The sequence below is a fragment of the Aulonocara stuartgranti genome (genome assembly GCF_965226115.1).
Source record: "Aulonocara stuartgranti genome assembly, chromosome: 5".
Lineage (NCBI taxonomy): Eukaryota > Metazoa > Chordata > Actinopteri > Cichliformes > Cichlidae > Aulonocara > Aulonocara stuartgranti.
In genome coordinates, this window is record NC_138943.1 from 25,918,442 (window position 1) to 26,062,620 (window position 144,179).

The 144,179-nt window shown below is 40.1% G+C and overlaps 4 protein-coding genes and 1 long non-coding RNA gene across 11 annotated transcripts in view; 3 read left to right on the top strand and 2 right to left on the bottom strand.

The window, feature by feature from the left end:
- Positions 1-22,320: 22,320 nt before the first annotated feature.
- On the top strand, positions 22,321-45,374 carry vstm2lb (V-set and transmembrane domain containing 2 like b). Its single transcript, XM_082534376.1, has 4 exons — positions 22,321-23,000; positions 41,271-41,440; positions 42,474-42,518; positions 42,712-45,374. Exons 1-4 carry the CDS (start codon positions 22,886-22,888, stop codon positions 42,961-42,963), a joined length of 582 nt encoding a protein of 193 aa, XP_082390502.1. The 5' UTR covers positions 22,321-22,885; the 3' UTR covers positions 42,964-45,374.
- Positions 45,193-55,271, bottom strand: tgm2b (transglutaminase 2b). Its single transcript, XM_082534365.1, has 13 exons — positions 55,141-55,271; positions 52,360-52,539; positions 51,230-51,448; positions 50,625-50,743; positions 48,776-48,904; positions 48,505-48,682; positions 48,208-48,340; positions 47,806-47,909; positions 47,487-47,726; positions 46,758-47,033; positions 46,510-46,670; positions 46,211-46,347; positions 45,193-45,634 (listed from the first exon to the last, which is right to left on the bottom strand). Exons 1-13 carry the CDS (start codon positions 55,148-55,150, stop codon positions 45,487-45,489), a joined length of 2,034 nt encoding a protein of 677 aa, XP_082390491.1. The 5' UTR covers positions 55,151-55,271; the 3' UTR covers positions 45,193-45,486.
- Positions 55,272-71,083: 15,812 nt separating this feature from the next.
- On the bottom strand, positions 71,084-98,069 carry quob (quattro b). Of its 2 annotated transcripts, none has more exons than XR_014276932.1 (24): positions 97,782-98,069; positions 88,387-88,584; positions 86,401-87,946; positions 85,329-85,499; positions 84,770-84,893; positions 83,798-83,891; positions 83,460-83,546; positions 83,261-83,377; positions 82,245-82,343; positions 82,007-82,155; positions 80,280-80,418; positions 80,013-80,135; positions 79,676-79,873; positions 78,629-79,566; positions 78,195-78,444; positions 75,936-76,025; positions 74,949-75,173; positions 74,145-74,315; positions 73,371-73,548; positions 73,088-73,204; positions 72,766-73,020; positions 72,024-72,286; positions 71,785-71,842; positions 71,084-71,634 (listed from the first exon to the last, which is right to left on the bottom strand). XR_014276932.1 is itself a non-coding variant. In XM_082534334.1 (24 exons), the coding sequence occupies exons 1-23, from the start codon at positions 97,782-97,784 to the stop codon at positions 71,804-71,806; spliced, it is 5,550 nt and encodes a 1,849-aa protein (XP_082390460.1). In that variant the 5' UTR covers positions 97,785-98,069; the 3' UTR covers positions 71,084-71,634; positions 71,785-71,803. The 2 variants fall into 2 exon arrangements, 1 of the variants encoding a protein (XP_082390460.1); XM_082534334.1 differs by having other exon boundaries at positions 72,048-72,286.
- Positions 76,537-80,096, top strand: LOC309707204. Its single transcript, XR_014276944.1, has 3 exons — positions 76,537-77,075; positions 79,804-79,893; positions 80,006-80,096. It is a non-coding gene; the product is annotated as an uncharacterized lncRNA (long non-coding RNA).
- A 30,827-nt stretch (positions 98,070-128,896) lies between the features above and the next one.
- The window catches only part of dlgap4b (discs, large homolog-associated protein 4b), a 146,565-nt gene continuing 131,282 nt past the window's right edge, over positions 128,897-144,179 (top strand). For all 6 annotated transcript variants that reach the window (XR_014276933.1, XM_082534347.1, XM_082534350.1 and 3 more), the window contains exon 1: positions 128,897-128,986. The gene's annotated coding sequence lies outside the window, so the exon portion shown is untranslated. The remainder of the gene's footprint in view (positions 128,987-144,179) is intronic.

Genomic DNA, 144,179 nt, shown 5'->3' on the forward strand with positions numbered 1-144,179 from the left:
TATGCTGAAATGTCCTGACAAATAATTTGATCGATCTTGTCAGGAGACCAATCTGCTCACCTCACTCCCTACACACTTATTGATGAGGCACGTGTTTTTCATGGGTCAAGTCATTTTAATTAGTCCTCATGCCAATATCACAGGCGAGCATTCGCTGCGTCTGACAGCTTAGAGGAATCCTAATTAAACAACGCTCACCCACTCACTTACTCGCACTCCCTGGGGTCGAACACAAGAGCCTCTGATCAGGCTTGAGCTGAGTGAAAATAATATATGACAAATATTATCGATTAGGCGGTCGTAATATTAACGGCCCAAGTGTTTCGAATTCAGCCAAAAACCCTGCTGAAGGTGAGGTTTGTGTTCTGAATCACTTTTTTCTGTCTCAACTAATTATCCCAGTCAGCCAGGGTAAAGGTAATGTGGCCCTGACTGATTTAGATTAATGCTACACCACAGCCGCACACAGCCAGCCAGCGCTTTACCGCTTCTAAGCCCCTGCCACTTTTACATCCGACAACCAGAGAGCTGGCTCAGGATCCCACAAATGGCTCTGCGATAGGTGTTTCGTTGTCTTATTAATGGGATCCAACTAGAGAATACAAAGCATATGCTGTAGTTTGTCTTATAAACAGCCCTTTAACTGAAAAAGCCATCATTATAATTGCTGATGATGGTCGCCCCTGCTAATAGCTCTGTCCTTGAATACAAATGTAAAGGCACGTGCTGCACTTTCTCAGGCTTTCGGGTTTACGTTGAATTAAAGGAACAATTTAAAATGTATTTAAAGTTGCATGCTTTTAACAAAATGTTCTTTTTTTTAACACTTATAGCTGAATACTGGGAGATATAGCATCTCTCCATTGTCCTACTGTTCACTCAGTTCTCTTAGTCTACAGGAACAACCCTGCTCCCCTCCAGACACACAAATTCTCCTGTTTCTCTCTTTGTTTACAAATTAATCCAATCAAGTCAAACCTGTTAATTAGTGAGGGTTAAAGGTGACGCTAGGTATGCCTGTCAGTGTATAGCAGGCTTGCCCGCTATAAGCAAAGAGTTCAAGCTGGCCTCTCGCCCAGTGTTGGACAAGCGACTGAAACAAATGGATGTACTCCAAGAGGGCGCCACAGATGGCTGGTAGGATCGGTCTGGATTGTGCTGTGATTGTTATTCCTCACTACCTCGAAGCAAATTCCCAGGGTAATTAGCCTGATTCCGATTGTAAGATTAATAAAATTATAAGAATTTTTCACTTCTGTGAATACATTCAGTAAGAACCTCCTAATATGGCACTTAAAGGCACATGTAGAGCATTTCAAATTATTTTCACCCAGTTTGTACACATCTTTCTCATTTTGTCCTCTGTAGAGGAAGTTGTCCAGCGCACAATTAAATTTGCTTTCCCCGCTCCAACAACTGTGAAGAATTCCTGATTTAAATTCCTCCTGACTGTACAATCCTATACGCCATGATCTCTTCTTCCACTTGTAATGGCCATGTCTCCAGGCAGCTCAGCCTCCATTAGTGACACTGATTAACCCCACAGTTTCTGGCCGTTCACCACTTGATGGGGCTGGACAGGCGATGGATCTGAGAAGAGACCGGTCGAGGAGAGAGGGAGCCTGAGAGGACTTGTTAAAATGTATGAGTTTTATCACATCTTGTTGAGGCTACTTCATTTGCTGTCTGAAATGGAGAGAATGCAGCCGAATGAGATCTGGTATTGGATTTTCATTGAGGAGTTGACTGGGCTGCCAATTAGATGTAATTTGATTGATGCTCTTCTAATTTGTTCGCTCTTCAGCTGTAAGCGGCCACGAGTTCATCTGAAAATGCAAAGTAGATAATTTTGAATTCTGGGGAGAGCGAGAGAGATCTTTTGATGCTTTGTAGGGGAAAAAAAAAATCACAGTTGACTCACTTCATCTACCCAAATTTACATCGTGCCAGTGCATCTACGCACTTTTCATGTATTACAAGTCGAGAGATGAGTGGAGAGTTTTTTTTAATCTCATTTTCACTAAAACTGTGGACTGTCCTCATTACTTGTAAACAGAAAAAAAACCAATGGAGTAAATCACTTTATTTCTGTCTACTTTATATAAATCTAAAAAGGGGTTTTTTTAACCACAAGGCTTCACTTTGAGAGCTTGGATCCTTATAATGTCAGAGACGGTGTCTAAACAGCAGATGCCACCTGCACAAAAATCGGTCATCATCAGTCACCTGAAACATGTTTTTTCTCTTGTACAGGCCCAATGCAAGATTTCCAGATATTCATCATATATAATAATTCAAGAGTAATATTACAAGTAGTTTCTTATTACAGTGGCATCTATGGTGTGATGATCCATCCTTGCAAAATGAGGCAGTATGGTTTCTTGAAAACAAAAGAATTTTTCACATTTCTTTTACATGTAACAACCCCGTTAACTTTCCCCCCTATATATATTTTTCTTGTAAGGTTACCATTTTTCTTTTCTTTACTTCCTCCCCCTTTTGTTCCTTCATTGTTTCCATTCAAGGTTAAGTGCACTAGAAATCGAAAGACAACAAGTACTGTGAGCCCGGACACATAAACATTAAACATGCTTGATTAAAGGGATGAAAGGGATACACCTCTCTGGCAGATCTTGTTGGCTCCACTTGCAAATGAAAGAAAGCCCTGTCACTGTCTTGCCAGGTTCAAATAAGATGGTGCAGATAGAGGACACAGACTGTTACATCCTAAACAGACTTTCTAAATTCTGCAGCTGCTGTGAGGTTAGTTGTCGTAACTGTAAATGCCAGCTTTGGGCAGCATGATGTAGAAGTCAGCGTTAGTCTATGTCAAAAACAACTCATCTGTGGAGCCGGGGGGCGCTACTGCACTGGGCCCCGGTCTGATGGGCCTGGGCCCCCCTTCCCTGGCGGGTCGCGGAGGGTGGGAGTGCCTACTGGGGTCAGCGGGGGAGCTGGCCCCAGGGAGGGGTTACCTGCCCCTCCCTTCCTTCCCTCCCCATCTCCAGCTGCCTCCCTCTTCCCGCTCCTCCACAACCACCCACACATGCAGGGCCTTGGAGTGGGGGTATGTCACCAGGGTGCAGAGGAGGCTACCCCCCCCCCTGTCCCCTTCTGGCTGCCTCTGCCTCAATTTTATCCCACAACTTAGACATTCACATTATTCACACTCTCATTACACATACATATAGGATCTTGGGGGTGGGCACAATCACGGAGTCCAAATCACCATCAGGGTGTATACCTCACCCCTGACGTCGTTGCCCACCTCTCAATTTTAAATACACTTAGTCATTGAGGGCTAGCAGGAGGGACCATGCGCTTACCTGCTGCTCCTTGGCAGGTAGCTCCATGCCCTCCTGGGTTTTAATTGCACCTTAGAACACATATGCATCAACACTACAATGAGCGGGTGGAGGGAGGTTTGGAGTCTTCTCCCACCCCCATTCTCTGCGGCCTGCTGGAGCGGGGGGGCTAGTAGGAGGAGTTGGCCGTCCGACTGCGGTCTGGGGTGTGGGGCCTCCCTGCTGCTGCGGAGTCGGGGTGGTCTGCCTCTCCCCACCGCAGGGAAAAGGGTAACACCACCTGGGTCTGGGTGCAATTCCCCCCTCCAGGGGCAAGGGTACCTAGACCCGGTTTGTAGAGTACGCTTGGGGAGTGTGATTGTGTGTACAGCGTCTCTTTATGTCTGTCTCCACGTTGGTTGAGTGTGGAGTGAGTGCATATGAGAGCATGAGGGTGGGAATGGATGTTTGTGTCTGTATGTGCCTGTATGTCTGTGTCTATATGTCAGGTTGGGTATCAGACGCCACCTCTCTGGGGACACCTCAGGCCCTCCAAGGTTTGGAGGCCTATCTCCACCCACCACCACTTCCCCTGCCGGTGGCGGACTCCCTCAGGTGTCGGTGTGTTGGTGGTTCTTTGTGTCTGGGGGTGGGCGTCCGGGTACACACCGGCTCACTCCTTGGCGGCCGCTTGTCGGGGCCTGGGGCCTGGGGCTCGCTCGGGCCCCTTCGGAGGTGGGGTGCCCCCGGCCTCTCGGCCTAGGGCTCGGTCACTCAGGCGCAGCTGGGGGCCGGCGGAGCTCACGGGCGCGTCACTGCAACCCCCCCTGGCTTCTGCTCCGCGGCTGCTGAGTGAGCCCTCATCTGGGACTCTCCTCAGCTCTTACTGGAACAGTGGCGCGGCTGCCCCTCTGTTGGTCTTCCATGGTCTCTTGTGTTCTGGGGGCCTCTGGATGTCTGGAGTTTTGATCTCCTCCATACCCGCTTCACACCCTGGAGGATGGGGCTGTGGCCCCCCCACACTCCCTAGCAGATCATTACATGGAGAAACCTTTGGAATGCAAGCATGCTGATCCACACAGGTATGCACACATGGGTATTCACAGACGCGGACTAAAGCTTTCTTGGCTGCTGCCTCAAAGCACACTGTGCGCTGTCTATCTTGCGTGCTGCACAATATCGTTTATTACTTAGTAAATACTGATATCTATGACTAGCTAGTTTATTGTGATGGTGCTTTGTTTTCTCTATTATTATGTTGCTCTTTGTTGTTTGCTGTCTCCTCTGTTTGTTTGTTTGTTTGTTTGTTTGTTTTTTCTCCATACAGGTGACCCAGGAGTTTTTTTTTTTTTTTTGTCTCTCTTCCCCCCCCTTCTCACCGTCTCTTCTCCCCTTGGGTTTTCTTTCTTTCTCTCCCCCTCTCTCTCTCATTCATTCCCCCTGTCCTATTTATTAAAAAAAAAAAAAAAAAAAAAAAAAAAAAAAATGACAAAGGATGAACTGAAGCTCTGCCATCACGTAATGTCGCATACTGCTGTTTCTGATGTCATTTAAAAAAAAAAAAAAAAAAAAAAAAAAAAAAAAAAAACAACTCATCTACCATTAAAATGTAATTAAGCACTGTAATCAAAGAGGATATACTTTAGGCTGACACCCGTATGTTAGAAGCTAAAGTCCTACAGAAATAATATTTCTATTGTCCAAAATCAATCAATATGCAGATTAAATTTGATTCACACTAAAACCGTTATTGTGTGTAATTTGTGCTTTATTGTGTATACTGTGTTAATGCAATGCATATGATTTGTATGTAAATAGGAATGTCAATCACTATTATGAAAGAGGTTAGTCAGGTTAAGTCAAATATAACAATGACAAAAGTCAGATTTCTCTTTAGTTGTAAATGTTGCATTAAACCTGCATCATATGACTGCTCAGTAGATTATTTATATCAGGTAAAGGCGCGGCTTGTTTATGGTTTCTCTCTCTTCACATTCAAGCTTGATATATTTTTAAAAAAGAGTCAGACAAGTTATGCTGATTTTAGTTTGCTTTCATACATCAGGTTCTTCCCTGCTGAGGTTTTCTGAGGTGCACTAACGGGAATTACATGCTGTGGAATTGAGAGGTAGAAGGTGTTGGCGCTCCCTATATCCCCGAGGAGCTGGCCTGACTTCTTTTATCTCAAATGAGCAGATCGGAGGACTGCTGATGGATTGCTGACTGCCTGTTAGAGATTTTCAGCTCTGCTGAGTTTATGCCTGGTAAGTTATGTTTGGAATCTGCACTTGCATGTAAACAAGTCTTGCTTTTATGTACAGGTTATGTAGCTACATAAATATAGTCTGAGCCTAATATCTCAGAAGCACTAATTGGGTCGGAAAATGTAAAAGTAGCATTAACAGTTTAATAAAATAAACATTTAATTAATCATGTTATTTACAGTTTCAAAAATTAAATAATCAGCCACATTACCCTCTGGATTTATACCTGCAGTGTGCAGAATTAATTATTTGATCCCAGCTGAATTTCCTCACTTAAAAAGAAATGAACAGTTTCTAATTTTTATGGTTGTTTCATTTCAATAGAGAGAGAGAAATTCAGAAAAACACAAGACATAAAAGTTAGAAATTGATTTGAATGTCTCTAAGTGAAATAAGCATTTGATCCCCTACAACAGAGCCAGAATTCTGGCTCCCAACCTGTCGACAGAATCAGTTTCTTCCATTCCAGTTTCTCCACCACCACGTGCAACATCAAAGAGCTGTCAAAGGATGTGAAGGACAAGACTGTAGACCTGCGCAAGGCTGGAATGAGCAACAAGACCATCAGCAAGACACTTAATGAAAAAGTGACAACTGTTGGTGTGATTATTCATAAATGAAAGAAATATAAAATGATTATCAATCACCCTTTGTCTGGAGCTCCATGCGAGACCTTGTGCTGTGGTTAGATAAAACTTAAAACAAGCTCTTTGCCATCAACCCAGCCTACCGTGTTTGGAGGAAGAGAAATCCTGGGCATGATCCAAAGAACACCATCCCCACAGTCAAATGGCGGTGGAAGCATTATTCTTTGGGGGGTTTTCTGCTAAGGGTACAGACTTATATCAGCTTATATCGGTTGGTGTAGGAGGATTTACTTTATTTTTGTGCCACAAAAGCACAAGAACCCAACTGCAATCTGCAACCTGAACAGAAGTAATGGCTTTATACTGGTAACAGAACGTCAGCCCTTTGCAAGCATCTGCACAGATGCATGCTAATACAAAGCTAGCCAAGCATTCAGAATGATGTTAATGTTGAGTGCATGTTAACCTCAGCCCACCAGGCAACAAAGGCTGTCCTTAGGCTGGTTTTCATCTTTGCATTGTTGGCACTGTGGTTATATGTAAATACTTAAAAACGATTGTGCGGTTTGTGGGACTGTAGCCTGCAGGTTTATATTTTTAACTGGTTATAGCCATCTGTAATTATAAGATGGTACATTTTAGGTCATTTTATGGAGAAATGTGAAAGTAATGTAAAGAGTAGCGTAAAAAATTACTTTCTATGGGGAGTAATTATGTTACATACTGCATTATTTTAAAGAAAAGTAACAAGCAATTTGTAATTTTATAATACAATACTTTTTAAAACAATGACCACGACACTGGTTATTATTGATGAAACCCTGCAGCAAAAGTGGATGGACTATGACAAGACAGTAAAGTAAATACTTTGATGAAACTTCTTACACGATATGACAGAGCTCCTTATGACATTTTCTCTCTCGTTGCTGAGACAGTGGGGTACTGATTACGGTTTAGTCCGTGAAATCATTCCCAGCTGGTTTCTCTCGTTAAGAGCCGAACTCTGACATTAGCAGCGATTACAATGTCTGTGGGTCAGTCTGTGACTGAAGTCTTTATGTGAGAGAATTCACTGGAGCACAGGCCACAAAATTAGCTGTTTGGTATGCAGACAGACAGACTGTATTCCAATTGAGGCGTCACACTCTGATCCTCAGCCTCTAATCCGTGTTGTTCATGGCCACAACTGTGCAGGAATGTGCTTCCCATTGCAACCGAGTGATTAGGGTTTTTGAAACATCTCAGAATTGTATTCTGTGTCACGCTCTCCATTTTAATCACACTCTCACACTACTTATACTTGAGAAAGTCTGGTATTTTACCCATACTTTGACACTTATACCACAGATGTGACTGTTTGCCTTTAGGCAATAGGTCACTTAAGCAAATGTTCCACATACTGGGATTGATAAACATACTTTTAGTGGTGCTACCTCTGCTTTATGTGATTCTGGGCTCATTTACTCTGTGCCAACCCACCGTTTTGCACCAAAACTGAAAGTTAAAAAAAAAAGTTGCATTTAATGTGAAAAATCTCTCAAGAACAAAAAATGTAATCACTATAAAATAGCTGGTTCCTGTGGATGTTTGTTGGCAGGCAACAAGCTTTTCAGGATCTCTTTAAGTAGCAACAAGGTTAATCTCCACAATGTGGGAAGAGAAATGTGAAACTGTGCAAATTTTGCAGTTATCCAAAGTAACTGCTTCCCCACCATTCTCTCCACATAAAACACCACTTTGCAAGTCCATTTTTTAAACCCAGTCTCACATAAAAATGGTGCATTAGCAAGCATGGCAAAAATGTCTACTTTAAGTTTCATTTAATTCAAATTGCGAGATGCCAGTAGTTTTGGCCTATTACTCTGCAATCATATCACAAGACTGTCAATTATCTTTCTTTTCTATCTAAAAATAGGTAATGAAATCATTTGGAGATTGGATTGATGGTGTAAATTCAGGTTTCACACAATCTTTGATTAGGTTCACACATTTCGCTGTTGGTTTTATGACAAAGAGGCAACAACTGTGCATTTTCAGAGTACTACAAGACTATGAGTTTCTTGCAAAGTCACTTAGTTCAACTACAAAATATTACAAATGACACTGGGCCAATGACGATTCTAGAAAATAAGTTAAATCATACATTAATTATATGCAGCTGATTTAGTTTCAAAATGAGTCACTCGCTGGATGAGGCAGATGCAGAAAGTTATCCACTCTAAATTTACAGCCTGCTCACAGAGATCTCCACCATCACTGCTTTTTTAAATGTTTTTTTATTTAAAAGCAGTAAAAATGTGCAGGCAGAAATCCTAGTGCACAGGGAGACACTTTCAAACTTTTTAAAAATCACAGTGGGTGAAGCCTAGAAATGCTCATCTCTAGAGAGTTGCTCCTTATAAGCCCCGTTGTTCATATGTCCAGGGCAGAGCTGAGCTTTGCCTTCTACACTCTGTATTGTGTTAAAGTTGCTAGTCCTCACAAAACTTTAGACTAACTATAGACATTTTTTAAAAAACAAACAAACAACATCTACAAGATTCATATGCAATAAGACTATGATTAACATTACAGCAAATTCAAAAGTGTTAAATGTTTTGGTGTTAATAGTCTTCTTGCAAAAGTAGAGTTAATTTTACTCTAAGCAGAGTCACATTCTTTTAATGTAATTCTGAGGTGTAAAATGATAGTAGTTAAAATCGAGTGTTAAAAAGGAGTGTTTCTATGTCAAATCTGGAGGTGTTACAATGGAAACATTAACTCTTGACCTCTTAACTCTGAACTCCTACAGGGGCTATGACACCAACAGAGTAAATTCACAGACTCCGCCCCCAGCACGGCTCCAATCGAAGCTGAAGTGAAGCCGTTTCAGAACATTTTGCTCTACATATTTGAGTTGTTTGCCATGCTTGGTAAGTCATTTTTTTCAATTATTATTATGAGCTTTTACTTCTGTGGCTCTTTGGAGTTGAGACAAAGCTGTGTGAAAGGCATTAGCCATGTTGCTCGCTGATAGCATAATATTCTGTTTTAGCTAGCTGAAAGGTATTGTTTGCGGGCAAATACCACAGCCTTGAAAAAAAACTTGCATGTGAATTTTCAGTCAAACTTTTGGTCAAATACACCTAAAACAATGTGTAGAATGTGAAATGTTGGTATAATGGTGCTACTTGAAGCCTGAAAACGATCGGCTATAAAAACGAAAAAAACAAAACAAAAAAAAAAACACGAGCTAACAGCAGTAGCTGACGTCCTGACTGGATTCTACGTTAGCATAGATCCCTCCAGAGTTTTGTGCACACGGTTTAGGTAAAAATGAAAAAGGTTGAGGTTTTACATTTAGTTCAGTATTACCTGTTGCCTGTGTCTTTGTCTTTTGGGAAAATACTTTACGCAAGTAATGGCTCAAAGAGGATTCCTTTTTTTTTACTGTGCTGCAATTGTTTACTGGATTATTTGTGCCATTAATTAGTGTCAACTAATTTTTATTCAATCTCCGCACAGGATATGCTTGTGAAGATGGAATATGGGGGAGAGCAGAAGTGCGTTGAAGTTCCACAAAGGGATGAATGAAGGACATGCATATTGTATTGAAGAAATAAGTGATGAGATGCTGTTATTTGCATTTACCATGTCAGACCTTTTGATAAACAAAATTCTAATGAAAGTGAGAACATGTATACTGTTACATCTTTCAGAAAATGTTTTGAAATTGTGGTGCACAGTTCAGAATAAATGTTTTTCAAAAACCATTGCATCTTTTTAGTAAATGTTTATTTCCAGAAGAAATTTCTAGAAGTTCAGAACAGTAAAATTCCCGCTTTTTAGAATGAATTAGAAGATAACTCTTACGTAGTTAAACTAAAATACTCTTTGAGAGTTAATATATAAACTCTTAACACCAAGTGTTAAATTATCAACTCCAGACAGATTTGGTGTTTAACACTAAATCAGAGTTAACGTACCAACTCTCCAAAAAGAGTTAAATTAACACTCTGGTGTGGACCCATATAGACACTTTAATAGTGTTGAAATCAAATCCGACAGTGTTAATTTGGACATGCTGGATTTGCTGTGTATTTTTAAAGCCATTGACTGCTATCTAATTCAAGATAAAAAGGTCACAAAGGATTTTTATGTTTTCAAGTTTAGAAATCCCGTTAGATCAGGTAAAAAGAGGAACAAAAGGACATCCAGTGTAAAAATCTGCTGGTGACTTCCTGTTACAAGGGAGCAGTCAAAAGCAGTTAAATAGTTAAATGTTGTTGTTTTTCATTCAAGGAGTTTTATAATTATCTCATGTTAATTTTACATTAAATAGTTATGATATTAGTTATCATATTCCAAAAATCTCACAATATATTACTATATACTGTGCTATATTAACTGAAATGTCTTGATTGAAAGACAAAATCGAGGACGATGAACTGATTTTCCCTCCAAAATATCTTTCCAGGGGGCGGAGCTTCAGAAGAAAACATGACCACTTTCTTTTACTTCATCATAACTAACGTTGAAATGACTGAATTCTAATAGACTGAACATCCTTGAAGAATATGTGAAAAGTGCAAAACTAAATTATGTTTAGATGAGAAATATAAATTAGTCATGTTTGATATATGAAGTCCACATTTGCAAACAACCACCCAGTTGCAATTTTTTTCAACGTGGATCTATCCTGCTTGGTATGCATGTCATGTTACAAAGTTCAAATCATCTTAACCTGGTTTCTTGTGGGGGACATTTGTGTTCTTTGCACTCAAATGTCCCCCACAGTCAGCAGATCTTAATCCAATAGAGCACCTTAGTAAAGATGTAGTAAATTGGAAGATTTGCTCATTGATTATGGAAGTGCGTCTGACAAATCTGCAGTAATTGCGTGACAGTTTCACGTAACTATGGACCAGCACCTTGTTGAATGAAAGATTTAAGACAGTTCTGAAGGCAAAAAAGCCAACGTGTGTACTAGCAAGGTGTAACTAATTAAGTGACAGGTGAGTGTGTCTATGTTTAGTCCAAACATTCCTTCTGGGTTAATGGAGGATGCTGTGCAATGGATTACTGGCACTGGCAGGCCATTACATACCTGGAAGCGAAAGCTAATCAGAGTGCCGGCAGAGCAGCAGAACTTCTGAAATTATCACCTTTGTTTTACCTTTTAACACTCTACATCTGTGCTAATGGTGTTGTCACAGTGCTGACATTTTTATGGTTGCCTAGAGCACATTTCCAATGCAAACACTGCACGGAGGCGTCCATAACTCACAGGTTGTACGATTCACGCATAAAAAGGACATAAATTAAGCACAAGAGGACAGGAAAAGCAAGAGCAAATCTGTCAAGCAGAAAAGATTTTGCTTGAGCAAGAATCCTTCAGAGTTTTAATGCTGAGCTACACAGTCTCATTAAGGAGCACGTAAATGATTTAATGTTTTTAGTACCTTAAAGATATGTGCACAATCCACATGACATGACACGAGAGAGTTTATTATTATGATATTGACAAGTTTTTTTAAATTTTACTTTCAGTTAACTAAACTATTTCATTCTCACTTGTTTTGTATTTTTTACTCAAATCTTTTCATATTTTTAAATGAATCCTATATTTATTATGAGTAATATAGTCAAAGAAAAACAAAGTACTCATAAGTAAATGTAAGTATGCACTTTTTCTGTCTTGAGGGATTTTTCCAGTCCTCTATTACAAATTACATTAATTAAATTAAAAAAATTACATGGTACAAAGTATTACTATGGTTAAAAAAAAGCAGTTTTTGAGCTGATAAACCATGTAACACAAGCGAGAAAGCTCAGTAAAAAGACCTTTATGAATTTCAGTTTATTAATGCATAACTTTGATTATTCATGATACTCATTACTTTTTATACAGCAAATAGCTGAATGTCAGAGAAATGACCAAGATTTTGGTCAGTATCCATTAGTGTGAAGAACGATGATAAAAGCAGGGTCAGAAATATTTTAGTTATATGGCTAATAAGTTCCCCTGGGCACAGTTTAGTTGACATCTAGATAGACAGAGCCTTATGAAAGTTCGCTTAAGAAATGTTAGAGTTTAGATTAAAGACCCATATGCAGGACTAGGGCAAAAAGGGAGAACTTTAATTAAAGTTAGAAAGAACAAAGACTTGTAAGGGAGAAAGCCGAACACAAGATCACTATAAAGTCTGTGCAGGTAAATCCATACCAAAGCCCAACAATGATCCAATATAAGAAGGGAACAAGCTCTGCGGGGAAAGGAAAGAAAAGTAAAACAGGCGAGTAAAATGGCATTTTTCTACTCTGAGTGCTCTTTACTGCGAGCCAGCATTCACACAGTGCTTTGTTCTACGTGGCTTTCTAAGTATCATGCCTACTCATTTCATCAACATGCAGCTTGGAGGAGCCAAGGGAATTTAACCACTAACCTGATTAAGAGACAACATGCTCTACCTCGTGAGCCACAATCACAGGGGTTGAAAAAAACTAAACAAAAAAAAGGCCAAAAAAACAAGAAGAACAAGCCAAGACAGAAAGAAAGTGATTAACATGATTAAAATTCTACTGTGGTAAATAAAATAAAAATAATTCCCCCGACATGAACCTTGGACAGGTTTACCTGCTCCAGACCTGGGGAGGGAGGTCGAGCGAGACCACCTCAAGGGCCTTAGTCCATGGAAGAGACAGCTGAAGTGTAACAGTCAAGGGTGGAGGCCCCAGATGGTCCAATTAAGAGCCTGATCTGCCTAATCTGACCCCGAGCATTGTTGTTATTTAACTTCTGTGCCAATCAAGACTTCAGAGCTCATCACAGCACAGAAACAGCTTTAGTGAAGGTTACACTAAAGCTGTAACCTGACCGTGGCTACAGCTGTAACCTGACCAACCCCCTGACCGTGGCTCAGGGGGTTGGGAATCGCATCTGTAACCGGAAGGTCGCCGGTTCGATCCCTGGGCTCTCTGTCCTAGTCGTTGTGTCCCTGAGCAAGACACTTTACCCTACTTGCCTACTGGTGTTGGCCAGAGGGGCCGATGGCGCGATATGGCAGCCTCGCTTCTGTCAGTCTGCCCCAGGGCAGCTGTGGCTACAACTGTAGCTTGCCTCCACCAGTGTATGAATGTGAGAGTGAATGAATAGTGGTATTGTAAAGCGCTTTGGGTGCCTTGAAAAGCGCTATATAAATCCAATCCATTATTATTATTATTACAAATGATCTTCTTATGGCCTCTGACAGTGGACTCATCTCTGTGCTTGTCCTGCTAGACCTTAGTGCAGTGTTCGATACTGTTGACCATAATATCCTATTAGAGCGATTAGAACATGCTGTAGGTATTACAGGTACTGCACTGCAGTGGTTTGTATCATATCTATCTAATAGACTCCAATTTGTACATGTAAATGGAGAGTCCTCTTCACACACTGAGGTTAATTATGGAGTTCCACAGGGTTCAGTGCTAGGACCAATTCTGTTTACATTATACATGCTTCCCTTAGGCAGTATCATTAGAAGACATAGCATAAATTTTCACTGCTATGCAGATGACACCCAGCTCTATCTGTCCATGAAGCCAGATAACATACACCAATTAGTTAAACTGCAGGAATGTCTTAAAGACATAAAGACCTGGATGGCCGCTAACTTCATGCTTCTTAATTCAGATAAAACTGAGGTTATTGTACTCGGCCCTGAAAAGCCTAGAAATATGGTATCTAACCGGATTCTTACTCTGGATGGCATTACCTTGGCCTCCAGTAACGCTGTGAGGAACCTTGGAGTCATTTTTGACCAGGACATGTCCTTCAATGCACATATTAAACAAATATGTAAGACTGCGTTCTTCCATTTGCACAACATCTCTAAAGTTAGAAATATCCTGTCTCAGAGTGACGCTGAAAAACTAGTTCATGCATTTATTACTTCCAGGCTGGACTACTGTAACTCATTATTATCAGGGTGTCCAAAAAACTCGCTGAAAAGCCTTCAGCTAATCCAAAATGCTGCAGCAAGAGTACTGACAGGGACTAGAAAGAGAGAGCATATTTCTCCTGTTTTGGCTTCCTTTCATTGGCTTCCTGTTAAATCCAGAATTGAATTCAAAATCCTGCTCCTCACATACAAGGTCTTAAATAATCAGGCCCCATCTTATCTCAATGACCTTGTAGTACCATATCACTCTATTAGAGCACTTCGCTCTTGCTCTGCAGGCCTACTTGTTGTTCCTAGAGTATTTAAAAGTAGAATGGGAGGGAGAGCCTTCAGTTTTCAGGCCCCTCTTCTGTGGAACCAGCTTCCAGTTTGGATTCGGGAGACAGACACTATCTCTACTTTTAAGATTAGGCTTAAAACTTTCCTTTTTGCTAAAGCATATAGTTAGGGCTGGACCGGGTGACCCTGAATCCTTCCTTAGTTATGCTGCAATAGATGTAGGCTGCCGGGGGATTCCCATGATGCATTGAGTTTTTCCTTTCCAGTCACCTTTCTCACGCACTATGTATTAACAGACCTCTCTGCATTGAATCATATCTGTTATTAACCTCTGTCTCTCTTCCACAGCATGTCTTTTATCCTGTCTTCCTTCTCTCACCCCAACCGGTCGCAGCAGATGGCCGCCCCTCCCTGAGCCTGGTTATGCCGGAGGTTTCTTCCTGTTAAAAGGGAGTTTTTCCTTCCCACTGTTGCCAAAGTGCTTGCTCATAGGGGGTCATATGATTGTTGGGTTTTTTTCTCTGTATCTATGAAGCGCCTTGAGGCGACTTATGTTGTGATTTGGCGCTATATAAATAAAAATTGAATTGAAATTGAATTGAATTGTCCATAACAACCACAGTGTTCAAGCATAACGGTGCTCATAAGTGTACGTGGGATCACAATACGCTAAATGGCAGGTCGATGATTGATTTTGTTATTGTTTTATCAGATCTGTGGTCACATGTCTTGGATGCTCAGGTAAAGGGAGGTGCTGAGCAGTCACTACATGGTGATGACTTGCATCACCAATCACTAATTCAGGCATCATCATAAATTTCTACATAAAACCAAATCAATGGCCTCTACTTTGGTGGTATCAGGGTCTTGTCTCTGCTTTTTGCAGATGATGTAGTTCTGTTAGCCTCATTCAGTGGCGGCCTGGGTAGTGACAGGAAGAATACTATCGCGGATATGAACAGGTAAAATGAATTTCTTTGAATGGTGACTGGGCTCTCCCTCAGTGATGGGGTGAGGAGTTCAGTAATTTGGGAGGGACTCAGAGTAGAGCTGGTACTCCACACCAAAGTATGAGGGGGCTCTGAAGTAGATCCAGGACATGATGGAGAGAATGAATTTCCCAGCTGGCTTGGGAATGCCTCAGTGCATAAAGAGATGAGTTGGATGAAGTGGCTGGGGACAGGGAGGTCTGGGCATCTCTGCTTAGGCTGCTGCCCCCATAACCTGGCCCTGGATAAGGAGCTGTTGATGGATGGGATGAAAAATAATAAATGAACTATTATACACAATAAGTAACTATGTTTTTTCACTCTAGTTTGAATTTAGAAAATCCAACTTAGATATTAACAAATCCCACTTTGTGTATATATTAAAACAAATTTGTGCTCCCCCTCTGTATAGTTCCAGTGGTTCCACTTAGCACAGTTGTACCATTTATTGTAATTGTACTCAGACACTGCGACTACCTCTTAAAACAAGCATTGCTTCTCTCTTTTCCTTTTTTCTCATTTTTATTTCAACAATCAATGCATGCTTGAAATGAGCTGAGTGTGTAACAAGTCGCACATCTTACAGTAAATAATATTTTCCCCAATGCACAATGTTGAATGTATACAGTTTCTTGCTATATATGAACAAAGCCCAAACCTTTCTGTAAATGCAATCAGTAATCTGCCGCTTTCATCCCAAAGAGCAAAGGCAAATCCAACTGAAAAGAAGCAGTAATGCCAACTGTCAGGCTCCTGTAAGGGGACGGTCACCAGATGTGGCAGAAACATGAAACAGTGAGTAGTAAAGCAGCAGGACTGGATTCACTGCTCTCGCACAAAGAGAAGAACACTAACACAACAAACATCTATATATCTATCTATCTGTTGTGAAGGTGTGATATCACTGTCTCTGAATGTACAATGAATATAAATATTAAAAAAAAACATCCACATCAATAAAACAGGACACACCTTTTTCTGGTGACTATGTGGTAAAATTGGGGGTTATTTGCATTTCAGACACTTCTAACAGAAAGTACAAAACTGTCATCTTTCATTCTTGGACAGAACAACTGCTGCCTCTTCTGCCTTTTATCCTCACAATAAAGTTGGAGCCATACTGATGCCTTTCCAGTGCTGCTGTTAAGCTGATTTTTTACAGCCCTGGCACACTACACCAGAACCCTTGTTGTTCGTAAGACGCATGAATTCGCTAGAGGGGTGCTTTGGAGCACATGCCAGTTTATTGGGTGAGCATGGTCCCTCGGCACATGAAACTGTAATAAAAATCCATCTGTTAGAAGACTGATGGTAAGCCAGTCCACTGGAACAGAAGCTTGTCCTCTGGATGTTTGTGTCAGGCTTTTGCTTGTGATTTTTTAGACACTTGTGGAAAAATCAAAAGTATGCTCTTTGTTTTTATGCTTGATTCTCATAAAAATAAAAGGGAATGTGTTCAAGCCAAAGAAGACAACCTATTAAACACACTGTGATCTACAATGTTCTCACATGCTCTTAAGCTACATAGCTCTTGCATTTCAGAGACTGTGAATGCTTAATGATGAACCTCTCATCTCCTTTTGAAGGCGATGACAATGTATAATAATGTTGTCATGACAACAGGGCAGAGAGTAGGAATTAAGTAGGTATGCGCACACAAGAAAATGCAAAATTGATTGACTCTGCATAATGTACCCTGAATGTGCGCTCTGTCTTTGGGAATGCTGATGAACACGGGGTGAGTCTCGTCAGAAAACAACATTCTGCAACACCTCAGGAATTATTAAGCGCATCTTTCATCTCTTTCTTCATGTGCCGTACACTTGTAAGTTCACTTTTTCACGAGCAGGTAGATGTATTAACATTACTCAAAGATTTACCCATCTCGATAACGTATGACGGCAAACAGAGTTATCACGGTGTCTGGTTTCATGTCTGTGAACGTCCTTACGGTCAGGTCGGCTGGGGATTAATCTAAGCGAGGGAAACAGGATCTCTGTGATCTGAGGGAGCATATGTTCACATGATTTAAACAGAATGATTGAATCTGATGTACAATGGGCTGTAAGGGACTCTATATGTGCCAAATGCTCAGGCTATTCAACATGTCAACGTGATAAAATGTTATCAAAATTCTCCCCCTTGCAGTGCTGTAGTAATGTTTGCCAGCTGAGCAGGACAAGAAGCATGACTCCCTGGGGAAATTTCCAAGTACAAGCTTTGTTTCGGAAATGTATTATTTCATTTTTTTCTTGAAATATGAAGGCGCATAATAAATACAAGCGACAACAGGGCTCCCTGTTGGTTTCAAATAGTGACACGCTCCTTAAAAGATGTACAGCGGCTGCCAAAACAAATCACTGCCTTCTAGATAACTGTCTTTATTATGTTGTCTCTTCAGAAGGGGTACCCTGCAGGAACTTGTTGAAAGTGAAAGTGAAATTGAAACTTAGAGCTAAGCTGATGAGTTAATGAATTCATAAGACGACGCTAGGGGCCTAAAATGTCTCAGATATGTGGTCACATGTCTAGTTCGTGTTGCTTTTGCTTGCCTGTCAAAACACGGGTCACTTAGCTGGCAGGTGGCAGGCTATTGTGAACTCTGGAAAACCAGACCCTGCAGTACTGATGAAAATTGGTAGAAGATTAAAAAGCAGTTGACTACAATCTCTGCCCACTGTGCTGAAATGCCAAGCGCTGCTGAGAGCAGGAGCGCAGACTATTGCATCACCTCCTGTGCAAAAACCTTGCTTTAATGAGGGTGTATTAACACTGCATGGTTTAATAGGGAGAATAGATCTTGCTTGTCCAACTCCCCATAGACTGCCAGTCATTGTGAGTCCACAGAAGTGGCATTTATATCCAGTGATTACAAAGCTGTTGGCTGAAGAGTCATTTGCTTATAAAGGGCATTTATTACGCAGGAAATAATTTTCGATTATTGATTCTTTTTATGTCATGAAACATTAATGTTTTTAGTCTAATTACAACTGATGCTCATCCTCATATACTGTAACGTATATTATGCACAACATTCATCACTACCAAACCTATAGCTTTGCCTATGCCTATTTCTGTCAAGCCACATTAGCCTCAGGAGGAAGGCGGTAAAGACAGAGGTGGTTAATGTTCTGCACCTGCACCTGCCGGGATACTAGCTGAGGCTTCTCTTCGACAGCCAGTTAAAATTGTACCAGAAATGAACAGTAAAGATTTACTGGAGCGCAAAGCCATATCCAGTGAACCAGGAAATGGTGCCGGGGTTCTTGCCATCATATAATTTTTCCTGAACATTCAGTGAGATGACAGGTAGAGACAGAGGAAAAGAGGCTGTGCAACAGTGTGCTTGACTGGTGATGAATTCTGTAGAGTGTGAAAACACTTTCCGTCTATTGAAAACTAGTGTCATGCTGTAATGTTTGTGAAGGGTCTTGTCGAGACAAATGAGAAAGGTTGGTGCTACAAAGGATGGGTTCGACAGTTTCCAGTCTGATAGCTCGGCAGCTGTGAAACGTGATTATTCAACCACAAAACAAATTCAGCGTTCCATTTAATTTTTAAATTCTTGAACAAATATTTTTCACTGAATCCACTGAACCAGGGAAGGGATTAGTAAAGGAATGTTATATTTAAGAGCGATCGAAATGAACCTGTAATGTGTACTTTGAATGTCCAGTAATTACTGAGGGTTGAGAGATTTAACTTTTTTTGCTCACATCAGTTTTCTCCTCCATTCGACCCCCAAGAGGTAGAGTTTTCTCTCTGTGTAAGCCCTGCACGTCTTCACAAGGGTACGGCAACATTTGACTCACAAAATTGTCTCGCTTTTAAAAGCAATACCTTCACCATCCACATGCTGAAAAGCTCAGACACTCAAAAACTGTGAGAGAGAGCAAGAGATGCCTCAGGATTTAAATATACATGCCGCAGCGTTAAATCCCCGGGGATAGTGTAAAGAATCCAAGTGCTCGGATAAACAAAAATGATTGAGCGTGTCTGCAAATGCACCCACATTTTAAATACTCATTGTATTAAAGATGATGTTACGTAGCTCCCAAAGCTTCGTTTAATATTCATGAAGTGCTCAACACCTTGGGAGCTCCGCACAATCTAGAGTAAAAAGAAATATTGTTATGAAGCCTGGTAAACAGAGCATTGAAGAAAGAGTGGAAAACCCCCATTTATCACACACCCACTGTCATTTCCTCATCCTTTTTAAACTAGCAGCATGAGCTGCAATAGAGTTCAAGAAGCCAGGGGATAATGGACTAAGGTGGTTTCCATGGACAAGAAAGTCAAAATGGCAATGACCACCAAGGATGGTCAGACACATGGACTGTCATTCTAATATGTAAAATAAAGGCACGTTTTTCATCCAGTGAAAAACTAAACACAGTCCTTTGATTGTGATGTTATTACATTGACAAAATCAGTCAACCTAGAGATTTAAACACCTGACAAAAGCTTCAAAGCCACATTTACCAGGATTTTTTATTTTTGCCTTGATGACGCACACGCAGACACAACTTGAAAACAATAATGCTATTCTTTTATGGCTGGCAAAGATAAAGACCTAAAGACCTAAACACCACACAGCAGAAGCAAGATAAGAACTAAGAGGGCAAACAGCTGTCTTGAATCCGTTTGATCTGATTGACACGGCTGGGAGGAACCTGTGGAAAAGGCAGCGCTGAGGAGCACGCTAACAAAGCCACTTTGCTTAAATGTATCACTGGCTGATTACCTTTAGAGATTATATATACTGGTAGTGATTCAGGGGTTATCTAAAAGTGATGTAACACCATATTTGAATGTTGGTAAAGTGCTTGGCACTGATGCGTTATATTTCTGTAACAGAAAACGAGTAGGAAAGCTGGGGAACTTACATTTAGGAATTTCCTGTTCCTGTACAACAGCTGATGCACACTGCACAATATTCAGTTTTATTGATTGTTTCAGCTTTACTGGCACAGTATCAATGAGTAGGTGGAACTAGAATATGAGATGGAGTCAGGACAAATCAGTCAAAGTGAGATGGAACTACTGTCTTTTTGTGCTTATTATTTTAAAAATGAAAATGTGAAAGCAATTTACCTGGCAGTTGTGCAAATTGCTGTACTTTTTCCTTCATAAATATCTATCCACATAAGAAAGGCGTAAAGGTAATTTTCTTTTGAAGGTAACTACAAAAAAGCAAGCATTTAAATATAATTAATGGTCTGAACATAATTAAATTTATCCCATTGAGAGCAAGTATTGTGCATTACAATCTCTGTTGATTATGATAGTTTGCTCATAAGGAGAAACAGGCTCCCTTTCTAAAAGCAGCAGGTAAAAAAGAAGGAACTGAATGTGTCAAAGTGAAGTGAATAAATAATGGATGTCATGACGCTTCTGTGGAAGCTGTTGGCTTTGAAATCCACTCCCTGGTTGAGTCACACTCCCAGTTCGCTCCCTTCATTTTACATTTAACGGGCCCATCATCTCAAACGCGCGCACAGGCACAAGCACACACAGGCATTTTCTCCTCATCTCTAGCTGGGGCTGTCTGAGGCAGTTAGTGCTAGAGAGGTGCTGATCTCACAGCTACCAGGCAGGTGTTGTGTCCATCTTAGAGGCTAACGTCTGCATACATCAGCTTCAATTTCACCCTCGGTTCTCGGGGCTTGTGAGCCAAGCTTACAGCCACAGGAGGAGACCAGAAGGCACCATCAGCCAAGAGCAAGAATAAATAGCTATATGAGCCTCTTTCGACCAGCTGGTGCATTGTGAAAATGGCAGGGTTTCTCAAAGACCTCTAAGGTTAACTGGTTTTCTTTTGTAGCGGCAAAATTATATCTAAGCTCCTTAAATGGTGCTGTCTGCTCATGCTCATATTTCGAGGGAAAAGGGCTTTAAGCTGTGGATGTCCCAAATGTCTTAACAGCAAATAAATCATTTTCCAGTATTACTGACACCAGGAGATGACAGAAGGTGCCTTGGTATTAAATACCTCATTAAAGTTGAAGCAGACGAAATTGATTTTACGTCCCCACATGACTCTATTACAACTCATACAATAAGGAGTGATCAAAAATAACAGTTTAAATGTGCTCAAACTTTAATTTAAAGAAAAATATTCCACCCTCTGCAGAAAATTTAAAATGCATGCTGTGAGCTCCACGTGTCAGGCTCTCGCGCAGATGGATCAAAGTAAGAGGGATAAAGGGCTCCCTTGCCTTTGATAATAATTAATTACACACTCGAGCAAAAACAAATGCATATGCATGTGTGAAGCTAAATGTGAAGGGATTATACCTCTCAGAGTAATGCAGTGGCCTCTTAGCACCATATCGTAATTTTCTTACTTTGCATTGTGCGCTTGTTTGTTGCTGAATCAAGTAAAATAAGAGCAGAATTGACTTTTTGGAGCAGATGGAAGATGTCCTCTTAATATGAAAAGCCCTGTGAAATATTAAAAGCGTTCGTGTCTTCAGCATGAAGGGGTGCATTTCTTGCTATTTCTGTTATTGTTAAAAAAAAAATATGGTAGCCTATATCATTGAAAACAGAACAGAATGTTCTTGTCTCTATGTCTCCAATATCAGAGCGTCGTCCTTCAGCTCTAATGTGACTCATCTGGCTGTCAAACTGGGAAGGAAAGAAGACTGGCTAAAGGCCACTTGTCTCTTCACTGAGCCCAGACTGCGTTTGTTCTGTCAGCCCTGGACAGCTCAACACAGGCTCACATGCCACCTCTGTGTCATGTGTAGGTCAATCTAAAAGCACAGTCAGAAACACTGACATGATCACTAATGCAGACCATACGAACACAAAAATATTACAGAAAAATATTACAAAAACGTAGTTTCTTTGCAGTTTTCTGAGACAGTTAATAGCATGCTAGCTGGCATCACCCAGCTAGTAACAAAGCCTGTATACAAGCTTGTATGCAGAGTGTTTTATCAGTGTAAACAATGATCAAACATTACTCTTAGTGCATAAAGGAAACACTTATAGCATTTTTTTAAAGCACCATTAATGTTAACGCCCTCCTAACTTGGACGTTTCTCAAAGTGGAACTACTTTTATTCCTTTAACTTCAAGGGTTAGCAAGGATACCCAGTTTAAAAACACACCAAACACCCTCAGCATACATAAAACACTTAGCATGAAACAATTAAATCCCACCTTTTCAACCGCCACGTTAAATATACATTAATATGTTTACTGAGGGCAATTATCTAACCTGTGTAGATGAAATGAGTGAGGAGGGTGTCCAAAAATGGGGGTGTGGGATAAACTTAAAACGACAGTAAGGGCTCTGTCAGATCCCTCCGCCTAATTGACTGTCCCGGGGTGAGCCGCCTCACCTGTTTACACGCTGCTTCTCCCTCCGCCCGCGCTGGCCGCATCATCTCCTCCCTCTCACAGCCGAGCGGGTCTCCGAGTCTCTGTCCTCCAGCTCCAGCTGTATGTCTGCAAGGGCTGCTCTGCGCCGGTGGGGATATATCGTTACCGATGCTCTCCATCTAACGTGAAAATTTCATACAACTGTTTTAAATACCGGCCGAAGCAATGGGAGCTTTCGGAGTGATAATGGGGCTTTTACAGTACGCGGGACTTTACATTCAACTTAATGCAGCTCTCAACGACGGACACGGAGAGGTGGATAATCACATCTCTGGGAACGGTAAGTTGTGTTAATGAGTGTGTTTGTTGGAGTGGGAGAGTGAAGCTCTCATTGCATTGACTCTTAAGTGTTTGGGTGGGGTTTAGTGAACAACAACGTTTGATGTCAGTGATTAGTTCATATACATTACGGATGGGGTGTGTGGGGCTAAATTAAACAATGAGTTGTGCACTTTCATCATGTTTTATTGTGTTTACACCAACGTGCTCGACCATGTTTGAGCATTTTAATATCCCTGTATATGAAACTTGTTTTTCATTACTCATTAAAAGCGCAAACACACACACACACACACACACACACACACACACACACACACACACACACACACACACACTTAGGTTAACAACAAGCAGGGGCAGGACAAAGGCTTTTGAAGCCAGGCAGGTGTTTCATCATAATGTCTTCTTACTAAAGTGTCTTCAAAATGTTTGTGTGTATAATTATTGTAGCACACACAAACACACACTCACAAAATAGATGCTGCAACTTTGGTAAATGTTTACATATCCTTAAATGTCAGCGGAAAATAAACATTTTTAATGTTTTTTTTTAATATCAGAGAAAATGTGAGACTAGTATAAACTGTAATAAAGTCAGTCATCTTTCATTTCTTCATTTCTTAACCATGCATTGCTCTTTGGTCTGACAAGTACATTTTTTTTGTTAAATTTTACTTTACACATAACTGACTCAGGTCTTTCCCCAAGGCACAACACCCCCAACCAAACGTCTTGTTTTTAGTAATTTCATACAGTATTCCTAATTATTTTAGGTAATGTCTTTTTTCCCAAGTCAATAGGTGATGGTAGAGACAGAGGGACAGAAAATGTGAGGAGAGATTGGATGGGATGGTGTGCAGTGTAGGGCACCCTTCGAAAATCAGTTTTGCAGTGAGATGGTAGCCTGCCCATTACTGGGACCACTACAGTGGTGTATTAATGTTTCATTTTAAGACAGTTTAGAAAATCTGTGTCTCTGAAAACTTTATTTTGAGTTGTATTTCATCAAAAAGTATAAAATAATAATGCTAATTAATATTGCTAAAGAAGAACTGTAGAGTTATGAAAAAGTAGATATGAATTACAAATCCAACAGCACACTGTGTGAGCTGTTCAAATTGACAAGGCTTACCAGAGTAGTTCAACATACGGAAAATTAAACCCAGGGTGGACTGAAGATTTAGTCTGATGTACAACAAAATAAAATCTAACACTATAAAGTAAAACACAAGTGCAAAAGGATGTGCACATTATGTGTTTTAAAGGACAAAATACAGCTTTAGTATTCACCCAGAGGAGAATGAAGTTCTTGTACTGTGCTGTGTGCATTTTATGGATGTGGGTAGAGGCTTGAGATGCCCTGTTACTCAAGTAACTTGCCATATTTCATACTTAGAACTGGCTAAAAAATTGTAAGTTTGCAGTCGTCCGGTTGTCCTTCTAGGTTGGTATTTCACAGAATAACACATGACGTATTGTAGTTTCACTGGGATTGCTGTACTGTACCTGTGCTAACATAAAAATGGTATGTAAAAGCCTACATTAAAATTCCCTTCCCTTTAGATAAGTGTCTACCCTTGCACCATCAACAGCAGGATCTGTTGGGCAACGATAAAACCTACTTCAGACTGAAACATTTAATGTTTACCTGCACGTTTGAATGCATATTTTCAGGTCATAGTCACTGAAACCACTGTTTCATTATTTGTTATATTTTATTTTACCAGCTCTAATAATTTATTTCAATGTGAAAAACAACTGATTTCGTTTTCTGTGGTTCATACATTGTGAAATTTTGAACAGAATTATCATTTATAGCTAATAGCAATCTCACCTTTCTCCTGCACCTCCTAACCTTACTGTTACATAATTAAATTGCGTGGTTTGCCTTCAGCTTGCTGTGTTTAGCATTTTAGCTTTGACTTGACAAACTATAAATTCTGCAGCGGCGTCACAAGGATGGACTGTACTGGACAGGTTAGAAAATCAGCAGCATTTTTCCCAAAGGAAGCAAATTAAAATCGACTGTAGTGTTGCCATTAATACTGTTTCCCAGGCAAAAAAAAGAAGGAACGCCTCCGTGTGTTTAACAAGAATGAAAAACTATGTTGAGAAAACAACCTAGAAGCTTTCTACTGTCATATTTGTACAACATCAGCTTCACCACCAGAAAACAGAGTTGTACTATCCTTTGTGGTTAGATAAGATTTTTTTTTCTTTTCTTTGTAATCAGACTCTTTGATAAATGGCTCAAGCAGAGGGAAGCCGAGCCTTCATGCAGAGCAGAGAGGCTGGATGCACAGTTCTGGAGAGTGCTTGTTAGATTTAGCCCTGACTCATTTGTTTCAGATAAGTGCATCTGGCCCTTGCACCCCAGTTTCCACTTGAGCTGAAGTGTAGATTGAATCACCTGCAACGCAAAATTATATGTTCTGTCTGAAGACAAACACGTTCAATGGATCAGTAGCTTCACCCCATTGTATGCCACATGCATCAGAATAAGACTCTTACCTGCCATAAGTACTTGAAGGTCAAGTGTCAGCAGTAAGGAAAGCGACAGAAGCTGTAATAAGTGATGTTATGCATGGGGGAGGTCTCGGGGGTAACTTATAACAGGAAGTGATGATAATGATGATGGGAGACATGTTGGAAGCCTTTCAATTTTAGCATAAGATGTTGCAGTGTTAGTGTTCTTTGGCAATGCTCATCCTGCTCTGTGAGTGCACTACCTTCACAGTGTGGGGGCGTGTACCAATTCATTAGGCTTCCAAAGTGGCTAGGATCCTCACCCAGTCCTCTGCTTGGTGTCCTCTTAATGAGGACAGCCAGCTCAGTCAGTTTGCATTGGCTTTTAATTTGATGGAGCTCTGACAGTGCAGGAGGTGGGGGGCAACAGATTGCACAGTCATGCTGTCACAGCAGAGGGTGCTGGTGGAGGCTTGGTAGGAAACAGAAGGGCAGTGAAACAAGAGTGTGTGTAACACAACGTGACTTGAAGTGATGACTGGTGATACAGAAATCTCCTCTGATCTGTAAGAAAAAAAATATCAATCAGTTGTCTTGATATTTCTGTGAAACCTACCTGACTTTACGGACATTCAAGTCAAACAAAAATTAAGCTTTGAACAATCGACTTTCAGTACTTGTAGCTACATTAAAATATCATATTTTATTTAATAAATTAAGACTATTAATAAAAATTTAAATATAACAAAGAATTTCTCATGGAAAAAAAAGCAGTTGGGATTGTTTTAATTATAGATTCATCTGCTGCTAATTTTCCTCCAATAACCGACTGTGATTTGCCCAATTAAATGCTAACAACAGTGAAAAGGTTCATTACGATGACAAGAGATTGATCATTTTACCTGATGCCTTTGGCATATGAAAAATTGTCTGTGAAGTAGGTGATGTTCGTAACACTGAACAACACTTGAGGAGGAATTACGAGAGTTCAGAAAAGCTCCGTTTTCAACAACATTAAGCAGTGAACAGTTGTCATTATCTTAACTGGTGTGTATATTAACATGAGCTGCTTCACTATTAGCAATTACTCGACAGCCACAAATCCAGCCACAGGGGGTAACCAGCTAGTGCATTCCCAGAGCTGGTCCCAAGCCTTGATTATTGGGAGTGTTGCATCAGGAAGTGCATCCAGTGCTTTGCCAAATGAAACATGCATCCACAGTGGCGACACCTGTGGAAACATTTTTTGGTACTATTTTAGGTCATCTTAAAATATTTGACGTGTATATTTTAAGAACCAAAATGAACAAAATACTTCTATTTTATATTTAAATACTTCTCTTCATTGGCCTACTATTATGTCTTGAATTGGTTTTATAATGTTATTGTTGACTGGCACCAGTGTATATTTCCGATCTCCTGAAATTGTACACTCCTGGTCTAACCTGAGGTCCTCAGCGAAGGCTAGTTACCCCACAATTTCCCTGAGAAGACCTGAATGGCTCACTTTTGTCTTTTAAATCTCTTAAAGACGCATTTTCATAAGTAGGCTTTCTCTGATCCTCCATTCTGAGTTATTTCTATGTTGTCCTTTGTAATTGCTTTATCACCTTCTGCTAGGGATTTTTAATTTATTTTATATTTGCTTTTAATTTACTTGTTTTTTAATTTTAATTGTCTTCATTCATCGCTTTTAATCTCCCTGTGCTGCCTGTATTGTTATACCTAATGTTTCATCTTTATCTCCTCTTAAATGTTTTATATGCTGTTTATTTCCTGTCTTGTCTCGTGAAGTACTTCCTAATGTTGTTTTTTAAAGGTGCTATATTAATAAAGTTTTATTACTATTATTATTACCAGCAAAAATCTGTGCTGCAGACAGTTATTCTTTGCTTTGCTCATGCATTACAACACAGACATGAATGTAAATTTGTCATGTTATTCTTTTTTATGTTTGTTATATCACTGTATCTAGTCAGATGGCCAAAACAGCTTTTCATAAACACCAAACAAAAAATACATGTATTTCTTCTTCTTTGCAAGCTATATATTAAGACAACTGAATCACATTATTAGCTTGATCATTTTAATGAACACTTATTTACAGTTGTGCATGAGAAAAGTTACCCCAATATGCACCTGCAAAATGTATTTGCATCCAGCCACGTACACGTAATGTTGGCATTGATTTTGAGAACAGCTACTACACATAATATATCATTTGTAAGGATTTGAGTGCTATAAAAATCATTTGTGTGTAGGAGCAGTTTGGGAACAGGAATGCATCGTTATAGTAAGATGATGATGATGATAATTATTTACTATTTTTATTATTAATAATACATTTAAAGCTTGCAATTATCAGTCAACTTAAACTAGTATTATCACTGATGTTATTCTTTCCATCGTTCTAATCCTTACTTTTTTTAAAAAGGGCTCTTAATTTTTTGGGATATTTTTTTTTGTCCCTGTTCTATCAAGTATTTTCCTGGGTTGCTTTAAATATTAGTATTGTGACAATCCCAGTGTACCAAAGTGCACATTCAAGTTTGTTGTTTTTTTTTTTTTGATAAAGAGGGTTCAGAAAATATAGTACAATAGTGAATATTCTACTTTAACAAGCTCTGTGTGTTATGATTCAGATATTAAACAGATTATTATATGTCTACTTTCAATTCAAGAAAAAGTAACGTGAAAATGTAGCAGCTTAATTCAATGTCCTGTTTAGTTCATTGAAACTGTGTAGACAGGACATGCCAAGCAAGGGCTCCTGCACTCTACTCAAGGAAAACACAGACACCGTTACTTAAAGGCTCTCAAGGGCGACATAGAAGAAAGGAACATAATGTTGTCTTTCATTACTGTGGACTCCAGATGGAGTACGGTGAGCAATCTCGAAAATGCCTCAGAGCCCTGGTATGTGTTGTCAACAATACGTGATACTTCATGTAGCCACATACTGGGAGGAAACGCAGAAATAGCCTCCGTGTCTCGCGTCCCAAGGGCTATGAAAAATTCAGTCCGTAAGCCCGGTGTATCAGTGGCAAAAGGTGGACAGCTGCTTGCTTGAATCCCGGCTCCATCCTTATTTCATTATTTTTAACTTCCACCTTGAATTCAGGCTGAAGGTCTCGCAGTAAATGATAATTTCCCAAAGGACATACCTTTCTGTTTGCCCCAGAGCTGATTCTGGACCAAATACAGCTTTATTGACTTTCTGGCAATTTTTTTGTTTATCAGTATAATTATTTCCCACACTTGGTTATTTGCTGTCACTTGTACTGTAACTGTTGTACAGAAATCTCTTGACATAATATCCTAGGTGATCCTAATATTTATTTTATATATGTATACAGGTTTAAGAAAAGTAGCTATTGACTACTTAAAAGATGTTTTGAAAGTGCGATAATCTCTAAAGGTTGTCTTGTATTCATCGATCTAACAGAACTCTCAGTAGGCGTTTTTTGTATGCAGGATTAAAGCTTTCTAAGATCAAGATAAATATCTGTATCTGCAGCAGGTCTCTTTATTGCTGCAGCTTCTTGTTGTTTCACCCACGATTCCCTCGGGGCTTCCCTGATTATTAAACCCATTCATCAAATTAGTGAAATCCCTTCTCTCAGGGGGTTTCTGTTCACGGGCTATTTACATTCACCTTGGTCGAAGTTATGTTGTTTATCTGGGTTTTTGTGTCTTGGTATTTACAGCTTTTTCTTCTTCTTAATGATTCGTTTCTTCTCTACAGTGCCCTATAGATGTGACTCAAATGGCACCATTGAGTTAATGAACCCGATTTTACTAGCTGTCCCTGTAAGGCAGCACCTTTTCAGGTGAAAAATGTTTGCACTTAACTTAGAAAAGGATTTCTACAATTCCTCCAGCTACCAGGCATCATTTCTCATATCTCTCTGTAGGACTGGACTGACACATGAAAGCAGCCCTGGAGATGGGCTCAGACGAGCCACATAACCACTGTGGTCCTTGGCCGAGTTTTCTCAACAGTCAAGTATAGCCTGCTGTCAATCATTATACTTTATCTCTCTAAATTCAGCCACACCATTAAGGCCTCTTTAGATTGCATCAGAATCTTATTTTTGTGCTTACTTCCTGAAATACATATTTTACACTGATATTATTCTAAGATTTGCATTTAGGGTGATACGATTAGGAATTAGTATGTAAAGTCCCAGTTTAGGCACAGAGTGGGAAAGGTGAGATTGACTTGGTTTGGATATGGGAGAAATAAAGAGAGACTAAATTGATTGGGAGAAAGAAGCTGAAGAAGAAACAAGTCAAGATCAAAAGAGAAAGGCCAAAGAGGAGACTTAATCGGTGTGCTGTCAAAATGACATGCAGGTGCTTGCCGGGTTGGGAGAAATGGAAAACAGATGATCTGCTGTGGTGACCCCTAACGGGAGCAGCTGAAAAAGGACAAGACTGACATGATACACAGTGACACTGTTTTTTCAGCAGCCTGAATTGTTGATACATGGCAGGATGGATCTAAGCTTTCATATTGTTTGTGTCACTTTGTGACCCCAACATCTCAATGTTGCAGCAGAAATGCAGATTCATTGCAGCAGGCAGCATTTTTTAGTCCTCTATTGTCCAACTTTTGGCCCATCTGCTTCAAAATTCATGTCCCATGTCCAGAAATGCTCTGGTGAATACCTTGGTTGTACCAAGTGGTTATTTTAGTTATTGGCTTCCAATTACTTCGAAGCAGCTAGCCATTCTTTAATCTCAGTCATCTACAAGGCATTTTCACCCAAGAACTGTAGCTCAATGGATATTTTCTCCTTTTTGTGTGGCGAGTGTATGGGGCAATCCCACCAGATCTGCAGTTTTTAAAATACCATGCCAGAGCCTGGTACAGACAACGACACAGTCACTTAAATCACCTCTAGTTTAAACTTCATCTTGACCAGGTCTACATCCCTAAATACAAGAAAAGGAAAAAACAACTGATTGCTGGTTTTTGTCTCTTCAAGTAACTGGCAGTGAGAGGAATATAGAATAACATACACCCTATCCTTTAATGGTTTCACAAAGTAAAAACAGAAGCTTTCAGGGGTGCTGACAAGCTTACACTGCAAGCCTCCTCGCTCTCTCTCTCTCTCTCTTGCTCACACAAGTACACAAGCATGGACAAGGAAAGATACGGCTGTCACACTTGCTTCTCATCCATGCTAATGAGGCGCCTGTAATTTAGTCATCCTCATACGGCTCAAGCTGCTCCACAACAGGGAGGGAGAGAAAGAGAGGATCGATGCATTGACCTTACACTGCCACTCATACTGGATTGATCCCTCTTGTTTTGCCTTGGACCTGAAGATGAAAAATATTTACCATTACTGGAAAAGTATGGTCTCTGTAGGGCATGAACAAAGTATTTGCCTTTGTTTATATATTTATGTCCTCCACTGGATTGTTTTCTTTCATTATTTCCCCCCTTTTTCATTTTTAATGAGTCTTTGGTGGCTAGAGAGCAGCTGCTCCAGTGTTCTCATGGTCTCACTTCTATCATTGCTCTCTAAGCAATAAAGTAAAAAATGGCAAGGAGGGCCACTTTAAAAATGCATGTACTGTACTTTGCATCTTCAGACAAGCGTCCCCCTGCCTCTGCTTAAAAGATGGTTCTGACAGTACTGCCTTTATGAAAATCCATACTAAGACAAGGCCAGGCCAGACAAGCTCACTCCTTGCCAGCTATATAGCGTTATAAATGAGACAACCCAGTGTGCTTAAGATTTCCCTGGGAGTCAATATCCACTTCAGAAGTACACGCTCTCATTGTACTCTCAGCCAGTTCAGGGCCGTGAAAGTCCACGAACGGAGTCAGCTTTTGTGTTGATTTAGCATTCTACCAAGGTTATTCGATTGATTTCTGGTGATGCTTGTGTGATTAAAGTCAGGAAACAGTTGGACGTCTGCTGAGCAGGCTTGTTACGGCCTGACACTGGCACTGCGCACACCAGCAGACAGTTTGTTTGTCAACAAGTCATGTTTCACAGGCAGGGCTGAGAAGGGCTCCTGCATAGCTAACAGGAATGCAATTTGACAACTGTCAGATGGACAGTCAAACCCTGACAAAGGGCCTGAGTTTATCGAATAGCAAACACTGGATATTGCTTATACTTTTGTCAACAATCATTTAAGTGAGAATGAAGGAAATGTACACGTAATACAGGTGAAATATTCTCATTTATTGTGGTCAATTCCCTCTGTCCGCAAAGTTCATGATCTCTGTGACTCGTGTCTTTCTTGATGTGAAATTTTCCCCTCATACATTTGATCATCAGGCCTGCAGTCACAACAATTAAGGTTCATCATAAATTTTGAACATAAAGCAGAATGCGCACAATTGAGTTGCTGAGTCGGTTGAACTATAGTGTGAAATCTAATTTTCACCCAGATGCTTTTTTTGTCCTTTGATTTAATTTTTTTCTTGAGATTGGTGTGTAAAGTCAAATCTGTAAAAGCTGAATTCTGTGTTTCCAGTCCTTGCATTAAAAAAAATGAAATTTCACTTACAAAAGTATAGAAAAATGTCTTTATTCTCTGTAATTTATGGACTTAAAAAAAAATGGTGATGTGGAAAAAGACTGACTGCACATACTCAGAAAGTGTCAGTATGTCAAAATCAAGTAAAAAAGCTCTTTGTTAGAAAATGAAGAAACACTATCCATTAGTTCGTTGTGAAATTGGGGGAAGCATAATTATAACTCAGTAGTTAATGTAGATTTAATGTAGCAGCATAGAGGATTATATGCAAATAGACTGCACTCTCTCTTGTTTGAAACATTGTTGCTATGATACACCACCACAGCTGTACAGGTGTAATGTGTTTAAGTACACTGACAATGTGTGGACATGCATTGTTGAGTTGTGGCTCCTGTGTAAGCAGGGCACAGAGATAGTTTACATATATCATTAAACTATAGCAGACTACATGGTCAAATATTAGAATGAACAGATCATAAAATCATCAGTATAACATCTGTCATTCTGTCTTCCTCTTTAGAAAAAGGTACGACGGTCAGCCTCACTTATGCGTCTTTGTCTCTCCTTCACGTAATCTCTGGTGCGGTGTAATAAGCAGTTGTCAAGGATTAATGCCACATTCATAGATAATCTTGAATACCATATGTCTTCAATAATCCTCATTAGGAATTGACAGTTTGTCCAGTGAAAATCTAGAGGACTCTTAAATTGAAATGGATAAAGAAATGTTGAGTGTGTATAAAAATGTAATGCAGTAACAGAGTGGATGATGAGATTCATCCATCTAACCATTCTGTTTATCCAGTTTAATGTGACGTGAGGGCTGGAGTCTATCCCAGCTGTCATAGGATGAGAAGCGTGGTATGCCCTGCACAAGAATTTATAGATATTTATATACACCTTTTGTGTGAAACACATTTAGCTATGTTTGAAATTCACCTGGATTAAATGCCAGTTATGCGATTTCCTCACTTAGAGAACACAAAAGCACTATACCTGCATGGACCACATATATAAAAATGGTATACAAGTAAATGTATTTGATTTATATGTACACTGTAATATTTATACATATTGTAGCACCAAACCAAAGTGTATTGTATTTAAAATCAATACTGCATATTGAGTTTATATTGGTGATAACGCCTGAATCTATGACCAATAGTTGTAATTCTTAGGCTGTTTGCTCAACAAACCCTCGAGAAAAGCTACCTTGAAACATCTCATACATTATAGTGTAGGATCACTGATTAGAAGCCAGAATTACTCTCACCTTTCTCACGAGGTTCGAGTGGTAACTGAAGGATACTACTTAATTCAGAAATTATCTTTCTCGAAAGAGTGCCTGGGCTCATCCTTAGAGGTTATGTGAGGACCTTGATCGTTTGAGAGGGGCTTTGCGGACAGCTGCTACTCCTCTGCTCTGAAAAGAGCCAGGTGAGGTAGCTTGAGGATCTCACCCGGATGCCTGCTGGATGTCTCCTAAATGAGGTGTTCCAGGCATAGGAGGAAGTCCTGGGCTAGACAAGATATTACATCTGTTGGTTGGTTGGTTTGGCCAGGGCAGAGTGAGGTCTGGACATATATGCATATATGAGACGGCTACCTTTGCAACCTGAACCTGGATAAGTAGCAGAAAATGGATGGATGAAAGGATGATATTTTTCTGTTATTTTTCCAGGAGATAATGTGAGAAATTACTGATTTTTGTTTGTTTTTTTTATTTCCATTTGTCATTTTCCTCTCGTCTATCTAGTAAAGGATTTCTTACTTTATCCTTTCATCTTTTTTGAATTGTTGTGATTCTCTGGGCAATTTGTGTGTGTGTGTGTGTGTGTGTGTGTGTGTGTGTGTGTGTGTGTGTGTGTGTGTGTGTGTGTAAATAAAGACAACGCTTATGGATGTTAAATGCTGCAGGATGATTTAGAAGCCTTGTTATTCTCTGCCTTTACCTCAGCTGGGATTTTGTTGTATTGGGAACACGTGTGCATTAAAACATGCAGCAGAAACACATGGCTGAACGTGGTCAACTTGTGGCAAAGAAATAATGCGTTGCACCTTTTTAACATGTGTTTCAATTCTACATAGCTACATTCAGACAGAGACACACACACACACACACACACACACACACACACACACAGTATGCTGAATTGAAGCCACACAGCGAGTTACACACAGGGTAATTCTCCCAGGATGCTGAACACCTGCCAAAGCCAGTGGGCAAGGCTCCAGGAGATGTAGTGAGCTACTCTTGAGACTGTTGGAAGAATCTCTTTATGCCAGACACCAGAACGCCAGCAGACACATATTGCCCACTCAGCGAGCGGAAAGTGCAAAGGGGAACCGAATAAAAGGAGGAATGAAAGTGAGAAAGGATACTTAATAGGTAGAAAGTAAAAATGAAAGGGTAATAGGAACAGGGAGATAGGAGAGTAAAGATGCTATTGTTTTCAACAATTGGGGGTAGACTTTTAAGAAAGATGTCGGTGGGCTAGTGAGAGAGACAAGCAGAGAGAAGGCAAAGGATTTAAAAGAAAAGAAAGAGGTTAAAAATTGAAGGAAAAAATCTTACCTTTACAGATTCAGGGTCTTATTGGCTGGCAGGGGAAGTGGAAAAGTGCAGGAATTACCTTGCAGGTATAAGCCTGTGCTGGTACTGTAGCTCTGGACGCGAGGACTACCCATGCAGCTTTCTCCTTGACTTGACTTTGACATCGGATGCTGTGGCTTCAAATGGCTGTGGACACCCAGAACTGGTCATTTTTCAAGAGTTCTCCTTTATTCTCTATTTTGATTTTAATTTTAAAGAACTGTTTCAATAAAAGGTTTTTTCCAATGTAACCAGTTAGACTGTTAAAGCCAACACCAGTTCAGCATGAGTCTGATTGAAAGCTGACCTAAATATGTGTGCTACTGTTTTGATACTCTGACTGGCTAATCATTAACTATTATTTAGATAAAAAGAAAAAAAGTATTATTTTTAGCATTTTTATGTAATCCTTTCACAACCAGTAGATGAGCAAACCAAGATACATCATTAAAAACCACGTGAGAATTTCCAGTCCACTTGTTGGCCACATGTGGCTGAAGCACGAGCAACAAAGGAAAATTCAGGAAGAAGGTGACGTGTTACAGACCTCTGGACACCATGGAGAATCCATGTCCATTTCATAGCTAATTGCTAGCCTGTACTGACCTTTGGACATCTATGGTCAGTGTTGGGGAGTAACTGAATACATGTCCCGCTGTTTCGTATTTAAATTACAAAATATGAGTAACTGTACTCTGTTACAGTTACCGTTTAAAAAGGTGGTATTCAGAAAACAGTTACTTTGTTGAAATAAATGGATTACATGGCGGTCTTTTCCTGTTTCATATCTTAGGCTATGCTCTCTCTATTTTTGGTAATTCAACGCCTGTGGAAACCCAAACAAAACACGCATTAAGAGGCTCAAATGCCTGTGTCTCAATCTCGTGTCTCATAATGACGTGAGGAAATATTTTTAAAAATTACTGTTCAAAAAATGATTTAATATGAAGACAGAGTGTTAGAGGCATAGCCCTAAAGAATGTAGCCTCATGGGCAGTGTAGTCCGTGTTGCAGGGAGAATGGACTGCCATACCCTTTATGTGTCTGTGAGCCTTTCAACGCCTCTCTCTCTCTCGTTAGCTAAGTAAGTAAGTAAGTAAAATTTTATTTATATAGCACATTTCTAGATAAAAGATCACAAAGTGCTTCACAAGGTATAAAACAAAAACAGTCAAAAGTTAACAAAATGCAATTTTAAAAAGATATGTTTGACCCAGACAACAAAGTAAAGCTAGTTTTCTGCTACAAGCCTGACACGGAACCTGACGTATTAGCAAGAGGTCCCTTTACTACGGCTTGGAGCCGCGGACCTGTTTTATATACACACGGAATAGCTTTCTATACGAGATCGCTGCAAAAAGTGCAGCCTTACCTAATGTCAAGTAATCCAAAGTATTCAGAATACGTCACTCTCACTGAGTAACGTATTGGAATACGTTACAAAATACATTTTGGGGCATGTATTCTGTAATCTGTAGTGGAATACATTTTAAAAGTAACCTTCCCAACACTGTCTGTGGGGCCCTGCTGTATCCCAGAATGCTAAGCATACATGGCTACAGGAAGGTGTTTTGGGCAAACTTCCCTGGTAGTTGGGTCAGATTGTGGTTGAATCATGTTCACTCTGTAAATGACCTGCGAGTGTTGTGTTGTGGTTGTGTGTCCACACCAAAGGGGAAAACTAACCAGAGTTCAATTAAAACAGACTAAACACCACAAAATACACAAAATACAATGGTGTATCTAGGATGTTACAAAGTTATTTACTTCAGCTAATATGTTACTCATGCTCATTCAGTAATGTTATCATGCCGTGTCATGTAATAGAAGCGTTCCAAATTTCACAGCTTATGCTCTTCAGCAAAGACTTAAAATCTTGAAGATGTAAAAGTGTTTACGTGTTAATTAGACATAAAACACGGGCGACCGTGGTTCAGGGGGTTGGGAAGCTCATCTTGTAACCGGAAGGTTGCTGGTTCGATCCCCAGCTCTGTCTTTCTTGGTCGTTGTGTCCTTGGGCAAGACAGTTCACCTACAGCTGACTACTGGTGTTGGCCAGAGGGGCCGATGGTGCAATATGGCAGCCTCGCTTCTGTCAGTCTGCCCCAGGGCAGCTGTGGCTACAACTGTAGCTTGCCTCCACCAGAGAGTGAATGAATAGTGGAACTGTAAACTGTTATTATTAATTACTTGGGACACTTACCTTTTTATTACATTTTGGTTCCATTGGCCTTTGCAGTGTTCTCTGTTGGATCATCTCCCCAAGTGCTTTTAACAGAAGGGTTTTGATACTCCTGTATTGGTCAATTAATAATTTATTATGTTGAAACATTTTATTTTTTAAAGATATTTCATACCTTCCTTTTTGTGCTTACTTGCTTTGTGTTTCTTACTTTCTACAGTATGTCGCACACAAACAGCCTTTTTTTCCCCCGCAGTAGTGCAGTCTGTTCCAAGTGACAGATGCTGCAGTGCTGTGCCGCTGGCTGTTGATACTGTGTCTGGAGGACAGAAAAGTGTGAGAACCTGCATTGAGTAAGAAAACCCAGATGATTGAAATGCCACCCTTGGTTGTTTTGCTCTTATATTTTGTGCGTGACGTACTTCTCTGCCTTCCCCGGCTTCAGTTGTAGCACCATATGTTGAAAGCGCAATATAACAAGACATTGTTATTAGTTTTGCCTGACATCTGTGCTCTTCGTCAGAGATCTGAGAGGCAAGATTGCCACTGCTGAATAATGAGACGTATACTCTTACAGAGTGCTTTTCATTGCAGAGCATCATATTGTAGTATTATGAAAAGTAGCTGCGTTGGCATAAAACCATAAAGAAAATGTCTTTTCTCAGAAATGTCAATCTTTGCACCACCTTCTAGAGTGACAGTAAATAGGTTAGCTGCTCCTTTTCTCTTATTATTTGTTTAGTCTTATTAAAGCTGAATGAATAGAATATGTAGATGTAGATGTCTCTAATTTCTGTAACTACTCTAACTTCATGCCTTGGCTGTAATATTTATTTATTTATTTTGCCAGACGTTATCGGCCTTGTCATGTTACAATTTTCTGGAATGTTTCACTTTATAACAGTCGTCACAAGTTCTCCCAGGTGCTATTTCTGAATGTCTTGATCTGTTCAAAATGAACAATTATTGTGGTTTCCTAGCAAGAAAGCCACGCACCATCAGGTTACAGTTAATCTTTGTACCTGCTGTGATTACAGTCTGCACTGGCAGTGTAGGGGTAGTTAGCGCAACGGGAAATTGTCTCAGTAGATGCAGCTTACTGTGCAGAAAAATCTGAAGAAAATGTGCACATTTACAGTTTTTGTTTCCTTTTGCTTATCATAGATCTGCACTTCCTATTGTTTTTCTGTTTAGCTGTCTGTGCACATCTGATCTGCCCCGAAACGTTCTATAAAGGCTGGCAGTTTAAAATAAAAGACATTTATGTCTGTAAAATGTTTCTTTTCTTATGGGGGCATTTTACTTTTGCATTACAATGAAAGTGTCCGATTGAAAATGTCAGGAGATAGAATTTGCTGTTGTCTAGTGAATCTTTTGTTAAGACTGTTATTTCTGCAATCCACAGTGACATTTCAACCTGAGCTAGGAACTTATGGTTTATTCATAGTTTGTCTTTCATCATGTCATCATGTTTTGTATTGTTGTACTGTTTGTATTTTTAAACCTTGAACCTTTTGCATGTTCTCTGTTTTAACACGAAATATTGCCCAACACATACATTAGAAAGTGCGGTTTCTGCCCTTTTATCTGCCGGCATCTTAACTGTTAGATTGTTAGGCTGTGATGAAACGTAGACAGTAGAGAAATATTTGGTTGTTTGGTGACTGAAGTGTTATTTTTTTTTTAGCATAAATAAAGTGTATTGTAGTGTAACTTATTAAGTACTTTAATGTTAAAGTGATTTCTTTCAGGAGATCTCTCAAAAGCTTAAAGGAAATGTGTCTATATGTATGATTTTGGTCTGCCAATGTAAAAGCAGTTTTTATCTGAGCAAATACTGACAGCAGGATGTTAGGACCTTTTGGAAACGTCTCTATTGAATGTGTTGCATTCACGGCAGTGGTTGAAGGGCAGGGCAGTATAGAGAAAATCACTTGGGGCCATGCAACACAATATTATCTGTGGCCGTGTGAGACACAATACAAGCTATTTTACCAATATGTTTGGTGTTGAGATAAGACATCCAAGGCTACGAAGCTACCCATACACTAATGCATTAGTCCTGCAAGAAACCAGTCTTTGTAAGGATTGCAATGCATTTTTTTCAGTCCAGACTTCTTTAAATCAAACTGAAAAGTCTCCAAAACTATTGAATTGCTATGGCATTTAAAGTATTAATTCTGGTAAAGCAAAAGTGAGGTGCTGAATGCCAGTAAAACTGTTGAACATTAGCATAAAGTCTTTGTTATTGTAATTTTTTCGATTGTCATTTTTGAATATGAGCGTTGAAGTCGGAACTGCTCTGTGCCAAAGAACAGCCTCTCGACACAGCTTCATTAGAAGTAAACTCCCTTAGGTGACCAAAACTGTTGTGCGTTGTTGCTACACAGGGCTCTGCTGGCTGTTGTCTGCAAGTTGCCGCTGCGGATTGTCACCAGGGGGCAGTGTTAAAATATTTGGAAAAACTAGTAATGTTTGTGGCTCTTGTTTGTGTTTGTGCTGGTCCTTTAGCTTCGCCCCTGTTGCAGAGAAGACAGAACTCCTAACACATAAAAAGCTTTTTTTGTAGTAAAATGAGCATTAATGAAAATTCTCCGTTTCTCACGTGTGCACTGTAAGTCTTTGCTTTTCTTGCTTCTCTCTGCAGTGAGCTCTTTCCTCTTTAAGTGACCATTTAAACCTCAGGTTTCCACTTACTCATAGCATCATTACTGGCAGAACACATGCTTTTCATTTATTTGTTATTTATGTAGCTATTTTTCTAGAGTGTTTTTAAAGTGTATCAGATATCGAGATATTGTGTCCCTATGAAAAAATGTTACAATTGTATGTAAATTGAATGCATAGTTGGGGAAAATGGATAAAAAAAAGTGTTCAAACAAGATTACACTGTTGCACATTTGCATGCAGACCAGATAACTTAGTCACAAAGTGTCCGGTGTCTATCCTACTTTTCTGCCTTTTTCTCTTTTGGCCCCGGAGAGTCTCAAAACTACAGCAGGTCTCCTCCTGACAAATGAGGCCACTGCCTGGCTGCACCGCAGCAGTGCAAGGGCACAGAGGCTTTAGGAGTCTGTCCAGTGGCACTAAAGCCTCTCTCTGCTTGCCTATTCTCAGCTTTTTTCCCCCATCAAGCCTACTTTTCATCTTTGCAGAAAGCAGAGTGAATATCAGTTTCAAATAATAAAAACTCCTCTCTTACTCACTTTTCTGAAAGATTGTTATTTTCTCGATAAGACTTAAAATATTACCTGATAGTCTATATGGCTTTTGTCCTTATTGCTCTTCAAAGAGCGATGGGTTTTTCAGTACCTTTCCTTTTGTTTTACAGTTTTGCCAGGTGATGGCAGAAACCAAAACAGAGCTACAGGAAGAGTGAATGTTGAACTGTACATTTACATTTGATCAATACACATCACCTGTGATGCTTTATGTGCATTATACTTTTACTCTGGAGCATATTAATTATATTCTAATTTTAATGGCCAATGCGCTGCCAGCACAACATTGAGCTGACTGAAATTAGATTACATTTCATGGTTGTAACCTCAAAATTGCATTGGTATTGATTTAATTTCTAAAGCTGCATAAATCTAATTTTGTGTTACACTGACTGGGTTCAGTATGTTTTTGTCTGCTCAGACCTTATACACATTACTGTGTATAAGGTCTGAGTAATGTAGTAACTTCTAATAAGTCAAAGTTTTCAAATTTAATGAATTTTATTTAATTGAAATTATCAGTCATTGACAATGAGTTCTTAAAATCCATCACTGCTGCAGTCGGGCTTCATTTGTCACATCTCAGACGTGTGTGGGCTTGTGATGCAAAAGGTATTCCCTAATTATTGTCTCCACAGCCTTTAGGTAGGTCAGCTTTACCTATAATATAATCAGTTTTATTAATGCACTCAAAACAACTGAAAAGCACACTGATATCTAAAGAAAAGCTAATTGAATTGTCAGTTTGCTGCATTGATTGCTTTTACTTTAGCCCAAACATAAGAGAGCATGATCCCTCTTCTGTATTTTTTCCTTGTCAGTTTAGAGCAGCTATAACCAGCTGAAAATATTTCACTTCTACACTCTTTTTTTTTTTAGTATTCCTTGGTTAACTAACTGGTTTAATTTATTTGGTATTCAACTTTTTGCTGTGTATGTGTTTTATTTTGTTTCATTTTTAGATTTCTATTTGTGCCTCACGTTTGTTTCTATGAGCATCCCAAGCAAACTGAGACAAATTCAGGAACTGATTGATTACCACCAACCTGATCATGACTGTTATCATCCTGCAGTGCAAACAGACCTACGGTATAAAATCATTGCTTGGTTGGTTGAATACACCACTCTTTCCTGAATCCTTATTTTTATTTTTATTTAAGTTCCAACACTGTGTCCTTGGCTTACAGTTTTTCTCATGTATGAGTGTGATGCAGTAATGCCACATTGTCACAAGGCTCTTTGACAAATAATGTTTCTGTCCTTTTAAGCCCATCTCTCTCTGTCTCTGTCTCTCTGTTGCAGCACTGTTTACAGAGGTCCCACACGACATCACGACACACAGTGGTGAGGATGTAGAGATGGCCTGTTCCTTCCGTGGGGCGGGCTCTCCGTCCTACTCCCTGGAGATCCAGTGGTGGTATATCAAGGACTATAGAGAGTGGCAAGAGAAGCCTCCCTATATCACTAATAATGTAAGCAACTGTAATGGAAGTTCCTTTATTGTATATGTACAGTGATTTCTTGATGGAGTCACCTGTAGCCCAGTGAAGGTGAAAAACTCCTGTAATACCTCAGCAAACTTAAACTCAACCATCCTATATTTAACTTTAAACAAGAAAATATTTGTTAAAAATATATATCTTAATTCCAATTACAGATGAAACAGGGCTGCTTTAGCTTAAAAGTAGTGAATTAACAGCTGAAATAGCTAGAAATTATTTCATGGGTCCAAAAAATACTAGATGGATCAAAATAGTACATATATAACTGATATTGCAACACATCCAGAACAAAGCAAAGATTATATAAATCATTTCTTGCAACCTTAATCATGGTACACTTTTTTTTATTGCTGAACATCCGTTTTAACATTCACTTTTTCAGATTTTACACAGTTTCTTATGGCACGTCCACTTGGACTAAACCCAAAGCTTACTGAATATCAGTCAAAGGGAAATGCAGTGGCACAAACCCTCTTGCATGGAAACCAAGGTATAATTGCTGATTAGCATTTGCCAGCACTGGGGGAACAGGTTGACTCTCTCCCATCATGGGGGGACTCGAGCTCCCCTGTTGTGCCTCTAGACACTATAATTGGCGCTGAGAAAGAAATAGATTTTCAAAATCTCTTTCTGCTCCATGCATAATTCATACCTATGCCCAAAAGAATACCTCTGTGCCTCTGCATACCCAATCACGCAAACTCTCCTGCTCACAGGCTTACATGCTTGGCACTGTGGAGTGTGTTCTTGTGCATGCACATTTGAACACACACACACGTATAAACCTCAGCTAGACGAGAACAAGGAGAACAAGGTAAACACATCAGAAAAGCAATCCAAACAAGTAATCCTTTGCTTTAAAAGAAAAAATACTGATACATCAGTCGTGTTTGTTCCTGTTCCTCCAGTGAGATGCTGCTAAGAATGAGATCTATTTATTTTTTTTGAAAAACCTGCCTCAGTCGCTTTCTGCTGTTAACTTTTCATCCGTATTTCCGTGCAGGTCGTACCTTTGGAGGAGACTGTCAGAGGTGCCACTAAAATTAGTGTAAGTTTGATGTGGTATCAATCAGCTGTCACCTAGAAAAGTCATGTTTGATTAAAGGCATTATCAATCACGATTATGGACATGTAAGAAATCACACTCTTGTAACACTCATTTCCATTTCTTGATAGATGCTCTTTTGACATTTCACCAAACTAAACATAAACAAGAAAACTTGATCTTTTCTGCTCATTAGGTGGTGAAAGTGGCCGGTAGTAACATCTCCCACAAACTCCGTCTCTCCAGCGTCAAACCAACAGACGAGGGCACGTACGAGTGCCGCGTGATCGACTACAGCGGTGCTGTGGCGCAGCACCACCGCGTCCGGGCCTACCTCCAGGTGAAGCCCGAGAGAAGTCAGGGATCAGAGGGTGTCCAGTATAAGTCGCAGGGCAGTCACCCACACTTGCCCCATCAATCTGACTGTGACGAGACCTGTGTGCTTTAAAACGAGCCATGTGCCCGGCACTTTGCATGACTTCACTCTGTAAAGAGGGACACTCATCAGCACACTTAATTTATCACACGGCTGAGACCCTTTGTGTTTCATGGTTTGATTGTTCATGGTTTTACTGACAGTACATCTGATTGACTTCATCTCTGTGCATTAAGTTTACCATAATGTGACAGTAAGGCTGTAATGACAAAGTTTTATGTTATTATTGTAGGCCCAAGATACAGACAGACGATGCAGTGTGCCACTTCTATTGTCTTTTACCAAAACGTGTGCTGAAAGCTGCAGTATTTCAGTACGAATGCTTTGTAAGAAAAAACTGAATAATTTTACACTTTTTTCATTATCTGAAAACTTTTCCGTGCATTGGTTTTAAATCGTGTAGTCCTTGTTTTTTGGCGCCTTAAGGGCAAAGTGTATATTTAGCTTTCTAACCATAACTAGTATGTCTGTAACAATGCAAGTGTACGCCCTCGTCACATCGAGATGAGATATCTGTTCTTGTGTATTCACTTATTTGCACTGTATACTTTTATTGTTTCACAAAGTTAGTCAGTGCCAATCAAATATTACAAACCTCAGCTAGTACGTAAATCACACTAAAATTTTGTCCTAGTTTTCTGAACAAAGATACCCTTTGTTTTGTTTTTTCCCCAAATCACTCCTCGACTGTGTTTGCCCCGTTGCTACTGTTGTGTTAAATGCTTTCATTTTAAATTATAAATTTGATTCTGTGATTCTGGTCTTCCGTCTTGTGTTTGATCAAATAAAGTTTTACGGTAATTTAAATACATTTCAAGGTGTGCAGACTGACTACTCGTGAGATCCAGTGATGCTTTAAATTCTTTATATCAGTTATATGGTATGTTTACTGCACACTAATCACTCTGCATGTTTGTAAGATTATAGGTAAGTCGTGTTCTTGAGTGGTGAATTGTGTTATGTGCTTTTGGAGCATACAGTCACGTTTTACGGTGTGTAAGCTGACACATTTGTAGACGGGATAAACAAAGGATTTTCCCCGTGCATTGTATTATATTCCGAGCTGCCACAAACGGCTGACAGATTGTGTTGTGCTGCCAGCTACTGTGCAACACAAACAGTGCATTCTTCAAAAGCTTTGCAGGCTTTCTTTTTCTTAACAGTTTATCTCCCTGACCAGCAGAGAGCACTGCTTCCTCCAAGCTTTGAAATGCAGTAAGTCACAAACATGCAGAGACACTTCCATGCACTCGTGCCTTTAGAGGGAAGAAAAAAACAGGAATACTGATGCTTTCTTTAAATGCACGGCACAAATTAAAGAGTTCAGCCTGCTCGTGATATGAGCTTGTAGCATATTTGAGATATATCTGTGGTATCTTGCACTGTTAAATGGTGAATAAGCTTTACAGGTCTGTGGCTGTGTTCCAGTTCAGCACTGTGATCTGCAGCTGTCTAATACAATGATAACTGATAATTGTGTCATAAAGCTAGAGCCCTCTCTGCTCATTTAGAAGTATTTGGAGGACAAACACTGGAGCCGTGAGAGGCAGATGAAAGGGAACAGGTGCCAGAGAGCTCAGCTACAGGAGCCTAAGTAGACATGGAAAAAGAGGTGCATGAGAAATGGGGCTGAAAAAGCAGATATGCATTTTTTTTTTAAGTTAATCAACTGTCTTTTTTTGTCTCTCTGACTACAGAGGAATTGAGAAAAGAATATAAAGGAAACTGGCATGTAGTAACTTGCAGAATATTCCACAGCTCAGTCTGAGTATAATCAGTGATGAAGGATTTATAAGTGAGAGGAGATTATGATGATCCTTGTTTTAAGTAAAGCTTTCATTGCAGTAATAACAGAGGGTCATTAAATGATGTAATGTGTTAGGAGACAAAAGATTAGCTTCCAAAGTGTGTTTGAAGTATTCATTTGTAATCTCAGTACATACGGGGAACTAATGCCAGCATGTTTACTAGGGACAGAGATGCTACCATAAAAGGAATATTTGCAGAGTCACAGTGTGCATGTGGAAATGGATCCCATGAGTAAAATAAAATATTCAGGATTGGCTGTGATTAGCCAGGGAAATATTTACTGTATATAAACAACAAGAGAAAAAGCATCATAAACACAGCTCCTCCATATTGCCTTTGCTGTAGTTAGTCCAAATGTGTTGACTGTCATATAATACGCAAACAAAAACCTACACATTGCATTCTCAGTCACGTGGAAACAAAGGCTGTTACTGACTGGCAAACAAGATTTTTAATTTTGTCAAATAACACATAATACCTAAAATCATCAGACTGTGGCTGGCATCGGTGAGTACAAAGCATTCATAAATCACAGTAAAAAAAAAATTGGGCTCAGACTAAAGTATATATCCACATAGTAATCCCTAATAAACAAGAGAGGAGACAGTAAGAAAGCACTGGAGCAGAAAGGCACTAAACTCGATTCATTGTCTAATCTTTAAATGCCTGGTCTGAAAAAAAGAGTAAGAATAATTCCATTTAATGGATTACGGACATTGAAAGGCTTTATTTTCCAATAATCACGTTTCTGTAGCCCTTGACATGACACAGCTTGTTACTGTCGAAGTCAACCACCAGCTTTCTCAGTCCAGAATGGGTGGGTGTGAAGTAGATTTTCACCTTGGCATCTTCACCAGGTCCCACTGGTCCCAGCCTGCAGGAAAAAAGTTTAAATATTACTTTTGAGGCAACACCAGAAGGTTTATATCACAGTCCTGTGATTGCATAGACATTTCAATAATTCCTGCTGTCAAACAAACCATGATACTTGTGACTATTTATGGCAATGGTGCAGTTGGAGTTGAAGTGTTTGAATTGCTCTGAAGAGTTTGGCTAAACATAGTCGTGGTAAAAAAAAATAGCAGGCACATTGCTCATCAGTCATGGAGTCAGAAACACAAAGCTGGATTTATGTAAAGTAAATTATTGGACACTGTTCAAACACTCAATGAGGAGATACTCCTCCTATCTTCTTCTGTTGAGCAATCATAAGGAATCCGTTTGGTAATTTATTTTCTCTCCTGCCTGCTCCAGTGACCTCCTGTCCTGACTAAACAGCAGCACATTCAGCCAGACATTCGGGTGCTGAACGGAGACTTGGCAGCAAAACGTGAAACAATATGACACAAATCTCATAATTCAAATTGGGAAGTAACATTTCCATTACAGACAGTAATAATTTTTAAAAGGTTGTCTTGAAAAAAGACAAATATCTTAATGGCTTAATGACCTCTCAGTAATGATGCCTCCCCCTGTCAGGTTGGCCCCTTCGATGCTGAAGCAGCAGTTCTCCAGTCTCTCTGGCAGAGGGTTTTGAAGGGTGATCTCTGCAGCCAGCTTCCGATTCTCCTTTGGTTCTCCCAGGATCTGTTCAGAAACAGGCCAAAAATTATGATCACTCTCAGATGAAGCTCATAATGCTGCTTATCTCATAACAATCATGCATGACATTGGTTATATTTGTTCAGGTCACTTCTGGGTTTTAAAGACTCCAAAAGTTTGTATTTTGTCACATATCTTGCTACTCACCCTGACTTTGATTTCAGGGTTGTCCAGTACAACATTTCTCACTGCCAGTGTTGTATCTCCAGTGGTATAGTCCAGCAGCAGAGCTGCCAGACGGATTAGGTTGTCCTCAGTGATCTGACCACCGTATTTGGAGTAGTTCAGCCTTAGTGGAACTTTCCTCTCTGGAAGGACGTAGACATTATATTTTAAACTTACAGTGAAAAGAAAAGTCTGTACTAACCTTCTCTATCAGCGGTGAGCTTACTTACCTCCTCCAGGGGAAAGCTCAACATTGAGTAGATCTTTGAAGCCGCAGTTCCCTCCCATAAACCCATTATAGGACAGCGCGCAGGATCCAAACAACAGGCGGCACTTCTTCTCACTTTGTGTGTTGTTAGTAACCACAGCAAACACATCAAAGTCACAGCCCTTCCTCATATCTGATGTCACCTTGATATTGAGGTGCAGGCCTTGATTCTGTTGCTGCTGGAGCAGCTTGTTTTGATGGTCAGCTTTCTTAAAAGCCTCCCGCTCTTCAGCAGATCCTGTGAGTATTGAAGCGACATCATGGCTTAAATAACAGAAGCCTCGGCCCATATGCCTTGCCATGCTGTATAATCAATTTCTACAGTATATTTGAACCAAAGTGATAAAGTGTGTGTAGGAGTAAATGAGCCTAAGGGTGTTCTGAGTTGACTTTATGTACAATAGGGGGAATGCAAACTGATAAGCAATTCAGGAATGTAGCTAGAAAGTGACCCTGGTTTTACCTACAGGTATGAGGGAATGATTTCCACGCACACTTACGGTGTGTGAAAAACTGGGCAAAAGTGCAATGAATGCAAACATGTGAGACCATGTTGGATGAGGCGTGCATGGTAAATCCCTCTTTGCATTGCAAACAAGTGTTTAAATAGTACATCTTGGGTAAATATCTATTTTTTTCAAAAGAGAAAGAACTTATTTGATTCAGCTGGAGTGCTAAAAGTTTGATCTACCTTCAGGGTATTTGTAGAGATGAGTGATGTCCTCTCTGGCATCACTGCCCACACTCTTGGTGCTGATCTTTTGGCCAACGAGTGCATTGGAAGAAACTTTCGATGTGCTGCCATCCTTCTTCTTCATGAATGTGATCACATCAGCATTGACCTCAGCAAAGACAAAGGGGGCATCGTACTTGAACGTGAGCTCACCTTCCTTAATGGCTCTGACAGGGGTGGGGCCACAGCAGTACACCCCTGAGGGAAACGGGGGGAAAGACACAGTGAGCACGTTACTTGATAAAACAACATGCTTTAGATGGACAGTCTTTCTTACCTTCACTCTTCTCCTGAGGCGTGGGGTCATAGGCCTGCCAACCATTAAAGTCAGGTTTAAGGTCAGGTCTAGTCATCCAGTTCTCTACCCAGCAGTGATAGTTCCTGTAGATACAATGCATACCATAAAATGGATAGCATAATAGAAACATACTGCATGGTCATATGTATTACAACCATGCATCACATGCAAAAACATTATGGCCACCCTTGCCACACCTCTTCATTACTCCAGACCCAGCTGCCCTAACCAAAGTAACTCAGGTCTTCACACTTGCCCCATGACACAACAGATTCACGCTGAGTATAGCCTGTGGATTCTCTCATTTCAAGATAGTCAGTGATTTAAATTGAATCTGTGAGCTGTCCCACCATTTGTGAGTCAACTTAAAAGAGTTCTCACCAGATCATTTCTTTGGATTGAATGAGTTCTCCATTTTCATTGACATAGCGTTCAATCACCAGGTTGCTGTTGGTGTCATGTGCAGACAGATAGTTGGTTACAAGTCGGCAGGGGATGCCCAGGGCCCTGGAAACTGACAAGGTTTAACAATAACTTAAGTATTATCATATTTAAAAGATGAACAAAATGCATATCATAAATATGTGCTTATATGTAGGATATAATGTTTTGTCTGCTTGAGTCTAAGCAAGCGGTTTTTAGAGATAGGCTACCAAGCCTGGCTCTGTGCTATCTTACCTGAGCAGGCCACTGCAGCAAACACCCAGCACTGTCCATAGCGAACAGGCTGACAGGCTTGTGTGTCCCAGTTGCGCAGGATTTCCACACTTCCCCTCCATAACATGGGGCTGACGCCTCCTTCATAGTCACCTGTCCATTTTCCCAGCAACACCCCTTTGTCATCATTGCAATTCACCTGCCAGGCAAAAGAAACGTGTCTATGAAAATTAACAAAGAGAAACAATACTCTCTCAAAATGAAAGAATATCGAGAAGTCAAAAGGACAAACCATAGCACTCAGCACTCTGGACACGTAAATGGGATTTCTTCTCCCTGAGCAGTCCTTGCCAGGATTTTTCAGATATTTAGGATTCATATCGAGAATCCTCAGACAGACATCCAGGATTCCACTTTCAAACTGTACCGCAACATAAGACACATAACTGCAGATTAAGTGTGAGCGGAAAAATAACAAAACTAGGCATGTCATGGCAGGCACATGCTTTATAAAAATAAATAAATACAACAAATCTGAAATACAATGCAAGTCAAAACTTTGAGCATACCCAATCATTCATATACAATACTGTTTTCATTCAGAATGACGGGCATTAAGGCTTCCACATTTTATAACAAGGGAGGTTATCCTTTATTTTTGCAGATATTGTGCTTCTGCTGCTAAAAATCACATTTACAGTGATTTAAAGTATACTTTGTAGTGGACAGCAGGGCTTACTGCCTTCAAATTCAACCTATGTCCATACTTCAGGAAGCAGAGGACTAAAGGGACTTCACTCAGAATTTTAAAGGGGAAACAGACTGATTTCTGGCAGGGCATGATGTGGAGGATATTCAGGCATTAAAGCAGGAAGGTAAAAATTCAGAGGAAGAGATACCAGCTTTTGAAGAGTCACGTCATGGAAAAACTGATGGAACGCACCATCCATTAACCTCCTAACACTCAACAATTCATTCTTGCCCTATGTGAGGGATGCAAGTTTGAGACCTATACATCAACCAAAGTATATGTGTTGTATCTCAGGCCTACTGCAGTGTAAAGAGGACATCCTGGGCTTTCTATTGATGCTGCATTTTATTGCCACAAGGGAGGTTAAGTGATCTGATATTATTATTCTTTTGTTAAAAATTGGTTCTTCATTATTACATTCTTGTCTTTATTTTACCAAGAGCTCAGAAATTTACAGTAATTTTAGCACTTTCAAAACAAAACTTTTATTCAGTGTCTTTGTAGTGCACAGCAGGACTTCCAGCTCTCATTTGTAGAAGGGGAGTCAGACGTATAGCTGTCTGGGGATGAGTTGCCAGGTGAAAGAGGCTGATATTATAACAGTAAAGTGAAAGCTCAAAGGAGTTGGCCGAGCAAGTACAAACTCATTACCAGGTAGCAAGAGTTGAGGCTTGGGTGTGAAATTCATGATTTTCAGGGTTTTTATTGGGTTGTTTTTTTTTTTATCAGTTTTATTGTTAACTCAGTTTCCCTGGGTCTTTTCCCCTGTGTTATGAATAAATCTTCTTCTTTTTGGTACCTCCACTGGTTTTATTTTGTTGTAACACAACAATATATATTGTCGGACACAAACCGGTCCGAGGCGCAAAAAAGCTTGTTAGGGCTCTGAAGTTTTTCATTACAATATCTAGTCGGGGAAATAGGAGTATTTTCACTAGAAATCAACTCTATTGAAACTGGGCTGAAATATCTGTGTTCATGGCATGATCCGAATACCCTAGCATCTGAATGTACCAGGTCCCAGTTACAGCCAGTTCAATAGGTTAGGAGAGACTCTTTAAGATTAGACAGTCCATCAAAGTAACAAATGATCCTAATTTCTCTAATAAGGGAAGAAGGGAAACTGTCCTCTGGAAACTGAATTGTAGAAAGGGAGTGCTTAAAAAATCAGAATAGGAAAACATTATCTTCTGGCTCTCAGGATCCTACTAAAGAAAATACTACTTTATCATGCTGTCCACCCTCTTTATGTATCCAGATCTAGATGTATTTTTCTGTTATCAGAATGAGTGCGGTTCACTCCCTCACCGCTCTGGCACTGTGTGAACTTATATAACTGATTATGTGGATAATGTAGGCAGGCTGATTGTGTCAGTGTTGTTGCTGGCACCTGTCCAAAATTCCAGGGAGTAGGTATGGGATGTTTGTAGGCTCCTCGAAAGATGATCCCATCCTGAGCTAAGACATACTCTGCCAAATTCTCCTTGTTGTCCATGTATACTGCATCACCTGTTGCCAAGAGACATTACAAACATTAATACATGCCTTAATACATGTCCTAACTAGGGTGTAAATGATGTACTGCTGGTCTTTAACTATTGGAAACTGCCTATTGAAAACACAAGAGTGTAAAATACTATTATGTACCAAAGGAAAGACTACAGGCTGCTGCTGGAAAGGTTAGTGCTAGCTCAGCTCAAAAGTAAACACAAGTGAAGTAGCTGACATGTTACAGCTGTCTTCTGTCTATAATCCTCTTTTTCAATCTTTCTCTTTCATTCACTTTCAATCCAGTGCTTCAAAACTATTCCAACAAAGGAATATTCAGCTCAAGGCTGAACTATTGCTTAAAAATCACAACATAGTTGTTTGACTATGCAACCGTTCCCTTAAATGGTCTCTTCACTCGTGCAACTGAAAAGTTCCTGCAATAAACAGGATCATCAAAGTGAGTCTTAACAAGAGCCCCTTGTGCGACAGCTTCTGTTTACCCACCTGGACACCAGGGATTAAAGAGCAGGATGAACTCGATCCTCGCAGAGTGCCCCAGGGTCAGGGTGTAGCGGCCTATAGGCGCATCTGGTGCAGAGCAGATTGACAGGGCCACCGTGTCTCCGGGTGGACTGGTGACAGCAGCACTCCAGCAGGAAGCGTCAATGCTGGCAGACAGACCAAAAGAGGCCCTGGTGCCATACTGTTCAGAGGGTTGAGGACCTGCATGAAACCCCAAATATAGTTAGAAGTCTGAGTCTGAAAGAAGAGGCAGAGATCCTAGTGAAACAGTCGTAGCTAGGGAATGTAAACTTACAGTATGTCTTCTGATTTGTGGATATCATAATAGATTAGTAATTCATTCCTAAATTCTGCTGTGTTAAACGAATTTAAAATCATTTGTGTTCACTTTAATCCACAGAGCCAACTCTTTGACATCTCCCACTCAGCCAGCTAAAGCAAGGGCAAGCTTTGGGCTCACACACTGGGGGGGTGAACGGTGCCGCTCTTATCCATTAAAGCACATTCGACTTTCAAAGGCTGATATCATTATCTGTGATTATACACACGCTTTCCTCTTGGCGAGCAACATTTCCTGTTTAAAGAGTTTCATTCGATGGTCTGCAACAAGTTGACTTATCGTGCTCTTCATAAGAGACTTATCCAAATATTAGAAGAGGACAAGAGACAGAGAGCTTTCACTGTTTGTACTGCAAAAAATTTAAGATATAGTTTCTAGGGCTGCAAAGAATAACAACTAAGGTCATAGAGGATAGAAATGGAAACATCTTTCAGCTACTGTAACTGAGCCCAGTGTGAAAAGGGTGTTGCACTATTGCTGATCGCTGAAGACGGGAACATGACTTCCCTTTCCATAAACTTTGTTTCTTTCCCTTCTCATTCTTGAATAGGCAACAATGAAAATAGTGACAGCAGAAACACATGGTAATAAATGGTTTCAAGTTGCTGCTAACTTCCTGAATGAGAGGACACAATGCTTTTCCTATTCCTATTGTGTAGGGAAAGTTTTATTCATTCAATTTTCCAATTGTTTTGATACAGACCATATAAACTTCATAAAAGAACACATGTATATGATATAAATATTATAATACAAGAATCAGGAGCAGTACCTGTTTCTGCAACAAAATCAAGTGAGCTGACTCCTGGCTGGTAGCTTCCAGAGCGAAGGTACAGGCTGATTGAGAAAGGCTGGCCTCTCCTCACAATGAGACGATCAATGCCATTGAGATCGGTGCGATGGTCAGTGTTGTTGAACTCGCACTCCAAGTTCCAGCGATCGATGTCCAGAGCTAAAATGGAGAGAGGGAGGGAAAAAAACGTGAATAAAAAAAGAAAGTATTTAAGTAGTATTTAAAATATGCAGTATAGTCTATAAAGAACCATTTGGTAATGAGAGTTTCTATTATTCTTTATAAAAATGCAGATCAAGAAAAAAAACACAAAGAGTAAAAGAGTATCTGCATATAATATATTTACAATAATCAAACACTGTCTGCAGCACATTTAGCTGAGTACACACACAGCTACTACACAACTACTGACAGAAATTATACAGTGTAAATGCTATTTATATTAAACAATACTGACATATCCATACTTACAATTTTTACTTCTAAAAACATCTCTTACCTAGTAATTTCTCTCAATGCTGACCTAAAAAGTTGGATTTTTAGTCCAGAATAATCATTTAGATTTGTGAAGTTCATTAGTCATGGCCTTGTTTCTTATAATGATAGGAAAAAATATACCTCTATGCATATGGAGCACATGATGCAATGTCGCAAAAAAGTGGAAGCTTTATGAAACCTATTTGCTGTGTAGGACATCGGGAACTCTAATAAAATCAAAAGTGTCCAACAAATACTTTTAAAAAAATGATCAGTTAACTGAAAAAGTGCAGTTAACAAGGTCTGGATTTCCTGTGTCGCAGCTGTGGATGTGGCACATAATCTAAAAAACATAAAACAACTGCTTTGTTTGTTCCTTCTGCTTGTGATGACTTCACTTTGAAATTAAACTGCAGACTGTAGGATGCTCTGTCTTTTCCAACATTCAAGGATGATATTATCTGACAGATCTTCCTGTATTAATTTACCAGAAGCTAAACCCAGACAGTCACTCCCTTCACGCTCCAGTGTCCTTTGTAACTTAAAGAATCCCACCCTTTGATTAAAGGCCCACCTATATGATGACTCAGAGATTCTCTTGCTGCTGTGTAACCACTGGTCATCTGCACTGTGACATGTCATGTTAGCCTCTCCCTATGTATTATTCCTTGCAAACTTAATGCTTGAAACAGACATGAGGTGGTAGTCACAAGGCTAGGAGAGACTTAAGTAAACAAAGGCTCGACTAGAAAAAGTTCCTGCGGTTTTACATGAAATCCATAGGGGCTCATTCCTCAGTATTTGGCATGGCTCTGATGTTTTACTGATCTTGAACTTAGTCCGGTCTTAACTGAAGACACGTTAGTGCAGTGTATTCTGACACAGCTGGAGAGTGTAGTCAGAGCATAATGAGGGCTTTTCTGTTTAGTCTGTTCATGATCCCAAACCAATCAACACATATTTGAAAAAAAAATGTAAGCATTGCACTGAAGCACAATTATTATGTCAAGTTATATAGGAGCCATCTGGAGACAAGGAAGTCCAATAAAACATGCCCTCAGCTTACACAATGTGAAAACAATTACTTAGATTAATAACACATGGATGTCTGTCACCTTAAACCTTTAGAGACAACAGGCTAATGGTGCAGTGGGGAACTGACATCATCCTCTCTGCAGGGCTCTGGAGGCTTGTTGCGGCTACATTGATAGTACAAAAGGCAAGTATTTTGATTTGCTCCCGTAATTGAACATAATGTTTCATTTAAAGCGGAGCAGCTTTGGTATGTCATATGGTATGCATGTGTGGTGTGAAGACAAACTGAATGCATGTCACTGGGTTGCAGTTTATCCTGCAGGGTTGCGTAAATTATAAGGACAGCACTCCATTTTAAACTGAACGGGCCAAAATTCCTAAGCTCCGACCCTCCCTCTTTTTCTAACGTTTACATACTGAACACACCCACTCTCCACTTCCAGTCTACCAACCATGAGCCACACGCCACAGTCGCTTATTTATAAGAAGTTAGTGTAAGCATGACCAACTACAATTTGTTCGGAGGTGCGCTGGCAGACGGTTAGGCTGCTATTAAAGTGTCCAGCTGCCCTCCACAGATATTTTTGGTATGTTGCGGTGTTTGACTTCACACACAGGTGGGCAACTTTTTATGTTTTTGAATTATTGGGGATTCCTATTAAACAGAAATGACGTGCTGTTTGTGGAGTTATGAATTTCTTAGCAGCACCATCCGAATTCTTTCTTGGTCCTCTGTGAGCCTATAAAGATAACACTGGTTAAGTAATGGAAGCACCAGCTGCTCTCAGCTGCTATTATTAAGTGTTAGGGACCTTAGAAGGCAATCATCTTCTCAAATATAAAGGTGAAACATTTTTTTAGATCTTCAGATCCTTGATGAAAATGTGACATCGCTATATACAGCAGTACGGTGCTGAAGTGAATAGTGATGACTTCAGACAGCAGTGGAAATCTTTGGCACCGTGCCTGCAGGTTAAGAGTGAAAGTTTCACCTCCTAAACATGCACTTCTCTACAAAACTCTGTAACTAAACATCACAGTCACATTAACATAGACATAGTGGGATAATAATGAACACCCATGCTGACCCGAATGAATGACTCAAAACAACACATGTAACAATATTGATTTTTTTTTTTATACTGAGTAAGGTCTTAACTATTTCTATCAAATTCTACGTATTAAAGACCTCTTCGTGCAAAAGATAACATCACCATAAAATTAGTAAGGAGGCACCATACAACTTACCTTGAGCCATGACTATTTCTGTGTTTGTTGACCAAACTGTGTATTCAGGCAGTCTTCAGCTGAGAGAGGAATTTTATGTGTGTCTCTGTTGCTCTCTGCCCTATTTGTAGTCCTCGTTGTGTTTGACAGTCTGGTAGTGGGTGTGACGTGACCCTCCCCTGGAGAGGGAGAGAGAGAGAGGGAGAGAGGGAGAGAGAGAGCTTAGCTAAGACCAATAGTGAGCGCCTGCTACAAAAACACACACGCGCACGCACACACATACACACAAACAGAGGAACTACTATACTTCTTCAGTGATTCATTACACACCCTATGTCAAGTAGGCTGAACGAATAGTAAAGTGCTGTAGTGATTTTGCAATGATCAGCATAGTTTACTGGAAAACAACAGCAGGTTACCGAGTGCACTACGAGCTATCGTATTTAAAAAGTTTCAAAAACATTTAAAAAAGAGAGAAAAATTAATACAGCTTCAGGCAGCATATATATAACAAAGAAGTTGAGCAGGTAACAGAGACCATGGCAGCTTCATCTAATCATCTTTTAAACAGGGTTGTAAGCCAATTGGCTGAGAAAAACATGTTCCAGCAGATAAAACGTTTGGGGAAATATGTTGTCATCATCTGATAATGTTTGTGAGATTTCCTCAGAAGATAACCTTTGCCAATCTAAACAAAGATTGTAGGTTGAAAAAAATACATAACAGCAGGTCAGTCAGCACGGTGAGACAAATTTTCATTTTTTCCCCTTCAAGTCTTCTCAGAATTCTCTGGAATTTCCACAGAGAAGAGTTATTAAGTCATGGCAATGCATCATTTATTTTCTCCAGAATGCATTTTAGCACAATACACACTCTGGGGTTGTTTTTTTTGTTTTGTTTTGTTTTTCAAAATTGCCAGCTTTTGTCCAGCTTTTGTTTTTATACATCAAAACCGAATCAGTGCCTATAGACTCCTATGTTAAAATGTCTACATTTATAGCTTTAAAAGGCATATTTTACACACTTCTATGAAAACAGTTTAAGTCTAATTTCTCCCATCATAGGCTGGCTGGCTTTTCTAACCCTCCACATGGATGATATTGTTAGGGACATGGCTGTTTTGATTGGCAGGTGTCTAGACACAGCAGTAAGTGTCACAGCTACAATTTGGGGTGACAGATTTAGACTTTTCTGCCATGTTTGTAGTTTTCATGTCCTCTGGAGCATTTGGGGCATGAATGTTCAGACTAAGAATATTGTGGTGAGGTTAGGAGTTACTAAGGTAAGAACTCACAGAAACACCCGAGCTTCAGGTGTCACGATAACCCCTGCATTTAAGGTGGCATTAAGCAGTTCATGTGTTAATGCTAATTTATACCATAGAACCCTACTCTAAAAAAATCATCATAGAGTTAACACTGAAGCTAGATTTAAGCTGCATTCTTTTTTAGAGTTGCTCCGTGTTGTAAATTAGCCTTAATACATAAAGTGTTTCATGTGCACTTTAACACTGCAGTTCCAAGGTGGTCATTAACCCTGCAAAAGCTTCACCGATGGTGCAACATCTCTTTTCAACAACACTTGCAAACCATAAAAGAGCACTGTAGTGTTGGCAGTAACACAACTATAACAGCTGCATAACTATAACAGGCACAGTAAACACAATTCCCTTAAACTCAACAACAAACTGTGTTCCAAGGCAGGAGATTACAACAAACTGTTCCCACATGCCACAATATGGCTGGTTGTGTGGTTAACTGTTCTAACACAACCTCCAAGAAGTTTATGCTTTAGCTGTGATGAATGAAATTCAGGTATTTTTGATAATCTAGAACTCCACCTTTTTATCCAGTAAATAAAGCATTCATTTATTTATTTGCTTGTTTGTTTACTGTGTTTCCTACATCATCCAGGTGTTTTACATTTTGATTGTAGGGGCTGCCTTAAACTTCATTAGCAGAAGAAAATAAGAGATGTTGGAAACACTTTCTTACACAGGTGGGAGTTCTGTGTTCCAGCCTTTAAAAATTCACATGTGGCCTTGACATGTGTATCAATTTGGGAAAATTAATCACAGAATCACAAGTACAGCAGGGCTGGAGGGAACACAAAAAGTAAGGGGATTACAGTCAGTATACACTCTGACAGATCCAAGATACACATCTCAGAATCAAATATTTCAACTGAAACATATTGAAAAGGAAAAAAAAAGTCAAAAACATGTCATATCAGCTGCCAGTATAGGTGAGGAATGCAAGAGAGCTTTGACATTTTCAAAAACCTTAACTTTTGAACTCAAGAGGTCATTGAGGGTCAATGCGATTTGCAACTGCTGCAGAGAAGCTTTTAAAAAGCTTCTGCAATACCCCATCATGCTAAGTTCTGTCTTTGAGGACGTTTGCTACCACTAGACAAACAACTTATCCCAGACCGGTAACTGTAGCAATAGAAAACTCACATTTGGCCAAATTCACAGTCAATACACGTGCTGCCTGCAGATGTTTTTCCGTTAATCATATGACCATATCAAGTTACGCAGTACAATCAGAGAGAATAGTCACCACATGGTTCATAAGCCACTGGAATGTTGCTGGGATATTACGCGCAAACCAAAAGGCATCACCTTGTAGGAAGTGAGACTGGTTAATGTTATTAGAGCGGCTCGGCTCTAGGAAACAGAGGGACCTGCCAGCATCCTTAAATTTACTCACAAATTTGGCTAAACCAACGTGGTCAATGCAATTGTCCATGAATGGCAACGGAAACACATCTGCTTTTGTAACAGTGTTTAGCTTTCTGAAATCTGTCTAAATGTGGATTTTTTTTTTTAAAACTAGTAAACTGAGAGATATCCAGATGGATTTGGAGTTTTCTGTTCTGTTGTCTAGCATGTGTTGTATCGCTTTCTCCAGCTGTTCTCTCTTATCAGGGAAAACACAGTAAAAGCGTTGCTTGATGTGTTGAGCATCTCTAACATCTATATAGTGCTCAATGAGGTGTGATAAGGTATTAGAAAAAAAACTGTGATCAATGAAACCTGTTGTTGGCGCTTACCCTCATCTGAGCGGCAAAGAAACAACTGTTTGATGGAAGCGCTCTAGAGCACCTTAGGTTTGTGGATGGTAATGTTTTTACCACTGATTTGGTTGCAATGAAATGCAAAGATTAAGTTGCTTGACAGTGATAGCCTGGCACAAGTTACCAGACTTTGAGGGAGACAGCAAGCCAATGTAGTCCATAACTAAATACCCAAATGGCAGATCTATTATGTAATGCGACACATCAGGATTAGATCTTATGGACTGGTTTCACTTACCTGTCAACTGCCCAAGGTCGTATATATATATTTATTTTTTCATAGTTTATTTGATCTTTATTAGTTATTTTTATTCTAAGTTATTGTAATCAGGCCAGACTGGACTCAGGAACGGGAAAGAAAAACAAGAAGAAAAGTTCAGAAGAAAGTTAACAGAAGGAGAGGGGGAAAAAGGAGAAAAGAGATAGAAAGAAAAGACAATGAAAATCTGCTTCATCACCTTTGTCTTTGTGTCCTTTTTTTTTCTCTCTTTTTCTTTTCCTGGATCACCTGTTGAGAAAGAAAAAAGAAAACAAACAGAAGAAGACTAGAGCAATAGAATAAACAACATCATGATGATCTATGTGAATATAACAGTAAATACTAAATATTAAACATTATTGTGCAGCACGTAAGATCGACAGTGCACAGTGTGCTTTGAGGTAGGAGCCAAAAAGGGTGTAGTTTGTGTGTGTGAGCACCCGTGTGTACGCCTGTGAGCATGAACACGCTTGTTTTTAAAAGGCTCCTACATGTAATGATCTGCTAGAGGGTGTGGGGGGCCACAGCCCCGTCCTCCAGGGCATGAAGCAGGTATGGAGGAGATCAAAACTCCAGACATCCAGAGGCCCCCAGAACACGAGAGACCAAGGAAGACCAACAGAGGGGCAGCCGCACCACTGTCCCAGAAAGAGCTGAGGAGAGTCCCAGATGAGGGCAGCCGCGGAGCAGAAGCCGGGGGGGGGGGGTGTTGCAGTGACGCGCCCGTGAGCTCCGCCGGCAGCCAGCTGTGCCAGAGTGACCGAGCCCCAGGCCGAGAGGCCGAGGGCACCCCACCCCCGAAGTGGCCCGAGCGAGCCCCAGGCTCCAGGCCCCGATAAGCAGCCACCAAGGAGTAAACCGGTGTGTACCTGGACGCCCATCCCCAGACACAACGACTCACCAACGCACCGATGTCTGAGGGAGTCCACCACTGGCAGGGGAAGTGGTGGGGGGAGATAGGCCTCCAAACCTTGGAGGGCCTGAGATGTGGCAGAGAGGTGGCGTCTGATACCCAACCTGAGATATGGACGCAGACAAACAGGCACACACATATACCAACATCCATTCCCACCCTTATGCTCTCATATGCAAATACTCAACACTCACCCAAAGTGGAGACAGACATAAAGAGACACTGTACACACAATCACACTCCCCAGGTCTAGGTACCCTTGCCCCTGGAGGGGGAAACTGCACCCAGACCCAGGTGGTGTTACCCTTTTCCTTGCGGTGGGGAGATGCAGACTGCCCCGACTCAGCAGCAGCAGGGAGGCCCCACATTCCAGACCCCAGTCGGACGGCCAACTCCTCAGAGAACAGGGGTGAGAGAAGACTCCAAACCTCCCTCTGCCTGCTCATATATAGTGTTGATGCATGTGTGTTCTAAGGTGCATTTAAAACCCAGGAGGGCATGGAGCTACCTGCCAGAGAGCAGCAGGTAAGCGCATCGCTCCCCTGATAGCCCTCAATGTCTACGTGTATTTAAAATTGAGAGGTGGGCAACGACGCCAGGGGTGAGGTGTACACCCTGATGGTAATTTGGAGTCCGTGTAGCGTGCCCACCCCCAAGATCCTATATGTATGTGTTATGAGAGTGTGAGTAATGTGAATGTCTAAGTTGTGAGATAAAATTGAGGCACAGGCAGCCAGAAGGGGACGGGGGGGACGGGGGGGGGGGGGGGGGATGCCTCCCCTGCACCCTGCTGACACACCTTTACCTTTGGCTCAATGCACTGGCGCCACCCTGTGCCAGGGCTGGGCCCCCATACACCCACCCGTCCACAACCCCGGCAACACACCAACCAGGACCCAAGCCCCCGAGGCCCAGCCAGGGCCCCAGCCTGGAGACGGAGCACCCCCACAGCCCCACGCCCATCCCAGACCCACCCCGGGGCAGCCAGGCTACCAGGTCAGTAACCCACGTCCGTCAGCACAGACCCTCCCCTAGCCCCGCTGCATGCAGCCAAGGTCTTATAGAGACAAATCTCTCAAAATGAGACCAAAAGAAATAATGGTAGATCCATCTGCATGTCTGTCAGACACTTAAATGTAATGCTACACCCTCATAGGATACTTTCAAGAAACTTTCTCTGAATTTAACAGGGACCACAACTTAAATGACCAATATTCTCCTAATATCTAATATCTCCTTGCACAAATCATCTGCGCACCAGGACATTGGACTGCACAAAGTACCCTTGAGCTATACTTTTAAAAAACTTTTGCAGGGGCAGGAGTCCAAAACAAACCTTAAGAGGGGGATCAGACTTCTGCTTCTGAACCAACTCACTACAAAAAAGATAGATAAGAGACAGATAACTACACTGTAATAACTACAGTTTATATGTCCTATTATCACTTTGTTTTTTTCAACACATCGCTCTAGTTACTGTACAAAGAGGAAACCTCTCAATCTCATGTTCAGACAGTACACACCTTCTCCAGCATGGTTGTTTCCCAGAATTATGCCGACTCCCTCCACAGGTAGTGCTGGACACATCCCAAAGTCATCATTTATATTTTAATAGAACAGGAGAACGGATTCAAAGACAAAAGTAAGCAGTTCTCCAGTGCCTCTCAAGACCTTTACCACCACTTTCTTTTTACCAGGAAGGGACACAGCCATTGGAAATGAAAATATAGTCACCTTTGTGTCCAGATTCAACCACAGTAGGACTCAGAGAAACAGGAAAAACTGGAGGACATGTTTTTTTGAACACAATATGACCTTATAATAGGGTAGTAAGTTTTACTTGCAATTTACTAGAAACCTTATTTTTTTCCTTTAAGAGCAGTACATTCATTCCTTTACATTGGCAACTATTGCATGTACTAGAATTTCTTTTGATTTGAGAAAAACAAAACCTAGCACAGGCTTCACTGAAATTATTCTTATGAGTTTCAGCTTTACATTTATTTAAGTAATTTGCATTATATATATATATATATATATATATATATATATATATATATATATATATATATATATATATATATATATATATATATCTCCATCCATCCATTCACTTCCGCTTATCCTTTTCAGGGTCGCGGGGGGCGCTGGAGCCTATCCCAGCTGTCATAGGGCGAGAGGTGGGGTACACCCTGGACAGGTCGCCAGTCTGTCGCAGGGCTAACACACAGGGACAGACAACCATTCACACTCACATTCATTCACACCTAGTGACAATTTGGATTATCCAATTAACCTGTCCCCACAAGCTGCATGTCTTTGGACGGTGGGAGGGGGCCAGAGTACCCGGATGGAACCCACGCAAACACGGGGAGAACATGCAAACTCCACACAGAAAGACCCCGGCCTGATGTTGGAATTGAACTCAGGACCTTCTTGCTGTGCGGCAAAAGTGCTAACCACCGTATATATATATATATATATATATATATATATATATATATATATATATATATATATATATATATATATATATATATATATATACATATATATATACATATATATATATATACATATATACATATACACATATATACACACATATATATATATATATACATATATATATATATACATACATATATATATATACATACATATATATATATACATATACATATATATACATATATATATATATATATACATATTATGGCATGCCCTTTAGGAAAATATTATATATATATTCCAACCAAAGTCTGAATATATAGAATGAAACTTGAATATATAGAATGAAGCTTGAATATATAGAATGAAACTTGAATATATAGGATGAAACTTGAATATATAGAATGATCTTTTGAATATATAGAATGAAGCTTGAATATATAGAATGAAACTTGAATATATAGGATGAAACTTGAATATATAGAATGATCTTTTGAATATATAGAATGAAGCTTGAATATATAGAATGAAACTTGAATATATAGGATGAAACTTGAATATATAGAATGATCTTTTGAATATATAGAATGAAACTTGAATATATAGGATGAAACTTGAATATATAGAATGAAGCTTGAATATATAGAATGAAACTTGAATATATAGGATGAAACTTGAATATATAGAATGATCTTTTGAATATATAGAATGAAGCTTGAATATATAGAATGAAACTTGAATATATAGGATGAAACTTGAATATATAGAATGATCTTTTGAATATATAGAATGAAGCTTGAATATATAGAATGAAACTTGAATATATAGGATGAAACTTGAATATATAGAATGATCTTTTGAATATATAGAATGAAACTTGAATATATAGGATGAAACTTGAATATATAGAATGAAGCTTGAATATATAGAATGAAACTTGAATATATAGGATGAAACTTGAATATATAGGATGAAACTTGAATATATAGAATGATCTTTTGAATATATAGAATGAAGCTTGAATATATAGAATGAAACTTGAATATATAGGATGAAACTTGAATATATAGAATGAAACTTGAATATATAGAATGAAACTTGAATATATAGGATGAAACTTGAATATATAGGATGAAACTTGAATATATAGGATGAAACTTGAATATATAGAATGATCTTTTGAATATATAGAATGAAGCTTGAATATATAGAATGAAACTTGAATATATAGGATGAAACTTGAATATATAGAATGAAACTTGAATATATAGAATGATCTTTTGAATATATAGAATGAAGCTTGAATATATAAAATGATCTTTTGAATATATAGAATGAAACTTGAATATATAGAATGAAACTTGAATTATATAGAATGATCTTTTGAATATATAGAATGAAGCTTGAATATATAGAATGAAACTTGAATATATAGGATGAAACTTGAATATATAGAATGAAACTTGAATATATAGAATGATCTTTTGAATATATAGAATGAAACTTGAATATATAGAATGAAACTTGAATTATATAGAATGATCTTTTGAATATATAGAATGAAGCTTGAATATATAGAATGAAGCTTGAATATATAGAATGAAACTTGAATATATAGGATGAAACTTGAATATATAGAATGAAACTTGAATATATAGGATGAAACTTGAATATATATAGAATGATCTTTTGAATATATAGAATGAAGCTTGAATATATAAAATGATCTTCTGAATATATAGAATGAAACTTGACGTCACGGAGGCGCTTGCGCCATCTAGTGTTTTCCTTGTTTGTACCTGCGAGGAATGGCACTATGAGCCAGTCCGCACGGAATTTTGTGGCTCAAATTCTAAGTAATGAGGAGCTAATTAACACCCTGGCAAATGCATGTTCTGGGCAACCTAATATTTGTACTAGTGTACCGCATCGTACTACTGATGAAGAAATTTATTCACTTTTTCGTCGTGGAAGACCAAATGCAGTGAACCTCTCCGGTCAGATAACCCCTGGTTATCCAGCTAACGTTACTGCGGTCAAGTGAGCCCTCACTTACGAAGTCGCAGTCAAGCTAGCCGCCCCGCCAGCCGCACCTAAAATGTTGTTGCACTACTCTTACGCATATTACGGTATAGGTGCCGACTGGCTTAGAAACGCAGTGTTTTCTGTCCTGACACTATTTTACTTCACAATCCACTCCCAGTTTTGGTTAATCTCCACTTTCACCCCTGTGATCCACAGCCCAAATTACTGTATGATTCAGAGAAAATTAACAATAAAATTTACCCAATTTACTCAACTATACTTTTAATGTCCTCATCTTTGAGCTCAGATTACAGGAAAACTGAAAGAGGTGACGCAGATATCTCACTGGATTATGACTCTGGGTGACCCCCACTCTGCATGCTGTGATCCACAGCCAAAATTACTGTACAGTTTTTGAGAAAATTGATAGTAAAATCTTCCCATTTTGCTTTACTGTACTCTACATATTGACATCTTTGATCTCCGATTACAGGAAAACTGTAAGAGGTGACGCAGATATTTCACTGGATTATGAATCTAGGCTGTCGCCACTCTTCACCCTGTGATCCACAGCCAAAATTACTGTACGGATTTTGAGAAAATTGATAGTAAACTTTGCACAATTTACTCTACTGTACTCTATATATTCTCATCTTTGAGCTTAGATTACAGGAAAACTGTAAGAGGTGACGCAGATATCTCACTGGATTATGACTCTGGGTGACCCCCACTCTGCACCCTGTGATCCACAGCAAAAATTACTGTACAGTTTTTGAGAAAATTGATAGTAAAATCTTCCCATTTTGCTTTACTGTACTCTACATATTGACATCTTTGAGCTCAGATTACAGGAAAACTATAAGAGGTGACGCAGATATTTCACTGGTTTCTGAATCTAGGCTGTCGCCACTCTTCACCCTGTGATCCACAGCCAAAATTACTGTACGGATTTTGAGAAAATTGATAGTAAACTTTGCACAATTTACTCTACTGTACTCTATATATTCTCATCTTTGAGCTTAGATTACAGGAAAACTGTATTACTACTACACAGTTTAGATACACTCAACAAAAATATAAACGCAACACCTTTGTTACTGCTCCCATTCCCCATGGGATGGACGTAGAGACCGAAAATTCATTCCAGATACACAATATAACCATCCCTCCCAAACAGTGGTCACAAATCAGTCCAAATGTGTGGTAGTGGGCACATCTGCCATATTGAGATAATCCATCCCACCTCACAGGTGTGCCACATCAGGATGCTGATCTGACATCATGAGTAGTGCACAGGTGTACCTCAGACTGCCCACAATAAAAGGCCACCCTGGAATGTGCAGTTTTTTGCGCTATTGGGGGTCTGGGGACCCAGAACCGGTCAGTATCTGGTGTGACCACCATTTGCCTCATGCAGTGCAACACATCGTCGCATGGAGTCTATCAGATTGTCAATTGTGGCCTTTGGAATGTTGGTCCACTCCACTTCAATGGCTGTGCGAGGTTGTTGGATATTCGTGGGAACTGGTACACGCTGTCGTATACGCCGGTCAAGCACATCCCGAACATGCTCAATGGGTTACATGTCCGGTGAGTATGCTGGCCATGCAAGAACTGGGACATTCTCAGCTGCCATCTGCCCTGAACAATGTGAACCATGATTCATCCGTGAAGCGCACACCTCTCCAACGTGCCAGACGCCATCGAATGTGAGCATTTTCCCACACAAGTCTGTTACGGCGACGAGCTGGAGTCAGGTCAAGACCCTGATGAGGACGACGGGCATGCAGTTGAGCGTCCCTGAGACGGTTTCTGACAGTTTGTGCAGAAATTGTTTGGTTGTGCAAACCAATTGTTCCAGCAGCTGTCTGGGTGGCTGGTCTCAGACGATCTTGGAGGTGAACCTGCTGGATGTGGAGGTCCTGGGCTGGTGTGGTTACACGAGGTCTGCGGTTGTGAGGCCGGTTGGATATGCTGCCATATTCTCTGAAACGCCTGTGGAGACGGCTTATGGTTGAGAAATGAACATTCAATGCACGGGCGACAGATCTGGTTGACATTCCTGCTGTCAGCATGCCAATTGCACGCTCCCTCATTGCTTGTGGCATCTGTGGCATTTTGCTGTGAGACAAAACTGCACATTCCAGGGTGGCCTTTTATTGTGGGCAGTCTGAGGTACACCTGTGCACTACTCATGATGTCAGATCAGCATCCTGATGTGGCACACCTGTGAGGTGGGATGGATTATCTCAATATGGCAGATGTGCCCACTACCACACATTTGGACTGATTTGTGACCACTGTTTGGGAGGGATGGTTATATTGTGTATCTGGAATGAATTTTCGGTCTCTACGTCCATCCCATGGGGAATGGGAGCAGTAACAAAGGTGTTGCGTTTATATTTTTGTTGAGTGTATCTAAACTGTGTAGTAGTAATACAGTTTTCCTGTAATCTAAGCTCAAAGATGAGAATATATAGAGTACAGTAGAGTAAATTGTGCAAAGTTTACTATCAATTTTCTCAAAATCCGTACAGTAATTTTGGCTGTGGATCACAGGGTGAAGAGTGGCGACAGCCTAGATTCAGAAACCAGTGAAATATCTGCGTCACCTCTTATAGTTTTCCTGTAATCTGAGCTCAAAGATGTCAATATGTAGAGTACAGTAAAGCAAAATGGGAAGATTTTACTATCAATTTTCTCAAAAACTGTACAGTAATTTTTGCTGTGGATCACAGGGTGCAGAGTGGGGGTCACCCAGAGTCATAATCCAGTGAGATATCTGCGTCACCTCTTACAGTTTTCCTGTAATCTAAGCTCAAAGATGAGAATATATAGAGTACAGTAGAGTAAATTGTGCAAAGTTTACTATCAATTTTCTCAAAATCCGTACAGTAATTTTGGCTGTGGATCACAGGGTGAAGAGTGGCGACAGCCTAGATTCATAATCCAGTGAAATATCTGCGTCACCTCTTACAGTTTTCCTGTAATCGGAGATCAAAGATGTCAATATGTAGAGTACAGTAAAGCAAAATGGGAAGATTTTACTATCAATTTTCTCAAAAACTGTACAGTAATTTTGGCTGTGGATCACAGCATGCAGAGTGGGGGTCACCCAGAGTCATAATCCAGTGAGATATCTGCGTCACCTCTTTCAGTTTTCCTGTAATCTGAGCTCAAAGATGAGGACATTAAAAGTATAGTTGAGTAAATTGGGTAAATTTTATTGTTAATTTTCTCTGAATCATACAGTAATTTGGGCTGTGGATCACAGGGGTGAAAGTGGAGATTAACCAAAACTGGGAGTGGATTGTGAAGTAAAATAGTGTCAGGACAGAAAACACTGCGTTTCTAAGCCAGTCGGCACCTATACCGTAATATGCGTAAGAGTAGTGCAACAACATTTTAGGTGCGGCTGGCGGGGCGGCTAGCTTGACTGCGACTTCGTAAGTGAGGGCTCACTTGACCGCAGTAACGTTAGCTGGATAACCAGGGGTTATCTGACCGGAGAGGTTCACTGCATTTGGTCTTCCACGACGAAAAAGTGAATAAATTTCTTCATCAGTAGTACGATGCGGTACACTAGTACAAATATTAGGTTGCCCAGAACATGCATTTGCCAGGGTGTTAATTAGCTCCTCATTACTTAGAATTTGAGCCACAAAATTCCGTGCGGACTGGCTCATAGTGCCATTCCTCGCAGGTACAAACAAGGAAAACACTAGATGGCGCAAGCGCCTCCGTGACGTCAAGTTTCATTCTATATATTCAGAAGATCATTTTATATATTCAAGCTTCATTCTATATATTCAAAAGATCATTCTATATATATTCAAGTTTCATCCTATATATTCAAGTTTCATTCTATATATTCAAGTTTCATCCTATATATTCAAGTTTCATTCTATATATTCAAGTTTCATTCTATATATTCAAAAGATCATTCTATATAATTCAAGTTTCATTCTATATATTCAAGTTTCATTCTATATATTCAAAAGATCATTTTATATATTCAAGCTTCATTCTATATATTCAAGCTTCATTCTATATATTCAAAAGATCATTTTATATATTCAAGCTTCATTCTATATATTCAAAAGATCATTCTATATATTCAAGTTTCATCCTATATATTCAAGTTTCATCCTATATATTCAAGTTTCATTCTATATATTCAAGCTTCATTCTATATATTCAAGTTTCATCCTATATATTCAAGTTTCATTCTATATATTCAAAAGATCATTCTATATATTCAAGTTTCATCCTATATATTCAAGTTTCATTCTATATATTCAAGCTTCATTCTATATATTCAAAAGATCATTCTATATATTCAAGTTTCATCCTATATATTCAAGTTTCATTCTATATATTCAAGCTTCATTCTATATATTCAAGTTTCATCCTATATATTCAAGTTTCATTCTATATATTCAAAAGATCATTCTATATATTCAAGTTTCATCCTATATATTCAAGTTTCATTCTATATATTCAAGTTTCATTCTATATATTCAGACTTTGGTTGGAATATATATATATAATATTGCCATAACATATATATACATATATATATATATATATATATATATATATATACACACACACACACACACAGATTTTATTTGAAAATAGTGCCTTTCAGAACACCCAAGGATAACATGTCATATATATATGAAGCATAAGCCTCCTGAACTTTGTCAGTCAGCACACTGAAGAAAAAGAGTGCACTTATCATTGCACCATCCTCTGGACTCCTAGACCTCCCATTTTCTCATATTGCACTGTTAGTGACTCACTAGTTGCAGCAGTTCGCTCATGTTCCCCAACATTTTCTATGGAAGTGATCTGTTTTACCACCAATTTGCTCAATCCAGAGTTGAGACCAAGAAGCAGAGTTGCAGTCTTACACACCTCTTTGCAGCTTCTCTCCACCTGTTATCCCCCCAAAACCCCCTAAGAGACTGCGTCTGCTCCAAAACAACAAAAAAACTAACTGAAGATCAGCAAAATGACTTAAACATAAAAAAAAATCACAAAGAAAGAATAATACAGTTTCCACAATTGCACCAAAGAGTAAAACAGTTGAATGTGGATAACTAAACATTAGGTCTCTCTCTTCCAAGTCCCTGTTTGTACATGAATTAATAACTGATTGTGTTTACACCTCTCTGAAGCATTACTTATTATTAATCTCAGCGCTCTTCCACAGCATGTCTTTTGTCCTGTCTTTCTTCTCTCACTCCAACTGACCTTGGCAGATGGCCGCCCGTCCCTGACCCTGGTTCTGCTGCAGGTTTCTTCCTGTTAAAAGGGAGTTTTTTCCCTTCCCACTTTTGCCAAAGCGTTTGCTCGTAGGGGATCATATGATTGCTGCCTTTCTGTTTTATTCGTATCATTGTAGGGTTTTTACCAAACAATGTATAGCGCCTTGAAACAACTGTTGTTGTAATTTGACACAGTATAAACAAAACTGAATTAAATTGAAAAAGCAAAACAAGCTCTTTCACAAAAGAAATAACCAACTCAAGCCTAGCATTCAGATAGTTACTTGTATGGCATTCTTACACACTCTAAATCGGTGGCTTAAAAAAGCAACTGGAAACAATGAGTTGTTCACACGTTCCCCACTACACTACACTAACACAGTGGATTCCTACAGGTTACCTATGAAACCCATTATATAAACACCTAGCAAACGAATCTTATTCTAACACCAAACCATTCACAAAGAACCAACTGCTGTGCAAGAAAATAAACCAGATGAGCAAAAACACTGACCAAACTAGTGCGTTCTTCACCAACCCACAAATTGATATGGATCTCCCAGACTTGCTCTAGTGACAACAAATAAGCCTTTCTAATAGTCACCCAAAACAGGCTGGAAACCCAGTTTTTGCCCATTTTAAAATGGACAAGCCCTCAGTGTCACAAACCAGGTCCAAGTTTAGACAAAAAAAACAGGGAGACCACACAGATAATGAAGTGCAACAGTAATAAATAAATAAATCATGGATTTTATCTGAAAAGAAAGATACAGTGGTTAAAGCCTTGAAATAAACCCAAATCAAACCTAAAAAACAAAACAAAAAATGAGCTTATCTGACGGGGAGAAGAGAGCAAATGTTATTCATCAGGCCATCCTTAAACAATTAGCTGAATGACAACAGCTGTGATTTCTCCCAGGACACAAACCAGAGAGTGGGAGAAATCATCACACTAGTTTACAGTGTTTTATCTTTTGATTGTTGGAGTTGCCATAGACTTAAACACCAGCTAAAGTAGACAGATGTTAGAAACACTTTAGGTTTTTCACACAGCTGGGAGCTTTTCATAAGTGGTGTTGACATGAGCATCAGCTTGGGTAAATTTTTCTATGAGTCACAGGTACAGAGAGACCGATTAGTTCAACAGTAAATTTCAAAAGAATTTTTATGTGTCAATACACACGAGCAACAGGGTGGTAGAAACACGGGAGAAAGGTAAATGTAATTTTTATTGAGCACTGAAAAAAAAATCGTTGAATGAACATTAAAAAAAATTATGGAAAATTTTTCCACGCGATTAAATTGCTTTATTTTCATATTATGCAAATCTGTTATTCTAACTTAATATACTTGAGTTGTACTAACTTAATTAATAAAGAGTCAATTTATTTGCTGTAGTTGAGCCCAACTAAATTTGACATAGTGGATCGAACCCATGCAAATTACGTTAGTCTGACAAAATACTCGAGTGTTCAACAAAGTCTAGAATCAGGTTAACATAACATTTTAAAGGATTTATAAGAAATTCTACTCCATCTATCTCTCAACTTTATCAGGGTTGATACAGTGCGGGTTACAAGGCTTGATTACAAGGCTTGATACAGAGTTCTCTTTACATTTTTGTCCTTGACAGGTTAAACCCCAGTGGTTTTCCTGTGGTTTGAAATCTCATGGGATCTTCTGCATTTCGAGAGTCAAGGTAACTAACCACTCTTACTAGAAACATGAAAGTATTTTGTTCAAATTACAAGTTAGACTTTTGTAAATTTAACAACCACTCAATTTCTGTTTTTTGAGGGAGGTACTCAAAACATGGTGGTGATGATGATGATGATGATGCCCTGATGGCTCATTTACTTTGTCCAGCTAGTGTAAGTCTGACCTGGCAGTTAAGCTCCTAATGTCGCCACTTTGGTCACCAAATGTTTTCATATTGAGGTGTGAAAAAGGCCATGCAAAAGCAAACAGGCAACATCACTGTTTATATTGTGTATTTCAGTATGAAAGTCATGTAACAATATCTTCAGACCGGTAATATGTGAAATTATAAAAAAAATTGTTAAAAGAAAAAGCAAAGGATTTGTTTCCAGAGGAAATTAGTTGTGCTTTGAGTACTGCTGAGGCTTCCATCATTCGTACAACATTTGGCAATAGATTTGAAAAAGACGGCATTATGTTGTGTTTTTATTTAACAATGATAAAATCCACATTTCAGAGTACACAGTAATCTCACAATGTATTATGAATAGCAAATACACATAGACACAGAGACTGCAGCTTAAGATATAAAACTAACCTAATATATAGTGCAAAAAAAGCCACGTCAGGTATTTCAAACTGACATTTATCACCATTTATAGTGAGAATACAACACACAGATGATTTCTTGACCTACGGTTTTAGTGGTGACATCAAAAGAAGCTTTATTTACAGAGTTGTATAACATTACAGTAACAGCTGGAATAAAGTGATGTCTCCTTTGGTTGTGGGCACAGACTCGCAGGCTGCTTAGACATCTGCAGAAAAATGAAGAAATGAAGAAGAAATGTAAAAATAACTGCTTCTCACAATAGAACAGTGGATTATTCACGTGCCTCCCTTTCATTAGTGTTTTATGCAACATTAAAAGATATAGGTGATGTAAAACTGCATTACTTTTACTATACCTTATATATATCTTAGCTCTCAAACATCAGTGGACTTTCCAAAAGCGGTGCTTTGTACCTGAGAGATAATAATTAAAAAGGAATATTTAAGACTGGTCACAATAGAAGATTCATTACTGACATTCAAAACCACACATGTAAGCTACAAAGCAGCTTACAAGCAGAAATGAGAGTGACTTCACTCAGTGGTGAATACATCTGTGAGTGATTTATGACCAGGTTGGTTTTAACCAAATGACCTTTTACTCAGATCCGTACTGCACCTTGCTGCAGGGCAGATTCTTGCTGTGATCTTTTGGTTTGTGCTTGGGTTTGGGTGGAACTGGTGGTTGGGTTTTTTTTGTGGTTCCTGCAAGAATGCTGGAAGCCTCAGTTGGCTGAGCAATCACTGACTCCTTAACAGTGATTACGTCCTCCACCTCTCCTCCGATAGCAGAGTGGTAGCTGTGACTGGAACTGCTGAAGCCGCTTACGCTCTCGCCTGACGACTCTGAGCTGTCCACTGAAACAAAGAAAAGTTTCTTTGTTAAAATTGTACGTGCATGATTGGTTGAACTGAGGAATGATCAAAGTCTGCCATCAATTATGTCACGGGACAAACTTCTCCCGCTACTACATAGTGGTGAGAGAAAGTTCCTAAATATAGCCGACAGCTGAGGGCCAAACAGCTTTTTAGGAATTAGCTTTGCTATTGAAATACCTTTGGCTCTCTTGAAAAGAAATCTGCCCTGATCTCTGACCGTTGGCCCCATAGCTTGTAGAGGAAATTCTCTGAGGCTTGAAACACAATACCCTGATACTGTAAACCTGTTCAGGGGTCATCAGAAACACTCTCATAACAATAGGAAGTTTTGGGGTACATCAAAGTATATACTTTCCTTCTGGTTCATTGAGAAATACCCTCTTCATTTGACTGGTCATTTGACTTTGTGTAATAAAAATGTATCACATACTTTTTACTCTGATCAAGGTTTCACTCACACAATAAATGCTGACTTCCACTCTCTTGGTCAAGATCGTCCTCCTCCAGGGCTCCTGGGGGTGATGCATATCGTCCAAGGACCCCTGCAATCACCTTCTGCTTTGGTCCACACAAGTACCCCACGGGGGAGAGGGAGCCCCGTCCAGAGGACGAGGAGGAAGAAGAGCTGCTCCTTGAACCAGCAGACTTTGGCCGCCCTCCTGGAAGCTCGTCCCGTGATGCACATGATCCCACAGAGAACAGGCCTCTGTTTTCTGACAACAAGAAACCGTGTAAGGGTCTGAGAAGTCACAAATTTATTTAAAAACATCAAATACTCACCTCTCCCCATCAGTACATAGTCAATGGCTCGATCATTGATGGCTGCCTCACTGGGCTGAATGTCCATAAAAGGCTTGTTTCCAATACCCAGAAACACTCTCTCCTGCAAACGAACCTCTAAAAAGATAACATGTGAAACCATTTGTGTAATTTTCAAATGGTACATTCATTGACTAATTGTGCAGCTAGATATGCTGCGCTGGGTTTTGTTTTTTGTTTTTCTTTTATGAAATGAATCCTCCAAATGTAGTAATTGGTGTGTGTTTATATGTAGGTGCCGTACCTCTGTTGTGTATAGCCTGTTCCCAGAGTATCCGTTCCAGGTCCCTGGCCCAAGCCTCCTTCACTTCACGGCTGGCTGCTTGCAGAGTGTATGTGTCCTGACTTTTCCTCTTTCTGAACCAGATCTCAAAACACAAACCGGTGTCACCGGTGTTTTGTGTCATTCCTATGTCAGAGGTCTGAATACAGAGAAAGATAATGTGTTTGTGTTAGATTATAGGTTTTTGTAAATACAGCAAGCACTTTGGTACATTTGTAAAACCACAGGCAAATATCCAAGTCCTCTTGAGGAGTATCAGTGTGCCAGACAGGACTTAAAATAAAGAGCTGAGCTGTGTTAAAATAGTGACTCTTAAGTAAGGGTACTTGCAAATTTTCACAAAAGGACTGTTTTTATAAGTTGCAGCTCAAGGTTTATGGGTATATTAACGCATATTATTGAATTATTCAGAAAAACTTCGTCAAAATATTGTGACTGGTAATTGTTTTTGATATACACTACTGAGTATAGTTCTATATTATGTGTCACATTGGATAAAGGTTCCGGTAAAGGCCAAGCTGGTTTGTGTGCGTTGTGAGTCTTCCCCTTCATGTATGCAAAGAGGAAATTGTCCTAAGTTATGACACCAAATGGAAAATCTGTCACTATAACAGTCATTTGCACTTTGCAACAAGTAATTTTATAGTGACTTGTTATAAAGGGGAAGTTTCTTGAATGAACTTTCATTTTCTGTGATGAATCACAAAAAAATTCTGTTTTGCGCAGTACGTGTACCTTGAATGACTGTTTGTAGATGTATGTGTCATTTCCAATGTCAGTCTTCCTTGTCTTGCTAAAGAGGATGAGTTCTTGAAAAAGGAAAATGTGACGGAAACATTTCTTCTTCCTAAAAGTTACCAAAAACTCATCCTGACGAATCAGCTGCCCTTGCTCCTTTAGATTAACCTGTAGTACACAAAAGAGTTATTAAGTGTGGCTCAGTAGGGTCATTTGCAGTGCTGTACCCATCAAAAATGCAAAAAACTACATTTTAAATGTACGATCCTTTGAATAATTATCAACCTTCTAAATTCAGCTAAAGAAAAAATCAAATAAATTTAAGCAGCAAAGCAAGATACTGAACCTTTTAACTACTTTTGACAGGAGAGAGGTCATCAAGTTAACAAAATAACCCACAAAATTCCTGTGAATCTTCACCCCCTCTGTCTGGGCTCGCAGATAATGGAGCTCCAGGCAACCACACACACACCACCTCACTTTGGATTCCTATGAATGAGGCTAATGAATTCTCCTTGTTAATCATATCCTAGCCTCTCCTATGCATGTTCTGTCTTAGCAGTGCTATTGCACAAAACCAAGAAATGATGAATGTTTCTGAGTATTTATATTGACCTGCCTGTACCTGTTTCCCTACTTTGCTGCTTAAACTCCATAGATGTTGCACAACAGCATGACAAACCAGTGTACATTCATACTATATTTTGTAATATGCATATAACACTTAAAAACTTCACATCTTGTAATCATGATAATCAAATTACACAGAACTAAAGCTAACGCTACCAGAGTCCTTCTTACATCACAGTGGTGGATGGCGTCCATGGCCAGCAAGTTGTTGCCATGACGAAGCTGGAAGTGGATGACCTCAAGGGCTGCCTTTAGCTCAGCTATCTCTCTGATTTGTCCCGGATCGCACTCCCTCATCATGTCCTGCAGCAGCAAACTGTACTTACTAATGCGCTGCACAGGCTTCAACAGGTATGACCATAAGTCCATTTTATCCCCCAGCTTCAGCTGCTTTTGCTGGTATGAGAAAAGAGGAAACAAAGCAGTATTGTTATAAAAGGTCTGGTGAATATCTGTACAGGCTAAAAAAGGTGTATGACATGGTTAAAATCATGCGTGTGTGTGATGGGACATTGGATGAGTGAGATTAGAAGAACATTTTTTGAATAAATGCCTTTTATAATGGCAAAATCTGTCAGCTTCAGTCAGTCAGTTTCTCCACCAACATAGCTATTAAAGGAATTCTCATAAAATCCTTATTACAGGATTTGTAATAACTATATCACTCTACAAACTTTTAATGAGGTGCAGTCAACACCTTAACTAATTTAAATATGACTACATGTGTACCTCTGAATTGCATCCAGCGCTCCTGATTACATCACTTCTTGCAAGTCCCATTCAGTCCACTAGCAATACAATACAATACAATATTGCAATGTATTTGGAATTTCAGCATTGCCTTAGAGGACAGATTTGTCATCTCTTCTCCAAAACAAGACTTGAAGGGTCTACGTTTTGACACGTCTTCTGCTCTAATCACACATGCACGACTGCAAGTGGTCAGAATGAGGCATCTACTGGGCAATTTAACAAAAAAACCAAAAAATAAATACAAAAAATAAATAAAATGCAAAAAAAAAAATAGCACTAGAGAGGTTCAGAGGTATACAAAGAGATGTTTTTATTCCTGAAACAACAGCGTTTTTTGATAGCATCCTATATAGCGACTACATATCTGTGGCATCCTGGAGAGAAGGTCCACATTTGTGATCTCACCTTGAAAAAAGCCTGCCCGTGATTGATCAGGAGACTGTCAGACTGGGGCTTGTTCTTGCTGTAAAGGGCATACAAAGCAAAGCTTTCTCTCTAAAATGGAAAATAAATGCAGATGATTAGTCGGGACTCTGTGTGGAAGTATGTCACTACATCCCAAGCAGTGTACCATAATTCCAGTAAATTCTTGGAAGCTAAAGACACTGGCATAAAGTCAGGACACATTTGAAAGCAATTTTATTACACATCAATCGGGAAATTACTTGGTGTTTGAAAACCGTGAGGTAGTACTAAACATTAAACAGCTGCCAAAACTTAAACCGATTGTTTCATGGAAAAACTAATGATTTAATGATTCAAGAAACAGTGTGTATACATACATACATACATACATATATATATATATATATATTAGGGGTGCAACAATAATCCTTCGATACAGTGCTCTCGGTCTGGTACGCATATGTATGAACAATACACATTTTTTAATTTATTTTTATCAACTTTTCTTCTGAAGATGCTGTCTGTGTTGAGCGCTCAGTGAATATGCGTTCAACTACTCTGCCTAGGCTGCACTGTCGAGTGCAGATTAGGGATGGGTACCGGTTCTGACATAAATGGTAGTAACCAGACCGAAAAGCAGCGCACATTTCGGTGCTTTATTTCGGTGCTTTTTTTCCTGAGCTGTGATACACTTCTAGCCAATCATTTTACGTTTCGAGGATAGTAGGCGGGTCAAGGTACGTACGTTCTTTTAGAGCAGAGCTACAGATTAAAAATGCCCAAGGCGAAGCGGTCAAAAGTCTGGCTGTACTTCACAGCAAAATATGCAAACTCAGCAGCCTGCAACAAGTGCTTTAAGCTGATACTGTGATACTGTCAAAGGAGGTAACACCTCGAATCCGATGAAACACCTGGCGACGCATAGCGGGGTTTTTTAAAAGCCAAGAAATGCGCCGTATTTGATAGCTTGCTGCGAGACCTCACACCAAGCGCATCTACTGCGGGTGTGGTGCCTGTTATCGGACCCGGAGTTAGCAACATCCCCCAAAAACACGAAGAGGAGAGTCCTGGCCCCTAGCCCTGCCAGTGTAGCAGAAATGATGACGGATGATGATGGCAGCAGCAGCCGTTCTTCTCTGCGTGAGTAGCTTAATGTTGTTCGTGTGTAATTTACGTTGAGTAGGCTAACCACGTTATTACATTAATGCAGGTAAGGTGAGCTAGCAAACATCATCATAGCTACATGCGGCTGTCTTCTTGTTTGATGGCAGATACTCCCTTCACCCTGGCCAAAAAAGGCTAAAATGACCAAAGAAAAAGAGGGAAACGGCTAAACATGAGAGGTTTTTGGATAAAGTTTGTGTTTTTTCCATTGTTTAAGCACTGCTTCCAGCCAAGAGTGATACCATATATGCCCCATAGCTGCAGAAAAGGCTAATATTGTTTTCTTTTTACAAAAACCAGCTGAACATGAGAGGTTTTTGGATAAAGTTTGTGTTTTTTCCATTGTTTAAGCACTGCTTCCAGCCAAGAGTGATACCATATATGCCCCATAGCTGCAGAAAAGGCTAATATTGTTATCTTTTTACAAAAACCAGCTGAACATGAGAGGTTTTTGGACCAATTTTGTGTTTTCTCCATTCTTTAAGCACCGGTTTGAGCACCGTTTGAGCACCGGCACCGTTTCAAAAGTACCGATTTGGCACCGGTATCGGATAAAACCTAAACGATACGATCCCTAGTGCAGATCCACTGAGCGCAGCGCAAGCTAGCAAGACAGAAGCTAAGCTCGTTGTAACATGGCAAATTGAACCTCCCCACCCTCATTCAGATCTGGCATTTGGAACTATTTTGGTTTTCATGTGACGTATGACCCTGAAGGTAAGCGCGTCATGGACAAAAGTAAAACAGTATGTCGGATGTGCCACGCAATGCTCAATTACATTGGTGGGAACTGGTGCGTTAGCGCAGTTAGCTCGTTAACGTGTTGACGCCGTCCAGCCCCACACACAGGGCGAGTTTTAATAAATGACAAATTAAAAAGGCATGAACATTTTTTGTATCGAAAAAATATCGAACCGTGACACCAAAGTATCGAACCGAACCGTGAATTTTGTGTATCGTTGCACCCCTAATATATATATATATATATATATATATATATATATATATATATATATATATATATATATATATATATATTTTTTTTTTTTTTTTTTTTTTTTTTTTTAAAGCTAGACTTTCACAAATGGCACCTACGTGACGTAGAAAGCAGCGTCCTATTCTGAAGGGTTCATTCACACAGCCCTCCAGCTCATTCAGGAAGTAATGTCGGTGGAAGTCGTGGAGCTTTTCTAAGTTACCAAAGATGCTCCCCCTCTGGCCCCTGAGATCCTGAGGGACATCTTCCCTCTCCAGCTCAGGGAAGTAGTGCTCTCGAACATAACCCAGAGCCTTCACATACTCCCTCTCTGTGGACAGTAGCTCCTCCATGATCCTCCGTACTTTCCTGTTCCACATGCAGGAAATGAAACCCAGGTGAGCTCAGTTTTACATTGTGTGTGCGTGGGTAGCATGTCTTCATACGATAGTATTGCTTACTGGGGAACATTTGGGTAAAACATTTAATATAGTTTGCCATATGTTGGACAGCATCTTGCTCTAGATTACAGGTGAGGGAGAGGGTTACTTACAAAACAGTGCAGCCATTGATTTCTGTTTGTGTGAGTAATGTCTCTGGAGTCCTGACATCTTCAGGTTCCTGTCTGGAGTCTATACATCCTTCACCCTTCCCTTCATTGCTGTCTCTTGGTGATTTGCTGATTGGGTTTCCTGGCAGTAGTCTCTTGTTATGGGGAAAAGGGAGATTTTGGATGGGCTGCTGATTTTGTTCCAGTGACTGTGTCTTACTATGACAGTGCTTGTGACTCACATTTAAAGGCGAAAAGCCAGGAACGCTCGTCAGATAAGAGCAGACATGTGAGCCTTCGCTTAGAGATCGACTTAAAGGTTGGTGTGAAGGAAAATCCTCGCTCCCTTTCATTGAGTTTACATCTCTTAGATCTGTCTCACTGTGATGCTCTCTTGGCCTCAACTTGCTCTCTTGGTGGGAGTCAGTGTTTAGAGAGAAATCAGAAGTATTTTCTCCATTTTTATCAGGCATTTCTGGTAAATGCAGCTCTTTAGACTCTTTGTTTTTGCTCTCTTTGAAGTCGTTGCAGTTGAGGCACACAGCACTGGTGCTAAGCTGTGGGGTTAAGGAATGCTCTGCCTCTGCTATCACACTCCCTTTCTCCTCTTTCTCCATTTCTCCATGTTCCCCTGGAGACTTTGCAGCTGTGGTCTTCTGGATCTGGTTCTTATCTATGTATTTTTTCTTCTTCTGCATCTCCTTAAGATGCTGCCTGACTTCTCGGCACTGGGCCCAAGCTGCATTCCACACTCTCATTGCTGCCGAAGCCCCTGATCCCAAGGCGCAGGCTTTAGCTTTCACAGCCTGGAAGTGAGGGGTGGAGAATTCACCACCTAATCTCTGCTCATACATTTGGAGTGTACTTAAAGTCTGAGCTGGGTAACACCCCTGCTCTACCTGCTCCAAAGAATGACTGCATTCTTTGGCCAGGGCAGATGCCTAGACAGAGAGAGTGAGTGAAAGGAAATGGAAAGTAATCAGTAAAAATGTTTACAAGGGGGAAAGGGACGTTAATAAAAATTGTCAGGAGCAATGACAAAACACAAACCTTTTCACAAAAGGCGTAAACGTGCACAAGCGCGTCCAGTTCTTTGGATCTCTGTTGTGCACGCAGCATGAAGTCTTCTACATTAGATCTGAAAGTGTTGACGAGAGTTTGAAAAACATCTCTTGCAGGGCTGCTGTCGCTGGACTCAAAAATGCCCTCTGCCTCTGCAGCTAGGATCAAGGCATTCTGCTGTTTTTCCTGTGATAAACGATGAAAATGTTAAGTGAAATCAATTTCCTTCCGCTTCTGCAGTTTACTGATATTACTGATATCAACTTTGATCAGCCAAAAGAGGGCAAGTTTTCTTATCTCTAATTTCTTTGCCGTTAGGTGATACCTTAGACTGAGTAAGGAACATGTGGAAGTGCTCCAAATCCTTTTCAGTGCAAGCCTGGGTATCATCAATTGGGTAAGAGTCCTTCAGTCTCTGTTCACCTTCTGTGCTGAACCACATCCCAGCCTACAAGACACAAAGCCCTGGTTATGCGGTTACACTTTGTACATGTGGCTACCAGCTGTGAGTTTATCATCACATAACTTTTAGATGTTTAAACACATATTGTAGATTCTAATATTGTAAACAGACTAAGATTACTAGACATACCGTGCTGATTTTGGCTTCCACCTCTCGAAGCCTGAAAAGGAACTCCAGCTGTTGGAGGGACTCGTTTGATCTCATCACCAGTGTGTGGAGCTTCTCCTCCACTTGGTTATAAAGACTTGTCACCGACTCCAAAGCGTCTCTGCAACACGAGGAGAAAACATTTAAGACTGACTGTGAGGTTGCGTTTGTCATGCAGGGAGGGAAATGGCTTTTTAATCAGCATCACGCCAGGCAGTTTTTGACAGCCATCATGTGACACTGTCCTTGTTTTATTGTTTTAATTGCAAACCCAATTCTGAAACTGTTGTTAACACTGCATAAAATGTAAATAAAAACAGAGTGCAATGATTTGCCAACCTCATATTTGACCCAGACTAGAACACAGAAAAATGTTTACTCCCAGTCTAGGAAAAAAGGCAAGGTCGTTTTGAATTTGATGGCAGCAACATGGTTCAAAAAAATTTAAGAACAGGCCATGTTTAAAACTGGGTAACACCCCTCTCTGTAAACATCTGGGAACATCAAAATGAGGACACCGGCTGCTGGACCTTTGGGAGAGGAATGTTGACCCATTGTTATCTGATATAAAATACTTGGTTGCACAACAGTCCTCGATCTTCTTTATCTCATTTTTCATTTACAGCTGGCAGAAAGGCTGAACTGCAGGCAGGGCTCTTCTACAATGACAGACATGCAGCATACATTTTTTTTATTGTCTTGCTAAAATACAAAAGGCCTTCCCTGAAAAAGACTTACTTATTCTTTGTTGCTCTAATACATGTGCATATCTTTCAGCGTGGATGGTGCCTTTATAGATGTGCTGTCTCAACGTTTGCTTTTTTGTTTGTGTTAGATGGGTCACTGCTATTCAATTCAAAATGTTCAATATCCATCTCAGTTCAAACATTTCATGTTTTCTGTGTTCTCTTGCGAATAAAATATGACTTTATGAGATTTTCAAAATCACCAGATTTTTGGAATTTGTTCGTATAAAAGAAGCACGCTATAAAAAATTTCCAAACTAAAAAGTATTTTAAAACACAATAATCCTGTTTTGCCACAGCTATTTTTTACGAGTTTAGTGGTAGCTGCACATCTCTTTTTGGGCCTTTAAGTTAAGACAAATAAAATCTGTTTGCTCTTTAATTCTAGTTTAAAACCACAAATAAGATTCATGCAGTTTTTACTGGGGTGTGTTTTTTTTATTTTTTTAACAAGGCAAAAAGCAATTAAAATAAATCTGTTTAATAGTCGTTATTCTATGATTTATGGTAACATTTCATGGATAACTTACTATGCTTCCTGCTGGTAAGTAAAACAAATGAAACTAGTTGTTAATATTTAATATAAACAACATTTTGCAGCCACCCACACAGCCATGCAGCCAGCAGTTTTTTGTTTTCACTTAGCTGGAATAATTACAGTAGAGATATTCCCAGGACTGTGTAGGCATCTAAAAATGGTCATTAATTGACTTCTACCTCAAATGCATGTCGTTTTTTTCCCATTAGGGAGGAGAAATCCTACATGTTATCATTCCGATTAGTAAAGTTTGGTGATACCCAGGATGGCTTCACCCATTACCCTTCCAAATGCAATGTGCACATAAATTTGCCAAGTATGGCAAGTGCAAATAAAACAGCCCTTAGCTTTTCTATAGCATGTTATATAGATTAATACAAGTTAAAAAAGAAGAATATCATTCAGTGACAAATCATATCTGACACCTGTAGTCCTCAGACTGTGGAAATCTGAACTCTTCTTTCTTCATCCTGGCCAGAAAAGCCCCTCCTTCCCTTTGCAAAGTCACCAGTCTAGCATCTTCCAGCATTTCTTTCATTGAAATCCTCTGTTCTTCAATGCATTGCTGCACTTCCTGTTTTATGCAAAATACAAAGCCAAAATATAAGCGTGTGGTGCATACACCAATTTAATAACAATACAGTATAAATATATATATGTTACCTGAGCTGTGTCCATTGGGTTTCTGTTATCCACCCTCTTAATGGCCTTTTGCAACAAACTGTCAGCTCCTCGCAGGTCAGTCATAAATGAAACCAGCCTCTGAAATAAAACATGTTCAATTGTATTGAACTGAGGAGCTTTGTGGAAGAGGCAACGCCGTGTGGAAGCAAAAGGAGACAAACTGAGTTAATTTTTAAAAAATCTGCAGACACCATTATCAGTGTGCTGCTGGTTACTTTAGATGCTTTCAACTATCCGTACAATATTACTGTAGGGTACATGACTAGGGCATCAAGTCTAATATCTCGCATTATAATAATTTTTCTACTTATATAAGAAACTTTAAGCTATCGGGAGCTTACTGATCTAAAACAAATATTGAATATGTTTTACTGTATTTACTAGTCCACATTGTGGTTAAATGCTGTATTACTTTAACATTCAATTTGCTTTAAGTATTAGATATATTAAGAAATATAAATGGTTTAAAAATAACTGTATTTAAAAAAATATCTATAGCTGTCTACAGGCAGTTCAATTCTTTATTTTCTTCTTCTTGGGCTGGCATACTCCTCCTTCCCCTCATTTGCACACTAGTACAGTTAAATATTATGTAATTTATGGTATTGTATGTGCTACACAAAGTAACTGATCTGTGTGTTAAAGCAGAATGGCCTTGAGACTCAGTGTTGAGTTTTATCCGTAACCAGGATAAAATATCAGCCCCTACTTAATGTGAGCAATTAACATTATAATAAATAATCAAATTCATCATTCAGATAAGACTTTGCCCTTTCCCATGTGACCACACCCTTCCTGCACTCAAAGTATAGCACATCGGATATCATGCATGCTCCGGGTGGTTGGCTGGGTGGGAGCCTAATTTTAACTGTGTTGAATTATGGTTGAGCAACTTTAGTCACCAGACACCACTCCATGGGTTTTCAGAGTGAAGTAGTTAGGATTCAATACCACCAGTAGAGCAGTTGTGTAGACTTAGCGTGCATTTTTAGTACCTGATGGAACTGCAGCCACTCGGTGTGACTGTAAGTGAAGGTACCTCCAAAATCAGAGGTTAGTTGGGAAGCTTCCACCGTCTTGTTTAGGGCTTTCATAGTGGTCACCAAATCCATCTAAGAGACAAAGGCAAACCCTTTGTGAATAAGAGTTACACTTTTATACTGAATAGGGAAATGAAATGTTTTGATGTCTGACCTGCAGACCAGGCTGTTTTTCAGGACGCTGACAAGTGTCTTTATCCATCAGCATGACGATACTGTGGACAGCATGGAGAGCTTGCTCCTGAAGCGGAAAGAGAACAGGTTAGGGGAAGGCTGCTGAGGGTTATTAAGTGGTACATGTCTAAGTATCCTGCCTTTTTTTTCTCACTTACGGTAAAACCTTAATGACCACAGACCTACAGTGCAATTTGTACTGTACACAAGGCCAGTACACTATACCCCCAGGCCTGTTTTTTCCAGTAAACCAAACACTCCCCATAATCTTTGCATCAACTTTTTTCTGGCATGTGCATGCAGCATTACTGTTTTAACCTGGGCCATCAATAGAGCCTTGTAGAGGTGAAGAGGGGGAGGCTTCTTCCTGGCATTGATGACCAAAGTCATTCCCAGCTCTCGAACATCTTTCCTACGAAAACAAGTCATGTTAGAGCGCATTAGGAACTCAAATGTAATATTTCATCACAGTGTTCATTTAGCAATAAAGAACAGATTTAAGAGCTTTTGGGCTTTAAGTAATCCACATCTCAGATTTACATTAACCTCTTCATCTGACTCCCACTTACCCACATCTGACACTTAGACCTTAAACTTTTTCACAAATTCACAAAAAAAAAACAAAGAAAAAAGAAACTTCTTCTTTGTTTATCCCTATGTGAGCCTACATCAAGCAAGGCTGTTATTTCTGTCAATGCGCTGCATACCAGACTGCTGGCAGCGAGCCTGGCTGCAGACTGTTGTGGTGTGACTCTTTGCTGGGGACAGCACAAGGTCAGCTTTCTGGTAGAACAGCTTTGCATCAAAACCTTTAGTTAGTGTAAACAAATAAGCCCGCTAATTTGCCCTTTACTAGACCAGTAACATGGCTAATGTTTACTGGCCACCGGTCAGTAAACATTAGCCATGTTACTGCCAAATGATCTTAAGGTGCTATATGCAGAGGTCAAATCTGTACAGTTGTAGAACTGTTGCTATACAAACTAATTACCCATAGGAGAACAGTTGGTGTGGATATGAGGTCATGCATAATATTATTCACAGCTTCCTGCTGACCACTGGAAATATTGAAAATGATATGCTGCTGCCCTCTTGTGGTAGAACCTTTTCATAACATAATAATCACAGGCGCTAAATGAAAAGCCAGCAAGTATTTTCCTCTTCTGGCACACTGAAGACATCAGCTTCCCACATGTTGCAAAGCACAAACTCCATTCTCACAGGTTTGTTAACTGCAGAAATGTTATCTTTTTTTCTCTAGAGATACATCTCAGTCTTTCAGCACTGTACCTTGGTATAGAATGTAAGTAGAGCAGTAATTCACAGATGCTTTGTGCTGACACAAGAGGGGACGTCCACCCCATCCTGTCACCATGGACCTCCACAACTGCCCTGCCAGTCTTGTCCCTGCTGCCTGCGGATGGACATGATGGAGAAGATGCTTTTAATAAATCCATGAAGTGGTAAAAGTTTTCTTTATATGAATTTTCAGTCACAGGAAGTCAGGGCTACATTAAATTTAACCTTTTATGTTTAACACTGAAAACTGAGGCGTCACTCGCTTCTGCTGAGCTTTTTGAGGCACATAATAATTATAACATCTGATCCATCACATCTTACAATGACACAGAAGCCGCTGATGTCATCCTCTGATCAAATAAAAACTGTTTTTACCTGTTAAAATGCTAAGTCGTCATGTTGTGTGCAGTATTTGACTTCTTAGGTACAAAAAAGAAATTTGAAGCATACAGTAACATGTACTGTATGCCAGAAATGGTTATTTTGCAGTGAAAAATCACATTGCAAAATAATATATTCTCATGTCATACACTAACAAGTGCAAAATTACCTGGTAAACACACAATCCCCAGTTCAAGCAGGCCACTGATCCTCCTGAAAGCTGACTCTTGCGAGGGATGCTGAGTGTCAGAAGAGGATATACTTTCTGTCTTTAAGTTGTGGAGTTTGGTACCCGGCCCCTCTGCAGTGGACAAAGCTTCACTTCTGCTCGGCTGAGAATCTGACAAAGCAAAAAATATATTTATATATTTTGAATGTTTTATAAATGTGACAACTCAAAACATGATTTTTGGCAGCAAGCATGAAAAATGATCATATATTTTTAATTATCCATTAGACTGTTTTTTATTGAGGGACTTTATTCTAAGATCGTGCAACGCCTTCCTGTAAACTGTCAGCTTCATTTTCTGTCCAGTAACCTTTGCCCTTTTATAACAACAGCAATTAATAATTTTAACAGCCATATCTTTAACATGTTTAAAGTTACACAGCTGCACAGACATTCACAGACCACTTCTAAATACTGGACATGGTCTTTATAACAAAACACAGCGGCGGTCTGACTACTAAATCTTGCTTTTACTAGTTGGCCTCCTCTTGGAGCCAACAAGGCCTCATCTGTCCTCTCTCTCTTTGCCACTTTAACAGCCCGTGACAAGCATGTCTCCAGTCAAGATCTCAACTTGCCCCTCTGAGGGCTTGCGGGCACATGCCACTGGGTGCAGAGGATAGAGAAACTGCCTTCTTGCACGTTATGCTGTCTCTCTACATTAGAAGAATGCTCTGCTTTTTTCTTTCTACCCAGTGGGTTCAGGCCCTTTCTTTCACTGGGGTGCAGCATGCTATTTCCTTTCACTCCCTTGATAATGGGAATGACATAAATGTGGCTGTACTGCCAGAGAACCCAGACAGCATTGGGAGAATCCCTAGAGGAAGATCATACTCAAACCTGATCTTTAACCTTTGAACCCTCTTTTAAAGAGCCTTCGTGAACTGTGACCTTCACTGGAGCACATTCTTTCAAAGCCCCTTTGAACATGGAGCAACCGATCATTTTAATGGCTGTGTGCACAAAATAATAACAATGTTGTTGAGTCGCATGGATGTTATCCCTCACTTACCTTTTTTTAGACACTTCTCTGTTTCCAGTTTCAGAGTTTCCTCATCAAGTTGAACTTCTTGCCTACAGTGCATTAAGTTCGTGACTGTTGCAGGGCAAATATCACTATGGCTCCTGTTGTTGAGCTTATAGAGAAGTGGCCTCCCTGTAGGAGTTTCTGAGACAGCGGACAAAGACCTCACTTTAACTTTGTGCTTGCCTGATGGTTTCACATCCTTCCCCCTCTGGTGCGACTCCAGGTCACCACCAGGGGTCCCCGAGGACACATCTGATACTGGATGCATAAAAGCACAATGTCCTGATGGGTGAGAAATAAGTTTTGTCTGAACTCTCTGACTTTGGCTCAAACCAGGGGTTGATTTCAAAATTATGGGCGACTCCTTCATGAGGTTTTCCGGCTCACATTTACTAGGAAGGTGGGGCTTTAAGTTTGCTGGTGTTGGCTCATGGCAGTGTTTGCAAGGGAAGGGCTCATTACCAAACACAGGTTCCTTACAGTGGTTACAATAGTTTCCTACTTGGTCTTTTTGAGCACCAATTTTAGCCTTAGATTTTAACTCCCCATCTTCAGTCAGGCCGACCTCCTCCAAGGCAGCCAGGTCTACACTCCCTTTCTCAAAAGGCACTGGATTTGTCAGTGCCGCCAGGTATGAATCTCTGTACCTGCACTTCATGTCTTCATCAGTGAGGTCCTGCTCCAGCTTCCCCTGGCTGCATGGTGTAAAACGCTCCTCTGTATACTGAAGCGTGCGTCCGCAGGGAACGCTATTCCCAAGCGGCACAGGTGGGGGTGGTCTAACAGGTTTGAACAAAACTGAATTGGTTGGATTTGGAAGCCTGTCTCTCTGTTTATCCACAAGCTCTTTCCCTTTGTCGATATCCACCAGGTCTACGTAATCACCCTCAATCTCTTGATAGTTATGACTGTCCCAGGTATTAGGAGAAACCCAACCCACCGGCTTGATTAATGGTTTGGAGCAGGATTTCGGGGCCCCTCTTTTATCTTCCATTTTGACAAGTTTGGAAGAACAGGCTGCGGGTCTTAAAGATGCTGACATCCTGTCATTTGCTGGAAGAATCGTGGCTTCAACTGGTAGGGTGGAGGAGTTGAAGTGGATGGGAACTGAAATCTGCTTTGGCTCAGGGTGAGATTTCTGACAGGTGGGCATGATCTTAGGCTTGTCTAAAAACTCTGGAATTGCAATTTTGGCCCACGGCAACTTAATTACACCTTGGTCTGTGCAAAGCAAACACCGTGACAAAGGAGTTCCATCACGTCCTTCGTTGATGTCCCGCAGCCAGTCTTCGGTGAAGATGCAGGGATAAGACGTTTCAGGGATGGGGGTCTCCTCCACTTCTCGACATCCTTCCTCAAGAAGACATTTGAGGACGATGCGTGCCGCTTGTTCCCCAAAAGGCTCCACTTGAAGATAGAAGTCTCCAGGACGCAACAGCAAGGGGTTAACGGGCGCTAACTGGATGACCGTTTTGTCATGGAGACAGAGAGGCCAGCCCTCACAGCGGAAAACCACATCAGAGTATCCAGCCTAGGAAAAAATCAAATAAGGTTTCTTACAATGCAGTTTTGTTTCTAAATTACTGTCTACTTAATTCACTGCATTGCTGTATTGATTGTTTGGTTCTGTGTTTCCTGCTTATAAGTTTGGACATCTACAGTAAATCTTTTGATCATACTGTAAAACTGAATTTACCACTGGTGTAATTTGAGGCATTTAGATTCATGTGGGCATCTGATGCTCTGACTGAGCCTAAGTTTTCTATACAAAACAAAACAATGTCTACAGTATGCTGTAGCTTATAAATCACAATTTTTATTAATCACTTCTATACAGTGAAAAATACGTTTGCAGCAGCACAAGTTTGCAGGGTAGCCTTTATCACTTGGACAGTTGACACTATTTGAACCCCTCAACCTTTTAACATATGGAAGACTTCACAAAGACACAAAGATATGATTTCTACTCACACATGCTGCCTGTTGGACACTTTCCAGCACATGTTTGGAAGGAATCAGGAAGTCAAGTAAACACTGCAGAGCATCACCGTGATAACGTTCCTCAATAGTGCGAAACAGCTGGCAGAGGACGATGGGCGCTGTGGCCTCAAACGGTGGGAAGAGGGCCGACAGCACACTCTGGATGGACGAGTCCAGAGATTCTGGGTTCTGTAGGAGAAAAAGAGATGAAGGGCAGTCAGATGAAGTTTGGACGTCTACAGTAATGCAGATGTCGCTCAGTCTGTCACTGTGGATTTGATTTTTTATCAAATTTTCTGGTATTTTCAGCCTTTTCACAAACGCTGCTATTTTCAGTTCCACATGTGGAAAACGAGTACACCGTGACCATGAATTACAAACTATGTCTGTTTAGACACAACTTTCTTCAAATAAGGTATTTGAAAGAAAAAAGCCTCAAAAGCCAAAACAGGTCGACAACAATTGCTGTGCAAATGCCAAATTACGAGACAGATGATTTTCCAGACCTGCTCACCTTCACTGTGCTGGGTTTGAAATCAGTTTAAAAAGTTTTTGCTGTCATAAAGAAACAGATATATTATTTTTTTTATGAGTTCACTGTTGGGTCAGTGAATTCTTATTCAGTCTACTTGGATGATTAAAGGCAAGATCAGCACAGAAGAAAGCATGAACAAGCCTGTTCAAAAGGATTTCAATTTTATTATGGAGATAATTAAGTCTGTCCTGTATGAGTATGTGCAACTTGTTTCATGTCTAGCCAGGATACACTTCATTTGAGCTGGTATATTAGCAGCAGACCTGGGTCGGCATCTGATGTAATTGAAAATGACAAAGAAGCATATGGTTTCATAAAGATGCCACTGCATATGACACCATCTTATGTCAGAAGGTAAAGTAGCAGCCTGTGGGCAGACGTCTGCTTTTAGTAATCTTGCGAATGCTTGCATGGGCATTCTACTAGGACCAGCTGTGCCACAAGTGAAGTCCATCTAAGCACATGGAAACTATTCAGATGAAAAGATAATGTCTTCAAAGCAGTTTTGGTGCACCAACCAGACTATAAGCCCAGTTCTGAGGTGGTGATGACTAGAGACGTGAAGCCTGTCAACATGGCTTAGTACAGGGGTCGGCAACCTGCGGCTCTTTAGTCCTTGTAGTGCGGCTCCGCGTGGTTTGGGAAAATAAATTAGAAGTAATTAGCTGAAGTGTATTTTATTTTTGTTAGTTCTTTTTTAACTTGTAGTTCTAAATTGGAAGATTATTGTGATATTGAAATATAAAAATACAATTATATTCTTTTATTTTGTCATCGCTCAAAATAAGCGTCACACTCGCAGAAGCCGGTGTACCCGCCAAGACTTTCAACCCGAGGTAGGCCAATTATGGACCTTCGGATTCATGTTATGTCAGCAGCTGTTCTCCACCGTGAACTGTGTTAAAAACAAACACCGCTCACGCTTCACAGACGACAGCTTACAGTCCTGCGTGAAGATGAAAGTGACTTCGTACAGCCCCGATTTGCAGACGCTGTGCGCAGAGGTTCAGGAGCAGAAGTCCCATTGTAAAGATATCACGGCAGACCCGACGATGTTTCCATGAACACGCTTTTCAGCATCTTTTTATTGACCACTTTTCACACACGGTTGCTGTACGTATAGAGTCGGTGTTAAAGCTCACAGCCTGACACATACCAACACAACAGCATAGACGGCACAGACGTAAAGGCGGCGAGGCATGATTGCAGGTGCCACTGCAGAACACGCCCCGCCACACACATTAACCAGGTAAAATACATATTTAGGCAGAATTTTGCAAATATCTATTTTTCTTTTTTTCAGCAGCATAGTGCTTTTTTCCCAATTATTTTTTAAAAGTCAGGTCAAGGCTCCAAAAGTCCAAAGGCAATATAAGGATGGCGGCTCACAACAGTTTTTGTTTGCTACATGGATCATTTTAGTTCAGCGTCTTTCCTTTTGTTATGTTTCTTTAAGAGTTCAAAATGTGTTAATTACATAAATAAAATATAATTTTCTCTGTAGCACTTCATGGATTTCATAAGCAACACACCTTAGTTGTTCACACAAAGCATAAAGGTAAAAAACAATATATACAGTGTTATCTTCATTTTAGATGTCAAAAAGTATTTGCGGCTCCCAGTGTTTCCGTTTGCGTGGAAACCGGGTCCAAATGGCTCTTTGGATGTGAAAGGTTGCTGACCCCTGGCTTAGTACAACAGTGTTTGGTACTGCAGATATTCTACTGTTGGTTTGATGTATAAGTACACCAGCTGCATGAAAATGAATCCAGAGTTTTGTGCACAGATGTAACATTTACATGTAGCACAATATATAAATAAAGTAAAATAAGTTTGTAAAAGAAAAGACTATTATTGTATATTAAATATTAATATATTATGCTATTATTATATTATTATATACAGAGCAGCTGTATCACCTGGTCATTAACCAGAGTGCTGGACAAAAGTGAAGTTCCTCTAGCATGTGATAAAAGGTGCAGCAATGTGAACCTCTAGGAGATGAAAGAAGAAAAGTCACGTGATTGCCAAATTCTTGGGAATCATCGAGGGAACACTTTGGATACACTGACATATGCATCTGACTGAAAAATGAGAACTTCAAAAGTGAAAACCACTTGGGGAGGCTGACCGGCATTGATTTCCACATTGCTAACTTGGCTGGAAACCCCATGAAATACAATGTAATATTTTTATAGTGTCTCAAGATTATTAAATATAGTGCTCTTCACAGTCTTATCTCATGCCAGATAGAGGTGAAATGTACAATTATTCTTCTATCCTATCCTAGAACCAAATCAATGTTTGGTAATGAAAAGGAAAGCCATAATATTCATACCGAGTTGATATTTGAATATAAGGACTTCTTTTGAATCTGCATAGATATCAGTCGCTAATCAAAGCAGGTATGTTATTCACACAATCACTTGTCAGTAGCCTGCTGTGTTAATCTCCAAGCCTACAAAGGACTCTGTTTTTTAGCCCCTTCCTCGTTTAGGTTGATGGCCTGACCAAGACCAGAGCGGCTCAGTGTAAACACAAGTGCAGGAGCTTCAAAGACCTCACACTGGTTTACACTGGGACCATTTGGCAGATGCAGATACTTGCGAGCAACTTGGACATAAAACATGCAAATGTCATAAAATTCCAGCTGTTTATAATCCATTTGGTATTTCAGTAAATCTTTCAACTCTGTTTAGTCTTTGCATTCACAAAACAGGATTGCACATACATAGTGAATACAAAGTGACTGAAATGTCTGTGAAATGAGCTAATGTTGATCTACTGGACTCATGACAAGATTTCTGGATGTAAATCAATACCAATATTTGACCATTCACAGTGCTCTGAGTCTATGGAGCCTTTGCATTCCCTAAGTAGAAAAGAATGCTTTTCTGATTGTGCACATCTGTCACAACAGATCACGAAATGGAGAGCAGAATACCTCTTAGGAAGGCTCTTAAATGGTAATGCATCACAGCTGTTTTAGACTGACTGCAGCCACTACTGTATTTCTGTTAGTTAACAGTAAACCTGTGGTCCTGTCTAATAAAGCACGGCTCCCTGAACTTACTTTGCAGAGTTGAGGACTTCAGGTTCTCAGGGAGGGCTTTATTTGAATTGGTGCAGTTTTGCACATGTGCTCTTTCTTATGTAGATGATAGATTTCAGGTTATATTCCACAAATTTAATAGAGTTCATCCACTGTTGTGTAATGCGACTTTAAATCATTTCCTCACTGCAACTGAATCCTTCCAAGTCCCTTCTGTTGAATTGAGAAATAAACCTCTGTTTTTGTTAACACCAGCTAAAAAAGAAAACTTCCCTGACTGGAAGTCATCTCTATGGGTGGTTTGGCTAGCAATATTTGCATGAGAGAGACAATTTTAAGATTTACTAAGCATAGCTCAGCTGGAACCAGTTCAGACTGGCTAGCGAGTCAACTCACTTCTAGTGCTGTGTTGCTCGTACTGGTATGTGTGCCTACCAGTGCCAGAAAATGTTCTAAACAGGTCTGAACTGTGAAAGACTCATCATTAATATCTGTCAAACAAAGCAAAATGTGTCTGTGTGTGGTATTGGAAAACATTATTATTACAATAATGAAGTCATAATCGTAAGTTGCAGTCACAGCAGCATATGCTAGTATAATCTTTTTCAATATAATGATAGTTAAACAACCATCGATCCATGCATCCAAAGGTGTGGTGGGTCAAAGCTCAATAGAGGGACAGCCATGCATTTTCTATGTTGCACCAACTCACTAAATTGCATTATTGAACATGCTTGTGTATCTGTTGCTTTAGTTTACATAGAAGCCAGTTTTCAGCTACACTGCTTTTAATCAACATCCTCATGTTTCGAGTTTATTTTCTACTGTCTCTTTCCTGTTTAGTACGCTCTTTGTGTCACCTTCCTGGCATCACAATAGACTCATATCTGTTCCTTCAGTCTGTTTTAAATATCCAGGCAGAGTCTCTTTCATGCATCATTATGGCATTTTTCTTTCTCTCCACCATCTATCAGTGTACAGTAACCAGCTCATATGACCATAAAGCGTCTTTGCTTTTCCACCAAGATATATTTTATTTCCAGAATCAGCCAGTGAAGGGTATTCAGTCAAGCTTAAATCATTTTGAGATTGTTGTTTTTGGTCCGTGGCCAGCTGAAAACATTCCAACACTGCCTCTCCTGCATTTTCTAGACAAGGGGATTTCCTATCTTGTGATAATTGTCCATTGCAGCCTGCGATTTAACTCTAGAAAGAGCTTCAGTCTACAACAAAGGTCATTGTTTGACCTGAGCTGACCTAACCACATGGACAAGAGGCATTTGTTATAAAGGTTAGCTCTTTCTTTGTCTTGTCTACTGCCCCTTAGGAGTTTTTTTTTTTTTTTTCAGTGTTTTGTATAGAGAATAGCAAGCATTATGGCAGGTTTCACCATATTGCCTCAGGCTGGGGCTTACAAAAGTCTTGGTCGAGAACTGAGCTACTGCATAAACAACCTGTCAAGGTGAGTACTGCATTGTCATCAGCTATATGGGTCAAAAGATGTAATTGTGATGGAGATTAACCTTTACTAAACTGGCGCAGCTTTTGATGCGACATGTTGAAAGAGTTTGGTTTATGTTTTCGTTTCTGACTGTTCATCACATTTTCTTGAACTCCTCATAAGAGATCGGCCGTCACTGCACCTCCAGGGTAAACCCAAAACATAACCAAAAGTGACAGTTAAGACTGTCCAGTATTTCCTGACAACTGCCTGAATTCTGCACGTTTAGTCTTGTACCTGAGAGATGACACACCACCAACTCAGCCATGAGAAAAGACAAAAACAGCGTGGACACAGTAGGCTGAGCGCCTGTGACATGTCAACTGAAGAAATGTTGTCATGGAAAGAAAAAAACACAGCACATAGTAGAGCTAAAGTGAGTCAGCTTCATATGCAGGTGTCATCTTCCTTTCTCTTTATTTCACAGTTCAAAAACAATTGCGTTTTGCAGCGTACGCTTTACTCTGACTACTTTCACACGGAACCCAAAATAAAAACGATCTTTTGCCATCATCATCAAAATGAGTGTTAGTCATGTCTTAATGAAAACCATGTTCCCAGTGTCTCTGAGCTACTCCCCCTCCTTTTCTACTATTTCCTTCTGTCTGTTTGGTGATGAGACAGAACTGCCTCTGTGTGTGCTCTAAGCCTTTATAACTCAGCAGAGGGCTCCCACGGATAAGCCATCTTAAAGCCTTTTAAGATGAAAAATCCCACATGAGACAAAATTACTACATTGCTTTGTTTCTTCCGCTAAGAGTAATGTAGAGTCCCATAAATACATTTGTTCATTTTGTAGTTCAATAAAGAGTGTATCAGATTTCCAGTCCTTACTCATGGTGCTGTAGTATTGAACACTGGCAAGTTTCCACAGAACGTGGGAGAGCTTTCACAGATAATCCATTAATTGAACCTTAATCTGCAAATAATATAAGACTGAACAAGTCCAACAGCTTATAACTTGAAGTGTCAAAACAGCACTGCTGCAGGCCGTCATGCTGAAAATATTTGCTTATATCGTAGGACAATGAACCAAGTGTGTTTGAATCCTACGTAAATCTATGCCGTCATCTCTGCTGAAATCATAAATCCGTGTTTCAAAATCCTTATCTGATCTAAGGATAAACCTGGATGCTTTAAAGTGCGCCATATGACATAGTTTCTCTTTTTCTTTCATGCCACCACAAGATCAGACAGCACAGACTTCCCATGACCAGTAAAGACATACAGCAGTGACGGCCCTGTGTAAAAACAAGCGAACCAAAAAATACATCTATGATTGAAAGGTTCACACAGGGACTTTTTTTCTGGCACAATGTCACCACAGCTGATTCATTCATGAACCGCTCCCATTTAACATGACTAAGCAAAACCTTCTGGATCTGAGCCTTCTTCCTGAAGCCGATCCTGGCTTCAAAATATCGAACATAAAATTCAATTTATCTAGTATTTAGACAGTGCAACACAACATACTGGCTCCCAGTGTGGAAAAGGTACTTGTACTGTTAGAAGAAGTGTTGTAAAATGTATTAAGCCATGTGACAATTTGGATTTCTATGTCTGTGAGCTTGCGTATTAGGAGTGCAGTGCAGTAACATCTGCTGCTCTTCATTCTTGCAAGGTAGTATGAGGGTCTTCTGCGAGTTCAAAGAAATGTAAGTCAAACAGAGGAAGTGCAATCTGTATTTTTTTTCTGTACCGTTAACAAACTGCATTTAAAATTAATTCATGCAACTGGAAAGCCACAGATTGGGGAGGAAATGGCAATGTTGCAAAAACAAACTTTTCTAGAGACAATGCCTGATGAAAGCTGGCCTGCAAACAGCTGAGGCACTGACATTTTTCCTTGAACACTTGGCTGGGGCTCTGTTTTGGAAATACAAGTGCAAAGCCTCTGTTGCATCTGACCCACTTTTGTGATACAGAGATGATAGACACACTGAAAATTCAGTCCACAGCTTCACGACAACTCTCAGAGCCTTGACGTGAAGCAAAATGAAATCTGTTTGGATCATACAGTTCCAAATGGCAGATGTCTGTGATTATCCATAATTTCTTCATAAATCAAATGAGTTCATTTTCCCAGTCAGCCTCAGCAGAGACTTGGCAAAAATTAAAATCAAGTTGAGCAGTGTGCAGTATTAGCTAATTTAAAGGGGGGAGTGACCCAGGAAATCCAAGTCCAGTTTTCTGCCAATCAATCAAAATCTGGACACTCGCATCGCATTTCCACAGGGTTTGAGATGATGTACATGCTTGTGGCACTCTGATAAATCAGCACTTTTGAGTATCCTGAAAATCTGAAAGTTGTGGATATATTATATAGACTTAAACGCCTGGAGCAGAGCCAGTAACTTGTGGTTGTTTATTTTGCCAAACCAACAGTGAATAAACACCAAATTCTGCAGTTTCCTGTAGGTTTATGGAACATTGCAATGAGCATCATTCATTGCACTGTTACATTTTAATAGTCCACAACGGAACTATTTCCTTCCAGTATAAATGCCCTCGTGAGTATTTGATCGTTTTAACGCCCCCAAAATGAAAAAAACCCATAAGAACTCAGATAAATCAATTGTCTCTACCAGCACAGCACAACAGCAACGGCAGACAACTAAAGCAACTATATTAATAAAATATTTAGTGAAAAGAGGCATAATTTTTTTTCTCTTGTGAAAGCTAAACCTGTCATTGTTTGCTTATTCTTGTTAGCTACTCGTCTGCAACTGTTACTGTTTTGTAGAAAGTCTGCTCGCCTGCTGCCTCTAAATATGTTTTTATAAGACGAGAGCAAGTCCAAAGCCCAAGTGGAACTCTCATCTGCACTTTCATAATTTGCATATATTTTAAATATAATTTTATCACTTCAACTGACAATTGAAAATATTGTCTGTCCCGCAGTAGGTAACTGTGTTTACTGTACACTAAAGGAACACATAACACATGATTCTGTGAGGCCTCAAGAGGAAAGTTCTTGACCTTGATAGTTAATAAGTGACTCTTGGTTGTGCTTTTCATGAGTAACTAAATGCAAATACATTGCACACCAGCATGCCACGAGTTGGGCTTTTGTAATATTGTAGAGAGTTTAAACACAGTAGGTCTTGCACAGTGCAGCAGTTTAATAAGTGAGACTCTGCAGGCTCATGGCATCAGTCAGGCATTAAGTAAAACAAACAGTTACGTCTTTGAAAGCTGGTCAAACTAGCGCTGCAGTGAAGTGGGGGCAAAGTACAGTGATGGCCGCCATTCGCAGTCAAGTTTGTACTTCTTTAAACATCCTTCCTTCCTGCTGTAAAGCTATCACTTAAGCTTGGACAGATGTTATGGGTCAGACTGATTCCCATGTAAGAAATAACAGTATATTCCATAAATATAAAGGATAAATGTGAGACTGACTAAATATATTCCAGTTTACCAAAAATAAAAGCCATGCTCCAAGCAAGCATTTAGGGATTTTTCTTTCCTTTTTTAAAAACAAATTTAATAGCAGCAGCAATATGTAAATAAAAGTTTAAAGAAACCACATCCTCCCACAAATCCACCATCAGTGTTCCCCATCTTGTGGCTTACTCATCGTAATTAATTACATTCTGCTGTGACTGGGATTAGATTAGTCCCCTCCTATCTTTAAAAGCTCTATGGTTTGAACTTTTTAAAGAGCCGACCGCTGAACTGGAGAATTCCATTTTGTGCGCATGCAAAGCAGTAAAATAATTTATACATCGAAACACTCTCCACTCACTCAAGTATGTGTGCCGTCCGCATCAATTAAGTCCGAATCAAAGGACTTAAGGATGCGAGACAAACGACAATGCGCCTCTCTCTGTCACTCTCTCTTTGTTGGTGTGCACACACTTAAAAAGCTTGAGATGCTGCTGGCTGTTGATGTGAAACGGTCCCACCAACTGTGCTCGGGATTACAAAAAGCTTTGGAGAGAGCACTCACATTGGGTTTTGTACTCCCTTTGTGTGTTACAAAGATAAAGTTTCATAAAAGACGAGAGCAAAAAGTGTGCATCATTACCGTGCTCAGAACTCTCCAACTAGAAAACAAAAGTTGAAAGAAGGTAAAATGATGCCCTGCGTGTAAACCAATGTATCAGGCTTCCAGTAGCCCACACACACACACATGTACACATAGCTGGCAAAGTCACAGAAAGAAATTCACTTGTTCACTTGTCCAGACCAGAAATCAGACTCTGAGTTACTGGGTCAGTGGAGCAGTTTAAATCTTAAACCAGAAAGTAACAATGGACAATGAGGATACCCGGGAGGGAAACTTGGTGTTACTTTACCATGTTTGCAGGAGCTTCTCCTCTACAAAGCAGAAGGTTTTGTCATTTTTTGGCCCCGGTAATCCTCTCCAGACAGCCTCCTTTGGCTTTGTGCAGAAGAACTTGCCATGTTTAGTTCATCAGCAGTTTCAAAAGTAAGTAAAGTCAGTTCCATTCTTGGCAGACCTTCCCCAAGTCTGAGTGTGTGGCACAGAGAGAGACGCAAATTGTCGAGCTGCCCGTTGATTCTTTTTCTCTTCTTTTAAGTCTGTTTCGCTTCTACGGCCACTCTGAGTGTTTGGGAGTGAGACAGAGAAAGAGAGAGAGATCGAAGTAGAGGGTGTCTGTGAGGGGGTGGAGAAAAGCATTCCCTTTCAGAGGAAAACCCCCTCGAGGCTATTCAGAGTTTCTTTGCTCTTTCTCAAACGCTTTTTTCTCTTTTTTCACACAACCAAGCACACCCACAGACACAATGTGTCACAAACGGAGACACAAAGCGTTCAGGAAAACATTTACTGAATGTACAGTATCTGCTAATGAATTTTAAAGTTCGAGCCATCCCACTTCCTACTCTGTCATGCACATAAACATACGCACAGATACTAGCACACTTTTATGACCCAGAATCAGAGAGCTGCAGAAATCCAGCCCCCTCGTCTTTGGCCCCTTCCTTTCTATTTTAACCACTGGGAGCTTTTAGGAGACTAAGTCTGTCTTTCACCTTTCTTCTGTCCCTCCCTGACTTACACTGTCTCCTCCAGGCTTTCTCATTTCCTTTCTTCCTCAGTTGTCTTCTGTCAGACTGCCCAGTGTTTAACCCATATCAAAGGAAAATGGAGAGCAGGAGGGATTCTCTGCAGAGGTCCAAACCAAGAAGCAGCAGGCATGTGAAGGGTTCGGCTATACTTCTGCTTTAGGTCTGAGGAATGTAATACTACACCCTCTGCACTACATTATACATCTGGAATCAGAAGATGTATTCTGTCTGAAACTCTGGACCTTCTGTTGGACTGAGAAATGTCTTGAGGAAAAATGAAAGGAAACTGTTTATTTCTGCCGGCTGAATGCCAGGGAGAGCATGTGAGTGTGGCGCTTTGTGCAAGTACCTCACAGCTGGCCTTGACCACTGTCTGTTTATCCATGGAGATTCCAGACATTACATGAATATCTGCTTCATATGAAGAAGGGGTAGAATATATTTCCTTTAATCAAGTGTTCAGGTGAAGTTGTAGCTGCAATTATGAAAGCAAAGGCTCTCTCCAGCTGTCTCTGTGGTGTGGTTTTCCACTCTGTAGAAACTGCAGTCTCCTAAACATTCCTCACATGTTTTTCTTTCATAAAGAGAAAGCCGTGCTAATTTGTCTTTCACTCTAAACCACAAAAAACTATCTTGGCAACATTTACGATTCCATTCTAGCCTCATTGCTACGTTCTCTTCCACTTCCCTGTTTTCTTCCCAGAGATTTTGAGTTGAATGATCAAGAACAATATGCAAATGGTGTAACAGAATCTTTCAGAAGAAACAAGGACATCTATCCGAGTACCTGGAGGATAAGTGTGTCTGGAACTGTAAGAACTAAATGTGAGTATCAGTTCCTAACTTTTCTATAAACAGCATGTCATTAATTTGCTGGTAGGCAATAATGCTTTTTTAAATTTTCTTTCTTAATTGCTCACTCTTCTTGGCAGAATTGGTAGAGCTCAATTAATGGATGGTTGGTTTCCTGAAATGAACCTGGCTTTTAAGCTTAATCCATATATTTCAGAGGGGTTGAGGTTCAGTCTTTGGATAGACCTTCCCAGAAGCTTTTTGTTAGCCTGCTTTATCGTTTCCAAAACCAGGTTTGATGTGTGCTCGGGATCATCATCCTGCTGTAACACTCATTTGTGTCCAAGATTCAACTATCTAGTTCGTTTGAGGTGAAGTTGAGGAGTTTGAAGGTAGTATCCTTCTTCACTATCCACTTTGTGCAGTGTGCCAGTACCAGTGGTAACAAAACAGCCCCAGACCATGATGCTACCACCACCATGCTTGGCAGATGGTGTGTAGAGCAGATCACCTACTAATTGAAAGGTTGGTGGTTTGATCCCTGTCTACTCCAGTCTGCATGCCAAATATCCTTGAGCAAGACACTAAACCAAAGATGCTGTGTGCGTGTGTGAATGGGTGTATGAGGCATGTTGTGTAGAGAACCAGTCCATTTACCATGGTACAGTGCTCTTAGGACTGAAAGTCTCACCTATAATCCTCCAAAGATATCTCTTGTCACTGTGGTCAAATAGCTCAGTGTTTGTCTCATCTGACCATAAAACGTTTTTCCAGAAGGTATTTGGCTTGTCCACGTGAGGAAAGTTCAGTCAAGCCCAAAGGTGTCCATTTCGAAGCAAGGGCTTCTTTCTTGGCCGACACGTCTCAGTACATACCTACGTAGAACTTGTTTCACTATAGAAAGTGACGCTGGTGTCACAACACTTTCTAGTTGATGGCTGGCTTGAGCCTTGGTGGTTCCTGAGTTGTTTCTAAACATCCTAACCAGTTTCCTTTTATCTGAGGATAAGAGTTTGAGTTTTCTTCCCGACCTCAGCGAGGTACTGCCACATCTGAATACCGTGCACTTGCGCACAGTTGTTTGAACTAATGATTTTGGAATCTGAAGTCATTTAGAAATGGCTTCCTAACTTGCGTAAATCTACAATCCTCCTTAAATATTCACTGTGGTCCTTGACTTTCCCAATCCGATAAGTGCTGCCTTTTTATGCCAGCAAAGACAGACTACCAGTTGTAGTCAGTGATGATCACTGACAAATACTTAATAGGGTTTAGTCGTAAAATGTTAAAACCTTTAGTACAACAAGTGGCTGTAGGCATATGTATTTGAGCCTTTATGTATAATTATGACCCTGTGTAGATCAGACAGAATCCAATATAAATAAATAAAAATCTGCACCCAATTCTTGTTTTTTAAAGTCATTAAAGATGTTTGCTAACAGCTCAAAGAAATGTTTAAATGCTCCATATTATCATGGTATTCATGCCCATGATGAGTGTAAGTAAACATCTGACTACAACTTTGTGTTTTAGATAACATAGTTAAATAATCTATAAATAATGCTACTATTTAACTTTATTTAAATAATGTCAAATAATACTACCTATGATCCAAGCTGGTAGCTTAAGATTGCTCAATATTTGTAAGATTTGTGAGATTTGTATCACCATTCAATCTTTCAAAATATAATGTTATGCTTTTCTGGGCTCATAAAGGCCCAAACCTAGCAGGGAGCAAGAAAACAAACTTGCGTGGAATGAATGGTGACCCAAAATTGCCCTCATTAAACTGGTTAGAGTCTGTGTGCTTAAAGTGAAGTCTGTCTGTATGTTTCTTGCTTTTAGGTTGCCACAGTAGAACAACAATAGCTCCAAATTCAGCTAAATGTGCCAACCGTCAGTCCAAACTTGTCTAAACACAACAACTATCCAAATCTGGCAACCATTGCTTGGCTTGAGTCAGCCTAATTTTGGTGAGCCACTGAGCATGCAAACACTGAGTCTCAGTCAGCCAGATTCAGCTGACTACCTGGGAAAAGTTGCAGACTATAAAGCAAGCAACACTGAGCTAAAGCTAAAATGCTCCATGCTGCTAAGAGCAACTGTATTGTCACCAAAGTCAATACTTTGATGCAGTCATTGTTGATTTGTTAGTAGTGAAATGCTGTTTAAAACAAAATCAGAAAAATCAGTCATTTCTTCATCAGGATGAAAGCAGACCGCAGCAGATTGATGCTGATTTCGTACTCCTCTTCCTTCATGAAAACCAGATGGGCTGTCCAAACACCAGTGGTGGAGTGGGGGTGGGTTTGCTCAGTGCTTTTATGAGTCAGCAAATACGACGGCCATCATAGCGTATCCATATCACACACACATATATATACACACACACAGTGGACCAGACAAAACTAGACAGAGAAATAACACAAAGATACACAAAGATAGACTGTCAGACTTCCTGAGATAATGCTGTCGGGAAGTCTGGAGCACACACCCACACAGGTTCATTAAGCAACCGTATAAACATACACATGTGCTGCAATTTCTTAAATATAGACATACACACATTTATATACACAAACACAGCAGGACGAGGCTCTCAGTGCTCCCTCACCACTTCTTCCCAGTGTGTGTAATTCCTTGCTAGTGAGCTGGAGATCCCTGAGGCAAGTGAGCAGAACCCCAGCAGTGATTTACTTCAAACCAGCAGTTGCCCACATAACCTCCCATGAACACTCAGACACTGCAGCACAGTCTTCAGTCTATAAAGCATGACTCACACTGAGTATACCCACTAATATCATCATTAAAGAATAGAAAAGCAGCCACTCTCCCCTCAGCAATCTACCCCAAGCCTCGGTCCTTGAATCAATTACCTGACTTCATTTGCTCTCCAAATTCGTTAACTTTATGTCACATGTTGTTTTGATTTAACACAAGGGAAAAGCTTCTTTTCAGCAGACTGCATCCTGCTTTTTGGAGCACACCCAAATACCCAAAGCATGTCTCAGCGACATTAATATAAGTGTTCTGTCTCAGTAAACAGTGTCTCAATAGTCTCCTCTTGTAATCGCTCCTGTCTTGATGGGACAAGATGAAAAGAGGAAGGAGAAAGACAAAGAAGCAATCTGTCTCTCACTTGTTTCACTTTCCCAGGAGGAGCAACCTTATCAGTGTCTGGAGATCTGCTGCTGTGTCTGTGACATAATTTCCTGCTCGACCCCACCTTGTCGGGATTTGGGGGAGTTGGTTGGTTGGTTGATTTGGACACTTGTGTTCTCTCAGCAAGCAAGAAGGAACTTCTCCCTCACTATCTGTCTGCACCACAGACGTGTTTTTGTGTCAGGTATTTGTGGGTCCCCTAAGAGTGGTTTTATTGCATGTCTTGAGTAGCGTGTGGCGCTAAGGGCAAAATAAGCATCTTGTGAAGCAAAGCTGTGCATTCAAGGACACTCCAGTTGTCGTGGGAATCTGTGCACCTGTATGCTTGTTTTTCACTGTTCGTTCAGGTGCCATTAATGATAGATTTTGACATTATATGTCCCCAAATGTTCATCTCCTGCGATACTGCAAATCCATCAGCCTGTGGAGTTCCACATATCACGCTCCATTTTTATGGCTAATAAAGGACAGGACAGAGGCGCCTCTAACACTTTAAATTGCTCTCCATCTGTCCCACTTTAATAGATTTGTTCCCACCGAGATTTTATAATGAGACATCACATTTTTAATATTATGAGAAGGTCTCAATGGGACACAAATACATCGTTTTTGTAGCAAACATCCATTCTCCTGCTTCCTACAGACAGACAAGGCAATGCCAATGTGACAATAGCCTTAACACACAAAACAAATGTAAATGGTGGGACATTTCTTTTAAAAAGTGATTTATATACACGGTACATTCACTATAACCCAGTGGCAATGCTTAAAGTGCATCAGCTCAGATGCTCTCTTGTTCTCTCCACTTCTAAATGATGCTGTCTGCATGTCAGTTTCACAAAATCCTTTTTATAGCAAATCCGCAATATGAGCTAGAATCCCTTTTGGAAAACAATGTGCTTTGGCAGTGAATGTCCCTCAGCTGCAATCTACAATGTAGCCTGGATATGTCTGTGTGAGAGCTCAGTAGATCAAATGCTGGGAATAATGGGCTGTGCATGTGCTGCAGGAGAAGAATGATACATTAAAGACTTCTCTAAGTGGAAACATTTTCAAAATGAAAGCCCAAATTTGGTCCATACTCTGTCTATATGCCTTAAAAAGATGTTCAAGTGAATATAATTATGTGTTTTAATGATCACATCATGTCACGGGTGCAGTAATTGAGGACAGTATAATGATCTTCTTCAAAGTGATTGTTTTTCCAGATGTGTTTTTTAAAAAAATTAAATCAAAATGTTTCCATCACTGTGGAGTGTGTTCAAGGTTTTGGTTCCCAGACTGTTATCATATGTGAAATTCTCACGGAAGACCCACAGAGCAGTTCCACATGTTTTAGCTGATCTCTCTCTGTCCTGGTGTTTTCCTGAGATCCACAGTGCCGAGTGACTTTAACCTCAGCTGGCCACTGCTGGGTGCTAGTCCAGCGTAGGAAGCAGGTGTTAAATTCACAACAGTACGGGGAGAATATTCAGAGGAAAAAGAAAATAGGGCAAGCCGAGAAAAATGTGGCAAGGTTGAGAGTTTGGCTCGAGTCCCCTCTTCTCCCCCTTTTTCCATTCAGACTAGAACAATATTAACAGCCACCCTATTCAGACATGTCACCCTGCGAGATTAGAATGTGTTTTCTGCAGCAGAAAACAAAATGGCTAGACAGAAAATAACTGTGGACAGCGTCATTATTCTCAAATCTGGAGTCGCTGAAGGTCGGCATTCTAACTGCAGACGAAATGCTCATTCGAAGGGCTTTACAGCTAAAATGTGCTTCTTTTAAAATCTATTTGTATTCGCAGCAAAAAGTGAACAAAATTCCAGAATTCCTCCGACATGAATCAAAACTACCTGGATGTAAAAAACAAAAACAAAAAACTAACTTTCTTTTCTTTTCCTTTTTTTTTTTTTTAAACTGAGCAGCCCATCGTTAAAGTAGACAAAAACTCAGGTTGCACTCACGTATATTTACCTGTATTTTGAGGTAGCATACTATACTATGCAAGCCTGCATTTAACTGCATGTCTGCATACTAATGGGTATTCAGTACCAGGATACTGTTAGGCTATTAATACAGCCATTTATAAACAAACTGCATGTTAGCAGGTTGAAGGTAGTTTGTAATTATTATTTTAATCAGACTGCTAATTTTACTTTGATTCCACATCTTTATACACAAATGTGAATCATGGTAAGTGAAGCTATGTACTTTTTGTATCCTAGCAAAAATATTCTAGGTAACCTGTTTTGCACTCTATTTGATACCAGCCATGTACTTTGTTGGGCCAATAGACAATTATATGGTTGTGTTCAAACAAACAATGTACTGTAATGTAATATATTAATATTATTATTTCATACTATATAATATATTTCAGTGCTTAAATGTTAAAACTTCATGTAAAGAATAAAGACAGCCAGGATGCACAAATCATTAAAACAGAGAGAAGTATTAAATAATTGAAATACCCACCTAATGGTAAATAAACAGGTTCTTATAGGGCTTTTGCACTGCAGCGCTAAATACAACATTCTCATTCATATGAGCACTTTTTCAACATCTAAGCGCTTTCAATTGAACATTTACGTTACGTTGTTTTAAGTTGGCAGAACTTAAATAAAAAGCTCAATGAGGTAAAATTGTTTAAAGCAACGCATAAACTGAAGGAAAAGCTTAAAAAATGTTGAGCATCTATTTTTGTCCTTTTTCTTTTATCCCTGTAATCTACAAGGCCTAAATGTTGACCTTCTGATTGGATGAAGAATTATTTTAACAGCATCCATTTTTATACAGTTAAAGGCTTATTAGGGACTTGGGCTCATTTCACAGGCCTGTGGGGTAAATCAGATAAAAAAAGCTTGGGAACCACCGGGAAGTAACCAGGTGCACATAACAGGAACATTACCGTATGTGTAAAAGCTAAGCCATAACTTACTCTACCTTTATAGTCCCTTTAATAAGTCTTTCACATCAGCAAGTAGTAAAGCTTTCTGAGGAAGCCACCGGACACAAGCAGTCATTAGCACGCTCATAAAGACTACATGACGACAGCATTTAATGGTTAAATTTCAGCTCTTCTTGCGTGTCTAAGCAAAGCTGTTGACACAATGGTGTTTTGGGAGAGCGGCATATGAAAACACTGCCTGCTGCCAGGCCATGGGAAACAGAGAGACCCAAACATGCAGCTGAGTCACACTGCTGCGAACACACACATTGTTGTTTCAGGTGAAGACCATGGCAACAGGTGTGAGTCTGCGTGTGTGTGAGAAAAGAGCTGATATCTTCATGCTTCTCCTCCTTTGCTCTAAACACATTACCAGTTAAGAGTGAACATACGCAAGTAGGGGAGACCGGAGATAGTTGTAACATTTTTGACATTTCTGTCTGTAAATTGGAGCTCGTTTAAGGTAGTGGATTCAAAATGTAATGCAAAGTATTTACATGTCTCGGCTATTAAATAGTGCAGCTATTTTCTCTGCAGCACAATTACCCATTGCATGGTATGGTCTCAAACACAAAGAGTGAAATGTTACAATTAACCCCATAGTCTGGGTTAGTTGTAACATATCCTGGGGTGAAATGTAACACAATGAAATAAGGGTACTGACAAAATATTAACATGTAATCTTTGTTTATTCAACACATGAATGCACTTAGAGCCATTTATGTAGCTGTGTGTGTGTGTGTGTGTGTGACAGAATGCAGAAATCTAGCTTTTGAACATATTCCAACCCCCCAAAAAAGACAAATTATGGAATTTTCTGCAACTGAATATTTCATTAATTTTGGTTGGTCTTCCTTGAGTTTGGCCTCATTGGCTCAGTGGGCATTATAACCTACAACTCTTGCACCAATTTTAAACATAACAATGAAGCTGAAAAAATGTATTTGTTCACCAGCATCGCAATTCCATTACTTTTTATCATGGCTTACCTTGGTGTGGTTTGCAAAGTGCCTCAGAAAGATGAGGAAATCTGTTTCTTGCACCCATCCTGATTTATTTCCACTACCAGTACTTCCTACTGGTCCATCTCTGACACAGTGGTCTGCATAATATATGTGTGGGGAACACAAACAGTGAAGTAATTGTGTTGCCAATGGCATTAACCGCATATACAAAAGCGACCAGTGAACCTCTCTCTGCTGATGTCGTTGCTCCAACTTGTTTAATATAAGTGTGGTAAGTTGTAACATCTGCATTATTGTTACAACTGACCCAGACTCCTATAGCCATGAACTAGCTAACATTACAGCCAACGGCTAAAACACTAGCTCTAAAGACCTACACAGAATATATCCCCATAGACATACAAATAACATAATTTAAATTTGATGAGTTTAACTGTAAAGCAGATAATGCTATTAAACATTGAAATAAAGTAGAAAAACTTACTTTTTGGCATACAAATTACTTTTTTTCATGTTAAATTGTCTGTGTTTGACAAAATGTGCTGATTTTTCACATGTGATAGCAGAACTGAATTGGGCATGCACAGGATGAGTCACATCATTTGAAACTTAGCCCTGATTGGAGAAATTGGAAGTGTTACAACTGACCCACGTTACAACTATCCCCGGTCTCCCCTACATCGAGACTGCGATGTCTGTGAGCCAAAAAGGAGAGGCAAAACAATTGGCATTAAGAGGAGGGCTAAAGTTTTTTTGTTCAGATGAAGTGGGAAGCACAGAGACGTGTTGCAGCTCTGGATTTATGGTGTGATTCACACAGCTTGACATGTGAGCAAACAGCAATGTTGGGAAAGACAGAGCTAATAAGACAATATGTGAGGTTTATTAAAAAAAAAAAACATGTCACCACAAGTCTGTGTAAATCTAATCTGCAGACTATCTCCGCCCCTCTTTTCCCCCGGCTTCCACAGTATCTGTCTCCTCCTTGTCTCCTGGGATCATCTCTCTCTGATCACCTCTAACAGCTTCACCTTCTCTTATTTCTTAGCGTTCTTCTGCCAGCCCTTTGCTTTATTCCACTAAACATCTTGTTTTTTCTTTTCTTAATCTCTCCAGTCACTCTCTTTTCCCTATTAGCGTAACTTGCTTTTTTTTTTTTAGCTTGCTTTTAGCTCTCTCCCCCTCTGCAGATATTTTTTTTATACAGTAAGCAGTCCAGAAGCAGCTAGTGGGAGTGGGCTGCCTCTGAGTGCAGCTAATCTGTCTGATTTATCACTTTGTAATTGGAACTCTGACTGGACAGAGTTACTAATTCACTACTGGGGACTGAGCATGAGCAAACGACCCCACCCATGTTTTTCTCTCGCTTACTTGTCACTTATGCTCTTGAATTTACTTCCAGCCATTTATTACTGCTTCATTTTCCAATCGCATTCTTTCAACATTTCCTTTCTTTTTTACTCCTCCGATTTAATTTCACTCAGGCGTGTCTCCTTACTTAAAAACTGTGTTTACAGTTTTTAAGTCCAATTTAAGTTCGTTTGCGCTTGCTTTTTTGTTGTCTGTGTGTTTGGGTTGTTTGTGGTTGTGGGTGCAGCAGATGTTTTGGCTAACCATAGAGTCAAACCTCAAAGCAGTGGGTTCAGAGCTGAACGGAGCCGTCCAGTGAAAGACGGGAGCAAGATTTACTGTGCTGGTGATTGCAATCAACAAACACGAGCTAAGGGAGTGTATGAAAATTATTATCAGAGGGAGGCAGTCGAAAAAGGGAGCGGTATTGTCTGCTGGCATTTGGGTAGCTCAATTTCCCACTCCTTTTTTCCCCTGTAAGATGCATGTGTACAGACTATTTATCTTAGATGCTAATGTATTAATATTTACTATGTTGTGGTTGTTGTACACCATAGTAAATATTAATATACCAAAGAGGAACCATCAAAGGACATCCCTGGGGAAGGCCCTGCGTGCTTGGATCAAACAACTTGCAGAGCCTGCCTCCCTGACTTGTTTGGGTTTTCTTCTGTATCTAAGCCTGCAGTGTAAGTGTTATACCACTAGGTGTCATATCTCATCAACTGTCGCAGTTGTGTAATGACTGTAATTTGAGATGGACAAAGGAAAAGTCTCTTGTTTCTCAACAAGATCAGAAGGGAAAAAAAGAGTTGTTTTTGCTCTTAGCACTCTCTCTGGCATCTTTCGTCCACATATCATCCGTTGACTTCAAAGCGCCTGACCATACAGTTTAAGCGCTGTGGCAGCCTCTCCTAGAAAAGGACAAGATTCACTAAAATAAGCTTGAACCGAACGGGGACTAATGATAAGTGTTTTCCCCCCTGCAGCCAGGTGAAGGTAGTTATTTCCACTAACAGGATAAACGGATCCAGATGGCACGAGGACTCAACTCCAGCAGCACTGCGACCCTGTCCTCAACTACCTCCACGAAAGGTATTATTACCAGCAGACCAGAAAACATCTGCTTGGAAGAGCAAGCAAAGGTCACTGTTGCACATCTGTCTCCAGAAAGATCTCCCTACTTTGATAAGATGCTGTCTGGCTTTAAATATGGGTTCAGTCAAACTTCTTGGATGGCTAAAGTGCAACTGCGAATGTCATGGTGTTAATCATCTGAGCATGAAGATGGGCTCGTTGTGAAGCGAAGCTGAATGTATTAGCTAGTGAAGCACAACGACACGATGTGCGAACTCCACATTGGTTCAGCACAACAGAAAAAAAGAGAAAACAGATGAAGTTCTGCAGACAAAGCATCTCTCAGACACAAGTTTCGCAAAATTGGGTGTGGCTAAAGCATTGTGCACAAAAAGTGTGTACATCTCTTTGTGCGTGAGTGTGTGTGTGTGTGTGTGTGTGTGTGTGAGAGAGAGAGAGAGAGAGAGAGGGAGAGAGAGAAGTGAATGTGGATCTACAAGTGTGCAGCTGTGTAAGCAACTGACCGGACATTCACATTAGCAAAGAGCCGGGTCATTAAATGCATCCACCTACACACAGCATACACACCACACACACAAAGGCTGTGTGCAGAACAACATACATGTTATGCGTGCAGAGCAGCAAAGTGCATGTAAACGCATGGCAACATAATTTGAAACCAATAATAAGAATAGCATAACATAATCAAAAGCTGTGGTAACCAAATGACAGGATGAGTGGTGACATTAAAACTGGGAAAATTAAAGGACAACTTATTTCTCATTCACTGCTGTTCTCACTTGATTTATTCAAACTTTTATTTATTTATTTATTCATGTTTTTTTTACTGCTGCTGCTTGAGCATCTGTGTGTGCATGTGTGTTTTTCACAGACACACCTGTCAGTCTGTGCCTGTGTTTGTCCAGGATTGAAAGGCTTTCCATCTTAGGAAATCGATAAAGTTTCTGAGCTTTTTTCACTCTTTTTTCTTTTCTTTTCTTCAGGTCAAGCATTGTTGTGCATCTGCTGCTGCAGCAGCAAAAAAGAAGCCTAATAATAGCACTAAATAAATTAATATTCTCAATGCTATGAAAACAAGACAAGCTGGACTACACAACCTCAGCAGCTGGTCATTTTCTTTAACTTTATTTTGTGACTTTCTTTCTTATACTTAAATTGTGACACTTATATCCTGATACTTTTCTCCTTTTTCAACACAATTTATTGTTTGAATAAAGCAGATCAGTTTCAAGTCCTTATCAAGATATTTCCCATAGACTTTTTTTTTCAGAAAATTGTTATTTGAAGGCAGAAAATAGATAAGTTTCATTCCTCAAGGTTGACAACTTGATCCAGTAAGTAACAAAAATAAAGATCCAGGCATCTTTACAAACAACAGGCAGCTGACCCCGGAGAAGGCCACGGGAAGCTACTAGGTTATGACCTTCTGTCTTCAGACCTCGACACATCCCACAATTCCAGAAAGAAAATAACAGATACACATGCACATGTCAGTATCTGCAACAGACAGGTGGGATTTCTTGATGGGAGATGGATTCCTGAACAGAATAGTCAGTGAAACTGTTTTGTTCCTGTATTCCTTGAAAGGCTGTGGCGATCCTATGTGAAATAAGAAGCACCTTAAAGTAGCTTTGTATTTGAAAGACCTACAGGTTGGAAATTTGACTTCCTGTGTCATAAGAATGGATTTTTATAACCTAGAAAATGCATTGACCTACTTTGCTCACCTGACCTTTGTCTAAAACTCAATCAGAATCAGGTCTGTGGTCTATCCCACTATTATTCTTATAAAATGAATACTTGTATCACCTTTCTAACAGGTTTTCGGGGTGGGTGAGGCTCAGGAGGTGAAGCGGGTCATCTAACCCGTCATCAGCTACTCCAGCTTGCATGCAGAACTATCCTTGGGCTAAACCACAAGTTGCCCCCTGTGAATCCCTGTGGGTGCTTGTATGAATGTGTAATAATAACTTGGGTATTTTTTGTTTTTTATAATGTGACCGAAATAAAATATACTAAAACAAATGCTAAGCTACACAGAAAATGTCACTGTGGTACCGAGATTTTATTTATTTCTATCTGTATGTTACCATCCATCATCCTTCCACAAAAACATCACTCTTTTTCCTTCCCTCAAAACCTAAAAGAACGAGAAAGCACGAGTTTCATGTGTGCAGACAGACCCTGAGGCAAAGTGTTTCGTACATTTGCACATTTACATACCTGGAGGCCAAAATCAACCACTAAACTGGTGCCGTGCATCTTAAATCACTACTCATTCATTATTTCCTAATTTAAGCATCAAAAAAGCTTGATTGTTCTATTTGAGCCACACGTTTTGTTTTTTTTAAAAAGCATACAAAAAGAAAGATACAGTTGAAGAAAGAAAATAGAGAGAAAAGGGGGGATTTGAACATACCTTGACTCCTTTATGTGACTTGCCCAACTACCACGGGAAAATCATTTGTGCTCTGTGCTGTGTAACAGCGCTGGAGGCTGGAAGCATTGGTGAGCAAGCCTTAACAACAGCCTTGACCCATGCAACAGGTGTACCCTGCAAGGAAGGGTGGAGAAAAGGAAAGGAGGAGGGCCTAAACAAGAACGCGATGGTAGTTTTTATCAGGTGAATGAAATGCTGCGGTCATGCTACAACACAGGTGTCAAACTCTGGCCCGTACCAAATTACTATTAGAGCTCGCCCACTGGTATTATACAGCTAATATATATATTGTTTAGTATTAAGCTTTGCTTGTTCCATATTCAGTTTTTCAGCAAAACTTGTTTGAGTCCATAAGAAAAGATTCATTCTTATATCTGGAGGAATAAATATATTTCAATAAATATTAACGTTAGCCCACGACTTTGTTCCAGTTTTGAATTTTGGCCCACTGTGTATTTGAGTTTGACACCCCTGTGCTACAACAAGCCCAGATATCATTTAGTTCACTCTCTCTGATTGTCTGTATCTGTATTTGTAAAGAGATCTGGTTCTACAAACACTGCTGTCATGTTTGTCACTTCATTTCCGGCCTTTTAACACTGTTTTTAATGAGTGCAACACTCGAAACAGAGAAATTCTGTCCTTGTTGTAGACACAGAACACAGTGGCCTTCATAAGAGTTCAGCTGGTGGTTGCTGGAGGTAACCTCTTTTGAATAAATATAGCTGTGTACATGGAGAGCCCAACCCTGTTCTCACTGTACTGTACCCAGTGTGCCTGCTTTCCTCCCCCGTCACAGAAAATGGAGCTTAAAATGTGGGTCAAGCAGCCCCAGGAGTCAAGAGGCCATCTTATTCCGATTGCAGCATCGTTGCATGTAAAATAGTGTGTCTGCATCATTTATCATAATCACAAGCTTCCTTTTTTCCTTTATGCAACATCCCTGAAATCGAAACCATTAAAAACTGTTGCGTGTAAATGCAAAAGTGGATTTGTGGCTTAGAACAGTGAGGGAACAGACCAGACTGAGACATCTACATTAAATAAATTTAAATAAAGCACAACCACCAAAATGTTTTGCATTTCTAAGGCAGTGTTTTGGTTTCTTGAAGAACTATGAAGAATTGTGTCAGTTCCAACAATGACATACAATACACAATTGCTTCTTTTACACTGTCAACAAGATGCTGTGCTTTTCTGCTGAGCTGCTTGCTTTCAGGTCCAAAAAATCTGTAAAAGATTATTTTATCTCTTTGTGATACATGACAAGCCGTGTCTCACTAGAAATGAATCCTATCCTCTCATCTAGATATATGAACGAAAAGAATTGATGAAATATGTATAAATATAACTGTATTTCAATGCCTTGGCAATATTTACCATTACCATTTATCTGGTATCTTATTTCACTAATAAAGAACTATGAATCATTAGGTAATATTTTATTATTCTGACACAGTTCAATTCATGCAAATAAAACTTGAATTAGTCCCTGTATACTTTTTTTTTTTCATTTTAAAATATCACTATTTCACATTTTTGCCCTTCTTTAAACATTTTTTGTCTCACTATCTACAATAATTATTTTGCTCCCTGCTCACACTCTACTGAAATGTGTTGACTGTTCTCTACTGTATAAAACCACTGAGCTGCGGCCTTCAACATACTCTACAGAAATGACTTTCCACCAGCCTCAGGAATGTGTCAGATACATTTATTATTGTCATCACCTAGTTGTATTCTGACGGTTAGGGTTTAGCAATTCCACTCTGACATTTCTGACAGAAATGGGCCTTTGTACATATATAATCTTTGTCCAGAGAAAATAGTGTGATGTCAGAGACAGATGGCATGCTTTTAGACAATGAACTGGATTTACTGACTGCTGCCTCGTGTGCTCAACTGCACAGCCACTGCAGTCACGGTGCAGTATACCGAATACAGAGCCTTCCCACTCATAAGACTGCCTCAGTGTGAGCATACCTCCTCCTATAGAAACTATGTTATCTCCAGCTTCTTGCTGTGATGTTCATGCAGAGATGTAGGCCAGTGTAAGTCTGAGCACTAATCCTTCCTTCTTCAGGTCTTTAATTATTGACAATGGTTCAGAGACAGGGCACAGACATGATGTCGTTTTACTCTACATGCTATGCCTTCATGTTGATGATGCACTGAAGCTCAGATACACCAGAACAAAAAATATATATTTCCAAAATGAGAGGTGAGTCATCATAGCAAAAACCAACATTACAAACTGCTTTCAGGGTGAGAATTTAAAATTTGGCACCAAAATAAAAAATCTGTTAGAGGATTACACAGACTAATATTAGGAAATATCTTCAGAAGGAGGAAAATGTTTCATGCTGCAGAATTAAAACATATACAGCACAGCTGTTTAATAAAACAGAGAAAAATGCTGTACATGTCCAGCGCTACGTCTCATGTCCCACAGGGCTTCACCATGCATGGCATCGTTAATCCACAGATCCTGACTTTGGTCAAAGCCCTCAGGAAGTTTAACAGAGGGCTCTTATGGGACACAGAAGCATGCAATAGGTGTCAAGATACACAAAACCAACTGAGTTGTTTGATTACAACAAGGCAAATCTTGTTACTTTTTCTTCCTGTTTTCCGGCACGGCTGTTTTTAATGGCTCTCTTTTGCCACACACATTTGATTGAATACCCAATAGTAAGCTGCCTTTTCTCTATATTTCAAGCTTTGCTTCCAGTTCACTGATGCTAGGTTTCACTGCGTAAAATTTAGTTGCAATCAGCTGGTGGTTCTCTGTTAAGCTTACATTTCAGTGTTCACAGCTCCAGGCAATCCAGATCTATGCAGCAAAACTACTAATGAAAGCACTTGATATGCAATGCCGAAAGTGCGTGTGCTGCTTCAAAAAACAGCTTGTAACACAAACAGAAACACTAATGAGTTGGGTTTTGATCTGTTGTAGGAGTTGCAGGTCTGAGACCAAAGTAAAATATTTGAAATTCAGCATTTGTTTGTGCTGCCTTTCAGATCTTATCAATGATATACGTGGTGATTGCTTACCCAAACATGACTACACTTGCAGGAATACTGCACGTCCTTAGGTTAACTCAGACTTCAAAGATGTGTATTTTTGGCAAATATGACTCATTTCCTCCTGTCAAGACCCGAGCATACATTTAAACAGACATGTTGTTGGAAGCGCAGATATTTGTATGCACTGTATCAGTGAAAGATGAACTGTAGGCCTTAACTTGCTGAGGTTAAAAAAATATATAAGAAAAATTCTGGTTGACGATATTCTCTTGATCATGATCACAGTTGATTATGTTTTTAAAAAAAACTTGAAAGGATGCTATAACTTGCTTACAAATCTTCATCTGGTCTTAAGACAGCATTTCATGATAGATTTTAGTGTTTTCATTGAGGGCGATCTTGCCTCCAACTTGGATGTCATTAAAAAGCCTCACCATAGGCCCAATCAAAAGAGACAGTCCTGCTGTGCAGCTGCTTGCAGAGTAATTTAAACTGCATATGAACAGCTAAGCAATTAGCACTGCTCTCATGATGCCAAACTAGAATAGAAATTATCAGAGCGAAAACAAGCCTAATAGCTCAATAGCATGCTTTCCTTAATATGAACGTCATTTTAAATTAAACGTTGCAACCTGATAACTAATTTTAAACACACGGTAACACCCCCCTCCCCCCACTATGCAAATAAATCATCTGTTAGTGTAACTACAATGCCTTCATTTCAACAACAGAAATTTCAGATGCCTAGTTGAATACTTTGCTTTTCAAAAAATGCTAAATGTTTGCCATCATTCACAGGTGACCCACTAAAACGTTGCCGTCCTACAAAGGCGTGCATGAGCAATAGCAACCTCTAGTGGATCACGACATCTTGGTGTAGGGTGTCCGCTTGGTGGGAACACTGATTGAGAGATTGCCTTGGCTGCGGTGAGTTTGCGTCTGTGTGTCTGTGGGCGTGAGACAAATGAGTAAGTAAAGGGGGTTGACGGGGTGAGCATACATCAACAGTGTAACGTCTGCAGATACTGTAAAAGTGTGGGTGTGCGCCTGCAGAGCTCAGGAAGTTGTTAACACAGAAATGTAGCTGCAAGCTAAGTCTCTGTGTCCGTGTGTCTGTCTGTGTGTGTCTGTGTGTGTGTGTGTTGGCTCAAAGTGCGGTTATTGCTGTCTTGCTGTGTGTGTGAAATTTCTATTTAATTTCCAGTTGCTCTCATTAACGAGAGGATGTTGTTTAATGACGGCAACATGCAGCACTGCGCTGCAGTTGCGCACTGTTAATGAAAAACTAGCCTGTTGATACCCACACAACATCAGAACAGAGCTGCCATTGACATCTGCAGGTGTGAGATTCTAGGAACAGGCAGATTCAACATGTTAAAGTCCTCTGCCATGCAAATGCACTGTCATATATGTGTGCGTGTTTGATCATCGCACCTCTGCAGCACAGACTGATGAGAGCTGAATGCACTCATCTACAGAGACTGCCAGCTGTGATGCCATGTGAAGGCATGAATGATGCCTGGAAATTTCACTTCAATCAGATGCCGCTGCTTCCCCCTTTTCATCTTCTTAGCCAATCTTTCTCAGGGAATCTATAGAAGGAGATAAAAAACAAAAATAGGTGCCAGGCAAGGCAATTTTAAAGTATATGGCGCATATTATTATAAGTAAATCTATTCTTTATATTCAAAGGCACGAAGCAAAAAAGGAACATGCAAAGCAGACAGCATTATAGATGAGATGATACGTCAAAAAAAAGGGTGGGTGAACAAGAAAAACAGCACCCACCCACACCTAAGACAGTGCAGAAGTCCACATCGACCCTGCAGGCACATACAGAAGCAGTAAACAGTATCTAATCTTAAGCCCGATAAAAGAACGGTTTCTTTTTAAATGCAAATGAACACGTCTGAGTTTCTTTCTGATAAAATACTGAACATATTTATGTGTTAGGGCACATGAAGAATTTCAATGAACTCCTTCACCCTAAGGTCTTATGGTGACATTGTGCTATTGATACAAATAACTTTTTGTTAAGGGTTCACACCTGAAAATACAGTTTGGTTTACTAGCTTAGTTTCCAGCACAGTTACAAAATTCTTAAACAACTGGTTACACTCGAATAAAGTAAGAAGATTCTAATCATTTTCTAGCATCGCACACACTGCCAGGCTTAACTTACATGTGATTAAAGGTGATACAGATTCATGATGGAGCGTGTAATTTTACTTCAGTTGGATATAATGACCATATGTCAGTTTAAAATGAAGAACCGAGGATGACCTAATGAGGAGAAAAAACAGATAGCAAAGTATGAATAATTGAATTCCTGCTTCACATGAGGCTAAATAAAGACACTAAAGTCATTAACACCTGGGCTTCATAATTGAACAAAACCAGACATTATAGGTAGGTAATTGTCAGGTATGAGCTTCACAATCAGTGACACCTGGCTCCCTGCAGCTTCCTGTGCAACATGGTATGCTATTTTTCCTATTAGCATCCTTCTTGAGACTCCTCATTGTTATAGAGGTTGCAAACCGGTGGTTTAACAGGGCACCTCTGATCAGAATGGATATAGAGTGAGACATCAAACTTTCAAAGCTATTCCACCATCAAAACCTGAGCCAAGGCAGAGGCACACTGATCACAGGTGGGTACAGCTATTGAGTACTTGCTGAAAAAAAATTTCATCATTAAAATACTCTCCAGTCCATTTCAAGAAGCTTCCAGCATGACGCAATCGCCAAGCATTTGTTTCTAGGATCGTAAGATCACACTTCTGCTTCCAGAACAACAAAACTTCTTGCATATCTGGATCAAGGTTTTTACATCCTGTGGACTGCATAGATGCTGATTTAATAAGACAACTATTCTTTTAACTCAAAGTCAGAGGAGATGAAGTGAGCTGCCTGGCACTGTGAAGCATTCCCAATTTTGGATAAAGAGAAAAGACTAATAAGTGCAAGCTGTACACCTGCGGCCCAACAGGTAATTGCCAGATCCAACAGGACCCACTTAACCCTTAGTGGATCCCAGTGTATTTGATCCCAAGGACAATTTTTTTTTTCGAACTGTTTAAACAATGCAGTATAAGAAAAGCAATCCCCCATAATGATAAGATAAAAGCAAAGCAAGGCCAATCATTGCCCATGAGGCTAAACATGGGCCCATACAGTGGGGCAAAAAAGTATTTAGTCAGCCACCGATTGTGCAAGTTCCCCCACTTAAAATGATGACAGAGGTCAGTAATTTGCACCAGAGGTACACTTCAACTGTGAGAGACAGAATGTGAAAAAAAAAATCCATGAATCCACATGGTAGGATTTGTAAAGAATTTATTCGTAAATTAGGGTGGAAAATAAGTATTTGGTCACCTCAAACAAGGAAAGTCTCTGGCTCTCACAGACCTGTAACGTCTTCTGTAAGAAGCTTTTCTGTCCCCCACTCGTTACCTGTATGAATGGCACCTGTTTGAACTCATCATCTGTATAAAAGACACCTGTCCACAGCCTCAAACAGTCAGACTCCAAACTCCGCCATGGCCAAGACCAAAGAGCTTTCGAAGGACACCAGGAAAAGTATTGTAGACCTGCACCAGACTGGGAAGAGTGAATCTACAATAGGCAAGCAGCTTGGTGTGAAAAAATCAACTGTGGGAGCAATCATCAGAAAATGGAAGACATACAAGACCACTGATAATCTCCCTCGATCTGGGGCTCCACGCAAGATCTCATCCCGTGGGGTCAAAATGATCATGAGAACGGTGAGCAAAGATCCCAGAACCACACGGGGGGACCTGGTGAATGACCTGCAGAGAGCTGGGACCAAAGTAACAAAGGTCACCATCAGTAACACACTACAACGGCAGGGAATCAAATCCCGCAGTGCCAGACGTGTTCCGCTGCTGAAGCCAGTGCATGTCCAGGCCCGTCTGAAGTTTGCCAGAGAGCACATGGATGATACAGCAGAGGATTGGGAGAATGTCATGTGGTCAGATGAAACCAAAGTAGAACTTTTTGGTATAAACTCAACTCGTCGTGTTTGGAGGAAGAAGAATACTGAGTTGCATCCCAAGAACACCATACCTACTGTGAAGCATGGGGGTGGAAACATCATGCTATGGGGCTGTTTTTCTGCCAAGGGGACAGGACGACTGATCCGTGTTAAGGACAGAATGAATGGGGCCATGTATCGTGAGATTTTGAGCCAAAACCTCCTTCCATCAGTGAGAACTTTGAAGATGAAACGAGGCTGGGTCTTCCAACATGACAATGATCCAAAACACACCGCCCGGGCAACAAAGGAGTGGCTCCGTAAGAAGCATTTGAAAGTCCTGGAGTGGCCTAGCCAGTCTCCAGACCTCAACCCCATAGAAAATCTGTGGCGGGAGTTGAAAGTCCGTGTTGCTCGGCGACAGCCCCAAAACATCCCTGCTCTCGAGATCTGCATGGAGGAATGGGCCAAAATACCAGCTACTGTGTGTGCAAACCTGGTAAAGACCTATAGTAAACGTTTGACCTCTGTTATTGCCAACAAAGGTTATGTTACAAAGTATTGAGTTGTATTTTTGTTATTGACCAAATACTTATTTTCCACCCTGATTTACGAATAAATTCTTTACAAATCCTACCATGTGAATTCATGGATTTTTTTTCACATTCTGTCTCTCACAGTTGAAGTGTACCTCTGGTGCAAATTACTGACCTCTGTCATCATTTTAGGTCGGGGAACTTGCACAATCGGTGGCTGACTAAATACTTTTTTGCCCCACTGTAGATATATAGGTCGTCATTGGTACAAAGTCAACAAAAGTGACAGTTTTTCCTTTGTCATTGACAGTTAATCTGTCTCCCCATCCTCACAGAGTCTGCGTGTCTATAGTTCTCTGTCCTTCCTTTCCGTTATTAATAATATTACCCCGTGATTGTATTTTCCATATGTAACATCAAACCTTATTCGCCACATCCTCACTCCCCATACCGCTGCTATCTTTGTTCATAGCCTTCTTACTTCTCTCCTGGATTACTGTGACTCCCTCTTCTTTGGCCTTCCTCACAAATGCCTTCTTAAGCTTCAGCGAGTCCAGAATTCAGCTGCCATATTATCACGAGAACCCGTTCTACTGACCACATCACTCCTGTTCTGCAACAGCTTGACTGTCTTCCAGTTAAATTAAAACCTTTTGTCCATTTATTGTACAATGTCCTTGGGTGTTTTGAAAGGTGCCTATAAATAAATTGTATTATTATCACCATTATTATTAATATTATTATAGGTCAAAGCATACACATAAACAGAGAAGCTTACAAAGCACAGTTATGACACAAGCACCATCCTACGGTAAAAATAATAAAGCCCACTTCCTGCTTGTAGGCAAGACAAGCAATAGAATTAGCTGCAGTGACATGAGGGTAAGGCTATTAGTCACCAACACAGCTCCAAAGTCCCAATCAAACAGTGTATTGTAATTAAGGTAAAAGGCAGTCCACAAGATTGAGAATTTGGAGGGAAGGAAAATCCACAGATGGATCTGGACAGCTAAAGAAGTCAGGAGGGAGCAGGAAACAGGATGGACATGAGTGCACCGTTTGATTAATGCCATTAAGTTTTTATAAATAATGTCCTTGGTGTTCTGGGAAGTAGTGAATACTGTGTCTGTCTGCAGTATGCATGTATGTGAAAACGTGTTATGTGTAAACTTCTTAACACACAGTGTTATGCCTATGAAACAACAGTTAACATGTCATGTCATACTTAACACTGGAGAATGTTTTAGAGATAACTTTTAAGGTGACACAGTTGAAAGAGGCAGCGTTTACAGTCTGAGAACTGTCCCGTTCACCTCCTCGTCTGTGCGTTTGCTGTAAAGTTAACAATCAGCAGTGTCGCTACTCCGTTAGTGTCTAATACAGTATTCCACAAAGGAAAAGAAACACTTTCCATGATTGCACCAAATGTTTAGTAGGCTGACTAATACATCAGTGCAGTGGTGCAGAATAAATACAAAGTATCCTACATATTTATAATGCCTGACAGACAGTTCAGAGAATGAACGAGCAGCTGTTGCTTATTTTTCCCAGAAGAATCATGACTTGTCATTTTACATTCATGAGGATTTTCTGCACTTTGTACTCAAAGAAGTATTATGTATTCCATATGTTCTTTTGTGACTAGTTCCAAATTTGCTGAAAGGCTTACACAAAGTTTTTGCTCTCTAAGCCGAGCTGCTAAGAATCTGAAATACACTGAATATATTATCTTCCAAAACATGTCACTCTGTGGATAAGAATTTTTATGACATCAATGCACGCCTATTGTAAGCGCCAGACGTCTGCTTTATATTTTTATTTACGATTGAGTTCGTGTTTGTTTTATAATTCATAGATTCATTACATAAGTCATCTTTTCAGGATTAATAAATGTGAAAATATATGTGTTTACATAAAGTAATTTTAAGTCACTGTTTTGGGATTGGAACCTAAAAGGGGGTACCTCTCACTTTAAGTGTGTAAGTGCAATAGTAGCATGAAACCCTGTGTGAGAGAGAAGGGGTGGAGCATGGACAGACAGGTTAGGAGTCTCACGGTTTTCTGACCGTGTGCACAGGTAGTTCTGGATAACTGCTATTTTTTGGAACTTTCATGCTTATTTAGGAAGGACTTCATTGTTACATCTTAAGTTTGTAATAAATAAACAGTCTTCAAATCATAATGCAACTGGAAGCATTTCTTTTGGAAACCAGGAACACGCGTCAGCCATAGACTCCCTTTTTGAACTTGGTTTATTGGAAATTACCCTACACCTATGAAGTCCCCACCCTAGTGTGGATACTTAAGCTCTTCACTTATGATCTTCATTTTCAGACATACCATTGGCAGCGTTAGATAATGGCCACCATGCTGGACAGAATCGTTCTCATCTGCTCATAAATCCTTCCAATAATCTTTGCCTAAACCACAGCTAATCTTCCACATGCCCAGCTGCAGTTGACAAACAATGACGACAGGAGCACTCAAGAAGAGGAATTCCATGTTACTATTATTTAAAAGGCACAAACATTTGAGCTTTGATCGCTTTGCACTCAAGCACTCATCCTAATCCTCCAGTCTCTTTCCCGCCTTTGTTGGAAAACAGCTTCTGCTCCCATTTGGCTGATTTCATGCCCCCCCACCCCCCACACACATCTCTAAATGTCCATGCTAGCATTAAGGAACCATCTGTGGCTGTGTTTCATTGGACACTGGCTCAAGGCTCTGATTTTTAAATAGAAGCAAAGGAAGACTTAGCCCTAAATGGAGCATCGTTAGGCTTTGGTAATATTTGTGGATATATAAGCATGAATGTTTGCATGCATTACAGGACAAACATATTTTAAATGAATACACACTAAGCATCAGCAAAGAGAAAAGAGGATGAGCTGTGAATTGGGAGAGCTTCTTTTACAGCAGGTCAGGTCATGTCAGGCTTAAACCAAACACAAGTACAGTATTTTCATATACAGAAAAGGTGGACTGGGACCTTGAGACCTCCTAACATTACTTACTGCCTTTTTAATTGCAGTTTGTCTTTGCACCCTGGGGAAGACATTTCAGAGCCCATAAAACCACAGAGAGAACATGCAAACTGTGTCCAGAAGACTGCAGGGTCGCACTACTTTATTTCTTCTCCCAGCTGCTCTTAAATTTATTCTGTATTACCTGATCGTCGTTTGGTGAAAAGGACTTTAGCACACAGGAGTCATTTAGCAAATGTAAAAACCTCTTTATACGCCATGAACTGAACGGTTTGTGTGCATGTGTGAAAGAGTTCAGAGAAATAAGCCCACTTCTTCTGGTGAGTGAGAGACGGCACATTTTTTCTGACATTTCTTGTGATGACATTTCCAGTCCGACCGCGAGGAAAGGGAATAAAGAGACAAAGAAATGTAAAAACAACACAATGTAGCAATTTGGCTGCTCGTCTCACAATGGGCTTAGGTAGCTGGTCTTGCTTTGCTCCGCTTTCACACGGGAAATAATTGGTGTGACCTGTGGGAATCCAGCATAGATCGATTATGTGTGTTTTTTGTGTCAGAGCGGTCCTGCTGCAGCCTGACAGGGGAAAAGGTCAGAGAGGCAGCTAATTGAGCAGGTACTCATTCGGTGGAAGACGGCGAGGCAGGGCGTCTGGGCACTAGGTGAAATTGACAAAGGAATTACAATTTTTACACCAATATATTTTGAATAGAACAATGTCTCTGTAAACACAACAGATCTTTGGTTTTGTTTCAGAAAGAATGAATGCATGTTCTACAGATGCACAGATACTGCTGGAAGATGAATTGTGTAATAAAATTCTGTAAGAAAATAGAAAAAGAGCTAGAAGTGACATTTGAGAACAAACAAAATGAGTTATATTAAAGAGGGTGTGAAACTTTATTTGTATAATCATTGGGGGGGAAACTGGTCTAGAGCAGAGTGCAATAAAAAATACTGTATATATAAATATATCAAACAATATATCATCTGCTGTTTGTTTCCATTTATTTTTAATCAAAAAGAAAATAGCTTACTCTGACTACTTCGGAGAGACAGAGATAAATACATTTCATTTTCACTCAGTGTGGGATAAAGAATACAGCTCACGGTCCATTATAATGATGTAGGGCATCGTTACCATTATCCTTACCCTAAACAGGTTACTTTTAATGGGATGCGATAATAATTCTCAGAGCACTTTCTTCTGATTGCACAAAGATAAAAGTTCTCCTTCCACTGACAAAGTAAAAAAAAAAAATCCCGAGCTACAATGCAGTCCTGATTGCTAAAAGCCAAGGCAGCAACCTCTGCTGGCATAATCAACCAACAGCTTCTCCCAGTGCCCCATAAATGCGCCTTTGTTCCTGCCTCCGAATTTAAGTCTCATTTTTCAGCATTCACTTCAAGGATCAGAGTTATGGAAGGAAACCTGCCTAAAACCAAAAACAAGCTCTGCACGGTCCCCCTGTGACCTACTGTTAAAACTGTGAGCCCTGAAAGGCTTATCCATTGAGCTTTGGAAAATGTTGAATCTTAATCATCTGTATAATTAATGCTGATTGCATTTATTCTGCTATATTTCAGGTGTTTGCTGTCAAAATTGCTGTTGATGTGACGGGGGAGATGTGAACAACTCCAATTGTTGGCACAGGTTAAAAAAGGGAAATGTACAAAGGAACAGCTCTCATCGTATGAATGGCACAAAAAGATTTCTAGTATTTAAAGGAGGGACTTGTGCTCTTGAGAAGAGCAGCAGTGTGTGTTCCTGACTTGCAATCCCAGTCTGATGGTCCGTGTGTCAGTAGTAAGCCCACGACTGAAGTCCAGATACCTCTCAAATAGGTTGAATTAGGATGAATTGAATATGGATGCTTTATAAGGATGAATTATGGCCACTCTGATGATGATTTTTAATCAGATATGGTATAGATTTCAGTGTAAATGTTACTGTTAGCTATGTGGAATTATCTTGTAGAACCACATGAGAGACATGGAAAGCGGAAATAAGTGGAGAACACGGCTGAAGACAACATACCAGAAATGGGAAAGGTGAAATTAATGCAAGACATGTGAGCTCCATTACTTTTTTCTGTTTCCATTTTGAAACATTTTCCTATTTGTTGCTTTGTTAACTTCTCAGGGCCACCACTAATTTTATTTTGAAGCAAAATCAAAGCTCTGTTTACATGACAGTAAAACTAAAATAAAAATGTCTCTGAAATCAATGAATATTCATTAGAAATAACTGTGAACTCAATATTGAACAAAATAATTGGCCATTTTGGCCATGAGCCCTATGAAGGACAAACAGGTAGCAGCTGCATTTTTATTAAACCAACTGAAAGACCCTTAACAGAAACAAATTTAATATCTCTGCTTACATCCTCTTCAGCAGTGCTGCCACCAACACATTGTGTGTTGGTTAGGTGACCATGCCCTCTCTGCGGTGCAGAAAGCTCTAAATCTGGAATTAAATTACCCAATGAGCAAAAAGATGTGCAACTGACACCAGCTGCCTGTTCAGATGGGAACATTTAGCAGAGGTGGACAGGTGCCTCAGTGTGACTGCATGCATGTGAATGTGAGTGTGTGGGCACGTGTGTGTGTGTGTTTGAGCAATCATGGAGGAGGACGGGTGTTTGGCATGGATAGATTCTCGCAAGTGGTTGGTCACAGCATTTCCAAACTGAGAGTCAGTAGGGAAAATCTTAAACTGCAGGCATTGTTTACATTGTAAATCATCCCCACTGAGAGCATCTTCGTATGCAGGCTTTTGTTTTTAATTAAAGTGATATGATTCCAAAATAACTAAATAAACAAACAAACAAACCAATTTTGTTATTAAACAGCTTTTAAGCTGCACTTCAAACCAAAAGAATTTCTGAATGAATGTTTAATTAATCTATTTACTACCAATAAATATGTGCTTTCATTCATTTTTATGTAGATTTTTTTATGTAGGTTATGTGATCCTGGTGACGCCTTCTGTACAAAGGCAAAGTGCTTTAAGTATTTTGGCAGGTGCTTTGTCTGTCTGTCTGTCTGTCTGTCTGTCTGTCTGTGGGTAGATTTTGTGAGAACAAAAGTGCAAGGGGGTGGAGCTGACATCAAGATGAAGGTCATATTTTAATTATTAACAGGTCCAACAAAAAATCCAAACTGCTTCAATTTTTGTTCCCAATTGTTAATATGCTGTCAAATTCTATTCTTACACCACATGCAGCTAATTGGTGTTGTCAGGGACGTTGATGAGCAGGTGCAGACATCATGCATAAACAGAACTATTTCCTTAATTAATCACACCATTGTTCGTGGAACAGAGTGAACGGTCCTGAAAGGTCCCTTGGTTTCTGTGAAATGACACTACTAATTCCCATATGCAACTTGAACCAGCAACGTACTGACTTTTTGTGACTGTGTCAAACTTTATGTTAAAGAAGAATCGGTGTGTGTGTGTGTGTGTGTGTGTGTGTGTGTGTGTGTGTGTGTGTGTGAGAGAGAGAGAGAGAGAGAGAGAGAGAGACCATCTGTTTATTAGTTGGACTATGACGTGCCATTACTAGTCTTCCAGAGTGACGTTCTTATATCTCATTTTAATCTATTAACAAATTGCAAACAGACATGTTTACCTCAAACATTGACATGGAGCTTAAATGTACTGTAGTGTATGAAATGTATCAAATCATTCAATCATATGGCAGAAGCCACTACATTTAGGCATTTAGACAGTGGTTAGGATGTCTTTCTGCTGAAGCTCAAACTGAGCATCAGAAGGGGGAGAAAGGTAAGTTAAGTGACTGAATGTGGTGTGGTGGACAAAAAAAAACCTGACAGGCTGGTATGAATATTCTGAATATTTCAGAAACGGCTGATCGACTGGGATTTTCCCACACAACCATCTGTAGGATTTAGAGAGAATGGTTTAAAAAGAAAATATCCACTGAGTAGCACTTCTCTGGACAAAGATTTCTTATTGATGTTAGAGGTCAGAGGAGAAGAACCAGACTCCTTCCACCTAACAGGAAGGCAGTGCTAACTTGAATAACAACTTGATACAACTAGAAAAAGCAGACGGGCTACCGACCACGGCAGGTGCCAACTGGTGCGCAACTCAAATTCACCAGCACAGCACAACAGATCTACTGATGAATTTTGATTTCTACTTCGACATTTGGATGGTTAAACAACATGAAACATGGATCCATCCTGTCTTGTTTCAGCAGTTCATCCTGATGGTAGTAATTAAATAATGTGGGGGTTGTTTTCTTGGCACACCTAGGGTCCTTAGTACCAGCTGAGCATCTTTTAAATGATACAGTCTACATGAGTATTTCTGCCGATCACCCTTTATGACCACAGTGTAAACATCTTCCTATGGATGCTTCCAGGAAGTCAATAACACAAAGCTCATTGATGTGAAGCTTGCTTCTATCATGTGTGATGCTATCATGTCAATATGAACCACTTTTAAAAGGCAAAAGAGAGTCCAGAGAGTCTAGAAAGGCACTCATAATAAAATGTCTGGTGAGTGTATGTGTTTATAGGGTCTAATAGAAGTTGCAATTACTCACTATCTTGTAAAGCGAATGCTTTGGGAAAGATTAAATAAATGGTGTTTGATTACTTATGATTACACTCCTGATGTATTGCCCTCACACTAACATACAAAGCCTAAGTTCCCTAATTAAGCAGGTAATCCTCCCTCACATTGCCTTCTCACAGCACAGATGCTGCTGAAGTACACGCTTAGAGAGAAAGGCAGCAGAAGGGAGTTGCTTTAATATTAATGCATGTGAGCCAGGATTATGCAGGCTTCGTGTTGCAGCAGATATGACAAGAACACATGTAGAAATGCCTGCCATGTGTTGCAAGAAAAGGTCTGGATCTTGAGAGTTTTACCATCAGAAAGCCTCCCTTTAGCTTCATTGTATAAGGCAGCAGAAATGCCAAGACACAGAGCCAATCATTTGTGCACCCTGGTGTATAGACTGTGTTCTTGCTCCAGGAGAAAGGTGTCAAGTGAACAGTGGCTGAGGCTTCACCTCATTACCAGTTCAGTTCAAAAATTTTGCTCAGAAGAAAGTGTAGAGATCTCTAATGGAAAAGTGATCAATAAGCAACAACACTGTCCTGTTTTGGAGAAAATTGCTTTCCGTAGTGTGTAGAAATGCTCTGAGAGAGACTGATGAGTTGGAATAGAACCGCGTTCTCTATCACCCCAGTGTTCTTCTATCAGTTTAACGCATTGATTTTTGTACTTCAAATACAAGAAAACTAAAATCATCAACTTTGGCAAAAATGTTTTTAAAAAAGTGCGACTAAAATAGAAGTCAAGTGCTAGTTTGTAATCGTATTGCTAATGAGAAAACTAATGAGCTAATTATAATTGGGGCTAATCTACCTGTGTGAGCGCATGTGTGTGAGCGAGACAGAGAGAGAGAAAGTGATCTTGTGTGTGTAAAAGGTAAAAAGTCAACCTTTTAACAAACACTTGTATTTTTCCACAGCTTTAACCTCCTGGGGGACAAAAGCAATCAAACGTGACAAGTGGAAACAGGCCTACAATAAAGCCATAAACATGTAGTGCTCTCGGTGCATTAGCTTGACTAAATCTTCACTGATGTCTCGCCACACTTGCCGTGCCTCCCTGTCTTTCTTAGTCAGTACACTAAGAGTTTGTGCCTCAGTTTGTGAACATCATAATTTTTTAGTACAATGGCTCTAATCTTAATATAAGTCTGTTCCGAGCTGAATTTAGATTAACTGACATAATTACAAAGGCGACAGCAAGAACAAGAGCAGCGTTTGGCCTAGTTAGGCTGCAGACCGTGAGCTGTCCATGGTACTGAATCATTTCATATCTGTGTCTTTTGCTCACTTTCATTTCAGCCTCTACTCTTTTTGCATAACATACAGACTTCATACAGAGGGCGACAAAATTAATTACTTTCCCTGTGCAAGAGAGGCCTGATAAAAACAGATGGGCAGGTCCAGTGTTATTTTCTGTTCATTATGGTTCCCTATCTCCCTAAATGTGGAACATCTATCTCGCAGAAAGGGACTCAGTAAATATGTTGATTCTCTTTTGTCAGAGGAAAGCTCAACTGAAAAAGCTTTTGCATTATCATATAAGAGACGACAGGTTTCTAACGTGCATTTTTGAATGTTTTTGTTGTTGTTGTTGGGGGCCACTGGTATCTATTTATGGTTTGAAACCACAAACTGCTTAAATCTGTCTGTGAGCGGTTTTGTCACATTTAAATTGGGGGATATTTCAGTTTACAGTAGTTGCTGGATGATTCTGAAAATCTGCATTTTTATTGTTAGCTCATTGTGATATTAATAATTCAAAACACTCACACTATTGATGAACAGTAAATAGCCACAATTTCCTCAAATCCATGATAGAGTTTACATTTTCCTATCATGATTACCTTTTTATCCCAGCTGGAGTTTACAGATAAAGCCGAAAGCTGAATTTTTTTTTTTTTTTTTTTGCAGATGATTTTAACTGTGAAAAATGTCGAATCCAGTGTTTTTAGCTAGACTCGTGATTTGGATATAACGCTCAATAAGTCCATTATGGTAGTTAGTTAAGAGTCATCTTTGCAGATGGTTTTCATGGTGATGGATTACACAACTCCAGATTAAAGCCTTTTACTAACTGAGAAGTCAATAGCTCACTTATGCCTCTCTCCCTCTCCCCCCTCTCTCTCTCTTTAGAGTTTGTTGGTTGGTTGCAGCAGCGTCTCAGTCTCTCTCCTCGCTTGCCTGACAGACAGAGGCAGTCCTCCTCTCCTTCTTCTCACCTGCCTGTGTGTCTCTTTGTTCATGTGCCTGTCTGTCGTCTTTAAGCTTAGAAATATAGAGTGAACACAGAGCTCGGTTATGGAGACCACGGTGGACCGGCGTTCCCGCTTTTACCCCCGCGAGAGGCACACAAACTCACCGGACAAATAAGGCGTCAAAGGACGGCACGCCGGGTTTCAGCGGAAAGCGCCTGTCACTGCTAGTTACCACAGCGGCGCTCGCAAGTGTGATCTCCTTCATCCATCCTCCTCTTCCTCGCCGTCAGCACGTCTTGAAAAACAGATGCCCTGCACGGGAAGTTACGGACTAAACACGGATACATTCTCCAAGTCGTCTTCTCCAATTTCCCAGAAGCGCTCTCACCCGAAGGTAAAAAAAAAATAATAATCATTTTTTTAAAAACCCAAAACGGCTCCACAGAGACTAAAACTGTTGATTTACTTGTTGTTGTTTGTGTCTAGGAGCCCACGTATCGCCCACTGAATTTCTCTGTGTTTTACATGTTAAGTCAAATCTGTTAGACAGGAGTGAACATTTCGTCCAAAGTGGGTGGGAAGGTGACTCATGCTGATTCAAAACGCTGTTTTTTGGTTTTTTCCTTTTTTTGGAGCCAGTATTTACACTGCGCCTTTGCGGGTTTAGAAGACATAACAGGCTAAAGGCTATTTCTTGAAAATTCACAGGCGCCCTCATATGATTTGGGGGCTTGCTGGTTTCTGTGTGGTTAAATAAAACAACATGGGGCTGTGGGATGTTTTGATGTGTGCCTGAAATGATTGATGCAGTTCCTCCTCCACAGCTTTCTCAGTGTGATTTTTTTTGGACAGGCACAGAAGTGCTTATTGGGGGTTTGGACTCTGACATTTGACGAGTGGTTAACTATGTTGTAATAATCTGCAGGATTTGTTCACATTTTGTGTATGGAAATGAATAGAAATATAGCATACAACTGAGATAGTTGTAAAGTCTGAGAATTCATTTTTAACAGTTCCTTCTTACAAGCAGTTAAAAGCTTGATTATGGTTTCTCCTTTAAAAATAATCATATTCATGCTATAATTGGGTCATACTTATAATAAGAGCCTTGCTGGAAATCTAATGTATTCACAAGTTTTTTGTCACACATTGCCTATCAAAATCATGAACCTTTTCTCCACCAGCTTCTACAGAACCTGAAACGCCCGACTGTCCCTTAATCTTGATGTTCATTTATCAAGTTTTGTGTGTGTTGGTGACAGCCACCTGCTCCATGACTACTGGGAGCCATACATTTCATGAAATATTAGTTTTTATGTAAATGCTTGTACTGTTTCAAGTGCTAAAAAATGAAGAACGGCTAATTCAGAGATAATGATTTAGCACAGACTCCCAAGTTCCATATTTACAAGGTCAGTTACTCCACAAACTCAAATGAATCACCCATCCGACTGAGCTGAACAGTCCCTTTTCCCACAGCATTGCTGAGTAGAGCCAGCTCATCATACTGAGGATAGGGACGATGTTTTCAGCAAAAGGAATCCGCAATGTTGACTAAAGACTTTGGCAACCTGCAACCTGAGTGGCATAAACAGTAAGAAGAGTATGGCAGTCTCTATTTGGCACCTTAAAAAAGGAGCAACACTGTCAACTGATTCAGAGCCAGCTGTGCTCAGCCAGTAATCAAGATTTTTAATTCAATCAAATTAACTCCGGTGTGGCTGTCCTGCACGCGTAACACGACGACATGAGACAACTTGTAGCGACACGTTGTGCGGCAGCATGCTTTGATCCTTTACTAGGTTGCGGTGTCTTTTATTCCATCAAATTAACAGTGGATTTAGGTCTAGCTACCCTTTTAGTACAGCTTTTTGAGTGACCTGAAAAGCAGCCTAACTGCTGCGTTAGTGGCCTCAATTTGCTTCAACTGTAATAAAAAAAAAATAGTAGGCCATGCTAACTCATAGCCATTTATGTCTATCTTCCCTCTCTTGTTCTCTCGCTCATTCTCATCCACTTTCTCACACACAAACACACACACACACACACACAACACACACACACACACACACACACACACACACTATCCCCACCACCATCACGACCCCCACTAGTATGCACTCACTCAAACTGTGTCTCATCGCATCTCATCACTCTCAGCAGCACTCTGCCCACCCCCCTCGCTTGTCTCCATCACACATGCACGCACATGCACACATGCACAGAGAGAAGCATACCAGCCCTCAGCCATGTTGTTTCATTATCCACTTACCTCACATGTGCTTTAACATGCGTCAAAGCGCCTTTTTTCATGTCATTTATTGATAACCCTGCACTTATTCTGGAGTCGTTGGGGGGGTTTATCTTTGTGAGAACCTTTTGACCTCAAAAACAAGATAATTAATGTCACATATTGTATGGATGGAAACAGTGGGCACCAGAATAGGATTTCCACACCCTGGTGGTATTTCAAGGGCAGGCCGTTTCTAGCTTTGCTTTAGAAGGATGCAGCGGTGTATGGCTTAGGGCCATTTATTATGTATAGAACAGTCCTGTATTAAATATCTGCTCGGTCAGGGGGGCCAGATTACACCATATTGCATCAATGGAGTGACGATGGCAAAAAAATCTTTTCCTTCTTGGGTTTCTGCAGAGAGCCGTGAGGGACCTGTGACTTGTTGAACGTGTGGGCTCGGGGATGATTAATATTAAAATGGAAGTTTTAATGTTAGCGCAGTAAATATGAATTATTATGTTGACTTCCTAGAGGAAGAGTTCAGGACATAAAGCTGATGTCACTGCTGCTGAAGTTCAAGGATGGCAACGTAAAAGGAAGTCTGGTTCGCAAATCAACAGACTCTCACGCTGTAGGAACAGCTAAAGCAGCGGGAGTCTATATTTAAATGGCCTCACTGGAGAGATAAGATGTCGTCATTCCTCCCAGTTGGAAAAAGGGTCCTCAGAGGAAACCGAATCTCTTATATCTTGGTGTTCCTTTTTCTACTTGTTCCCAATAAACCTTTTTAGAAATAGATCACAGCTCTGCATCTATTTGCAACATTGTTTCGGGCTGTTTTGGATTAAGAGTGCGTTAGTGTTGGGGCGGTAACACACACACGCACACATTATTTCCTTGTTTACTTTCCGTAGCAGTTGGTATGTCGTAGCTGTAGTCAAAACTGATTAATGCACATGCTGAAAATCCCAAACAAACCTTTACGCTTATTGCCGGTCTGTTATTATCACACAAAAGATGCCTGTGAGATGTTAGATGACAAGCAACTTTCTTTTTATAATTTACTTGAGATGTGTTTTTTTTAGCAAGAGTGCTGTCAGAAAACCGGATTATGCTTAACAAAGGCTCAAAGTCTCTATTAGTTAGGCCTGATTTGTTTAGAAAACTGCGGTGATACGCAGAAAAGATCATGGAAGTTTTGTTTGCTATTCAAATTGTCATTGTCTGCTGATTACAGAACACAGCATTCAAGAAACCAAAACTGTGTGTAATTTTAGACAATTATCATGTCGGTGTCAGGGCTACATTTTCTTGTTTTCTGTACTTTTTTTTAAAAACTCTTATCTGCTAGACATTTAGATTTCAGCTGTTACAAACATACTCTCTCTAATTTAAACCAAAGACTTGGTTTTACTGCCTCCCTTTTTCCCCAGTGAAATCACAACACCGCACAAAGTAAGATACTTCTGACATCAATTAAAGCCTCCCCTACTTGTCCAAAATGCCGTGCTATCTACTCTAATTAAACCTTACGTCTCACTTCTCCAGAGGCACCAGGCTGAGGAATGAGTGCCAAAGCCCCTTTTCCACCTGCACTGGAGCTAATATCCATGCTAGCCAGGCTGCGGTGGGATAGTGGGGTTGGCACAAGTTCAGGCTGGCCAGGGGGAGCTACACCGCTCAGGCTGTTGTAATTCTGCACACAACATGATGAGCTACTATTGCTGGTGTGATGCCAGGAAAGGCCCATTAACTGTATGAAAAAAAAATCTGTTTTGTGCGATCAGTAGTCAAAGATTTTAGCATGAATTAGAACACTTTTTACAGCGAAGCATAGCAAACATGATGTTTATTTTTCTTTCTACAGGAATCCACAAACCATGAGAAATGTATAAAGTTGTTTTAGGTCTTTGTATTAATAATTCCTGTGTTCAATAGGAATTATTTCCCTTTTTTCCATGTGATGATCAACATGACTGAGAGACAGTCGGTTTTCTTTAAGGTGATCTGGTGACTGTAGCTGGTCACTGAGTGTGATTCTAAGTCTTTTGATCTGTGTTGTAATAATATTTCTGTTCTAGCTGTATGAAATAATTTGCTGTATCCCTCAGCCAAATGGAGAAGAGAGATATTTCTTAAAGACAGTCATCTATTACAAGTGTCAGTGGTGAACTATTTTTAGATTGTAATGCGTTAGCGTTACACACCTCGAGAAGGAAAAATCACGAGGGAAAAGAAATCATTTGACGTTATTAAAGACAAAATAGTTAAGCATTCAAAATGTAATGGTAAAGTTACCTTTTCATTGAAAATATAATTAGATTTTAAAAGGTAAGATCTTTGAAAAAGTGCTAACTACTGGATTTTAGATAGCAAATGTTGTTATTTTCACAAGCAGCCACCCACCCACCCAGCCGCTGCTCTTTTTCCAGAGAGCCACCTAATAACAAGGCTGTTCCACACTCAGGCCTGCATTAAGATGCAGACCCTTCTCTCTCCTGCTCTTTCTCAATGGCCTTAATCCTTTCCTCCTCTGTGCTATGAATGATAGCCTCAGCAACTAGTCTCCTGTCTCTGGCAGGCAAAGGCCCATTGCTTAACATAATGGTGAGAAAATGGCCAGAGTCAAAAGATGTGTCTTAGTGAGAGGAGGTCAGCCTTTCAGCTGCTTAGCTACAGTGTTTGGGGCAAACAGAGCTGTGAACCTGGGGTAAAGAAAGGTTTCCTGTTGCATTGTAGACACACATCTCCTTGTCTTATTTTTAGATTCGGAAATACAAGATTAGTAAGTACAGTACAAGAGGTCAGGAAATTTGCTTATGCTGTGGTTGATAATTTTGTTTAGAATGCACAAAGCAAGCTCTGTCTTTAAATTCAGATCAGATTTTTGACTCTGAAGAATGTTTTCATGAGCAGCTCAGCAGTCGCGTCACACTAGTTCTGTTAATTGTAGCTTAATTCCATTAATAAATATATATATATATATATATATATATATATATATATATATATATATATATATATATATATATATATATATATATATATATATATATAAACACCCAGCACGCCCCTGCGGGTGGTTTATCCTTCAAGCTCGGGTCAGTATCTTAACTGTTCCCAGGACTGCGCTCTTCTGGACAGAGATCTCCGATGTTGTTCCTGGGATCTGCTGGAGCCACTCGCCTAGCTTGGGAGTCACCGCACCTAGTGCTCCGATTACCACGGGGACCACCATTACCTTCACCCTCCACATCCTCTCGAACTCTTCTCTGAGCCCTTGGTATTTCTCCAGCTTCTCGTGTTCCTTCTTCCTGATATTGCTGCTATTCGGAACCGCTACATCGATCACTACGGCCGTCTTCTTCTGTTTGTCTACCACCACTATGTCCAGTTGGTTAGCCACCACCATTTTGTCCGTCTGTATCTGGAAGTCCCACAGGATCTTAGCTCGGTCATTCTCCACCACCCTTGGGGGCATCTCCCATTTTGACCTCGGGACTTCCAGGTTATACTCGGCACAGATGTTCCTGTACACTATGCCGGCCACTTGGTTATGGCGTTCCATGTTTGCCTTGCCTGCTAGCATCTTGCACCCTGCTGTTATGTGCTGGATTGTCTCTGGGGCATCTTTACACAGCCTGCACCTGGGGTCTTGCCTGGTGTGATAGACCCCAGCCTCTATGGATCTTGTGCTCAGAGCTTGTTCTTGTGCTGCCATGATTAGTGCCTCTGTGCTGTCTTTCAGTCCAGCTTTGTCCAGCCACTGGTAGGATTTCTGGATATCAGCCACCTCCTCTATCTGCCGGTGGTACATACCGTGCAGGGGCCTGTCCTTCCATGATGGTTCCTCGTCTCCCTCCTCTTTCTTGGGTTTCTGCTGCCTGAGGTATTCACTGAGCACTCGGTCAGTTGGGGCCATCTTCCCAATGTATTCTTGGATGTTTGTTGTCTCATCCTGGACTGTGGTGCTGACACTCACCAGTCCCCGGCCCCCTTCCTTCCGCTTAGCGTACAGCCTCAGGGTGCTGGACTTGGGGTGAAACCTCATGCATGGTAAGGAGCTTTCTTGTCTTTATGTCAGTGGCTTCTATCTCCTCATATATATATATAGATATATATATATATATATATAGATATATATATAGATATACTGGTAATATAACCAATATTAGCGATTTGCTAATATATCTATATTTATAGTTGCTTATAAATGAAATTTAAAAAGTATATTAAAGACAAGAAACACCCTTCAACTATGCACTGAGGTTTGTTGTTCTTACAGTTTGTCCACCAGAGGGCTCTCTGGGACCTCCCTGTTGCAACATGTGTTTGTAATGCCACAAAACAACAACCAGCTTGTCATATAATCTTAGTAAAAACTAGTAAGTAATAACTACACTCAAGCAATGCTAGAGAAATCTTTTTGTGTATCTAAAGGATAAAAAATGTCAGCCACGATATTATATTTTTACATCACCAAACATCGATATCAGTATTGGTCTTAAAATTCTTATATAAAGCAGTTCCCCAATAAAAAGCCACACCTTACCCACTTTGAGCTGTTTGTTAGGATCTAAGTTATATTTTTGTGATAGGAACAAAACTGGTATATTTTATGTATATTTTATGTATATGTACGAGTAATGTTCTTCAGATATTACTCATGAACATAAAGCAAATCAATGTTTCTAAAATTTATGTTAGAAATTAAACTTATTATATTATAAAGAAACTTTTTTAAGACAACAGTACAGTTGTGGACAGAAGTCTACATACTCTCATTATAGGCATGATAATTTGGGTTGTTCAGTAATTTCTTTTATATCTTCTTTTCCAGAGTGGCATGATTGTTGGATGATTTTAGTGTATAAGTTTGAATATATTTTATTTTTAGTATACAGATACTCCTTTACAATTCCACCCCAACCAGATGCTTTTGGGTTTTGGTCAATAAGCTTCCTGCACAATTCTAGCTGGATACTTGACTACTCTTCTTGACAGTTTGTTTAAATTAGTTGGTTTCTTGTGAATGTGTGGAGGTGCAAATTTCAGTCTAGCCTAGAGATGTTAATTTTAGAGCGGTAGCTTCTTTCTTGATCGGCACCCTCTTACCAATGTAAATGGTAAACGGCCTGTATTTGTATAGCGCTTTACTTAGTCCCTAAGGACCCCAAAGCGCTTTACACTACATTCAGTCATTCACTCATTCACACACTGGTGATGGCAAGCTACATTGTAGCCACAGCTGCCCTGGGGTGCACTGACAGAGGCGAGGCTGCCGGACACTGGCGCCACCAGGCCCTCTGACCACCACCAGTAGGTAACGGGTGAAATGTCTTACCCAAGGACACAACGACCGAGGCTGTCTGAGCCGGGTCTCGAACCGCCAACCTTCCGATTACAAGACGAACTCCCAACTCTTGAGCCACGATCGACCCAATGTAAAACTCACTTCACTGTGGACAGTGACACTGTCACACAGTGAAAAATTCAATTAGAGAACAAAAGAACAAGCAGAGAGGCGGCCCACCTCTGTGTTCAATTTACTTGTTAAATCTACTCACGATGCCTGAGTAATCATCTCTCCCTGTCACTTACACATACAAAGACACACTCAAGTACATACAACGTGTAGAGAATGGATGTTTAATATTGTCTCTGTTGGTTGTGCAATGCGGGTGGCTAACCATGAATGTGTTTTACAGTTACACTCACTTTGTAACAAGAGTAAGGTGCTGTGAATCGATAAGGGTACGATGTCACATATTTCAAACATGCTTACAGAAACATAAGATAAGATAAGATAAGATAGAACTTTATTAATCCCTCGGGTGGGTTCCTCTGGGAAATTCGACTTCCAAAAAGCACAGCAACGACCGAAGTTACAGTTACAGAATTGTTATATATATATATATATATATATATATATATATATATATATATATATATATATATATATATATATATACACATACACATACACACACACATATATAAATACAGAGACAAATATAAATAAAATATACAGAGGGGATAAATAGAATAAATAGGAATAAAAAATAAAAACACAAGTGAATTGCACATTTCAAGTATTGAGTCTATTGCACTGTTGACTATTTACAAAAAGTATTGCACAAGGTATTGTACAGTGAGGTGAAGAGGCACTACAGCTTAGTTGTTCCCCCCTCCTTTGTCCTCCTGTTTCCCCTCCCTCTCCCCTCCAGAGAGGAGTTAAACAGTTTGATGGCGTGTGGGACAAAGGAGTTTTTAAGTCTGTTAGTTCTTGTCTTGGGGAGAAGCAACCTGTCACTGAACAGACTCTTCTGATTGTTTATGGCCGTGTGCAGAGGATGCCCAGCATTGTTCATAATGTCCAGCAGTTTCTTTAATGTCCTTTTCTCTGCCACTGTCACCAGAGTGTCCAGCTTCATGCCGACCACAGAGCTAGCCTTCCTGATCAGTTTCTCCAGCCTGGATGAGTCCTTCTTTGCTGTGCTGCTCCCCCAGCACACCACAGCATAGAAAAGTACTCCAGCAACCACCGACTGGTAAAACATCCTCAGGAGCTTCCTGCAGATGTTAAAAGACCTCAGCCTCCTGAGGAAGTACAGTCGGCTTTGGGCTTTTTTATACAGGTGCTCTGTGTTGCATGACCAGTCCAGTTTATTGTCCACCCACATGAAGTGTTACGTTCCCCTGAGGGGTCTAGGCGGGGAGGGGGAAGTAACAAAAGTGACCGGGTCAGAAAAAGGAGTCAGGGAGGCAAAACAGTTAAATAAAACAGTTTTATTGAAGTAATTCAACTAAAAGAGACGGACAAGCCGTTATCACCATAAAAGAAACAAACAAAAACTCAGGCGTCGGTCAGTAAGGCAAAAAGTCAAAAGGAAAGCGCAGCTCACTAGCTGGAAACCACAATACACAGCTCACTAACTGGAAACACCACAAGACACTCAGCTCACTAGCTGGGCCCACACAAAATGGCACTCTGGCCCAGAGCTCACCTTTCCCTGGGCTTAAATCTCCTTGATTACTGACGAGAATCAGCTGCACAAAAGGTTTCATCTGTGAAAGAAACTGGGTGATCTCTTTCTTTGAACTGGGATTGCCTGTCTTTTCTGTGGATGTAGTTGATGTACAGTAGTAGAGAGGAGTTTCTAGCTGTACACCGAGGTTCCTATTACTGCCCAAAAATGAAAACGAGATTTTGTTTAATACCTTAGGAAAGTGTACCTATTAATTAATGTCTAGAAGAGCTGATGGTATCAAATGGCCTGTAAATGGATCATCACTGGCTTGTGGCAAGGAAGTTGGTTATAAAAACATATCTAAGATTGTTTGGCAGCAAATTAAAGTGCATGGAATCCATGATGGATAATTGCATTGTTACAGTGGGCTGACTTTTTGCCACCATTTGTAAATTAACTAACACAGTGTGGCACAAATTAATGACGCTGAAAAGATTCAAGGAGCCAAGCGGCAGAAGAATATGGAGAACGCCTGGTTTTCCTCACTAATTGCCTGACATAATGCTAATTGAGCTGCACTCTGCTGCTGTTTCTGTTACACAAGACATGACTTATTAGTTGCCACATCACAACTGTTTATACCTAAAGAGGTTTTTCTGATTAGTTTATGCAGCTCTTGAGAGTGATTTAGGGTCTCATTTCCAAACTCAAACCAGAGTGTTTTTCCTAATGAGAGCTGGAAATGGTCAGGTTGATAATTATCTGGATTTGAAACGGTCTTATCCAACGAGGTGACTGATCGACTCATCTAGCTCGTTCGCACGAAAAACAGTTGTCGATTAAAAAACGATCTTTCCAACCAGGATTGCGGCAGTACAACAATTAGCCAATCAGCACAATGGGTGGGATTAATACTGTTGTCAAGTTGTTGTTAAGAGTTCCCAATCTGTGATGCGCTACAGTAATAATTGCTTGCGTGTTTTGGACACCCCTGAGGCGTGTCTATTGACATGAAGGAAATGAAGGAACAAGCGGAACTGTTTTACTTCGTTCCACTCCACTCTTTAAACCCTTGCAAAACCTGTGTGCTGAGACGGTTATGCCTCAGTGTGTACTTAGAATAACATTAATTCAGGGTTGATAGGCCGGGCTCAAGTGATTGGTTAGGAGAAATCAAACCCCCCGTCCTCCACAGATGTTGTTTTGAGTAGACGCAGGAGATGGAGGCAGAGTGTAATAAATTCTGTTTGGTAAAAGACAAGCTTAATAAAACTTTATTAAGTGCTTCTTTATAACATGTGATTGTTTATGTAGTCTAATCACTGTAGTCAATGCTGCTTGCATACTGAATAGATGGTATGTTGCAGTTTACGTGAGCAATGTATTTGGACCAAAATGAACGAAATGTAATGAAATCCAGCCTTACACCTGTTGTGTTCACTGCTCTTTTTTATTATTTTCACCTTTTGCTTTGATTCTTTATTCATTCTTTTTATGCTACATTATCTACGCATTCTTTTGGTCTGTTGTGACATTTCTTTCCTTCCTTGAATTTTTTAAGGCGCTTTAATACACCCAGTCTTTGAAATATAAATAAACCTGCCAGGCCAGTTGTTCTGGAGTAATTATTGGAGTCCTCTGCAGCAGAGACCTGCAGGTGACTCATAAAGGATATCACTGAGTGAGAAGAAAAACAGGAAAGCAGGAAAGGGAGAATAGTGCAGATAAATAGACAGGCACCGAAACTGCCAGGTTCAGAAGCCAGCTCTCAAAATAAAAAAACGAACGAACAAAGATGCGGCAGAAGCTCTTGAGACACACACGTATACTTAATGGAGTGTATTAACAAATCTGCATATCAGGGCAATTTCCTTTAATCTGACACAACTGATGTCAGATTCATATTCAACAAGTCATTGTTTTCTCTCATTTTTTCCTGCAGTCACGTACAAGCACAATTTCTTTACTTTTCCAGCTGACGACATCTTTCAAAAGGCAGAATGCAAAAACAGATCATCGAGTTGTCTTTAAAAAGATGACAAGTTACTATTTGGTCATCAGTTTGTTGTATTTATACATTTCTGCAGACTGCATGATATATTTGCACAAGAGATTTTCTCTCTGTCTGGCAATGTTTGTCTGTCTCTTGGTGCACCACTGTACTATCTAAATGTGCTAAATGCAGTAAACATAATTACTATTATACCATCTAAATCAAATTTTAGCATTGTCGTCATCCATCTTCACGTGCGCACTGCAGCCCTGAAATTTTATAGACATTTACAGTGGGGCAAAAAAGTATTTAGTCAGCCACCGATTGTGCAAGTTCCCCCACTTAAAATGATGACAGAGGTCAGTAATTTGCACCAGAGGTACACTTCAACTGTGAGAGAATGTGAAAAAAAAATCCATGAATTCACATGGTAGGATTTGTAAAGAATTTATTCGTAAATTAGGGTGGAAAATAAGTATTTGGTCACCTCAAACAAGGAAAATCTCTGGCTCTCACAGACCTGTAACGTCTTCTGTAAGAAGCTTTTCTGTCCCCCACTCGTTACCTGTATGAATGGCACCTGTTTGAACTCATCATCTGTATAAAAGACACCTGTCCACAGCCTCAAACAGTCAGACTCCAAACTCCGCCATGGCCAAGACCAAAGAGCTTTCGAAGGACACCAGGAAAAGTATTGTAGACCTGCACCAGACTGGGAAGAGTGAATCTACAATAGGCAAGCAGCTTGGTGTGAAAAAATCAACTGTGGGAGCAATCATCAGAAAATGGAAGACATACAAGACCACTGATAATCTCCCTCGATCTGGGGCTCCACGCAAGATCTCATCCCGTGGGGTCAAAATGATCATGAGAACGGTGAGCAAAGATCCCAGAACCACACGGGGGGACCTGGTGAATGACCTGCAGAGAGCTGGGACCAAAGTAACAAAGGTCACCATCAGTAACACACTACAACGGCAGGGAATCAAATCCTGCAGTGCCAGACGTGTTCCGCTGCTGAAGCCAGTGCATGTCCAGGCCCGTCTGAAGTTTGCCAGAGAGCACATGGATGATACAGCAGAGGATTGGGAGAATGTCATGTGGTCAGATGAAACCAAAGTAGAACTTTTTGGTATAAACTCAACTCGTCGTGTTTGGAGGAAGAAGAATACTGAGTTGCATCCCAAGAACACCATACCTACTGTGAAGCATGGGGGTGGAAACATCATGCTATGGGGCTGTTTTTCTGCCAAGGGGACAGGACGACTGATCCGTGTTAAGGACAGAATGAATGGGGCCATGTATCGTGAGATTTTGAGCCAAAACCTCCTTCCATCAGTGAGAACTTTGAAGATGAAACCAGGCTGGGTCTTCCAACATGACAATGATCCAAAACACACCGCCCGGGCAACAAAGGAGTGGCTCCGTAAGAAGCATTTGAAAGTCCTGGAGTGGCCTAGCCAGTCTCCAGACCTCAACCCCATAGAAAATCTGTGGCGGGAGTTGAAAGTCCGTGTTGCTCGGCGACAGCCCCAAAACATCACTGCTCTCGAGAAGATCTGCATGGAGGAATGGGCCAAAATACCAGCTACTGTGTGTGCAAACCTGGTAAAGACCTATAGTAAACGTTTGACCTCTGTTATTGCCAACAAAGGTTATGTTACAAAGTATTGAGTTGTATTTTTGTTATTGACCAAATACTTATTTTCCACCCTGATTTACGAATAAATTCTTTACAAATCCTACCATGTGGATTCATGGATTTTTTTTTCACATTCTGTCTCTCACAGTTGAAGTGTACCTCTGGTGCAAATTACTGACCTCTGTCATCATTTTAAGTGGGGGAACTTGCACAATCAGTGGCTGACTAAATACTTTTTTGCCCCACTGTACCTCAGTTGATTGGAAAAAGGTTTGCGCAATGTCCAACTGAGGCCATGTAACAGGGAGTGGTCTTTCTGTGTCATACTTCTGTGTGCTCTACCCATGCTTAAACCTAATGAAACTTTTCCTCTTAGACAATGTCTGCAGCAGACACTCTCCTTATGTGTGCACTGCATACGAGAAAGGGCAATTTCCCAGTGTGATTATCCCAACCATTATCAGTATGTTGGCATGCTGATGTTAGTATTTAGGTTGAAGCACTGCTGCACCTAGGTATAACCTCACAGAGCTGTGGCTGTAGAGTCTAATGTAAATAGTTGCATTTAGCAGCCCTTATGCATCTGTTCTGAGTATTGAGGAAGACTAACAAGATGTTAGCAGCAGATCATTTAAGTCCTGGAAGCATTAATGGTTCAGACTTGTTTTTCTAGCCCATCCTTCAGTTCCTCAATTGGAGTCATCACCTTGAACTCTGTCACGTGCCGCAAACCATTGTTTAACAATGGTGGCTGTGTGGCACTGTGCATAAAACTTTAGAAAGAGCCAGTTAATATAAAGTGGAGTTTGTAGTTTGCAACAGCGACTAAATGGCTTATATCTGTCAGAGTAACAGCCACATGAATGCTAAAACCCAAGGTCTCTCTGCATAGCTTGCATACCTTCTTCCCACAGTGCATCCTGTTGGCATCTCGTCATGAGGTTAGAGAATACACACAGCTAACAACATCATTTCAGGTAAACATTATTCATCAGACCAGACCACCACTCTTTAATTCCTCCATGTTCCCACTACTCTTATACCCACTGTAGGCACTTTCAGTGATGGACAGGCGGCAGCATGGGCCTTCTGACAGGTCTGCAGCTGCAGCTGGGAATAATTACTCCACACAGGAAACACCCTACAAGACCTGCCATGTTTACAATAGTCCAATTCAATACAATTGCAGTTGCTCAGTTCCTTGCCTGGACACTTAACTGTTTTTCCAGCAAGAACTCACTGTTTACTTGCTGCCTTATATATATCCTATCCCTTCAGGTGCCACTGTCAATAGATAGCTAATGTTCTAATGATAACCAGTATATATTTATTTATTTCTCAATACATCTAATTTGCCCTAATCATGTTTACATTACATGTTGCTCCTAACTAATCATTGTCAAATAGACAGACAACTTTATATCTGTGATCAGTAAAAATGAACTGAGATGTTAGCTAGGCTCATGTATCATCCGAGCTTCACTTCTGCTTTTTTTATGATTTCGTTTTTTTAATACATCAGTCTGTTTTCAGACACACTGGACCCAGTGCATCCTCTTTAACCAGCTACAATAGAAAATATGATCACTTCTTTGAAAGTAATATCAAATGAAAACTTTGGCCTTCTAAATAACCTCAACCGTCATCAACCATGTAAAATAAGCTGAACTCTTAGTTTGTAACTTTAGCCATGCATCCCCTACTGCTAATCCAGTCATAGAGGATTAAGCAGGTTATCTATGCCATGGGTCATGGGTTAGTTTTGATCAAATGGCCTGAAGTGACCCTGGCTTGTATGAGAAGAGTGGAGCTAATGTTATTTCATCTTTATTTTTCTTTTTTTGCTGCGTCACCGCGGGTCAGCACTGGGGAGCTAATTCACACTAACCCTTCTCCGTCACTCTCATGGGGCTGAGTCATTGATGACTTGTCAGTGCATTTGAGAAGTTGTGAAGGGAGCAATAAGCCCTCTTGGCACTACAGCACTAATCATATTACACTTTGTATTGCACCAACACCAGCAAGGATAAAGGCTCCCGATACAATATTTCTGTTAAGAAGCAATAAAGTATAATTGTGTTAAGAATCAGGTCTGTGTTGATGATTATGTAAGGTCAAGGTCAAGGTCAAGGTCAGATTTATTTATATAGCACATTTCCAACAGCCGATGCTGCACAAAGTGCTTAACAATAACAATAAAATTAAAAACTACAGATCTAATATTAAAGGGGAGACTATTCCAAAGTCTGGGACCTGCCACAGAGAAGGATCTATCACCACGAGATTTGAGGTTAGTCCGTGGAATGGACAACAATAGTTTTGAACTAGATCTCGTGGGTTTTCCTGGAGCATAGGCAGAGAGGAGCTCTGACAAGTAGGGGGGGGCTCGGGCGTTGAGTGACTTAAAAACAAAAAGTAAGAGTTTAAATTGGATCCTGTAGGGGACAGGGAGCCAGTGTAAAGAGGCTAAAATTGGGGTTATATGCTCTCTCCGTTTGGTACCGGTTAGCAGGCGAGCAGCAGCATTTTGAACCATCTGAAGGCGATGGATGGTGGCATGATCTAGGCCATAATCCGGTTGTTCAGTCTGACGTCACTAGCCGTGTCTGGGTCTAAACTCTGCTGCAGGTCCATATATCAAACGATCACTATGGCATTACTGAGAGTTGAAAAACTGTCTAAAGTCTTTCATCTTTAATAAAATGATCAGCGTTCTGCTCTACCAGGTGTAAGAATTGAGTTTAA

Coding starts and splice junctions, on each gene's coding strand:
- vstm2lb (XM_082534376.1), top strand. CDS start 22,886: ATGGGAGCTTTCGGAGTGATAATGGGGCTTTTACAGTACGCGGGACTT. Junction 23,001..41,270: donor TAATCACATCTCTGGGAACG/GTAAGTTGTGTT, acceptor TCTCTGTTGCAG/CACTGTTTACAGAGGTCCCA. Junction 41,441..42,473: donor CTCCCTATATCACTAATAAT/GTAAGCAACTGT, acceptor ATTTCCGTGCAG/GTCGTACCTTTGGAGGAGAC.
- tgm2b (XM_082534365.1), bottom strand. Junction 50,744..51,229: donor CTTTAATCCCTGGTGTCCAG/GTGGGTAAACAG, acceptor TCTTGGCAACAG/GTGATGCAGTATACATGGAC. Junction 46,348..46,509: donor ACCCTGAAATCAAAGTCAGG/GTGAGTAGCAAG, acceptor GTTTCTGAACAG/ATCCTGGGAGAACCAAAGGA.
- quob (XM_082534334.1), bottom strand. Junction 85,500..86,400: donor AGAGAAGTGTCTAAAAAAAG/GTAAGTGAGGGA, acceptor TTGCTTTGTCAG/ATTCTCAGCCGAGCAGAAGT. Junction 79,567..79,675: donor TTTACGCCTTTTGTGAAAAG/GTTTGTGTTTTG, acceptor CTCTCTGTCTAG/GCATCTGCCCTGGCCAAAGA.